General features: G+C 37.8%; 4 protein-coding genes and 3 long non-coding RNA genes across 8 annotated transcripts; 4 read left to right on the top strand and 3 right to left on the bottom strand.

Annotated features, from left to right (window-relative positions):
- Window positions 1-66813: 66813 nt before the first annotated feature.
- Window positions 66814-88684, top strand: LOC5575285 (putative aldehyde dehydrogenase family 7 member A1 homolog). Of its 2 annotated transcripts, XM_001655614.2 has the most exons (3): window positions 66814-66915; window positions 81020-82427; window positions 88438-88684. In XM_001655614.2, the coding sequence occupies exons 2-3, from the start codon at window positions 81021-81023 to the stop codon at window positions 88648-88650; spliced, it is 1620 nt and encodes a 539-aa protein (XP_001655664.1). In that variant the 5' UTR covers window positions 66814-66915; window position 81020; the 3' UTR covers window positions 88651-88684. The 2 variants fall into 2 exon arrangements, with proteins under 2 accessions (XP_001655664.1, XP_021712728.1); XM_021857036.1 differs by lacking the exon at window positions 66814-66915 and having other exon boundaries at window positions 80904-82427.
- Window positions 88685-88692: 8 nt separating this feature from the next.
- Window positions 88693-103755, bottom strand: LOC110681264 (methyltransferase-like protein 5). The gene is made up of 5 exons (XM_021857037.1): window positions 103508-103755; window positions 103324-103442; window positions 102253-102746; window positions 89012-89235; window positions 88693-88942 (listed from the first exon to the last, which is right to left on the bottom strand). Exons 3-5 carry the CDS (start codon window positions 102514-102516, stop codon window positions 88795-88797), a joined length of 636 nt encoding a protein of 211 aa, XP_021712729.1. The 5' UTR covers window positions 102517-102746; window positions 103324-103442; window positions 103508-103755; the 3' UTR covers window positions 88693-88794.
- On the bottom strand, window positions 92748-93682 carry LOC110681265. Its single transcript, XR_002503143.1, has 2 exons — window positions 93477-93682; window positions 92748-93398 (listed from the first exon to the last, which is right to left on the bottom strand). It is a non-coding gene; the product is annotated as an uncharacterized LOC110681265 (long non-coding RNA).
- LOC110681263 (SOSS complex subunit C homolog) lies at window positions 102516-103535 on the bottom strand. The gene is made up of 3 exons (XM_021857035.1): window positions 103508-103535; window positions 103324-103442; window positions 102516-102746 (listed from the first exon to the last, which is right to left on the bottom strand). The coding sequence occupies exons 1-3, from the start codon at window positions 103533-103535 to the stop codon at window positions 102516-102518; spliced, it is 378 nt and encodes a 125-aa protein (XP_021712727.1).
- Window positions 103756-107657: 3902 nt separating the features above from the next.
- LOC110681260 lies at window positions 107658-128188 on the top strand. Its single transcript, XM_021857034.1, has 3 exons — window positions 107658-107803; window positions 107860-108459; window positions 127792-128188. Exons 2-3 carry the CDS (start codon window positions 107862-107864, stop codon window positions 128115-128117), a joined length of 924 nt encoding a protein of 307 aa, XP_021712726.1. The 5' UTR covers window positions 107658-107803; window positions 107860-107861; the 3' UTR covers window positions 128118-128188.
- LOC110681261 lies at window positions 122504-123098 on the top strand. The gene is made up of 2 exons (XR_002503141.1): window positions 122504-122544; window positions 122777-123098. It is a non-coding gene; the product is annotated as an uncharacterized LOC110681261 (long non-coding RNA).
- A 10959-nt stretch (window positions 128189-139147) lies between the features above and the next one.
- Window positions 139148-139625, top strand: LOC110681262. Its single transcript, XR_002503142.1, has 2 exons — window positions 139148-139488; window positions 139543-139625. It is a non-coding gene; the product is annotated as an uncharacterized LOC110681262 (long non-coding RNA).
- The last annotated feature ends 4554 nt before the right edge of the window (window positions 139626-144179 follow it).

The raw sequence follows: 144179 nt of genomic DNA, 5'->3' as shown, positions 1-144179 counted from the left end.
GTCAAAAATACATGCTTACTCAATTTTTTAATTTTCCGTTGGTTTTAGCCCATAAAAAAATTTTCATGTTTCTTTACATTTTGTCACACCTCTTTGCTATAAGTCCATATTTTGGTATAGTTTGTTTCCGTGCCCCTCCGAAATGTCAGATAGGAACAACCCAACCGTCTTTCCAACCGTTTATCACAGTAAAGTATTCTATTGCAATGAATGTCCACCGCTTGATAGCCTTTCGACTTCTATACACCGTTGGCCCAAGATGCAATCGCAATCTCTGATCCGATCTTACAAAACGTTACTACAACATTTGAAATCACCAAACCATTCAATATCACCCCTCATCTACTGCTGTCATCCAGAACGCACTGCCTGTAGCATCATGGAAGCCCTAGCCTCCCGACCCAGTCGCGCTCCCTGGTTGTTCCTGCCTTCATAGTCGTTCTGGCACTGTGGTCGAAGTAATGGTATCGGGGTCTTCCACCTTAATCACAGGCAAGTACACATTTCACACGGAACGTCCTCTGCTTGAAAGCCTTCCGGATTCCAGCACATCATTGGTACAAGAACCTACTGCTAGTCCAACATATCTATACATCTACGCATCGCTCCTCAACAACCCGTGGCCTTGTTCGCGCTCCTCATCTACTGCAATTATTCCGGAATGCACTTTCCAGAATACAGAAACTTGCACTCATTCTGTTTCGAAGTCGGATCAGCTAATATTCTTTCGATCATGTCGAACAAATTTCGATAATGCGAAATTGACCGTATACTACCAGGAACGTACGAAGCTTGCCACACGAAAAATCGACGAATATTGTAGCCATCTCCGCAACCAATTTACGATGTAATCGTTTTAACTGAAAACGTGGCTTTCGACCCGATTCTTTCGACGCCAGATCTTCGGGGATGCAATAATAATGTTACATATACTGTATTTCGAAACGATCGTAATGCTCGAAATAGTCGTAAATCTCGTGGAGGAGTTTTAATCGCTGTTTGCACGTCACAATTGATAGGCGCTGACCGTGCTTTATTGGACGACCGTTGACTTCGATACAAAGTCGATGAAGCGGTCCAGATTTTTTTCCCGCAAATTACACAGCACCATGGCTGAACACATTCCTTCACTTAGAGTTTAGACCATCTCAATAACCTCCATGGGGGAATTCTCACTTGCGACAATTGAAGCAGGTTAGATCAAAATTACAACGCAAATACCGTCCCGGAATCAGTGTCCCGTTAGTAACAGTTGTTCAACCGAGCTAGCTATAGTATCGGATTTACAGTCGGTTCTTCTACAAGCGATATACTCAACGAACACAACAGAATCTGCGAGAAATCCTAAGCAATTTTGGAAGTTTGGCAACTCAAAACGCAAAGAAAAAGGCTTACTCCTTGAGAATGCATTTGAAAACCGAAGTAGGCAGCTCTGCAAGGAAAAATGTAACCTGTTTGCCCATTTGAAAAGTGCGTTCAACAATTTCGTATCTTCCGCCGACATATTGAAATGCATGCAGAGATACACCGGAAAATGCTTTTCAAATGGAATGGTTCCAAATAACGACCGAACAATGCAGACAAATTTCCTACCAGTTGGAAGTAGTCTGAAATGTTTCCAGTGCACAAAAAGGATGACAAAGCCAATGTTGTAAATTACCGCGGTGTACATCACTGTGTGCCTGCTCCAAGATTTTCTGAGATTATCATGAATGACATGTTGTTTGCTTCTTGCAAAAACTACATCACCCAGGATCAAAATGTTTTTTTTTCCTACAGATCAACTGCCACATCTTGTCCAGTTTGTTTCATTCTGCTTATGTAACTTGGACTCTGGGTCGCAAATAGATTGCAGTATATACGGACTTGAAATCCGCCTTCGATCGCGTGGACCATGGGATACTACTCGCTCGGCTTGAGAAACTGGCGTCTCACGTGATCTCGTTCACTAGTTCAAATCATACCTAACGGATACTCAACTCACAGTAAAAATTGGATTAGACTCATCCGATCCGTTTTGCCAATTTGTCCGAGTGCAACAAGGGAGCAACTTCGATCCGCTGCTGTTCTCCATATTCATCAACGAGCATTCTAGTGTCTACTACCCGGATGCCGTTGTTCTATGCAGATGATGTGAAGTTATACGTGGTTATCAATTGTCTCCAAGATTGTCTTCATCTTCAACAGTCCATTAATCACTTCGTCGACTGGTGCAACAGTAGCTTGAGTCTACAAAAATGCCATGTAATATCGTTCCATCGCAGCTCATTAGTTTCGCGACCCTCTGTGTTTAGATCTCTGTATTGTGGACTTGTTCGGTCTATTCTGAAATCGAATGTTATTGTATGGTGCCCGTATCAATCAACATGGATCTCTAGGATCGAAGCTGTACAACGAAAGTTCGTGAGAATCTATTGCTCACATAATCCTATAAGATTTCAGTGCGCATCGTACCTTCGTGCGTGCGTACACGAATTCTCTTCTGCTCTTGGAAGTTTCTTAAACTACCTAAAGCAATAAAACAGTACTTTTCAGTGCTAAAATTAAAAACGGTACTTTTCAGTGTTCTACTAAAACAGTACTTTTCAATACTTTTTTTTCTACTATTGATCCCTTTGCGATCCTTGTTTGGACCGTGCCTTCGATTTTTCGTTGACCGTTGGCGAAAGCAGCGGTGGTAATACTTTCTTGACACGTCTTGGAAAAATCTTCTCGAAGGTCACGTCTTATTCCGTTTATTCATTAAACATGGTATCAACAACAAAACAAGAGGAAGGGTGAATCTCTGAATGCACTACTTCTTCCAAAAAAGTGAGTTTTAAACTGTCACTACAGTGCAAGATGGAAGAAAGGAGTTTCCCCGAAATGCGAACTTTCTTCCAAGGGTGAAATGAATATTGTATCGAAATGAGCAATCAGTTCGATGCTCTAGATAAATTTTCCGAACACAAATTGAAGCAGCCTCTGCCCAGGCTCTTTGATTCAAATGAAGAAGCAAAGAGTGCCGCCTATCGTGGTCAGTTGTTCGAATTTGGGGGATTAGGCAGGAGATCTTGAACTCCATTAGGGGAATCAAATCGCAAAGAAAGGAGACTGTCGCGTTTTGCCGGGAAACTCTTAAGGATCGCGAACTTCTTTTCAGACATCTTGAAGAGAAGAAGCACAATTTTTTACTTATGACGACAAAACTGAACGTTGTTCAAAGTGTCTTGAAAGGTCTCTCAATGACTATAAGTCACCTGAAGAGATCAAAATGGAATAAATGATCAGTGCGCATCGTACCTTCGTGCTGTGCGTACACGAATTCTCTCTGCTCTTGTAAGTTTTCTTAAAAAACTACCTAAAGCAATAAAAAGTACTTTTCAATGCTAAATTAAAAAACGGTACTTTCAGTGCTACTACTTTTCAGTACTATTTTCTACTATTGATCCCTTTGCGATCCTTGTTTGGACCCGTGCCTTCGATTTTTCGTTGGACCCGTTGGCGAAAGCTAGCGGTGGTAATCCTTCTTGGACACCATCTTGGGAAAAATCTTCTCGAAGGTCACGTCTTATTCCGTTTATTCATAAACATGGTATCAACAACAAACAGAGGAAGGGTGAATCTCTGAATGCACTACTTCCTTCCAAAAAGTGAGTTTTAAAACTGTCACTACACGTGGCAAGAATGAAGAAAGGACGTTTCCCCGAAATGCGAACTTTCTTCCAAGGGTGAAATGAATAATTGTATCGAAATGGCAATCAGTTCGATGCTCTAGATAAATTTTCGAACACCAAATTGAAGCAGCCTCTAGCCCAGGCTCTTTGATTCAAATGAGGAAGCAAAGACTGCGCCTATCGTGGTCAGTTGTTCGAATTTGGGGGATTTAGGCAGGAGATCTTGAACTCCATTAGGGAATCAAATCGCAAAGAAAGGAGCCTGTCGCGTTTTGCCGGAAACTCTTAAAGATCGCGAACTTCTTCTCAGACATCTTGAAGAGAAGAAGCACAAATTTTTTACTTATGACGACAAAACTGAACGTTTGTTCAAAGTTGTCTTGAAAGTCTCTCAAGTGACTATAAGTCACCTGAAGAGATCAAAAATTGAATAAATGATTTACTTGAATTTTCCCAGTCCAAGTAATCATTATGAAAAAGAGAACCCAATCTGGCATTGTTCGGAAAGGGCTTTCTCAAATAATATTATCTAGTCACTTTAACAAAAAAGAATAAATAATATTAAAGCTTTAAAAAAAGCAAAACTTATGTTCGATGCCCGTGTGGCGTGGGAACCTTTCCAGAAACCTGGAGGAAATTACCAGAACCCACTCAGTGCCGTCGGTGCCAAAAGTGGGTCATGGTACAAAAAATGTCGCCATGGATGCTAATTGCATGATTTGCGGAGGTTCTTCTCACGCCAAGGACGTTGTCCGTGTAGGAAGATAACCACAAGTTTATATGCTCTAATTGCGGGGCTAATCATAAATCAAATTTTTGGAATTGCCCATCACGCAAGAGAGTCATTAAGGCTCGTGCCAGGCAGATGAAAGGTAATATCCGTTACGATAACGTCGTTTCCGGAATTTACCTGGTAGAGTATCGAACAATACTCATTTTTCAGTTAATGATCGCTTGATTAGGAATCATACCCACCAGGAAGATCATAATCATGCTCATTCACAAACTAATTTTAAACTAAAGTTTTTGCAACTTTAGGTGTTTCTGTTGAAACACAGCTTGGTAAATATACTTTATAGCTGCCCATTGGCCTTTTCAATGCTCTGGACAGCAAGTTAATTTCTCCAAACTGACTTGCGAAATTGACTCGCAATAAGTCAAAAATTTTGTCATTGGTTACTTTAATGCCAAACATCGTCATGGAATAATTCTCAAAGTAATTCCAACGCAGAATTTTATTGATGAGTGCTCTCAGGATATTTCTCAATTCAATACCCTGATAGCCCTACATGTTTTTCCTCTTCTAGAAATCCATCTACGATTGACTTGGTCTAACCGACTCTAGTCTTCTTTGTAGCCAATTAGTTACTCATGCTGATTGATTCTGATCATGTCCCTGTTACATTTCAAATATCCCATGAAGCGATTCTCAATCCTATAGCTCCACTTCAATTATTTACGAGCCAACTAGAATTATATGAAACGTATGTTGACTCTAATCTTGATGTTAACATTCTTAGAAAACCAAACTTGATATTGACAAACGCTCTTGAAACTTTACAAATTCCATTGTTGAAGCCAGGAGCATGCAATTCCAAAATGTGAAGTGAATCCTTGATTATAGACGATGATCTAAACTCTTGATATTCCGTCTTTAAAACGTGAGGAGAAGGCAATTCAACGCACTGTTGATCCTGCTATGAAATTATAGGCTTATATGGCAGGATTTGCAGAAAGAAATCAAGAAACGTTTTGCAGATATAAAAACAAAATTTTGAAAATAAAATTTCTCAATTGGACCCTGGCTCTAAGCCCTTTTGGAAATTATCTAAAATCTTGAAAAAAACCTCAGAAGCCAATACCGGCATTGAAAGAGGAAACAAACTATTACTAACTGATTGCGAAAAAGCTCAAAACTTGCTATGCAGTTTGAAAGTGTGCACAATTTTAATTTGGGACTTACTAGTCCAATTGAATATCAAGTTACTCAGGACTTTGAAAATATTCTCAATCAGAGAACGTTTTCGAAAATGCCTGGGAGACTGATTTGGAAGAAGTGAGAACTATTATTAAAAAATTCAAAAATATGAAAGCTCCTGGCGATGATGGAATTTTTCTACATCCTCATCAAGAACTTCCAGAAAGTAGCTAATCATTTTTAGTTGATATATTTAACAAATGTTTTCAATTAGCATATTTTCCTGACAAATGGAAAAATGCTAAAGTTGTTCCAATTTTAAAACCAGACAAAATCCTGCTGAAGCTTCTAGCTATCGTCCAATCAGTTTGCTTTCCTCCAGTCAGTAAACTTTTTTGAAAAGTCATTTTGACGAGAATGATGTCCACATCAACGAAAATTTAATTTTGCAATGAACAGTTCGGATCGCCATGGACATTCGACTACTCATCAACTTTAACGTGTAACAAATTTTGATCCGATCCAAACAATCTTGAAGGCCTACTACCTGGTTCTGCTCTTCTAGACATAGGAAAAGCATTTCAACACGTGTTGGGCATCGACAGGTTTTGACTCGTAAATTAAAAAACTTTAATTTTCCAAACATACATTGTTCGAAATATTCAAAGTTATCTGTCAAAACGTATCACTTCAGCAGTGTTGCTCAGGACTTCATTTCCCCGAAAATAACATTTCCCGAACTACGAAGCCACGAGCTACTACAACATGCTCTATCCTCCTAAGATAGAAAGCAGATGGTTGAGCTTGAGTACTGCACACAAAAATCGATCAATTTTGATCCCAGAGAGCCACAATTCAAGTTTCGGTGAAATGAAATTGAAGTGAGTGAGTGAGTGGCGAATCATTTCAACCGAAATCAAGTTTCGGCAGCCCACCGAGATCGAAACTATCGGATCCCATGTGCAACACTCAAGCCCAACCACCTCCCCCTCCAACTCAGGAATACAACGCACAGAAAGACTTTCTGTAAGAGCTGGTGTTCCCCAAGGCAGCATTTTGGGACCAATACTATACAATATTTTCACATCTGACTTACCTGAGTTACCTCAGGGATGTCAAAAATCCTTGTTTGCGGATGACACAGGCCTCTCCACCAAAGGACGAAGTCTGCGTGTCATTTGTAAGTCGATTGCAAAAAAGTTTGGATATTTTTCTTCATACTTGCAAACATGGAAGATTTCTCCTAATGCTTCCAAGCTCAACTAATAATATTCCCACATAAACCAAAAGCTCTTTATTTGAAACCTTCAAGTAGAGCATTCTTATATAACCGACAAATGCATGGGGTTCATTTAACGTGTATTATAAAAATTCGTTCCTTTTATATTTTCTACTATCAACCTATCATAGAAGAACAGCTTGGTGGTATTAACAATAATTTCAAATCTGTTTTCCCCGTTATTAACACGGAAAATAAAAATATTTCCAGAAAAATAGTAAAAATTTAATTTTTTTGAAAAATTTGAAATTTTTAATTTTTGCCAAATATCAGTAATTAGAAGAGGCTTCAAGAAAAAATTAAAAAGGTTAGAGATGTTCAAAAATAAAAATTTTAAAAATCAAAAAACCAAAATTCATAGATTTGCGAATAAAATTAAATTATTGCCCAAAACGTGTTAGAACGATTTTAGATAACTAAAAATGATATTTAGGTCGAAAATAAAAATTTGGGTATTAGAGGGTTAATAAACTTCTTCGATGATCCCTACAAAAATCCCCTTCTCTGACATTTGCTCTTTAAATTCTTGATGAAATGTAACCTTAAAGTAATAATAAATGTTCAGGGACAACCACAAAGATCCTTTTAGACATTCATGCAGATTCGTACCGAAACTTCACAAATTTTCATCCTTGATTTTAACAGAATTTACACTAAACTCTTTAAGATCATTCTGAGAAATTCCACTAGAACTGCTAAGATTAAAGAAGGATTTCTACGGAAATTTTTCAAAGATTCGGACAGGAACTCTTCAAGCACTATGACAGATATTCCTGCAAGAAATTGCTACAGGGATTCTTCAAAGTAATTTGCCATAAATATTATTTAAAGCTATCCTAGGATTGTTTTTTATATCTTCTGAGTTTTTTTAAGATTGCAGAATATTCCCATTGATTGGAATTTGTTTAGGAATCAGAAAGTGAATTTCACTCTTGCCGAAGCTTACTTTTCAACCAAAGAACCACATATTCCAACCACTGAGCTGATTCTATGAAGAAATTAATAATTAAATTAAAATTGCGTTGATTTGATTTATTTTCTCCTCGTCACATTTTAATTGCCACTTATTCAACAAAATGTCACGATAAAAACTGAATCACAGCTTATTCGAAACGCAATGCAGACGACAAAGTTTTCTTTGTGCCCTCCTCTCAAACCAATCGTCCAGCCAATGTTCCGTCCAACCAGTCAGCTGAATACTTATGTTACCAACAATCCTAACTCGAATCCAACACCGCAGCTCTTCCATCAGAAAAGTCATTCCACAGCTGCGGTGTCTTTTTCGATTTCTCTTATCATGACTACTCTTTGCCATCCCTAAAATTTCTTTCAACAAACTTTTCCATTTTCTCGATGTGTTTGTCTTAAGGCTTGGAGCTCGCAGAAATATTCGTTTCAATAAAGCAAACACAAATACCCCGAGCCGTGCTGTCCCCCTGGCGAATCCCAGATCAATGATGGATTTCATTGCCGTGAGGGCTTCTTTCCATGTCATTTCGTACTCTTCTCGGGATCGCCATGCCGCACCGCACAATTCATACACCGGGTTTAACGCCAGTCTACGATGCACGGTAGGGTAATGAATGTATTTTGACCCAACTACATGTAATTTATTCTTTGTATCATATAAAATACATGAATAGTTATTATTTTCTATGATCAAAGATTTCCATTAATTTTGATAATTCACTCGATAAATTCCAGAAAAAAAATCTGCATGAATTGCTATAAGAATTAGAGAAGTATCAGTTCAATTCATTTTACGGGAACTTAAGGCCATATTGTAGTTTAACCCATTAAGGGCCGATTTCTTTCCTCACGCTGTAAATAACATTTTCCCATAGAGTAAAGTGGGGTAAAAGTTGGAGGCAAGAGTTTCTTTTCAAGATTTCTAATTCAATTCAAAACAAGACTTAAAAATATTATGGTGGTTCGATGCTTTTCAAGTAAGAGACTTTCACTCCAAATATTATGAAAATCGATTGAAATTTGGAAAAGTTATGGCTGTTTGTCGTTTTTCGACGTGAATATTGTAACTTTTACGATATGCCGGTAAACAAATTCAATTGAATAATGTAACTTTTGGTCAAACTTTCGTTGCATGGAACCAAATGAAGATGAAATAATTTTCGATATTTTATGTAAGAGCGTTTCTAGGCCTACCATAAGGTTTTTTGGCTTATAGTGGGGCAAAAGTTCAAATAAGCGGGGCAAGAGTTCGACCCATGTATAAACTCACGGAAAAAAATTCAAATTGCCTAGAATTCACATATTATCTTAAAATTTAGCAAAATTTGCCTGATCGTGCGAAAAATGTCACTCAAAATTTTACATTTTCACTAAGTTTTGCGAAAATCTGCTATTTTCGGGTATATTACAATTAACCCTTGTTTTATGCAATTTTATGATGATAATTTTGTGTGTATTTTTCGGCAAACATAAGTTTACGACTGGTTTAAAGTATGCCTGTCAGGAAGGTAACAATAGTATGTGTTTTTACCAGCGTTCGTTTAAGACAATCAATTTTGAAACTGTTATAACTAAAAGTGGGTTAATATTTTGACACAAGTTCGTTCAACAAAATTATTGCCAATATGTTGAAAGTTCATTGTATGGTATTTATTTTGTTTCAACTGCTATTGTTTGTCTGGAAACTTTATTGATATAACTATGGTCGAACTTTTGGCCCACCTTACTCTATGGTTAAAATAGGTTCAAGGCCGAAGCGATGGTGAAGAAACCTCTTATAAATAAGTAGCGTATAAAATAAAGCATGATTCCTCTGCGTTATCTAGCTATGAAAATACTTATATTTCACTTTGTGGATACAGATTTTGATTCCACTGTTTGAATAATTTAATATATTTTTTTTTTAATTTCTTTATTAATATTATTCCAAATATTACATTCATTTCTTACTAGTGGTCCCGGCCTGAGAGGGAGGCACAGATACTACAAACGAAATATTGAACAACACTTTTCCGAATTGCAAGATAACTTCCGCCCACCAACGACAATCAAGGCAGGCTTGGGAAAAATCGCTAGTTTTCTTTTGATGTGCACCTGCGATCTTTCTGGACAAACTTGGAAAAAGGGCCATAGGTTTATGTGCATTTAATTTTAATTTTGATTGTAAAAGAGTAGAAAGATGCGTATTTCAGTACTTTATATTCGATCAAAATGAAAGTTGCTATCGTGGCATTGCTTTTGGGTGTGCAGGAATTGATTTTCAACCGATTGTTGTCAACTTTGTTGAAATGCAAAAATATGTTTTGATTAATTACGCGCTTTTTTCATGTTTGTCCATTCTTTAAGATCTGGGCTCACAGTGACAGTTCGTGACAGCAGAATCTCGGCTCACTATGCCGTACATAAATTTTGTATCGGTTTCTCCCTCCCAGAGCCCGGCAAACTTCGTCTTGCCATCAAGTAGGCTGTTCGAAAACGCTATGAATCGTCCCACACAAGATGACAGTTCCTTTCACGCTCGTGTGAATATCCTGGCATTTTTATACACACAAACACGTCGGAACACTTGACGAACAAAACGGAAATATAATCATTCCTTCCTTAGCCGAGTGCTTAGAGTCCACGGCTACAAAGCAAAGCCATGCTGAAAGTGTCTGGGTTCGAATCCCGGTCGGTCCAGGATCTTTTCGTAATGGAAATTTCTTTGACTTCCCTGGGCATAGAGTATAATCGTACCTGCCACACGATATACGAATATATAAACACTATTTGGAATGTGGAAGTGCTCATAAGAACGCTAAGCTGTGAAGCCGGCTCTGTCCCAGTGGGGACGTTAATGCCAAGAAGAAGAAGAAGAAGAATAATCATTCAAATCCGTTGACCCGTTCGGAAGTCATTTCGTGATATACAAACACCATTCCTTTTTTATTTATATAGATTTTATTTATATAGATATCTAGGTGTGCTGTGTTATTAGACAACACTAACACTAATTTGGTAAAACAAATTTGAGATTTTATTAACATTTTGTTAACAACATTTCATTTGCCTTAGCAGTTCAGATTTTTTTACAGGTGAGTTGATGTCACCTGCTTATAAGAGAAATAAATCACGTTTTCAATTTACTTAACCTAATTTAGCCTAAACATATAACGCATTAATCGTGGCAATAGAAGATTGTAACGATTTCTGCCTGAAATTATTGATTATTTTATTTGACATTTGTTCCAATACTTGAACATTGGATATTCTATGTAACTCATTGGTACTATACCAAAGAGGAAGCTTCAGAATCATTTTCAATATTTTATTTTGAATTCTCTGCAGAGCTTTCTTTATGGTATTACAACAGCTAGTCTATATTGGTACAGCATACAACATGGCTGGCCTGAAAAATTTGTTTGAATATCAAAAGCTTGTTCTTAAGACAAAGTTTTGATGATTAATAAGGGGATAGAGACATTTTACTTATTTATTACATTTGGCTTGAATGCCCTCAATGTGATTTTTGAAAGTTAAATTCTTATATAGCAAGAGCCCTAGATCTATTTATTTATTTATTAAATAAATGAATAAATAAATAAATTAGGATTTTTGACATCCCTGAGGTAACTCAGGTAAGTCAGATGTGAAAATATTGTATAATATTGGTCCCAAAATGCTGCCTTGAGGAACACCTGCTCTTACAGGAAGTCTTTCACATCTGGAGTTCTGATAATTAACCTGAAGTGTACGGTTTGACAGATAGCTTTGAATTATTCTAACAATGTAAGTTGGAAAATTAAAGTTTTATAATTTTACGATCAAACCTTCATGCCAAACACTGTCGAATGCTTTTTCTATGTCTAGAAGAGCAATACCAGTAGAATAGCCTTCAGATTTGTTGGAACGGATCAAATTTGTTACACGTAAAAGTTGATGAGTGGTCGAATGTCCAAACTGTTCATTGGCAAAAATTGAATTTTCGTTGATGTGGACCATCATTCTGTTCAAAATGACCTTTTCAAAAAGTTTACTGATGGAGGAAAGCAAACTGATTGGACGATAGCTAGAAGCTTCTGCAGGATTTTTGTCTGGTTTTAAAATTGGAACAACCTTAGCATTTTTCCATTTGTCAGGAAAATATGCTAATTGAAAACATTTGTTAAATATATCTACTAAGTATGAAAAGCTACTTTCTGGAAGTTTCTTGATGAGGATGTAGAAAATTCCATCATCGCCAGGAGCTTCCTTATTTCTGAAATTTGTAATAATAGTTCTCACTTCTTCCAAATCAGTCTCCCAGGAATTTTCGAAAACGTTCTCTTGATTGAGAATACTTTCGAAGTCCTGAGTAACTTGATTTTCAATTGGACTAGTAAGTCCTAAATTAAAATTGTGCGCGCTTTCAAACTGCATAGCAAGTTTTTGAGATTTTTCGCAATTAAATAAAATAAATAAATAAATAAATAAATAAAATTCTCTTTTGAATCGCTTCATGGGATATTTGAAATGTAACAGGGACATGATCAGAATCAAAATCAGCATGAGTAATCAGTTGGCTACAAAGATGACTAGAGTCGGTTAAGACCAAATCAATCGTAGATGGATTTCTAGAAGAGGAAAAACATGTAGGGCTATCAGGGTATTGGATTGAGAAATATCCTAAAGAGCACTCATCAAATAAAATTCTGCCGTTGGAATTACTTCGAGAATAAAAATTTTTTTTTGACTTATTGCGAGTCAATTTTCGCAAGTCAGTTTGGAGCAAATTAACTTGCTGTCCAGAGCATTGAAAAGGCAAATAGACAGCTATGAAAGTATATTTACCAAGCTGTGTTTCAACAGAAACACCTAAAGTTGCAAAAACTTCAGTTTCAAATGACGGAAACAGTTGATGTCGCCTATGAATGATGATTGCAACTCCCCCACATGCCCCATCAGTCGATCATTACGATAAACAAAAAAGTTAGGATCTTTTTTTAGTTTGGATCCATGTTTTAAATATGTTTCAGTAATAACTGCTATATGCACGTTATTAGCTGTAATAAAATTAAACAGCTCGTCCTCTTTATCGTTCAAAGAACGAGCGTTCCAATTTAAATATTTAAATTATTATTTATTGGATCCATTAGAAAAACGTAATCCAATAACAATTTGATTTGTAAATTTTACACCATCTTGGACTGCTTCAGTCATAGTGGTGGCTTTGAACATTGCAGCAATCATTAGATTCAATTGTTCAGTTAGAAAATTAAAATCAGAGGCAGTCATATCACTTGAAGTGGGTACATTTGATGATTTTCCGTTAGAATTTTCGGTAGACGAAGAGGCGGAGTAGATGTTACCTGTGGCGGCAGGGTTTTTTTTTTCATTTGATTTGAAACAAGTAGAATGGGTACTCATAGTACGGGAGGAGTTCAAATTACTTGCTACGATATCGGCAAAGGATTTATCGTGGATAGATACATTCGAAATTGAAAGATTCGAACGGCTACCCGACGGATTAAAATTAGTTTGTGAATGAGCATGATTATGATCTACCTGATGAGTATGATTCCTAATCAAGTGACCGTTAACTGAAAAATGAGTATTGTTTGATACTCTACCAGACAAATTCCGGAAACGACCGTTATCGTAACGGATATTATCTTGCATCTGCTTGGTACGAGCCTCTACGACTCTCCTTCACGAAGGGCAGGCCCAAAAATTAGACTTATGATTGCCTCCGCAATTCGAGCATATAAACTTGGTGGTATCTTCCTTCACTAGACAGATGTCCTTTGCATGAGAAGAACCTCCGCAAATCATGCATTTAGCATCCATACGGCAATTTTTTGAACCATGACCCCACTTTTGGCACCGACGGCACTGAGTGGAGTTCTGGTAATTTCCTCTAGGTTTCTGGAAATGTTCCCATGTCACACGGACATTGAACATAAGTCTAGCTTTTTCTAAAGCTTCAATATTATTCATTTATTTTTTTGTTAAAGTGAACTAAATAATATTCCTGAGAAAGCCCTTTCCGAACAATGCCAGATTGGGTTCTCTTTTTCATAATGATTACTTGGACTGGGGAAAATCCAAGTAAATCATTTATTCCATTTTTGATCTCTTCAGGTGACTTATAGTCACTTGAGAGACCTCTCAAGACGACTTTGAACAAACGTTCAGTTTTGTCGTCATAAGTAAAAAAATGTGCTTCTTCTCTTCAAGATGTTTGAGAAGAAGTTCGCGATCTTTAAGAGTTTCCGGCAAAACGCGAGTCTCCTTTCCTTGCGATTTGGAAGGAAACCTTGATTCCCCTAATGGAGTTCAAGATCTCCTGCCTAAATCCCCCAAATTCGGAACAACTGACCACGATAGGCGGCACTCTTTGCTTCCTCACTTGAAATAAAGAGCCTGCGCTAGAGGGTGCTTCGATTTGGTGGTCGGAAAATTTGTCTAGAGCATCGAACTGACTGCTCATTTCGATGGAATTGTCAACTTTATCCATTACACCCTTGGAAGAAAGTTCGCATTCCGGAGAAACGTCCTTTTTGGATGATATTGTTAACTATGAACAACAGGTGACCTGCGCAACAGTTTATTTGAGTAGAAAAAGTGTTCGCGTGAACCATTAGATATGAAAATCCCTGGATCAGATAATAATTGCTCCGGCAAATATGAACCACCACCAAAAACGGAACTTACAAAGCTAATGTATTATAATAGATTAAAATATTTTTAATTACATTTGAAAATTGTTCAATTCATATATTGTGCACTGGTCTGTCATTTCGGTGCACCAAAACTATACCCTGTAGTTGCGTTTATCACCATGGCTCATATTATCAGGAACGGAAATCAGCCACATCGCTTTGAAATAAAATCATGACGGTATTGCTCCGTTATATCAAATTTCTATCACCTCAGGCGAACCAGCTTGTAATCAGACCGTTAATGATAAAAAGTTATAATGAGTAGCTGCCTCTAGCCAAACGACTTCATTGGGTTCATTAGGCCCAATCTGGTAGGAGGAACGTTCAATTTCGGCCGGGCTTGTGTGATTATGGTTAAACTCCAGTGGATGCTTTGGTTGGTTAAAATTTATTAATTTCCATTCTAGCGCATCGAAAATGAAGGCAACGAGAACCCAAAATCATTTCCAGACCGCGTGTTTACTCTATCGATCAACCAATATTGGCCATTTTGGGGGATGGGACCACACCGCTTTTATGTATTTTCGGCATCCTGCTGGAAAAAGTACACAGCAAGCAATCGATTTTTTCGGATATTTTTAATAACGACTTGATAAATTTTCAACGTGAAGAGCTATCTAACAGAACGTAAAACGTGTTTCCTAGAACTCTGTTTTCATTTTCAATTCAATATTTGTTTAAATGCCATTCAATGCCTAGCAAACGAAAACTATTTGCTACTTAGGGGTCATGCACAAATAACGTCACGCTTTAAGGGGAGGGAGGGGGTCTAACCAAGCGTGACAAGCATTATAAAACTTTCGGAGGACTTCTACCAAAAAGCGTGACAAAGGGGGTGGGGAGGTTCGAAAAAGTTGAAATTTGGCGTGACATAATTTATGTACCATCCCTTAGTGATTGGACAGAACAATCGATATACTGCTTCGTGTTAGAAAATGGGTTAACCAACGTGCGAAGTTTGATTTTTGACCAACTTCGCCACGTCGCAACTCCATTCTCAATAGTGCGCATAATGCACACGGTGGAGGCCATAGATGCGCACTATAGCGAAGTAACTCGCGACGCGGCGAAGTTGGTCAAAAATCGAACTTCGCACGTTGGTTCGTTCATCCATGTTTAGTCGCGAAGCAGTATATTATACAGCGATCCAACGAATGATGGTTTTGATTTAACCCTCTACCGCCAGCATATGTTCACCTCAAAAATAATAGAGGGATTCACTTAAAGCCGCGTAAAGTACGATTCTGCGTTACTTCAACAATGGAATAATAAAATGAAATATTCTTCGTTTGATTCAGTAGAATGTCAAACGAGATATTTATAATCTAATTATTCTAATTAGCCTAATCTAATCTAGCCGCTGTAAACATCAATTCTTTGCTATTTTCAGTTAAAAAGTGATCATTTTTAGAATTTATTCCTCATTTATTTTGCAATTCAAAAGCGTTAGTACGTATTGGTAATATTTTTTTTGGTAATTATTCAACTAAAGCAAACAGTTGACACACCTAGTTCTTATCAAAAGCAGCCAAGATTAATGCTTATAGATTCCATATATATATGACCGCTTGCATTAGTGCATCTCCAGCTACCTTTGAAATGATAACCGGTATTTCGCATATTTGATTTGAAATTGTCCCCAGACCGCTGGAGTCATTTATTTGTCTTTTCTCAATGAAAAGAATGTTGAATGGACAAAATATTAAGGCCTCAGCGAAGTATAACCCAGCAAAAATAAAATAAATCATTCTGTATGATTCCTTAACATTATCGAGCGTCAGAAGCACTTAACTTTCGATTGGTGGGTAAAGAATACGCTTCCGTAACATGAAGGATTTTAAATAAATCAAAATGTGTGGCCTTTTCATGATTCTTATTCCGGACGCTTCCTTACTTTTGCCTCATATTCCGGACACTTTGATTCGAATTCCGGACAGCTCATGATAATCATCAATGGAACAGTCAAATCATCAATTGAATTCGTCGAACCACTAAAGAGACATCTGAGGTAGTTGGGCATTATAAATTTTCAAATATATTTGTGGAAAAAGCTTACTAAAGCGAGCTTTGAAATTGAGAACTTTTGAACAGCAAAAATTGAACCATTTCGTGTGAAATATTTTCCATACAAAGTAGAGTGTCCGGAATTTGAAGCTGTTTGTAATATGTATCATCAAATCGGTACCACAAGGGGGGTTGGGAGGGGGTTTGGTAATCCAAGAAAAAATCCACGTGGTTTATGATATGGAGTAAAAAGATCTAGCTACTTCCGGTGACTGTCCAAGTCTCACTTTTCCAATGCCGATGAACCGATTGTAAGAGTCCTCACCCAAGATCGAGGGATTCAATTCTGCCACCAACAGGACACATTATTTCACATAGCGAACCAAACACTCGACTTTAAACATTTTTAATCAAATGCGAAATGCATTTGCTCTCGTTCTTAGAAAACAAAGTATGAGCCAATACACAAGTTCACTCGTTGACGTTTGAGCAGTGCCGTGTTATTTGCGTGACCATAGGCCAGGAGAAGTGGATGAACTGGTCATTCATTTTCTTGTCAATTTTCATACAAAATCTACTTTTTCTCTGCTATAAATTCACTCTGGGTGAACCACTTCCCCTGGCCTATGGCAACGAGTGAATTCGGCACCGCGCAAATGTCAAATTAGTGAACTCGCGCATTGGTCCATTAACCACTGCACGAGTTCACGAATTAGACGTTTGAGCGGTGCCGAATTCACTCGTTGCTATGGTCACATAAATAACACGGCACCGCTGAAAAGTCAAACATTGTACAATCAGATTAATTTTTGACAGAAGTTCATGAGAGAAATGAAATAAACTGCTTCACGTTAGAAAATGGGTTAACCAAAGTTTGATTTTTGACCAACTTCGCAGCGTCGCAACTCGATTTTCAATAGTGCGCATAATGCACACGGCTGAGGGCATAGATGCGCACTATAGCGAAGTGACTCGTGACGCGGCGTAGTTGGTCAAAAATCGAACTTCGCACGTTGGTTCATCAATTTTTAGTCGCTAAGCAGTATCTTCTTCTTCTTTCTGGCGTTACGTCCCAACTGGGACAAAGCCTGCTTCTCAGATTAGTGTTCTTATGAGCACTTCCACAGTTATTAACTGAGAGCTTTCTTTGCCGATTGACCATTTTTGCATGTGTAAATCGTGTGGCAGGTACGAAGATACTCTATGCCCTGGGAATCGAGAAAATTTCCAACCCGAAAAGATCCTCGACCAGCGGGATTCGAACCCACGACCCTCAGCATGGTCATGCTGAATAGCTGCGCGTTTACCGCTACGGCTATCTGGGCCCCCCGCTAAGCAGTATATCACCAACAAAAGTTCGCCGAAGTTCGGCATCGGCATTCTACCGAAGTGCTACGCCGACAAAGGCATTCCTTATGCCTCGGTGAAGCACTAAATTAGAATGCCGACGCCGAACTTCGCCGAAGTTTTGACTGCCGAACTATGCATGCTATAAAAAGTTTGACGTTTACATGCTATAAAACGTTAACTGTTTACAAATCTCCCGTGAGAGAGAGCAAGACAGCACCAACACATGGCGCACACTTTAAGTCAAAAGAACAAAAGAATTTATGGCACGTACAGAGGCTCATATTGAATAGCATCGGTCTATTGGCATTTGTCAGATTACCAAACCGTACTTAGAATGATTTACTGTTGAATTTGGTCATCCCGAAATGTTTCACTGGAAGTTTACGCACCGTGATGAAATATATAATTTTGTATATAGTTTTACTAGTTCTCAAAATACTCTTCTATTTTAATATGTTGATTTTGACCATTAAACAATTTTTAAACTGGGCTTCGTGGCCGTGCGGTTAGTGTTACCAAGCATTTAGCCGTATAGAGTCAAGGAGTGCGGGTTCGATTCCCACTTCAGTCTGGAAAACTTCTCGTCAGGAATGTATTTCGACTTTGCCACTGTGCGTTGCATGCTAGTCCGTTCCCGAGCAGAAGAAAATAACTACTGAATACCAAATTGAGATATTCCATACCAGATAATTTCCAATACCGTAATGCGGGGTATCATTGATCAGCGGGGTAACATTGATCGGAATGACTCATCTGCTTCTCTTACTTATATTTATGAGCTATTCAAAATTAATTGCAAAAATTACGTCAACTTTATGCGTAAATTTATCAAGTTTGCGAAACAATGATTGCAATGGTTAAGGATGGTACACAAATTATGTCACGCTAAATTTCAACTTTTTTGACCCCCCCCCTTTTGTCACGTTTTTTGTACGAGTCCTCCGATTTTTTTGTGATGCTTGTCACGCTTGGCTTGACCCCCTCCCCCCTCGGAGCGTGACGTAATTTGTGCATGACCCCTAAGACAAGTAAAAAAAAACTTGTGAATGAACAGGGTGTTGTGGTGGCGATTCAATCGTTGCACAGCTTTTTAAAGCAGATCAAAATACGTTGTTTTTGTGGATCAGCTTTAACTATTAATAACTTTATTAAATTTCATTTCATATTAAATCTCATCATCACTACTTACAATTTACAGTGCTTCTTTCCACTCACTATGATATTACTAAATCTTCAAGATCTTATAATCACTTCCTATCAAATCCTATGCCACAATTCAACTGCCTGGAGATTTATTTTCCTTTGTCCTATGCATTCGCTTAAGCTACTCATATAGGGTTGCCACTTGTAGTTAGCGCGCCAACATTCCCACCCCCGTAATTCTTCATATTCTTTGAAGTGTTACATAATAATCGCGGCGCGCACAATTTACTGGTTACTCTATTGGTCTCTAGTTTGGTGTAACAATGGATGGTGAAGCAGCTGACATCGGTTTATTCCACACTCATATGCAGCAGAACAAGCCCTGGTAGCATGGCGATCAAGGCAGCACATACACAGCTTTAGTTCTCCAACCACATACCATCGACGACTAACCCCATACGACTGAAACTCTGCACAGTCTCTAACGTGATGATCTTGCCTCTTGCAAACTAGACAGTTCATGTTACGGATATATTCTCGCGAATATGTTCGCTCTTCGTTATCAGAATTTGAATCTTTCTTCTGGATACGAAACGATTCTGCCTTTGACCCTACAGATGTAAGCTCACATGCAGCTTCAACTCTCTCTTGCATGAATTCGTTCAGAGTTTTAAGAGATGATGGAGCGTGATCTCTTTTGTATCGCGCCCATTCCAGCTTCATCTGCCCCGATATCTTTGCTTCTAACTCTTGTAACAACGTCGGATTCCGAAGGTGCTCCTTCTGATTCATTGCCACTAAATGATCCAGCAGATTCTGTATCGCCATTCCATAATCGATAACTGTTTCTAAGCGATTGATATCTGGTGGCGATACTGTACGAATTTTTTCTATCAAAGAGTTAATCAATACTGTCGGCCGTCCGTAGAGCATTTCCAAAGTTTGAACCAACAGACTACTCCGCACGTATTCTAAGGCTTTCCCTTTTAGGCATCGTTGCAGCCTCATCAGATTTTCGGTATTGCTATAGCCGCAAGCAAGTGTACTGTTGTTGCATTGACTATAAAATACAGGCCAATCTTCAGGATCTCCTGTAAATATAGGCAAATCGGCTGACATTACTTGTCGGGCACAAATTTGTTGGGAGGTTGGTACATAATTCGTATTATTAGCAGTTGGTGCACTGCTTATCGAAGCAGAATTTTCGAAAGGATCTAACGCCGATGGAGTATCATTTGAATCGTTCGAAACTTCGTTCAAACCAATAACTCCGTGGTCCGTAACATCAACCGAACCAAATTCTAATTGGGATTTCATTAGATCGAATCGTTTTCGTGCATACAATAACTCCACTTTTTCTCGGTCCGTTATCGCTTTCAATTTGATTGAACGTTCGTTTTCCCAGAACTCTAACTGCAGCTTATTCCTTTTTGATGTTGACTCCGTATGTCTTGCATCCATTTTACAGCACTTATCAGCGAGTAAAAGTGTTGTAAATTTTTAAGTTTGTTGTGGTGGCGATTCAATCGTTGCACAGCTTTTTAAAGCAGATCAAAATACGTTGTTTTTGTGGATCAGCTTAAACTATTAATAACTTTTTTAAATTTCATTTCATATTAAATCTTATCATCACTACTTACAATTTACAGTGCTTCTTTCCACTCACTACGATATTACTAAATCTTCAAGATCTTATAATTACTTCCTATCAAATCCTATGCCACAATTCAACTGCCTGGAGATTTATTTTCCTTTGTCCTATGCATTCGCTTGAGCTACTCATATAGGGTTGCCACTTGTAGTTAGCGCGTCAACACAGGGCATTCTATGCACCACAAGAGCTCGAAGTGGGCATGGGATAAGTGAAACATATAAACAGGTTGTTACTGATTTCTTTGATAGTGATGATATTAGTAGGCCTATGCCAGGTGCCAATGACTTCGTTTCTAACTACCGAAATGGTAGTAAAGAACAAGTTCAAAAGCGTCTATTGATGATGCACGGTGTGCTGAAACACACATATTATCGAACTTGCATGAACCTCCGATCTTTTTTCACTAAAAGTTAGCCTTGGTAGTCAAAAAAAGTTTGCGGCATATTAAAAAATCTTTCATCTGCAAAAATTTGAAAAAAGTCGATTTTTGTATTCTTGCCCCTTCTCCATATAAGGGTTCATAGGAGAATATTAGAGTTACACTAATTTTTATAAATTTTAACGGTTAACGACCAATTTGACGTATATTGAACACGAATGAATTATCAAATGTTTTAAATTGAGCATCGTTTCCTACGTTAGCGTTAACGTAGTTACGGTATACTTCGTAGATTGGATATTAGCAACATTCATGTTTCTTTTTAATAATCTCATCCTGACTACTTTCAAGAACAAGGCAGGGGAGTATACCTTGTTCAAATCATAAACAAGAATACTAAAAGCATGAATATCGCTATTCCCGGCCACGCCCATCTTTACCGTAACTTGGGATAGGGGAAGGAAATGTTGATGTAGCACTTACTTAATGAGAGGCCACCGACTCAGCGACACCCTCATAAGTGCTACGGAGTTGGAGGTTGGGGAAGGTATATTGTCAGGATTCGCCTAGAAAGCTGGCGGTAGACCATAAACATTTGTTGTTTAAGCGTTTTCAAATTAATCTTTTGAATGCCGGCAATCAAAAAAGAAAACAATAGCTTATTTATGGTATAAATAGTATTTCGCGAAATGCTTGTCGATTGTGCAGTAATATTTTTGCTCAATAACCAGTAAAAAGCAAAACCGATCCCTCCAGGGTCATCGGATTGTATAAAATAACGATACGCGTAAAAAACAAAATCACGCCTATTGAAAAACTGTACTGTGCGCATTGAAAAACTGTACTGGGTGGTACTGTATTTTTAGATAATCGAAAAACGAAAGGAAGCGCGTTCGAACTAAACACCCTAGGATACCACAGTCGGTTTTTCTGCTCAAAATTATACGAAAAGCAGAATCGATCCCTCCAGGGTCATCGAACGGTTAAAAAGCATCCACAGCCGATTGTTAGTTGCGTAACACCCGCCCGGACAGAATGCGCAATCTGAACATAATTATCAAACTCCGAAAATAACATTTTCCGTTCAAGAAACGATCAGAAGTTCCACGACGCGGACAAAAACGATCCGGAAGGCTCACAAAAGAAAAAGTATCATACTGGAACAAACTCACCGGATTGATTCTCTAAATTTATGTGCTGCCTGTCACCTCCGGATGGTTCGGTGAACTTAGGGCAGCCAAAAACCAACAGTACTGAGGACACAAATCAAACAAATCACTTTTTCATTTTTCACTTTTCACTATTCCATTTCTGAATGTAAAAACTGTCCTGTTTGGGCTTCACGAAGCACTACCCAGCAAGACGCTCCAAAACAGGAAAAAAAATCTCCGGCGACGAAAACACGCGCGAAACCGTGAGCTAAATCAATCGGACGACGCAAAACCGAACTGTCCTGCTTGGGCTTCACGAAGCACTACCTTAAATTGAGCATCGTTTCCTACGCACACTTATACAATATGACCAGCCCATGGTAGTATGCTGTTTTATAACGACTTCACTTATTGACATAACCTTTTATAAATTTAAAATAAACACACTACAACTCATCAATCTAATCCAGGCCGGCCTATCCTTTTTGGTTTATTTTAACATAAATGATTGATCCGTTTGCAATAATAATCCGACCAGAGAAATTATTACCTTTAATGAAAATACTAAAAATCACTAGTAAGACGAGCAACTACCTTTAAACTCTAATATGTTGCTTATCTTGACAGATAGGCTTATTTCGTCTGCGACTTACAGACTTCTTCAATGTCGAGTGCTCGACTTTGGGCAGGCCTGATATAATCCTTGTTCCCAATTCTACTGCATAATTGGAATCATTGGAAAATATTAATAAACATGAAGCGTTCTTAAGATAGTTGCAAGCCAATAAAATTACATACAGCCATAAACATAAACAGATAAACAAATACATAGGGCACTGCTCTGTTTCGATTTTATATGGCATTTTTTACTCCTTCTTGCATTGTTGTTCACAATTATTTTGAAAGAGTGAAAGATAGAGGAAGATTTTTACGCAGAGCTCTATACGGTATGTCTACATTAAAAACTAGAGCTTATACAAATATTGAAAAATATCTTCACATATACAGAATATATAAGGGTTTTATGCAGAAAAATTAGAATTTCAAAACAAAAAATCTCTAAATACCTTACATTTTATGTAAGTGTAGCAATATAATGCGATGTTTATAACGTTTTTATTCAGAATTGTATTGAAATCTTGTAGCCGCTCGTTGTAAAGGTTTATAGAACCTCACACCATTAACGTATGCTTAGTTCCATTCATCTATCTAAAACAAAATACTAAAATTTATGTCTTCATGTTACACTCAACTCTCCAACCTCGATATTAAGAGAGTCATCCATTAAGGGAGGTAACGAGTTACAGAACACAAAACCAGTACATATACAATCGAAAGGACCATCGGGGTAGCCATCAAATCTAAATTTCACTATGTTTCTCTAACTCGAGATACGAAATATAAAGTAAGGGAGAGTTGATTATAATAGTTAATGAAATTGTTGAGTCTGTTTTTCAAAATGTGCCGTCCATGAGTGTGAGGTCGTAAACCAAAATGCGGGATTACGTTGAATCGATTTGCTATCAACGCCGCATTATTCTTCATTATATGACAAACGATCACGCTCTACTGTGCGCAATGCGAAATATGAGAGCAGATTATTGAACGCGCAAAACTTCATGATGAACTTGAAACCATATTATGACTGTATAAGCTATTCACTGTAAATCATGTTAAATTGAATTATCTTTCAACACTTTTGCGTGTATGCGTGAAGCGCCGATTTTGGTCATACGCCAGTTGTAGCCATAATGGATTATACACCGTTTTACACAGCCAATCAGCATGTAACCTTTTGTGTTCAGTAGATCACATTGACATTGTAGAGATATATTCATTTATTCGTCAGAATTGATTAAAAACATAAGAAACACAATTCATTTCCCTTATAATTTGAACTCCCATACACCTAATTTAGCCAGGGTACTCCTAATTTGGCCACTCTCATAAGAAATCAATGAGTTTGGCCAATTTAGAATCCAAAACTAAATCTCTGAACGAAACTGGTTCGGGTGGCCTATATTTACCAACGAGATTTTCAAAGCGAAAAAAGTGGTTTTAACTCATGTCGAATTTTATACATACATTATATGAATTGGAAGCCTGCATTTGACATATTTGTAGTAGAAATAGGGCTTCCAATATAATTTGTATTGACATTTTCTCTTAGGCTAGCCAAAACCGGTGCTTTTACCGTACATGAATATGTAGCCTATGTGTTTACATTTCAGGGATTTCCTATTCTGATTGTAAAACTCTGCCGCATACGCCAATTAACAAGTACTGATTTGATTCAGCTATTATGATCAACTCCTTAGGTATGGAAACATTATAGACACCTGATGGAAAAAACTTGCATAAGCTCACAGTCTATGTCCAAGTTGGAACGTTTTTCCAGAATGAAGAATACAATGTGTTCGTATGAATAGCTAGCTATCCAGAAAATAATAGTGATTTTTTATTAGATAAAATGCGGCATACCACCATGGGCTGGTCATATTGTATGAGTGTGCGTAGGAAATGATGCTCAATTTAAAACATCTGATAATTCATTCGTGTTCAATATACGTCAAATTGGTCGTTAACCGTTAAAAAATCATAAAAATTAGTGTAACTCTAATATTCTCCTATGAACCCTTATATGGAGAAGGGGCAAGAATACAAAAATACAAATTTTTGCCGATGAAAGATTTTTTAATATGCCGCAAACTTTTTTTGACTACCAAGGCTAACTTTTAGTGAAAAAAGATCGGAGGTTCATGCAAGTTCGATAATATGTGTGTTTCAGCACACCGTGATGATGTCTTTTAAAGAAGCGTACATGATTTTTGAAGAAAGATGCCAAAATGTAGAAATTGGTTTTACTTTGTTTACTACGTTGAGGCCTAAACATTGTAGGCTTCTCGATAGCACAGGAATTCACAATGTATGTGTGTGCACATATCACGAAAATGTGAAATTAATGCTTAACAGTTAAGGAATTGTCTCTCAGGCATAAATTAGTGAAAAACTGTTTTGCGATGTTTTAGTAAGAACTACTGATTGTTTTTTTTTCGAGAATGTGAAAATTGTAATTTCAAAGAAAATATTACAGGAAAACTAATCTCGCTTTTAGAGGAAAGCGACAAAGTAGATGTAGTTTTTCAGCAATGGCTCACCACCGATCGCTGTAACTTAGAAACTATAATAAAGCCTGTTGAAGAATTTGTTACGCATTTCGTGGAGAAAGTTGATAAGCTCATAACTCATGATTTTATTTGCAAAGAACAGTCTTCTTTTCTACGAAACAAAAAATACTCCTTAAAACAAGGTGAAATACTGGTAATTAGCGACTTTTCTGAAAATTATAGTTTTATCATACAAAACGCTGCTCAAGGATATCACTGGAATAATTCCCAAGCTACGATACAGCCATTCGAGATTTACCATAAAAAAGATAATAAAAGGCCCCTGTGACGCTATTGGTGGCACTCTCAAGCGAAAAGACAAAAAGAGCAAGTCTTGCAAAAGACTATGGAAACACAATCGCAACTCCGCGAGAACTATTCGACTGGGCAGTGAAACAAACTGATACATGTATCACCAAATTAAATTTCAGTTATATATCTAATGGACAATATGTTAAAATGTCAAAGGAATTAGGAGGCTGAACCAAAAATATTTAATTTATTCAGTAAAGCCCAAAAATAATGTAAATATTCATGTGCAGATACTACGTTTTAGGATATATAGCAATAATAAAAATAATAATGCATGATAAAAACAAACCACGACTTTTTTTCATAAGCATAATATTGACGCTTTCCAGACACCTGTTAAGATTGGCTTTGACTAAATAAGAAATGGAATATTATTGCGATATCTTTCCAACCATAAAAAAAAACCCATCGGATTGTTAAACGGAGTTGATTTTCTCATAAGCGGTTTGGTGCGAGATCAATTGTATTTAACCTTTACGTTACCGGCCTCCGACAAGGCATTTTCAACTAACTGCCATTTCGTCAATTCCCATTCGATTTTTTTTACAACCACCGTCAGTTTACTTTAAAAAAGATTCAGTTATTTGTCATAAATGGAGAATGCTGAATTCGGAACCATGCCGGAGATATTCCGGATTGTACTGGGGTCACGAGGGTGCCAAATTTGGGAAATGTGATTATATTTTTATTTATTGCAGTTACAACACTGAAGTTTTTATGTAAAATATAAGATAATGGTCTATGAGCCATTTTACGAAGCTGGTCAAATAACAGGTGACCTGGGAGAAAAGTTTACCTTTTCTATCATCGTCATCAGTTTTCGCGATGATGATGGTTGATGACTGTGCGCATTTCTAGCGTAGCTTTTCATACAGGCGAAAACTTAAATAAAGAAAAAATATTAAAATATTTGTGATTACAAAAGTGCCATTTTATGTGCAATATGGGAAACAAAGTGGTAGCTGATACACTTACTAGGTGTGATATTGTAGTAACGAACATTTTTGGATCTCTTTTTTGCTATTTTCTCCATGTTCCCGTTTGGTAAGATCAGGCGTTGTTAAAAATCACGCTGGATTTTATCCTATTTTGTCATCATTTCAACATAATTCGAATAAGTGAACCGTTCCGGAACATGGTAGCCGGTTCCGCCAGGGCCAGTTTGGGGACATTTTCGTTCCTTGTCCAAAACATACCGTGCGACGTCTCAATCTTCTTGAATTCAAAAGAACATATCGATAAAGGTAGAATAAACTAAATATTCATAGAATTAGCCATTCCAGAGCGCCTGACACAGGTTGCGCCAAGGCCTCTTTGAGAAAATTACCGTTTCTTGTCGGAAACATACCGTGCAACGTCTCAATCTTCATCAATTCGAGGGAACTTGTGAATAAACGAAGATTTGGCCACTCCAGAGCAATACAATTTGAATTGGGGTGAATGAACTGGCTTATTAGTTCAAAAATAAAAAAATAAAAAATGCATGAAGAATTTTATAAGTAAAACCTTTGTGGATAATGACCATGAGCTAGATGACCGCTTTGTAGTTGCACTCCGTGATTGACCGGAGCAGTCGAAGATGCACAGAGATTTATTGAATGGGGCTTGGGATTAGTACCATTCTCCATTCTCAAAGAGCACGAATCGAGAGTTCAAAAACTGAATGTACCTCTGCATCCCCACAATTTTCTTGGAAAGTACATTGGGTTTGTGGGTGTTTCCGGTCCCATCGCTCGCTTCAGCTGGAGCAAGCAATACAATCGATAGACCAAACATTTATGACTGGATTACACCACATTTTCGTAGTACTGGGCGAACAGGACACGTCTGATTTCTATTGGATCGCTAGATTATTGTTTAATTTCTGAAGAAATCCTTAACATATTCTAAACAAAATTTTCATTCTGTTACACGTGAAATTCCTCCATTAATGAATAAGCGGTACGATAGACGGAACCGACGTTTTGTCGAATTTACTCTTCTTTAAACGGGCAATAGGTTGTTCTTTTTTATACTGTTAAAACAATTATTGGCAGTAAATATGCTGAAGGTCGGTAAGCCAAAGCGATGTCATAAATCATAAGACTGTTTTTATGGTGTTCATGAGAAGTTCCAAAGCGAATTCCTTTTAAGTTTTTATCAACAAATTTATTGAGAACCCTGAGTAATCAGTAGAAAATTTTCTTCGAAGTTTACAATAGATTTTTGATAACATTCTAGCCAAAACTTTTTTAGGATTCTTGTTGGAATTCTGATGATGTTCGAAACAAAGTTCTGGCAGATTCCTTGTTAGTTTTCTTCTCAGCTTTCTGCTGAGTTTTAACTAGTTGCACAGTGCATTCCTTGCGTATTTCTGAAGATCTGCATAACAGATTTCCCAAAAATCGTGGAAAACATCTGTTCAGCATGATCCTGCCTAAGACTGCATCAGTGAAGAGAAGCCACATCAGTTTGTATTTATTTTATCCTAGATTTATTTAAATACTTTTCAAATTTTTCATTATGCTTTACCCGTGGCACATCATGTTTTGTTCAAATAACGTAAAATTTCAAAAAAGGTTTTCGGTGAAACCTATTCCTTGTGCTCTGGAGTAGCCAGATCTGTTGGTAGCAAGGTCATTCTTCATTTATTGACATATTTTTTTCTTCAAATAACGGTAATGTCATAAAATATTCCTTTCTGGAACCTGTACGTGATGCTTAGGAGTGGAAACACAGGGTCTATTCCTCATTAATTGACATGTTCTGTCGAATTCATGAAGATTTAAACGTTGCACAATAGGTTTTGGACATGAAACTGGAATGTCCCCTAAAAGGCTTTGGTGAAACCAGTACCAGGTGCTTAGGAGTGACCTAATTAGTTGATACCTAGTTCATACTTCATTTATTGACATGTTCTTTAAAATTCACGAAGATTGACACGTCACACTGTTTGTTATGGATATAAAATAGAAATATCTCCGAGAAGGCCCTGGTGGAGCCTGTGCTTAGAGCTATGGAGTGGCTACATCACATGTTAATAAGTTGATTCTTCTTTTATTGACATGTTTTTTTACAATTCACAAAGATTGAGACAAAAGCAGAAATATCCTCAAACAAGCCATTATGGAACCTGTGCCAGAAGCTCTGGAGTGGCCATTGTCGTAAATTGCGCTCCGAAAGACACGAAGCGTAAGAACGCACACCCGCTTTCGCACAAATTCGTTTCAAAACTGAAGATCGTGGATTTAACACTTTAACTATAGCATGCTTATACACGATCAGAATATTATATAACTTTTTACGTTTTTTTTACCCATAATCTTCTATTCTCTTCATTCACCTTAACCTCTACTCTCTGAGAATATTCGATTGCTGTCAAACATGTTATTTGCGTGCGGTATAACAATTTTTATTGTTCAAACCCTCACCATGAGCTCAATTTAACGTAAGTTGTCTAAATTTTTGTTAAAGCTTACCAGGCTCGAAGCATCAAACATAAGGTAATATCCAAAAACTTGCTGGACATGTTCCAATAATTTACATACTTCACACACTACGAAAGCTTAGCTGATTGCAGTCCTGCTGTTTTAGATTGAGCTTACCAGGCTCAAAAGTATCCCATCAGCAACAAAATCGGAAAATATTTAACAATATCATGAACATTTGTTTTAGAAGTATCCCATTAGCAACATTTCGTTTCAATTTGCACACTCTAGCACACTACAAATCGCTTACCCAGGCTCAGAAGTATCCCATCAGCAACAAAATTAGTAATCATTTAACAACATCATGGAGACAATCCAAATTACATATTCTAACATACCACAAACTGCTCTGCCTGATTTTATTACCATGTTATTTTTCATTTATTGACAAGTTATTTAAAATTCATTAAGGTTGAGACGTCGCACGGTATGTTTTTCGACATTAAATGGAAATGTTCCCCAAGAAGCCCTCGTGGAACCTAAGCCTGGAGATCTGGAGTGACCAAATCTGTTCGTACCGAGCTTTTTCTTCTTTTATTGTCAAGTTCTCTCGAATTCATGAAGATTGATACGTCACGGTATGTTTCCGACAAAAAACGAAAATGTCCTCAAAGAGGCCCTGGCGGAACCTGTGTCAGGTGCTCTGGAGTGGCCAAATCTATTGAAATTTAGTTTATTCTTTCTTTATTGACGTGTTCTCACGAATTCATGAAGATTGAGACGTCGCACGATATGTTTTGGACATGAAACGAAAATTTCCCCAAAGAGGCCCTGGCGGAACCGGCTACGATGTTCCGGAACGGTCCACTTATTCAAATTATGTTGAAATGATGACAATCGACCATTATCTCACGTTTTTCATAAAAACTTTAGTGTTATAGCTGAAATAAATAAAAAAAAATAATCACATTTCCTAAATTTGGCACCCTTGTGACCCCAGTACAATCCGGAATATCTCCGGCATGGTTCCGAAAACAGAATTGTCCATTCATGAAAAATAACTGAAACCTTTTTAAAGTAAACTGAGGGTGGTTTCAAAAAAATCGAATGGAAATTGACGAAATGACAGCTGTTTAAAAATGCCTTGTCGGAGGCTGGTAACGTAAAGGTTAATTAAAAATAAAACTCTGTATAATTCCGTTTTATTTCTTTTAACTACTCCCAATAAAACAAATATAATTTATTTTGTGGTCAAAACTCATTTCTCACTGGAAAATATGATCATACTATACTATTTAAGGCGAAATGAAAGCAAAATAAACAAATCATTTTGGACTTAAAAAATTCGATGTGAGAAAAACTTTTTTCCCCAAAATATGCTCAATTTGCAATGTATGGACGACTTTTAGTAAATTTAATTTCGAAACTTTTTGCTTAAGGATGATCAAAATATGAAATGCCCGTTTTTTTTTTAATCGGCTTCAAAGTTTTGAATCATTTTTTTTTTCAGTGTAGAAAACGTTTTTTTTTATTTTTTTCAATATTTTTTTCTAAAACTTCAGGAAATTTCACGACAGTCCCCCATACAACACTTTTTTTGTAGGTCCTACCGTTTTCGAGTTATACGGGTTTACACAAAAATAAGTGAAAAAAAAAACTTTGACCCTTTCCAACTGTTAGTCTAGATGGATTTTGAAAAAAAAAACAAAATATGTAAAGTATCTTAGTTTCACATACTTTTGACATCCAGAAAGATTCATTGAATTCTGAAGGGGTGCTGCCAATCGCGTGTCGAGTTGGCGTGAAATCCGTCTTTTGTACTACGCAAACATTACTCTCCATGAGGGGCCTTCGTTAGACGAGTGGTTAGAGTCCATGGCTACAATGTAAAGCCATGCTGAAGATGTCTGGGTTCGATTCACGGTCGGTCCAGGATATTTTCGTAATGGAAATTTCATTGACTTGCCTGGGTATATAGTATAATCGTATCTGCCACACGATGTACGAATGCGAAAATGGCAACTTTGGCAAAGAAAGCTCTCAGTTTATAACTGTGGAAGTTCTCATAAGAACACTAAACTGTGAAGCAGACTCTGTCCCAGTGAGGACGTTAATGCCAAGATGGCTTCCTTGTCTTCTAATATATTTCTCAATTTTTCGACACCCCCCCCCCCCTAATGGTATTTGAACTTAAAAATACTTCATTCTTTTAAAATTACGTCCAATGTGACTGATAACTTTTGTGATCCGAATAGTATTCAGTTCAATGTGACGGAAGATTAAATCATTTGTATCTTAAATTTACGTCATTTTTACTTGCTCTAATATGTTATGTCGTGCACATATCACGGGAATTCCAATATTTTTTCTAAGTTGATTTTTTTTTAGTAAACCTTTAATCTTGAGATAATGCATATTATACTATAATCATCGGCTATTTCATAACACTTGTCACCATATTTCTTGGTAATCATAAAATAATAATTTCTATTAAACTTCAAATTTTGAAATAAAAATTCATTATTGCATTCATCATAGTTTGGTGCTCTTTCTCAGCAAAAAACAAATCAGCAAGAAATGTTTATTTTGACTTCTTGAGAAAGGGTCCAACTGATCAACGGATTTAGAAGCTTAGCAAATCAGTTGTGAAACTGATTTCCAATTCTGCGCATGAATCACTGCACAAAGGGCCGTGAGCTTGGTGATACGTAATAGCAAGAAAAAGCGTTGAACTATTCCTTGAAAATGGCAAATTTGCGGAAATGTAATCCCGTGACCACTTTTCATAGCCGTTCTTCTAGTATTCATTAAGTAATCCTTTCGAGAATATCGGTTCCTGGAGCGGCGAACTTCTCATATTTCAATAATTGAAAAACGCAGGAAGTGCTCTTATCATTTGGCAAACGAATGGACGTTGCATGTATCGAATGTTATTCTCAACTAAAAGTTTTCTCCATTCATGTGAAGCCACCGATGAAAGTTAGCATCAGCATTAAACTTCGAGTGCAGTTCGTTCAAACAGGATGTCTTCAACCTACCTATCATTCCAGGAAGGAAAAAAAGTTTGCTTTTCAGTGTTTAATTCGGATTGTTGAACATCCGTCGAGTATAACTTTATTATCCACTCACTCACTAGAAGCAATTTAAACTTTTCCGGGTCACTTTTGCTCCCTTCCTTATTTGTATCCTTTTCCTCCAACTCCGATCACAAACAGTATAATCTCATTAACACCATTCAGAGGTTCACACTAAGATCCGATGATGTAAATCACCGAAGATAAGTTGGCGCAATGTATCGCATGCAAGTGCAATTCTTTTCAATCACAAAAATAGATAAAAGTAACTCTTCTTTATGTATCCTTCGAATGCACGGAACCGGAACGGAAAGTGTCCAGTATAATATATGTACACTGTACAGGGCACACTCATTAACAGTATATGCAACACAATAATATATTGTTTCAGATCTGTAGGAGCAAACGCGCTGTGGTTCTCCAGGAAACCAAACGAGTCAGACGAGAAGCAATCTTATCAATCAACTGGCGGCCAGTTTCCAGCTTCACAATCCGACAAGTCCACTCTCCAGATACTCCAGCGAAGGATATCAGCCGGGAAAGCTCTCGGACGCGTGAGTGGCACACGAAGTTGGAGGTACTCACCGAGAACAGGCCTAGACCCGATTGTGCGTAGATAGCAACAAGCTGCTTGCAACAGATGGCTCAATTCTGCAACCGAGTAGTAGATTTGTCCTTTCCTACTTCGCATTTTGGGTTTGGTATGTAGGTAAACGATGAAAATGGACATGCATTTAGTATTAGGCCACTCAACAAGTCGTGAAGTGACTGATCTTCTATCGCCGTTTCTATAATGCTGCTTAACGTTATTGAAAGCTTTGGGACTTTTACAATTTCAAAATTGAAATTACAGTCGACTCTCCACATCTCGATGTTCTATAACTCGATATCTCTCCCTATGTCGATGATTTTTTCGGTCCCTTCTATCTGCATACATTTTCACTTTCCTCCTTATCTCGATATCTCCCTATCTCGATGTGATTTTCATTCCCGATTTTCTCTTCGTATGTCGATATGCCCATTCTTCTTTATGGAGTTACGTCCCCACTGGGACAGAGCCTGCTTCTCAGCTTAATGTTCTTATGAGCACTTCCACAGTTATTAACTGAGAGCTATGCCTATGACCATTTTTGCATGCGTATATCGTGTGGCAGGTACGAAGATACTCTATGCCCTGGGAAGTCGAGAAAATTTCCAACCCGAAAAGATCCTCGACTGGTGGGATTCGAATCCACGACCCTCAGCTTGGCCTTGCTGATTAGTTGCGCGTTTACCGCTACGGCTATCTGGCCCCTATACCCCTATGCGATATGCCCATTATCATAGGTTACTAGACTAGATTTTAGAAATTCTAAACAATTTGCAAAGACGAAAACACGTCTGTTTGTTTCAACTTTCCTAGTAACCGAGTGATTTTCAATCTAGTATTCCTTAAAAATATGTTCTGTGTCTCGATCTCTCCCTATCTAAATGTCTTTTCGATATCGAGATGTGGAGAGGCGACTGTATTGTATCTTTTGATGAAAATAACTAAGCAATTTGAAATTTCGTACAGTTTTTTGTTTTATTGAAAACTTTATTTCCGAGGAAACAAACATATCAAAGTTATATATAGTTGAAGCTACGGATTTTCCAGTAGTCATTCCATGTCCAGTCATCGGGGAAAAGAAGGAATGTTAATTAGACAACCGACCGAGTATACCTCTACATCTCCACAGCTGTCACGGAAAGGATATAGGTAGGGAGTCTCCTATGAATGGAGATGCGATCCTTGATATCTTCACGCCTAACCAGATTTCCAATATAATTCGTTGATCTATTGTACCGTAATCTAGGGGCAAATTTATCACTGCACAGCAAAAATATATGAATTTTAAAAGATATGTAAAACGATTAGCTTTCAAATATACACGAATTGAAATTGGAATACAATTGAAAATTAAATAAAAATACATGCACATATTTAGAGCATTAAAAATCATCGAAAAATCAATGTGTATCAATGTAAACTTATCTCGCAATGTATTTTTCAGTGATTGGTTGAAAAATGAATTCATGTGCATTGAATTTTCAAGTGATGTAAATTGAATTTTCAATCAACGTGTAAAATTAAAGCAAAATTCGTTGAAAAAACAAAAATGGCGTGCGCGATGAGCCATTCGCCAGTGTTCACCTCCTCGCCGAACTGATCGCGTCGTTTCTGTCCGCAAAAAAAATTTCGTTCGAAATTGTGTGTAAGTTTTGTGCCGCAAGTGCACAAATTCCAGAAGTCCTTGTGCAATTCCGGAGTGTGGATTGCGGTGCAAATCCTTCGAATCGTACAAAAATATCTCCACCAGCAGCATCTTTACTTTACTTTACTTATGTCGAATTCGTTTATGAACCTAGGTTGGAACTGGCGCAACCCGTTCTGAATCACAGTTTCAACCCCAACCCGATTCAGGTTCGACCGAACTACAATTTACTTGACATTGGTTTGTTTATGTGTTGATCACCGACCCAGTTCCTAAAAACGAAAACGGCATTACACTTGCGTTGTGCAAAGTGTGAAGCATATGGCCAAACACTTGAAATCTGGCCAGCCAGTGTTCTACCCATTTGGGTGCATAAATAAGAAATCATTCGTGACCGCGAACAGTATGTGTATACATGCGTAACATGTATTTTCATCGTAACGAGAATGTCCGGATGGATTACAGTGACCACGTAGTTGAGAGTGACGTCCCTCCCGAAGTCCCATCAATCTCGGAACCGCTCTCAATTGACGAATCGTGTGAACTTGATTGCCACGACGTGTTATCTCAGACCGAATACTTGGAGTTCTTAATAAACATATATGGAAACTTGTTTCTTAAACTTTTATCCAAAAATCACGTGACAGAAACGGCAATCCAAGAAATAGTTTTGGCCTTAGGGGAAGCTGTTGTCATGCAAAACCTTAAAAATTGCTGCGCAACAGTGGAAAGTGTGATCCGGGAAAAAGTGGACAGTGGGATATTCCTAGCTGATTTGAGACAAAAATTCGACAAATCAAATATTTTTGATGTCATGTTCGGAAGCAATGGATTGTTCAGGTCTCCGTATATGAGAAAAAAAAATATTATCGGGAGAATTACAGATTTGTTCCTTCAATTGAAATATCTCTCCAAAAGGACAATGAACATAAAGATGGAATTTATCATAATGTACCAATATGAGAAACATTGACATCCATGCTCAATGATCCCCAAATTTACGACGCAGTATTTTGGTAAAAACTCAAAGTCCCAGGAACGCCACATCACGGTACAAACTACTGTGCGTGTAAATGGTAGTAGGCAACCTCGACTTTGCTTATTTCGGCGGTAATTGCATTTTTCGTAGACTCGTGGAAGATATTAAGATAATGGAAAATGATGGTATTACAATGAATGACAACTTGGGGGCCCACCAAATAGGAGGTCTAGTTGATAACTTTTCAACGAGCTCTCACTTTTGCCGATGTTTTATTTGGTCATCAAATAAAATATTTCGGGAAACGGTTTACAAACTAGCTTTATTAAACGTTCTTACTGATACGCACTCGGATACAGAATGAATGGAAAAACTAGTCAATGGAGAGGAATGTGCGCGTAATGAATGACGTACAAAAGGGTCGTTAACAAATTACATTCTCATGTGGCGTTCAATAACTACATAGTGCAACATCGTCCCTGTTTTATTAAAAAGGAAATTATTTAAAACAGTAATCTTTGAAACGAACTGGCAATTTGATATTTCTCTTAGATCTAACATTTTTACCCACCTCGATCATTGGATCACAAGATGATCTGGAAATTCTCGTAGTCTTTGACGGCTTCGGTGTTGAGATCAGTTACGGAGTAATGGTAGTAGGTACGCTCATATCCACCACGTCATTAGGTATCGGCAACTGCAAATCACTATTCGACCTTTCTGGAACAGTTGCTTCGACGTTTGAAGCAATTGCTGGATTGGTACTCACTTCAGGCGTTTCAGGTTCATTACGTGGTTTTAAGTGCACTAGATCACGTCGATATTGTGCACCATTTACAACATACGATCGCTCATTCAATTTGTTACTGACTCTCGCAGGTGTCCACTTCTTGGTGACTTCTGGGTTTAGTTGTACATAGACCGCGGATCCTGTTTCCAACTGCGGAAGATTTTTGGTTTTTCGATCGTACTGGAACTTTGCTTTCCTTCTTCTTTCTTCAATGGCTTCTGGTACTCCTGTTACATGTTTTCGCTTTAGACCATCTGTAGACATCGGTATGACACAGCAGTGCGCATCGTACCTTCCTCCATCAGTAAACTGTGCGTACACAAATTCTCTCTGCTCTTGGAAGTTTTCTTAAAAACTACCTAAAGCAATAAATCAGTACTTTTCAGTGCTACATAAACAGTACTTTTCAGTGCTAAAATTAAAAACGGTACTTTTCAGTGCTACTAAAACAGTACTTTTCAGTACTTTTTTTTCTACTATTGATCCCTTTACGATCCTTGTTTGGACCCGTGCCTTCGATTTTTCGTTGGACCCGTTGGCGAAAGCTAGCGGTGGTAATCCTTCTTGAACACCGTCTTGGGAAAAAACCTCTCGAAGGTCACGTCTTATTTCGTTTATTAATTAAACATGGTATCAACAACAAACAAAAGGAAGGGTGAATCTCTGAATTCACTACTTCCTTCCAAAAAATTGGGTTTTAAAACTGTCACTACACGTGGCAAGAATGGAAGAAAGGACGCTTCCCCGGAATGCGAACTTTCTTCCAAGGGTGAAATGAATAATTGTATCGAAATGAGCAATCAGCTCGATGTTCTAGACAAATTTTCCGAACAGCAAATCGAAGCAGCCTCTAGCCCAGGCTCTTTGATTCAAATGAGGAAGCAAAGAGTGCCGCCTATCGTGGTCAGTTGTTCCGAATTTGGGGGATTTAGGCAGGAGATCTTGAACTCCATTAGGGGAATCAAGGTTTCCTTCCAAATCGCAAAGAAAGGAGATTGTCGCGTTTTACCGGAAACTCTTAAGGATCGTGAACTTCTTCTCAGACATCTTGAAGAGAAGAAGCACAATTTTTTTACTTATGACGACAAAACTGAACGTTTGTTCAAAGTTGTCTTGAAAGGTCTCTCAAGTGACTATAAGTCACCTGAAGAGATCAAAAAATGGAATAAATGATTTACTTGGATTTTCCCCAGTCCAAGTAATCATTATGAAAAAGAGAACCCAATCTGGCATTGTTCGGAAAGGGCTTTCTCAAGAATATTATTTAGTTCACTTTAACAAAAAAGAACTTAATAATATTAAAGCTTTAGAAAAAGCAAAACTTATGTTCGATGGCCGTGTGACATGGGAACATTTCCAGAAACCTGGAGAAAATTACCAGAACCCCACTCAGTGTCGTCGGTGCCAAAAGTGGGGTCATGGTACAAAAAATTGTCGCATGGATGCTAAATGCATGATTTGCGTAGGTTCTTCTCACGCTAAGGACGTCTGTCCTGTGAAAGAAGATACCAGAAAGTTTGAATGCGCCAATTGCAAGGGCCCTCATAAAGCTAACTTTTGGGAATGCCCTTCACGCAAAAGGGTCATTGAGGCTCGTGCCAGGCAGATGAAGGATAATATCCGTTACGATAACGGTCGTTTCCGGAATTTGCCTGGTAGAGTGTCGAACAATGCTCATTTTTCAGATAACGATCGCTTGATCATGAATCATACCCATCAGGAAGATCATAATCATGCTCATTCACAAACAAATTTTAATCCGTCGGGTAGCCGTTCGAATCTTTCAATTTCGAATGTATCTACCCACGGTAAATCCTTTGCCAATATCGTAGCAGGAAATTCTAACTCCTCCCCTGTTCGATCCATGGGTACCCATTCTACTTATTTCAAATCAAATGGAAAAAAACCCTACCGCCACAGGTAACTCCGCATCTTCGTCTACCGGAAATTCTAATGGGAAATCACATGACATGTCTGCCTCTGATTTTATTTTTCTAACTGAACAATTGAATCTAATGATTGATGCAATGTTCAAAGCCACCACTATGACTGAAGCAGTCCAAGTAGGTGTAAAATTTACAAATCAAATTGTTATTGGATTACGTTTTTCTAATGGATCCAAATAATAATTTAAATATTTTAAATTGGAATGCTCGTTCTCTGAATGGTAAAGAGGACGAGCTGTTTAATTTTATTACAGCTAATAACGTACATATAGCAGTTATTACCGAAATTTATTTAGAACCTGGATCCAAACTAAAAAAAGATCCTAACTTTTTTGTTTATCGTAATGATCGACTTGATGGGGCATGTGGGGGAGTTGCAATCATCATTCATAGGCGTATAAAACATCAACTGTTTTCGTCATTTGAAACTAAAGTTTTTGAAACTTGAGGTGTTTCTGTTGAAACACAGCTTGGTAAATATACTTTCATAGCTGCCTATTTGCCTTTTCAATGCTCTGGACAGCAAGTTAATTTGCTCCAAACTGACTTGCGAAAATTGACTCGCAATAAGTCAAAATTGTCATTGGTGACTTTAATGCCAAACATCGGTCATGGAATAATTCTCAAAGTAATTCCAACGGCAGAATTTTATTTGGGGAGTGCTCTTCAGGATATTTCTCAATTCAATACCCTGATAGCCCTACATGTTTTTCCTCTTCTAGAAATCCATCTACGATTGATTTGGTCTTAACCGACTCTAGTCATCTTTGTAGCCAATTAGTTACTCATGCTGATTTGATTCTGATCATGTGCCTGTTACATTAAATTATTTCAAATATCCCATGAAGCGATTCTCAATCCTATCAGCTCCGCTTTTAATTATTTACGAGCCGACTGGCATACATATGAAACGTATGTTGACTCTAATCTTGATGTTAATATTCCCTTACAAACAAAACTTGATATTGACAATGCTCTTGAAACTTTAACAAATTCCATTGTTGTAGCCAGAAGCATTGCAATTCCAAAATGTGAAGTAAAATTTGAATCCATGTTTATAGACGATGATCTTAAACTCTTGATCCGTCTTTAAAACGTGAGGAGAAGGCAATTTCAACGCACTCGTGATCCTACTATGAAAATTATATGGCAGGATTTGCAGAAAGTAATCAAGAAACGTTTTGCAGATTTAAGAAACAAAAATTTTGAAAATAAAATTTCTCAATTTGACCCTGGCTCTAAGCCCTTTTGGAAATTATCTAAAATCTTGAAAAAACCTCAGAAGCCAATACCGGCATTGAAAGCGGAAAACAAATTATTACTAACAAATTACGAGCTCAAAAACTTGCTATGCAGTTTGAAAGTGCGCACAATTTTAATTTGGGACTTACTAGTCCAATTGAATATCAAGTTACTCAGGAGTTCGAAAATATTCTCAATCAAGAGAACGTTTTCGAAAATGCCTGGGAGACTGATTTGGAAGAAGTGAGAACTATTATTAAAAAATTCAAAAATATGAAAGCTCCTGGCGATGATGGAATTTTCTACATCCTCATCAAGAAACTTCCAGAAAGTAGCTTATCATTTTTAGTTGATATATTTAACAAATGTTTTCAATTAGCATATTTTCCGGACAAATGGAAAAATGCTAAGGTTGTTCCAATTTTAAAAACCAGACAAAAATCCAGCAGAAGCTTCTAGCTATCGTCCAATCAGTTTGCATTCCTCCATCAGTAAACTTCTTGAAAAGGTTATTTTGAACAGAATGATGGCCCACATCAACGAAAATTCAATTTTTGCCAATGAACAGTTCGGATTCCGCCATGGACATTCGACCACTCATCAACTTTTACGTGTAACAAATTTGATCCGTTCCAACAAATCTGAAGGCTATTCTACTGGTATTGCTCTTCTAGACATAGAAAAAGCATTCGACAGTGTTTGGCATGAAGGTTTGATCGTAAATTTAAAAAAAAACTACAATTTTCCAACATACATTGTCAGAATAATTCAAAGTTATCTGTCCAATCGTACACTTCAGGTTAATTATCAGAACTCCAGATCTGAAAGACTTCCTGTAAGAGCTGCCCGGATAAAAACGTATCATTCAGTGAATGGAATAAACCATTAATGTACAATATAACGTATTGGATACAATACAGCGTATTGTAATTGAATGTCGAAGCAATATTATTCTTGTTTGGATATACAATTCAATAACAATATAATATATTGTAACAGAACATTGTATTGTTTTTAATTGGTTTTATACCTTACAATTTTGGTCAAATTCCTATTTTCGCAACTGTTGCTTTTTTCTATGTAGCTTTGCTGAAAGAAATAAACAAAACAAGTTCAGAAAGCAAGAAATGTTGGGTGAAAAATATTCAAAAAGTAAAAATAAGTAGTTTTTTAGAAGTCACTTGACATTAGCTGTAATGACGAATGCAACCATGATACAGTTCGTTAAATTGTTTTTGTATTGTATAACAATACACGAATTGCCAATCAAGACAATACATGAACAATATAACGTATTGTATTTTCAAAATGTTTGGATGAGAAAAAATCTATATTTGTATTGTTACGATACTTAACCACCCATACATTATATTACAAAAATCTCATACACCATACAGTGAATTGTTCAAAACAATATATTGCACTGTAATTGTATTGTCATTTTACAATATACTGTATTGTATTTCCAATATATTGAATAGTACTGTTACAATACGTTAAATTGTTTTTGTATTGTATTTTTCATCCGGGTGGTGTTCCTCAATGCAGCATTTTGGGACCAATATTATACAATATTTTCACATCTGACATACCTGAGTTACCTCAGGGATGTCAAAAATCTTTGTTTGCGGATGACACAGGACTCTCCGCCAAAGGACGAAGCCTGCGTGTCATCTGTAGTCGATTGCAAAAAAAGTTTGGATATTTTTTCTTCATACTTGCAAAAATGGAAGATTTCTCCTAATGCTTCCAAAACTCAACTAATAATATTCCCACATAAACCAAAAGCTCTTTATTTGAAACCTTCAAGTAGACATGTTGTCACGCTGAGAGGGGTTCCAATAAATTGGTCAGATGAAGTTAAGTATCTAGGGCTCATGCTAGATAAGGATTTAACTTTCAAAAAACACATTGAGGGCATTCAAGCCAAATCTAACAAATATGTAAAATGTCTCTATCCACTTATTAATAGAAGATCAAATTTTTGTCTTAAGAACAAGCTTTTGATATTCAAACAAATTTTCAGGCCAGCCATGTTGTATGCTGTACCAATATGGACTAGCTGTTGTAATACCAGGAAGAAAGCTCTGCAGAGAATTCAAAATAAAATTTTGAAAATGATTCTGAGGCTTCCTCCCTGGTATAGTACCAATGAGTTACATAGAATATCCAATGTTGAAACATTGGAACAAATGTCAAATAAAATAATCAATAATTTCAGGCAAAAATCGTTACAATCTGCTATTGCCACGATTAATGCGTTATATGTTTAGGTTAGGTTGAGTTAGGTTAAGTATATTGAAAACGTTTTTTTTTCTCTTATAAGCAGGTGAAATCAACTCACCTGTAAAAAAATATGAACTGCTACGGAAAATGAAATGTAATATGTTGTTAACAAAATGTTAATAAAATCTTAGATTTATTTTACCAAATTAGGATGATAGTGTTGCCTAATAACACAGAATACCTAGATATAAGAAATAATGAATGTAATGTTTAAATGATAGGGGAAAAGCACTAATTTTCGACCTACAAGAATTCTGTGCCAATTTTCGGATTTCCATACGGAGTAGGCCGAAATCGTATGAATGGGTCGAAAATTAGTGCTGGGTCGAAAATTGGTGCTTTTCCCCTACTAATAAAGAAATAAAAATAAATCGGTATGCCACAGCGAGTGTTTCTTGAAAACAGACGTACTGCCGGGCTGGAACCAACTTTATTCGGCACGTTTCTCCAATGCAATAATGCGTACCAAAAATCGCTTTCAGCTTCATCTGGCTTCTTCAGTAATCTTTTCGCTATTTTCACGGCTGCTTCAGCTTTTCCGTTAGCTTGCTGATGATGGGGAGCCGATGTTGAATGGCAGAAATCCCAGACTCTTGCAAATTGTCTCCATTCTCTGTTGATAAAATTTATTCCGTTGTCTGAAATAACCTGTTGAGGTTTTCCGTATCGCGAAAAGTTGGATTTGCATGCAACAATCGTCGACTTTAGTGTTAAATCTTTCAGCAGGTCAACTTCGAAAAAATCCGAATAGTGGTCAACAGTAACAAGAAATTTGCAGCTCTTTCCTTGGTAGTCTGTGAAGAACACGTCCATTGACACCAACTGAAATGGATACACTGGAATAGGGTGGCTTTGCATCGGGGCTGGAGCTTGAGACGGCTGAAATTTAGCACAGATGCTGCATTTTGTGACGACTTCCTTAATCTGGGCACTCATGCCAGGCCAGAAAAGATTGGCGCGTGACAACTTTAAGGTCGCTTCTATTCCATTGTGGCTTACATGAACTTTTTCTGTTAATTTCCGACGTAGCGAATAAGGCACCACAATTCTGTCATTACGATAGATGATTCCTTCTTGCGTGCTTAGTTCGTGCCTGTATTTGAAAAACATTTTGGCGCAGTCTGGAACTTGGTTCAGTTGATCTGCTTCAACGAAGGGTCCGACTCTGTCTCTACGATGATCTCGTTTAGTTGCGCGTCCTTTACTTTCAGAAAACTGGAGATGTTAACTTCTTCGATTTCCCGAAAGACTCGGAAAATATCCCGTTTGTTGAACTTGTCGACGGCAAGATTTCCATCGAACGGAGCTCTGGATATTGCGTCAGCCACTACGTTCTCTTTTCCGGTCACGAACTCTATCGTCAATCGGTAACGCTGTAGATTTAGCAACATATGCTGCAGACGCCGTGGTGCTGATAGTAATGGCTTTCGAAATACGCTGACCAACGGTTTGTGATCCGTTTTAACAGTAGTTTAAGGGTTTCCAACAATTAACTGGTCAAAACGTACACAGGCGAAAAGGATAACGAGCAACTCCTTTTCGATTTGTGCGTAGTTCTCGGTAGCTGTCAGTGTACGTGCAGCATATCCAATTGCTCCATGACTCTGGAAGATAGCTGCACCCAAACCATAAGAACTAGCGTCACACTCAATGACTATCGGTTCGTTCATATTGTATTATTGCAACGTCTTAGTGTCTGCTACTAGCCTTTTTACACGATCAAATTCTTCATCTTCCTTTTCCGACCATACCCAAACTTCTTTTTCCGAAATTGGTCGCCGGAGAAAGGTGAAGTTAGCGCTGAGATTGGGTATGAAACGACTGAGGTAATTTACCATGCCGACAAACCTCTGAAGTTGCTTTCCATCTGTCGGCCGCGGAAAATTCTTGATGGCTGCAATCTTACCCGTCTGGTTGAATTCCTTTGTCTGTCAGCATGTGTCCATAGAACTTTACCGACGTTTAACACAACTTGAGCTTGCTGATATTCAACTTTACGTTGCATTCGTTCAGGCGAACCAACAACTCCTCCAAGCAGAAATTGTGGTTCTCCAGAGCTTCCTCTAACGTGTCGTCTGAGCCGTAAATCAGCAAATCATCCGCAACGCATTCTACACCCTGCAGTCCTTGAATAACTTCTTTTAGTTTCATTTGGAAAATGTCCGGAGCTGGAGCGATCCCAAATGGTAGACGAGTCCACCGATACCGGCCAAACGGAGTCCAAAACGTTGTCAATCGGCTACTTTTCTCGTCCAACAGCACATGCCAGAAACCTTTACGAACATCCGCTGTTGAAAACACCTTCGCCTTTCCCAATTCCGGCAAGATTTCATCGATGGTAGTGAATGCGGACGTTTGAGCGCTACATTCAACGGGATTGGATCGAGACAGATACGGATTGATTCCGACTTTTGTTCCTTACGTTTCACCAATACGATATTACTGACCCAGTCGGTATGCTGATTCTCCTTCACAATCAGCCCATCGCGCTCCAGATTGCGCAACTCTGCTTTAAGTTTCTCCCTCATTGCAATCGGCACTCTCCGAGGTGGCTGAATTGAAGGTGGAACATCTGGTCGGATTTCCAAAGCAACAGCGCCAGAAAATTTACCGATACGGTGGAAAACGTCCTCGTGCTGCTTAATGATCTCCAGCGCTTTCACACGGTACACGTTCAGCAGTTCTTGTTCCGTTTTCGGTGCAGTGAAACTGACCGAGTTACAGAATTTTACGAAACCAAGAATTCGGCAAATGTTTGCTGAGAGAAGTGGTCCATGTTTGACATCTATTACTTGTAAAACAAGGTTGTACTTACGGCCTTTTCTCCGACATGGAAGTTTTACTTGCCCAATTACTGGAATGTTACTGCCGCCGAAACCTTGAAGACGGTATGCTGACGGTTTGAGTTCAAAATTGTCACGTCCAATCATGGTCTCCAGCCAGTTTCGTCCAACGAGGTTTGTGTTTGCTCCTGTATTCAATTCGCATTTTATTGACTGCCATTGACCAGCCAGCTTCAGCTCCAAATCGGCGATTACATGGCCACCCCCACCAGACTTATTAACGATATTTCCGATGGACAAACTCTCACTAGCGGACGACTCGGAATTTTCACTGTCGCTGCTCTCCGAGGATTCACTATCAGAGCTGGCATCCTCACGCACTTTCTTCACTCGGAGCTTCTTCTTCAACTTCTTCTTTCGCTCTGCCTTGCACACTTTTTCAAAGTGATTCTTCCCACCACAACGATTGCATTTTTTGCCAAGTGCCGGACAAGACCCTTTCGAAAAGTCATGCTTGCTGCCACAGAATTTACATCTCATTTTGCTTTTCTTCACCATGTTCACTTCTGCGCTTGCATGACCCACTGTTACCGGATGCCTCTCGGTGATTTCTTCGGCACGACATAAATCCACAGCGTGTGCTTCCGTCAAGTTTTGAGTTGTAATTAACTTAGATCGAAGCTTCATCCACTCGATCGAGGTAGCAAGCCTGTATTTGATCATATCCTCTTCCAAATCACCGAATTTACACAGTTTAGCAAGCGATTTCACACGGCACAAATAATTGTCAATACTTTCCGCGGGGCTTTGCTCCAGCGAAAAAAAAAATCAAACCAATCGACGAACTTGTTCCGATCCCGCACTACTTTGAGCTTCATCGCTGCCAGAGCGAGGTCCGGGTCGTTCTGCTGAGCATTATTCAACTCGAAGTTGAAATATTTCTTTAACGCGTCTTTTCCAACAACCGATAGCAAAATACTCGTTTTCTGCTTATTCTGCTCTACCGGCCACGCATCCATGCCAACCGCGCTTCCAATTCTCTTCGAAAAAAATAGTTTTGTTCCATATCCCCCTCAAACTCCAGGGCGGGAGAGAAACGGATGATGCGGCTGAACCTCCTATCACGGGTGCCGACGGCTGCTTTAACTGCACGTCCCGCATTGAACCAATCAGGGCCTGCATCGCCTGCCGTTGCATGTCCATAAAACGAGAAAACTGATCTGCATCCATTGTCTTTGAGTTTGTTAACACTTCCGGGAAATCACTCAAATCCGACACGACAGAAAAAATATGGCGCACGACAAGACCCAATAAGTTTGCTTTTCACCGCACAACTTATAACAATCCTTGCTGCAAATGATTTTTCCACCGCTCGAACTGAACTTTTCCACTAACACCCTCCGCGATTTACAAATGACGCCGGAATACACTTTTAGTCCACGACTTCTGACACCATGTTTTATTTGGTCATCAAATAAAATATTTCGGGAAACGGTTTACAAACTATAGCTTTATTGAACGTTCTTACTGATACGCACTCGGATACAGAATTAATGGAAAAACTAGTCAATGGAGAGAAAATGCGCGCGTAATGAATGACGTACAAAAGGGTCGTTGACAAATTACATTCTCATGTGGCGTTCAATAACTACATAATGCAACAGCCGAACCTGCTATATTGACCACAAATCATTTCGAAGTGATTGTCTCTACACAGCAGAACTGAGAACACCAGAGAAGCACGAGTATGATCTGAAAGAAATTGAAAATAATCCGGCATGCATTCCTTTCCGGGGTGTGAAGGTTTCGTGTATTTTCGATGAATTAAAATATTTCCGTATGTTTAACTTTGGGGCGGCTCCATGTGCGACATGATTTATTTGAAGAGTGGATCAATAATGATCTCTTTCTCATACTAAAACGCCTCTGTAAAGAGAAACAACTAACAGCTTTATATATTCAGGGAAGATTAAATGAAGTTTGCCATAAATTGAAATTGAATACGAAAATCTCAATAGATTTTACGAGGAAATCAAAAAAACATAAAGGTAAAGGCTTGTGACATTTGGCACATAGTCCAAATTATTCCATTCGTATTACTTAACAAACCAGTAAACTACAATGACCCATTAGTATCAATGCTAAAGTTGATAAAAAGCATTACGGATATAGTTATATCTACTGTAATCTCTGAAACACAAATACACCTTTTGCGATCGCTGATAGCGGAATATAGCTCAGAAAATCGCATTTCGAAGTAGGTACCCATCAGACCGAAACACCACTTCACCAACCATTATCCTCGACTCATTTCGTGGCTCGGACCTCCTATGTCCTATTGTACATTGTATTGTGAAAGGAAACATTGCCTTTTCAAGCAAGCTCTACGAAACACTTTGAATTTTTAAAATGTTGTAAAATTTTGTGCTGAGCAACATCAATTCTACCAAGCTTTATTGGGACAAGGAAATAATCGCTTTGAAAGACAGCTTGTAGTAACAAAATACGTCGAAAGCTATAAGGATCTGCCTGAGGTAATGCAAACGGAGCTTAGGAAATACGATCTTCTAAGAGACGAAGCCATGTATGCTGAGGTAGCGTCGTACAGCGGTTATGAGTATCAGACAAGCGATTATCTATTCCTCGAACATGATGAGTTTTTTCAACAAAACAAGTAAACAAGTCGTAATCTTCGAACAAAAGCTATCGGTTCGAAATGTTCATGAAAAAGGAATTATGGAAATCATTCCAGAATCACATGCAACTGTTTCGAAAAATATAAAAGATTTCGTGGATCGGGCGCCTTTGAAAGTATTTGAAGAAAACAATAAGCTATACATACTTGTTTATTAAGCACGCAATCCCACTGATTTAACTAAGCTTGCGATCCAGTAGAAAATCGAAAAGATATTAAAATGGCTGACAAGCCTAAAATTTACAAAGTGTGTGATGTATCCCGTCTCCATCGGTTGGCTTTGCCAGCTTTTTCTACCGTAGCCAGTTTGCTAGAACAAGGTAAGTGTAATACTGTATACATTCCCAATATTATATCTTAACAGCTGTATATTAGACTGATGCAAATTTTGAAGTTTTTGCTCCCCTATGCTTAAACGGTGTCAATTATGATGAAAATCATTCTCCCAAAATTTGAAGTGATTTGGAAGAAATTTGGTTGTGCACACGCCATTTGAAGTTTATATGGAAATTACTATGGAAAAGCCAAACCTTTTGTGATCAGTCCTCTAACTGCTCGTCATAATAATATATGAAAAAGCGAAAACAGTCTTCCGAAATAAAATCTTCCCAGCTACAACTTTGCCGAAGACCACATTTTGATGGGACGTAAGGATAATTTGTTATTTTTGATTCCAAAGTTTAAACCATGCTGAGATGATCATTCAATTATTTTCAGAGCAACACTGTTTTTTTGCTGTAGAACATAGTAGCCTGGATTACTTTGATCTATTCTTCCCGCCAGGAGCACCACTGTTGCCTGCCGAATAGTTGGTGAATCTTACTGAAAGCAAACCCACTTTATGATGATGAATAACATTTTTTCCTGACGTCCAATCAAAATGTGGTCTTCGGCAAAGTTGTAGCTGGAAGAATTTCACATGAGAAAAGTGTGTTCACTTTTCCATAAAATATTATGACGAAGAGATAGAGGGCTGAACACAAAAAGTTGGCGTTTTCCATAGTAATCTTCATATAAACTTCAAATGGCGTGTGCACAGTCAAATTTCTTCCAAATCATTTCAAATTTTGGGAGGATGCTTTTTACCATAATTTCAATCGTTTAAGCATAGGGGAGCAAAAATTTCGAAATTTGCATCACTCTACTGTATATGCATTACACCAACGTGCTATATGTACTGCCGCTATTCACATAGCTTTCTCATGTATGACGGATTTCACGCCAACTCGACAAAGGGATTGGCAACACCCCTTCAGAATTCAATGAAACTTTCTGGGCGTGAAGACTATGTGAAACAAAGATACTTTGCATACTTTGTTTTTTCAAAATAGATCTAGACTAACATTTGGAAAGGGTCAAAGTTTTTTTTAACTTTTTTTATAAACCCGTATAACTCGAAAACGGTAAGACCTACAAAAAAGTGTTGTATGAGGGACTGTCGTGAAATTTCCTGACGTTTAAGTAAAAAATATTAAAAAAATAAAAACACATTTTCTACACTGAAAAAAAAAATTATTCAAAACTTCAGAGTCGATTTAAAAAAACGGCCACTTCAGATTTTGATCATCCTTAAGCAAAAAGTTTCGTAATTAAATTTACTAAAAGTCGTCCATACATTGCAAATTGGGCATATTTAAGAGAAAAAAGTTTTTCTAACATCGAAATTTTCAAGTCCCAAAGATTTTTTTACTTTTTTTTATAAATCCGTATAACTCGAAAACGGCAAGACCTACAAAAAAGTGTTGTATGGGGGACTGTCGTGAAATTTCCTGAAGTTTGAGAAAAAAATATTCAAAAAACAAAACACATTTTCTACACTGAAAAAAAAAATATTCAAAACTTTAAAGTCGATTTAAAAAAAAGGGGCCACTTCTGATTGTGATCATCCTTAAGCAGAAAGTTTCGTAATTTACTAAAAGTCGTCCATACATTGCAAATTGGGCATATTTTAGAGAAAAAAGTTTTTCTAACATCGAATTTTTTAAGTCCAAAATGAACTTTTTATTTAATTTTTATTTCGCTTCAAATCGTCTAGTATGATCATATTTTCAAGTGATAAATGAGTTTTAATCACATAATAGATTATATTTGTTTTATTGGGAGTAGTTAAAAGAAATAAAACGGAATTAAACAGTTTTTTTTTTAAATTAAATTCAATTGATCTCGCACCATACCGCTTATGAGAAAATCAACTCCTTCTAACAATCCGATGGGTTTTCTTATGGTTGGAAAGATATCACAATAATATTAAATTTCTTATTTGGTCAAAGCCAATCTTAACAGGTGTCTGGAAAGGGTCAATATTATGCTTATGAAAAAAGTCGTGGTTTGTTTTTATTTTTATTATTGCTATATATCCTCAAACGTAGTATCTGCACATGAATATTTACATTATTTTTGGGCTTTACTGAATAAATTGAATATTTTTGGTTCATCCTCTGAATTGGTATACCGTTTGGCTGCAATTTGTGTATCACTAGTAGGCATAAAACAATGATATTTTTGGGTACCAGGGACAGTTTTAACCTTATCAAACAATTCCACCAATTCCTCTGACATTTTAACATATTGTTCATTAGATATATAACAGAAATTTAATTTGGTGATACATGTATCAGTTTGTTTCACTGCCCAGTCGAATAGTTCTCGCGGAGTTGCGATTGTGTTTCCATAGTATTTTGCAAGACTTGCTTTTTTGCCATTCGCTTGAGAGTGCCACCAATAGCGTCACAGGGGCCTTTGCCGTGGGATGTGGCGAAAAAGTGCCACTCTGCTTCCAATCCATGTATTTTCTTGAAATTACATAAGCTGGCAATTTTTTTTCTATTTTTATAATGAGCTGCAGCGACATCTGACTTAAAAACAACTTTTGATTTGTTTAACAAAATTTATCAATTTTGAAATAAATAGCTGAACTGCTACTGTGTCATGGGTCTGATATTATAATAAAACTAACATTTTCCAATTTATTATCTTTTTTATGATAAATTTAGAATTGGGAATTATTCCAGTGATATCCTTGAGCAGCGTTATAATTTTCAGAAAAGTCGCTAATTACCAGTATTTAACCTTGTTTTAAGGAGTCTTTTTCGTGAAAAAGAAGACTGTTATTTGCAAATAAAATCATGAGTTATGAGCTTGTCAACTTTTTTTAAGTAGATAACAATACAAACATATTCATTATTTCTTATTCATCTGGCGTTTAACGCAGGTACCATAAAAATCCGTCGGATTGTTAGACGGAGTTGATTTCCTCATAGGCAGATAGGCAGAGGCGAAGTCCATTGATTGCCTTCATTTAAAAAACATAATCACTGTATAATTCCGTTTTTTAACTATTCTCAATAAACAATACAATCTATTTTCTGATTCAAACTCATTTATCACTTGAAAACACGATCATATTTGACGGTTTAAAACAAAATCTTTGAAACAAAAATTTTTGGACTTAAAAAATTCGAAACTTTTTTCCCTAAAATTTGCCCAATTTGCAATGTATGGACGACTTTTAGTAAATTTATTTACGAAACTTTTTGCTCAAGGATAATCAAAATCTGAAATGGCAGTTTTTTTTAAATCGACTATAAAGTTTTGAATATTTTTTTTTCAGTGTAGAAAATGTGTTTATTTTTTCAATATTTTTTTCTCAAACTTCAGGAAATTTCACGACAACACTTTTTTGTAGGTCTTGCCATTTTCGAGTTATACGAGTTTATAAAAAAAAGTAAAAAAAAACTTCGGGACTTAAAAAAATCGATGTTAGAAAAACTTTTTTCTCTAAAATATGCCCAATTTGCAATGTATGGGCGACTTTTAGTAAATTTAATTGCGAAACTTTTTGCTTAAGGATGATCAAAATCTGAAGTGGCCGTTTTTTTAAATCGACTTTAAAGTTTTGAATTTTTTTTTTCAGTGTAGAAAATGTGTTTTTATTTTTTGAATATTTTTCTCTAAAACATCAAGAAATTTCACGACAGTCCCTCACACAACACTTTTTTGTAGGTCTTACCGTTTTTGAGTTATACGGGTTTATAAAAAAAGTAAAAAAAACTTTGACCCTTTCCAAATGTTAGTCTAGATCGATTTTGAAAAAAAAAACAAAGTATGCAAAGTATCTTAGTTTCACATACTTTTGATATCCAGAAAGTTTCATTGAATTCTGAAGGGGTGCTGCCAATCGCGTGTCGAGTTGGCGTGAAATCCGTCGTATACAGGAAATAACATAAAACATGGGACAATTATGCAAATACTCGCAGTATACCTGACAAAACAGCTAAATACGTTAAGTCTATTGATTAAAACATATTACTTTACTAACCAATTTAAAGGTTCAGCAGCATTTGGCAAAACTGTTCAATCTGTGTACACCGAAGCTGATGGATGCAGAATAATGACAGACCTAGCTTTGACCGTATTCGAAAACAACCTTCTAATGTTGTCAGGAGAGAATGAAGCATGGACACCAACTTCATTGCAGTTCACGAATCATAGTTCAGATTTCGATGGATCTGGTAAGTCAAGTTTAAATGTCCTAATTATTATAGCAAACACTTATTCTCAAAAACTTATTCAAACCGACTCAAATCAAAAAAGTATACAAACTTACTTTATCGATTCTACGTGATTCGCAGACGAAATTCTACACATTTCGCTCTAAACCAACTCGATTTTTCACTTTTAGAGCGTTTATTGTGCTCTGCAAGATAATTCCACGTAATGCGATTATCATAAAATGTCGATATACCGTCGCAGTGAAAATGAAAATCACCAAATGTTTCAGATTTAGCAAATTTGAAACATTTGCGTCCTTGAAAAACGAAAAAATCCAAGCCTACTCGAATTTTGACGTTGCGTTTGAATTGCGCGCATATCTTCTGCGCGTTACCGCCGCCGCTGGATGTGGATTTAAAATGAGCGCCGCAATACTTTCCGGATTTACAAAACGACGAAAGTAAGATTTTCAACTTTCGCTACCTAACCACTACTTTCGCCGCTCTGCTGTATGGAGAGACAAAGTGACTTATCCACGAAACAAAACAAAGCACTACTTGAGCCGATTTTACACTGATACGAAAACGTCGAAAGTAACTGAATAATTCGGCTTATCATTTTGTATTAAAATTGTTGTGAGAAATAACAGGAACTCCCTAGTTTTTTATCGCGAGCTTATTATATGCAAAATTTAAGCAATGTACACGGCGAAAAAATGTTAAAAAGGTGATTCATTTTAGAACAGCTTTAGAAGACAGGTTGTGATTCTTCTGAATTAATTTTCTCAAAACCGTGTGGAAGTTACTTACGTCGATTTGAAAAAGTAATCGAGTATTAATATTTTGAGATCCAAAAACGAACACTCACAAAAGTCCAGGACCTCTCACACATCTTTCTTACTATAGATTTAAATATCGTATAATATACTGCTTCGCGACTAAAAATAGATGAACCAACGTGTGAAGTTCGATTTTTGACCAACTTCGCCGCGTCGCGAGTCACTTCGCTATAATGCGCATCTATGCTCTCAGCCGTGTGCATTATGCGCACTATTGAGAATCGAGTTTCGAGGCGACGAAGTTGGTCAAAAATCAAACCTCGCACGTTGGTTAACCCATTTTCTAACGCAAAGCAGTATACAAGCTTCTCTATTGTATTGCCCCAGGCAAACAGACGTGTACACATAATTTTGTTGAACACTTGCGCATTTACCGCTACGGCTATCTGGGTCCCATCGATATTATCGGATCAATTTCATCGATACGATATTCGATATATTTCAGCACGATATTTTCCTATACCGATAAAACTATTGTCGGTCCGATAATCAGAACGAAATTTAAAGATTTAAGTAAGTTAGTTTACTTTCTGGTAGGGATCCAACGAAATTGACGTGTGGCTTGGGTCCGGTCAATTGACTTGTCCACCGGTGTGATAAATTTACTCCGTTCAAGAATTTTGACACTTTAGCGGGTCACGGTTTTTAATGCTCCCCACGTGTTTCGGTCAAGTGTCAAAATTCTTGGACTGAGTTAATTTAGTGCACCGTCCACCGGGTAAGTCTATATCAAGCGATCCAAGTCAAACGTCAGATCACTAGATCCCTTTTTTGTAAAACTGGGCTAATTTTTGGTGATATTAGCGCTCGTAAAAAGCTGGATAGTTCACCCAATAAGCTTATCTGATTAAAACTTAGACATTTGGTGGTCAGTATGAGTAAAAAAGTGTTCAAATCCGCAAAAGAAAATGCTGGATATGATCTCAGATTGATTTCAAGCTTATAACTACAGTCATTTTCCCATAAATTAATGATCATCGTAAATATCTAAGGGATGATTCAAATATTATGTAACGACAAAATTTGCCTATTTAAATCCCCTCCCTCCCTAAAGTTACAGATTTTGTAAGGAAAATTTCAATATATTGTATGGACCGTAAAGGCCCAAACGCAATGCTAGCGGAACGGCAACGGAATGCGGAACCGGTTCGCCAGCATGAATCACAACATCTCGACTGAGCTGACTACGAATGAAATTGGGTCAACACTGAGTCGACAAGCTGATTATAGTTCATGCTGGCGAACCGGTTCCGCATTCCGTTGCCGTTCCGCTATCATTGCGTTTGGGCCTTAACACTACAAAACACCCCTTTCCTCCCCTTGTTGTGTTAAGTAATATTTGAACGATCTCTCACAAATTCGTCTTGCTTTGAATTGACAAGCGGTCAAACAATAATTTCGTAAACAATCGGCTACTATAAGCAACTTACAGCATGCGTACTACGTCACACCACTATTCAAAACTCGCTCGTGGGCCATACAAAATCTTCCTGATGACCGTACAAATCCTTTCAGAGAATCGCTATTTGGTGATCACTCGGTTATAATGATATTACAAATGCCAAACAAAAATTGTAAAACTTTTTTTATGTCCATCAAGCATAATTCTAGTTTATGCCCTATTTTGAGCACACTCCATGATTTCACTGAATTTGACAGTACCACGGACCAAAATTTTTCGGTACACTGACGTTGTACTGCAGCTGTCATGATGCTCCCGGGTTGGAAAAAATAGTCTTTTTTTCTCCCAATTCGACAATTACATAAGGTACCGCGGGGCAAGTGGGACGTTTCGTCATAGCTCACTTAGGAAAAGTTTTTCATGGGGGTATTCATCTAGAAAGTTGAAGATACAATGACAAGGTATGTATTAAGTACAAAAATACTCTTATTTTTATTACCATGTCGTTCTTGTAACAGTTGTGAATTCAGCGCCATTTTCAACTTGCTTGATAAATTTTGACACGTTTCACGTTTTGCATTGGCTCGCAAAAAATAAATGTGTTATAAATCGAATATCCATCAGTAAGCTACAATTTTAAGTATTATTACAAACTGCTAACGATAAACCGGTATTTTGTTTTCATTTCATATGAAATGTTTAATGGTCTAACTCACCCTAAAATATGTTCATACTTGGGGTAAGTGGGAGCTATCAAAACAAGCACCATAATCAAAACTTTTCCTACATGTTTCAAACATTTTCTCATAGAGTAGCATTAAAACATTCAAACAAATGATTTTTATCAAAAGAGATCAATCTCAACTTACGTAATTGCATAAAAGGGAGAATAAATGTGTAATTCTTCTATATATGTTTTTATTTATTTTTAAATTTTTGAAATACGAATTCAAAGTAGAACAAAGACTGGGATGAAATTTGAAATGCATCATGAGAACGATTACTTTTTTGTTTTAATTGAACTTTATTAGTTATTTCTACTATATTTAGTTGTTACGGAAAACAATTCCACCCCATTAAGTGGTTTTCTGCCATGCATATAAATAATAACAGAAAAATTTCGAAAAATTATTGAAAGTTTATGTGCTACTTTTAATTAATAACTTATAAATGATATATTTTGAACGAGTTTTGTTCCTTTTTACACTTTTATCGAGGATTTTTAGTTAATGTTAAGTGTGACGTGATATACTATTAAGCACACGTTTTCATCCTAAAGCGTTAGGTATTTTATGATTGATCCCTTATGACCATCAAAAATGTACTCAAAATCATATATCTATGATTAATCAATCCTATTATTGTTATGGGTGACTTACTGATGTGGATTGACGCATAAAACTGGATGTGTCCCACTTGCCCCGTTTGGCGAGGTAACTGCGTCTAACGGCTCATTCTAAAACTTTCTTCTAAAATTTTCACATTTTCGAAATTATTCGACCAAATTCATGCACACACCAGCAAATGTGTTGCCAAAATGTGATGGTGTTGTTGGATTTGAGAAATATTGACATTTCGAAATTTTATTGAACAATATGTTTGAACTATCGTTTTTTCATGTTCCACTTGCCCCGGGGTACCTTATTATAAGCTTGATTTTTTTTTTGATAAAAATCATTCATTTGAATGTTTTAGTGCTACTCTAGGGGCCCAGATAGCCGTAGCGGTAAACGCACAGCTATTCAGCTTGACCATGCTGAGGGTCGTGGGTTCGAATCCCGCTGGTCGAGGATCTTTTCGTAAAGGAAATTTTCTCGATTCCCAGGGCATAGAGTATCTTCGTACCTGCCACACGATATACACATGTAAAAATGGTCAATCGGCAAAGAAAGCTCTCAGTTAATAACTGTGGAAGTGCTCATAAGAACACTAATCTGAGAAGCAGGCTTTGTCCCAGTTGGGACGTAACGCCAGTAAGAAGAAGAAGAAGAAGTGCTACTCTCTGGGAATATGTTTGGAACGTGTAGGAAAAGTTTTGATTCAGATGCTTGTTTCAAAAGGTCCCTCCTACCCCATGTATAAAGATATTTTGGAGTAAGTTAAACTTTAGAAATTTTCATATCAAATGAAAACAAAATACCGTAATCCGGGGTATCATTGATCAGCGGGGTAACATTGATCGGAATGACTCATCTCGTAACAAGTTGATATCATCATTTATTGATGTAACATTTCCAAAGCATGAATGTTGCTTCTCTCTCTTATATTTATAAGCTTTTAAAAATTGAGATTTTTGCAAAAAAATGCGTTAATATTATGCGTAAATTTATCAAGTTTGCGAAACAATGATTTCAATGGTTAAGGATGACACTACCGAACATTCATGCCTCACATAAGTTCTGCAAGCGATATGAGCATGGAAAATGCGATTCTCACTAAAAAGGACGTCGCCACAAACGATTCCGCTGTCAAAACTTTTATAAGTATGTTCAATTAGACAATATTGACGAATTACTGTTAAGAATGTAGAATTTCCTTAGGAAATTGCCAACCTTTAGGCGTATTCCGCTGTTCGAGGTGTTTTTAATTTTAAAATAACTCAAAAAGTAAATGAGATGTAAGCGTTTGGACATCATATTCGGCTTCAGGGGCCATGATTTAAGTAAGTAACGACATTTACAATATTACCGAACGTTGTTTACATGGATGATCAATATTACCCCATATCAGCTAAATGAAAAAATCACATAAAACATTTTTGTAAACATGCTTAAATCTTTCAAAAAACAAAATACAGTATATAGTCACGAGCTATGGGTGACAGTACTTGTTTTAAAAATATAAAACTCAGAACATTTGCGTTTTTGAATTAAATATTTAGGAAATATCCTAAAAACTGATCAATGTTACCCCGGATTACGGTAAGCAGCTTGTACCGATCCTTAAAGTTGTAGCTTACCGATGGTAATTCGATTTGAAGCACAATTATGTTTTGCGAGCCAATGGACTTATCCACGGTCTTCTTTTATCCTCGACTTTCTTTTTCTTTTCTGCTCTAAATGCGGGCAATGTTTACATTAAATGACATCCGGACCAACATCCGGACAACGAATGTTCACCGAATGAACACGAAGTGGATGAATGCACAACGAAATCGTTCATTTTTTGTAAACACGGCCCGCAGTAAAGGTTTTCTTCCCGCTGGAAGTTGCAGCGTGACGTCATCGTAGATTAGTTCATGCAGAACGTGAAACGTGTCACAATTTATCATGCAAGTTGAAAATGGTGCTGAGCTGACAACTGTTACATGGAGCACATGGTATTAAAAATATCAATATTTTTTGTACTAAATACTTTCCTTATCATTGTATCTTTGACTTTCTAGAAGAATATCCCCTCGAATAACTTTTCCTTAAACGAGCTGTGACGGAATGTCCCACTTACCCCGGATTCTTACTTGCCCCGGGGTAGCTTACTCTATGTTCTGGGATATAGAGAAAATGATTACCATGCCCACACAGTTACGGATCACCCACAGTGACGGATCACTTTGGCGTTCAACATCGGATAACTCGCTCGAAACGTAAACGTTGACGTATAACATATTTTTCCCATGTTACACTATTTGTCTTCTACCATTTGAAATGTTAAGCACAACATTTAACCGCTTAATAACGGTGTTATTGACAAATGTTTAGTTGGTACCACACAGCTATCATTATATGGTCGTTTTCTGTAAGAAGTGCCGTCAGCATTCATAAGCTCCCACAGGTGGTAAAATTCAAATGTTATAGCATAAAACATGCTCGTTCGCTTCGATTTAGTATGAATTCATATTTGGAAAACATTTTTCTTGATTGTTGATTCTAAATACAGAATATTAGCACTTCTAACTAATGATCCATAATATAAACCAGGAAATGATTGTTTACCACGGTTATGGATCACTTCCACAGAATGTAGATTTCTGCTATTTTAAGCATTACATTCGACTTTTTCAGACAATAGCACTAAGGATAAAACTAATAAAACATCAAGGTTTGTAAATTTATTTTTTACCAGACAAAAATGGGTGGAAAACTTGGTGTAGAGCAAAAATAGTTCATGTCCCAGTTACTACAGTACAGTATCACAAAAAAGGGTTATTTTATCCTTGTTTCCAGCTTTGACACTGCTATTTTTGCAGTAATATGTGACACATTATGAACTTTCGACAAATCATACAATATAGGTGCATTGAGTTAAAAATCTCTTGATTTTGCACACTGATCCGTAATATGGCCCAATTTGATCCATAATATGAAAATTGATCCATAATATGGTTTTCAGAAACCGATAAATTTTTTATTTTTTATGCAATCCTGTGTAAATATTACACTCAAAACAGTTTACTAACCGAAGTTCCAATTTGAAACGATTCAATTCGTGCTTTTAAATTACAATTTTACGTTTTCCATGTTCGTTTTATTGAATTTTATAGGTTGGACTCCACACTATTTGATCCATAACTGTGGGGTCATGGTATTCCGAAAGATTTTCCATCAGACCCGTCACGAGATTTATATAGTAATGCTTTCTAATGTCACAACAATTTTTGACATTCATGGCTTGGAAAATCTCTGAACGAACACCATGCTTGTTGAGGACCTACCAAAAATGTTTGCTATGGGCTCGGTGGTGTTGTTCTCAGTATTGACCATTGCACGAATTTTTAGATTCTAATGAAATTGTTCATGTGCTAGTTACAATTTGCACACTCACTTACATCAGCAGGCGTATGCCTCGAAAGCTATTTATGACGTTTCAAAATATTTCCAAGCAGTGAAACAGATTGCATGAAAACTTCTTTTTAGTAATGTTTATAAAAAAGTAATAAGCATTCATATAGCAAAGTGTCAGCCGTATTGCCAGCTACACCCCACTAACAAACTTCATTTCCCTTGTCCTTTTTCCTGAATTCTTGAAATCGCGAACGGCAGCCAATATCCAGCAGGTGTAATGGGGATGGGCATATTTTATTTCTTCGTGAAAATATTGTCTGATGGATCCACAATGCATCATCTAAATCGTCTTCGGTATCAGAGCCGTTTCTGCAGATGCAGGCTTTAATCGATTAGCGATTCAGCATTCCTCCTAGCAAAAGAACTTTTAGCAACTTGATCCTCGTCGTTATCCAACGGCTCACTCAAGTATACCATGTTGAGGATCGAACTTAACTCGTCATCTAGAGGTATACCGGCTATAAATTCTGCACAAGCCATTGTATCTTTCTTTCGGTGGCATTTCTGGCAATGCTCGGATTGCATTCCTAGACCGAGTAAATTTAGTTCATAGGTTCAAAAGTTATGCTGATGATTCCCTTAAATCAAAACAAAGACGAAAAAAAGTTAGTATCAAAGCATGCTATCAAACTCTAAAGTACGTGGATGTGTGAGGTGAGCAAATGTTCACTGTGCAAAAATTTTCTGCACAGTAGTCTAATAAGGTGCAAAATGCTCAATAAAAACTTCAAAAATACCGATAATCATTCTTAGTCAATCATTATGCCAAACGGCCATTATGCCGAATGACCATTATGCCAAGCGACTTTATGCCAAACTTTGTATGAAAATCCGAAAATTGGCACAGAAATCTTGTAGGTCGAAAATTAATGCTTTTCCCCTAACTGTGGAAATACTCGAAGCACACTAAGCCGACTATATCACATTTTGGAATGATTTTGAAAGGAAACAGTATAAGTTGTCCAATCATATCGTTTTCTTAGTACATTGATTAAAGACAACCAATGAATAAATCACAGAAACGTTTTATAATATAAATCTACTGATTAAATCAAACACAATTTAATTCGGTCAAACTATGCACCAATTTAGTGAATTACTAAGACGTGCAAATTAAGAGCTAGCGATCCAGAACATTCACATTTTAATTGGATCTCTCCTGGCCACTAATAGACTATTCTCGGTACGCTACGAAAGCACTTCAATGGTCCAATCCATTGATTGCGCTCTCCTCAACTAATTGCGTGAAAAATGAGTGCAATCGTCCGTGTTTATGGAAGCTGGCGAAAGCTAGTTTAATTTATCCAATAAAGCTGCTGGCATGCGGTTGTGAATTTCGGCGTGGCAGTGATTGTACTCGGAAGTAGCATCCAAAGCAGGAGTAGGGGTGGTTATGGGCGGTAAAGCGCCAGCTGAGGCGAACAAAATCTCGAGCAAATAAGTTATTTGGAGAACAAATTCAAGTGCAATCCCTTCGCAAACATAGCAGCAACTAAAAACAAAAACAAGTCGGGAAAGTGAGCTTCGCATTGCCTTTAAGCATGGATCATGCGCACTGGTATTTGCACGGCCGTAAGATATAGGACACCCTTGAAGAAGGCTCTCACCAGACGAACTTGATGCTGAGAGTGTCATCAGTTACTGGTATGAGCATCCTTACCTCACCGTTGATTAGTTACTGGAACGATTACGAACGTTCAAGCTACTTTGAGTTACCTGAGTATGATTCAGTGATGGCAATTGCACAAAGGAATACTAAAAGATGGCTATACCTATTATTACAACCGTCACCCTTTTTTATTACAAGGTAACTTTCTTGGAATAAATAGTTATCCCCTATAGGCGAGCCTCGATATAATGTAACTATTTTCGTCTCATTACGTTATATCGAATTTTGGTTACCGTACCGGTAACTTCGATAATTCAGATAATTTCGAAAGTGCGGGTCTAACAACTTGGGCTGTGAAATGGTGAGCCGACAACTAGGAAGGAGCGTCCAACATAGCTCTGGTCCTCACAAGTCCCTACTTCACGCTTCCACGGGTCAAATGATGACAAAGACCGCCAGCTAAGGGTTGCGTACTTAGCTGGTAGTGCAGCCTGGGCACTGTTGTCCTTCTGACATCAGCTAGAGTGAGGAGGTGCGTCTCGAGCGTCTGTCCACCAAGGAGGTGCGGCTCAAACAGCGTCTGTTCTGGCATCCAGCGGCTGAGTATGAAATGCTGTATCACGTCAGCTACACCTAAGGTGGCAGCCCCACCATCGTGATGTAGGTATCGTGACCCTGGTAAGGTAGCATATCGAATTTCTTACCTACCACGAAAAATGGAGAAAGGAGAAATAACGAACGATATTTTCGGCAATCGACCTGGCAACGAAATAAGGACTATGATTGGAAACTCGGTACCTGGAATGTCAGGACGTTAAATGAACCCGGACGAGTGAGCCTTTTGGCTCGTGAATTGCAGAAGGTTGTAGGTTCAGGAAGTAAGATGGCCTAGAACTGGAGAACGTGAATTCAGGGCGGTGGATCCCGTCGCCAACACAGCTTTCAAATACAACATCTACCATAGTGGCAGCGATAAGGCAGAGCATGGCGTCGGATTCATAGTGATCGGGAAGCAGATGAAGCGTGTTATGCGGTGGAAACCGATTAATGAACGAATCTGCGTATTGAGGATACGGGGCAAATTCTTCAACTACAGTCTGATCAACATCTATGCGCCGACAAACGATAAACCCGACGACACGAAGGATGCGTTTTATGATTGTCTCGACAAGACCTACGGAGAGTGCCCAAAACATGACGTAAAAGTTGTTATCGGGGATGCCAATGCTCAGGTCGGAAGAGAGGATTTTTTTCGCCCTATAATTGGTACGGAGAGCCTTCACTCCGCCACCAATGACAACGGCCTAAGGCTAATAACTTTTGCTGCAGCTAGAGGGATGGCCATCAGCAGCACCTACTTTGCACGCAAAGACATCCGAAAGCACACCTGGATGCACCCAAACGGCGAGCTCTGCAACCAAATAGACCACGTTTTGGTGGACGGTCGGCATTTCTCGGATGTCATCGATGTGAGGACCTTTAGAGGCCCAAACATCGACTCTGATCACTATCTCGTTGTTAGTAAAATTCGTGCACGGTTGTCTACCGTAGCGAACACAAGAACACAGCGACCGTTGCGTTTCAATATCCAGCGCTTATCAACAGAAGGTGTAGCAGACGAGTACCGCCGGAAGCTTGATGAGCGGATAAGGGGATACAACGTAGGCGAAAACCTCAACAATCTGTGGGAGTCTATCCACGGTGCGATGAGCACAGCAGCGCGAGAGGTGATAGGTACTGCTCAGAGACGACCCAGAAACGGTTGGTTTGATGAGGAGTGCCAGAATGTGACGGATGAGAAGAATGTTGCCAGAAGTCGGATGTTAGTGTCTGGTACCCGGCAGAATAGAGAGCGGTACAAGGAAGCTAGAGCAGCCGAGAAACGAATTCACCGCAGAAAGAAAAGGCAGTATGAAGAAGACATCATTACTGAGGCGCAAAACAGCATCGAACAAAACGATATGCGGAGATTTTACGAAACTGTCAATGGCGTACGGAGAAAAACTGCGCCGTCTCCCGTCATGTGCAATGACCGCGAAGGTAACTTGCTGACCGACAAAATCTTGGTGGCTGCCAGGTGGAAAGAACACTTCGAGCAATTGTTGAATGGAGAGGACACGAGCGCGTCTGAGAACAGACTAATCATCAGCAACGATGGACAAGCTGTGGAGCCCCCGACGCTAGATGAGGTTAGAAGAGCGATTAAGGAGTTGAAGAACTGTAAGGCTGCTGGAAAAGACGAGCTCCCGGCCGAACTTTTCAAATACGGCAGTGAGGAGCTGTACGAAATGCTGCACCGTACTCTGTTAAGGATATGGGAGGAAGAAGAATTGCCTGCTAGCTGGCTGGAGGGCCTCATCTGCCCTCTGTATAAGAAGGGCCACAGATTGGAGTGCGCCAATTACCGAGGAATAACGCTCCTCAATTCGGCGTACAAAATAATGTCACGTGTTCTGTTCAACAGATTGAGACCGCTGGAGGAGTCCTTCGTCGGCGAATACCAAGCTGGTTTTCGTGAGGGCCGATCAACGACGGATCAAATGTTTACCTTGCGACAAATCCTTGATAAGTTCCGGGAATACAACTTGCAGACACATCATCTGTTCATTGATTTCAAGGCGGCGTACGATTCAGTAAAGAGAAATGAGTTATGGCAGATAATGGTAGAACACGGTTTTCCGGCGAAACTGATTAGACTGATTCGTGCAACGTTGGATGGATCGAAATCAAGTGTGCGGGTTGCGGATGAGACTTCAACCTCCTTCGTAACCTTAGATGGATTGAAGCAAGGAGATGCGCTTTCGAATCTTTTGTTCAACATTGCTCTCGAAGGAGCTATAAGGAGAGCGGGCGTGCAAAGAAGCGGTACCATCGTCACCCGGTCGCATATGCTCCTGGGTTTTGCGGACGATATCGATATAATCGGAATTGATCGTCGAGCCGTAGAAGAGGCATTCGTGCCTTTTCAAAGGGAGACAGCGAGGATTGGACTTACCGTCAACACCAGCAAAACTAAGTACATGATCGCTGGTAGACAGCGTGGTTCCAATCGTGACGTTGGTAGTGAAGTGGTGCTAGGTGGTGAAAAATTTGAAGTAGTGGAAGAATTTGTGTATCTTGGTACTTTAGTGACTTGCGATAATGATGTTACCCGCGAGGTGAACAGGCGTCTTGCAGCTGCGAATAGGGCTTTTTACGGGCTCCGTAACCAGCTTAAGTCCCGTAGCCTGCAGACGAAAACAAAATTCGCGCTATATAAGACTCTTATCCTTCCGGTTGCCCTATACGGCCATGAATCCTGGACGTTAAAAGAGGTCGACCGGAAAGCGTTTGGAGTTTTTGAGCGTAAAGTGCTGCGAACAATACTCGGCGGTAAACAAGAAAATGGCATCTGGCGGCGTCGCATGAATCATGAGTTGTACCAAGTATATAAAGAAGTGGATATTATCAAGCTCATAAAACACGGCAGGCTGCGTTGGGCTGGTCACGTGGTACGAATGCCGGAAGAACGACAAGCAAAAATAATATTCAGTAGAGAACCCGGACGAGGCCGTCGGCTTCGTGGTAGGCCGCGCACACGTTGGCTTTTTGCAGTTGAAGAGGACTTAAGGGCACTTAACGTTCAGGGCGACTGGAAGCGATTGGCTCAGGACCGAGCCCAGTGGAGAAGAATTATCCATTCGGCGTAGATTCAACGTAGCGGATTGTAGCCCATCAAGTATCAAGTAAGTAAGGGTCTAACAACTTACCAAATTTAGATATCAATTTAGCGTAGAGCTGAAAATCTTAACGGTAAAGAAAAAAAAAATTAGTCAAGCAAATCAAACACAAAAGTAAATAGTGTTAGTATGACACATAATGCCAGAGCTATTTCTAATGAAAAAGAGAACATCTGATGTTTTATATTCTAATACTACAAATTAATAGTATTTTAACATTTTTAAACAAACTTTTTCAAAAATAGATCACAGTAAGCCGCGCGCGCGAACAGACGTGTTCCAAACCAACTGTAACGATTTTTCTCCTCTCCGCATAAAATTTCAATTCGGTTGAAGGTTTGCAAATCGGCTGGTGCAAGAACAAATTTTCAATGGATTTGACTAGTATTTTTACAATTATAACTAACGCTGCGCCAGTTTTATAACTGATCGATTAGTTTCGTTAAAAAAATAAATTGAACGTCGATATATCGTTTCGGCTGGTGGAAGTGAAAATCCAAATTAGTACTACTCATTTTCATATGTAGAATAAATGTGTAGTGCTGCCCGGAAAGAATTCAAATCATTATTTTGTAAGAAGTGAACATTAGTTTAATAATAATTCTAGAAGAAGCAAAGAAAAGTTATGTTATATTTCTGTTCCTAATTGCTTTTCAAATGGTGACACTGGTGAAGTAAACTGGAAGTCCCCCTTTGATTAGCCAAACCGACATGGATGTAGGGTGTCCCAGAAAGTATGGGCACGATTTTGATAACGAGAATCACAATATTTTTTCAAACAAATATTTTTAATTTTTTGTATTTTTCTTTGGGGCATTTAAAGCTGCCTGTGAAAATTTTGTTTGAATTTATAGACTTTTATAATAAAATTTTGGGATTCTAGAAAATCATTTCTTATCTAGCCAGCACAGACCCTAATTTTGTGTTCAGAAGGAACTTAAATAGTAATAAATGTTGTTATCAAAGACGTTCTACAAGAATTTTTGTTTGAAATTTCATTTGGCTTTACTAGAATACATTTTACAAAATGGTTAAATTCTAAAAAAAATCGCAGGTTTTTCTCTCCACTCACGATAACTTCACGAAATTATAGCCAATATGAATAAAATTATTTCATTTCGATTATTTTTTATCTATACTTTTAGACAGACAACACAAATTTTAGGTTTTTACATGTTTTATTGGATATACACAGACTTGGTTTTGACCCTTTCAATAATCGATCACAGCAAAACACGATTTTTTTGTTTCTATTCACATTTCATATACTTAAGTTTATAATTTTAAATAAAATAAGTGATAGTCTGATCATTTATCGTATCGGCAATGATAAATATATTTTTCAGATTTTTATTGTACGTACTTTATGACCCAGCTCAAATTTCGTACAACAAAGTCGCTCAGAAATAATGCAATTTGTGCAAAACTGATAAGAAGAGCTTCCAGAAATGTAGCACCATCAACAAACAGGCAGCGAAAAAAATGTTAAAAATTCAATATCTACTCTTGATAAGTAAAAGAATAAAATGTGTGAAAAACAAATTGTTATCCGCATAAGTCTCGAAATGGCAGTATAGTAAAGTCGTGCCCATACTTTCTTGGACACCCTATAATTTTATGAGTTTGTTCCCATATACTTTTTAAAGGTGTTTTTTTTTTATCGAGAGCTGGAGTCGCCCTAATTAGGGGTAGGATGCTTTACTTTTTAGAATAATTTCCATTTTAATCCATATACCTGGTCCCGTTGTTTAGCAGTGCCATCATAAAATGAAATCCACCAACACTAAGATTAGGTATATTAGTTTGCGTGGGCGTATGTGTCGAAGTTCAAGAAAACATCGAATTATTGGAGGAGCGCCCCTAAATCCATGCAGGCAGACAAATATTTTCATAAGCGTTATCTTCGTCTTCTAAGGGGGGACTGTAGCCTTGAGGTTACGCTTTCGCTTCATAAGCGGAAGGTCATGGGTTCGATTCCCAGCCCCTCCACAAAAAACCCGTCCAGCCACCAGAAGACGCCTCACGGAGGACCGTGCTTTGGGGAGCACATCCATCCTCCGTCAGTATTAGATGGTGACTGAGACAAACTGACCCTCTTCGCAGGCAGCTAGCCTCACTAACAGCAGAGCTCTCTCCTACCTGCTCGGTGTAAGAGTAAAAGAGTAGGAGAGAGTGAAACTAGATGTAAATATAGATAAGTTGAAAATAGATCTGTATCGGTAAAGAAGCTACAAGATCAACTGAGTCCGGCACAGTAGTGGCCACGAGCACGGAGTGCCTTGAAAAAAAAAAAAAAAAAAAAAAAAAAAAAAAAAAAAAATCTTCGTCTTCTCCGCTCAAAATACTCGCTCAGATTGTAGCAACAGGACCGGTCTTTCGCTTTGCTGTTATCATTTTTCGATTCCTTTTTACTTTCACATATACAAGAAGCAAACCGGGTAGACGAGAAATTGCATTTTACTGGTCGCTGCATTCATCACAGTAGATGATCAACATTTAGCTGCTTGGCCTTTTATCATTCAACTTATTTTGCAGAAAATTGCAACTTTTCAAGGCTTGCGGACAAACTTAAATGGAAAATGATTAGATTTGCACAATTCATATGGTATTAATTAAATATTATTACTAATTTTAAAGCAAAATTCAATATTATCAAGAGAATTTTGGAATACAATTATTGATGTTATAAATAGAATGAGTATATCATATTAGTCTCAAATAAATATTTATTTTTTTGATATGAATTTAGTTGACTTATTGTACTACAGAATAAAAGTAACATTAATGATTAGTGAACAGACCTAAAATCCCATATCAGCTGTACCAGTAAACACATTGAACTATCAGCATGTTCGGCAGGAATCAGTTTGTGCGGCACTTTTAGGAAGCGTGGACGTATAAATTTTCGCTTGAGCAAACATCATTCACATCCTTGATTCTTGAAAATTTTGATTTTATGTTTTGAACTCAACAGCAGGTAAGCTAAATTAGTACATAGATTACGCGCAATGAACTTGGCTATGTTAATGTTTTTTTTTATATATATAATTGTTGTATTTATTGTTTGTTTTGTGACTGTTTGGAAATTTTTACCCTGAAAATATGCCTTAAATAAATTATTAATCTTAAATGGGTGTTTATTAGAGTGGGTAACCGAATTTCAGATCGATGTTTTTACGGATCAACTTGAGACCTCAAACCATTGTTGAAAATCAATCGATAATTATTATAATTAATTATCGATAATTATTATAATGCTATTAAAACCAAAACATAAATTGTGATAAAGTATAGTTTAGACTGTACCGTAAAACAGGGTATCATTGATAATGCGGGACCCACCACATACTAAACGAAATAAGATAATATCTGTACATCAGGTAAGCAAAACGAATGCAAAAGTAAAGAATATTAGTATGACACTTCAGAGCTATTTTCATTTGAATCCAAATAGGAAGGTCAAATTCTTACAAGTCATTTACTTTTTGAGTTACCGTAATTTCGGGTAAAATTGATCACTTTTCACTGTTTTTCTTGTCTGATTTCTATAATGTTGACAATGCCAAACAACTGAATGCAGGAAAACAACTATGAAGGTAAGCCTCTTTGACTCAAGTATCGAAATTTCCTAACAAATGTAATTTTAGTACTAAAAAATTTGTCTAAAATAAAAAATCGGGCGATCTCATTTCGGGGTGAAATTGATCACTTATCAATGCCTTTATTGTTAGTTTTCAAAACAACTTTACATAATAAATTTGAGCTCCCTGAATCCGAATATGCTTGCCAAATTCTTAACAATGCAATATTTATAGAAATAATGAATGTTTAAATTCCAAGAATAACGCAGAAAACGCCTAAATGTATGCAATTTTTTAAGAAATTTCCTGATATGTACCAGAAACTCAATAATTTCAACCAAATCAACGAATTGGTACGAGTTTTGGTAATGAAATCTAGTTTGGGGATATATCTTAAGTATCCTCACAAACTTTCAGGTTTATACCATGTCCAAATCCTTGTCTAGAACTAGAAGTTTATTGATGTATGTCAACACTGCACCGTACAAGAAGAAATAAAATCGAGTGACACAGTGATCAATTTCACCCTACTGATCAATTTCACCCGAATTTACGGTAGTTCAACATTAAAAACACCTTTGGGTCTACTCTACGTGTGCCGTGAGGTGAGAATTATCGGTCTCGTATAGCGAGTTGACTATACTCGTCTCGAGTGAAGTGACTCTCCATTTTATCTGCTCGGCGAATCACTTCACTCGAGTCGAGAATTGTCACCTCGCTATGCGAGACCGACATTTGTCACCTCACGCCACTCGTAGAATAAGCCCACTTTAATTGTGGACTACGCCTAAAGGTAGGTTATTTCCTAAGAAAATTCTGCATTCTTTATAGTAATTTGTGAATTATGCTTAACTGAAAATATTTATGAAAGTTTTGACAACGGAATCGTTTTCGGTGATGTCATTTTAGTAATATCCGAATGATCGTTTCAGAACTCATGTGAGACATGATTCATTGATCGTGTCATCCATAGTTATGAAAATAATTGTTTCCAAAAGTTGAAAAATTTACGCATCGACACAACTTATTTTTTGCAAAAAAGAACCTTAATGTTTTTTAGCTTTTAAAAGATGGAAGGTAACGGTAGGTAACGTCAATATCCTGGAAATGTGATTCCCAAAATTGTTTTTTTTTTTCTGAATAATCTAAATAATGCTGTTTCAACATAAAGCATCCACTGCATTCTAATTTCTCATGGTGTCCGGTGATGATGATGATTTCCCTTATGAGAAAAAAATTAATCAAAACTCGTCGGACATTATGAAAAAAATAATTGAAAAAATAGACCAAATTACTAAATGAATTTCTCAGACAATACATAGCGGGTATTTTTGTCGAAAAATAAGGCTTAATTTTCAAGGAATTTCGGCATGACCAAGTTTTCTTCAGATAAATGGTAGAAATTTAATCTGGTGTGAAAATAAATAACTAAATCGACCATAGTGTTTTCGCATGAATTAATTTATTGCCTAAACTTGTTTCTTCTTAAATTATTCGATTAATTTGTAACAGATTTGTAGCTAAACTTTTCAAAAAACTTCGATATTCTTTATAGAATTTTAGTATAATCATATTCTTCAAGGAATATTGAAGGGTGGTTTCAAACATTTTCCAAACTCTTGGAAATCACTCAAATAAAATTGTAGAAGTTGTTCATACTTTCATATGTTCCCGGAATTACCTTAAAAATGTTACTTAATTTTTTACTCAAAAGTTCAGTTTTCCCTCGAAATTCTTCCAAAAAATCATTAAATTTACCATTTACTGGCAGAATTCATTGGTTTGAATTTTTGTGCGACACGAAGGCGGAATTCATAGAGGCTTTTTGGTAAAATTCCATTAAAACCAGAAGCCATGGGATGATAGATTTAAAGGATAATTTCTAAAGAAGACTGATGGAAGTTCAAGAGAAATTAGTTTTTATTTGTAAATTTATTAGAGAGGATTTAAGTATCCTGTAATGGGTGGTAGGTCATTTGGCATAAAGTCGTTTGGCATAATAGTCGTTTGGCATAACAGTCGTTTGGCATAATGGTCGTTTGGCATAACAGTCATTTGGCTTAATGAGTCTGAAACAAAGGTTTCTCAATTTTTCGGGTGTCTATTGAATCTTTCTGATGACATCAGGCTTGTTTTGGAGTCAATTGCCACTTTATTCAACAATCATTAGCTTTTGAATAAATTTAAGCATATTAGGAAAGTTATTGTCAATAGTATGTTATTACTTGTTTTTAATTATGAATCGTGGTTTACGGCTAACCAGCCGAGTATAAGTTTAACAATAACCGAAAAGATAAACATGGCATATACTTTGCAATTGGATTAAATGGACATCTATTGTGGCATTACCCGTATCCTTAGTGTATAGTGCATGTCGCATTACTCCATTTCCATTGATAGGTAATGAAGCATCGATTTCTGTACAGTTTTGTTTTGATTCCTACGAAATTGATAAAAATCGACTATGATGAAAAGGTCCCGCTATTTACACCCTTCATAGAAATTTACATATCAGCGAAGGCGCGCCCCTTAGCAAACATAATCGTTTAAATTTCTAAGGAACCAAATCGGTACTACTGATATTTGACCATGCAACGGAACTCTAGTCACATCCTTGTTTTGCTTTTAGTTTAGTCTCAGAAAAATACTAGAAAAAAAGGGGCTTTATGCTAGCAGCAAAACCGAATCAAGCTAGAAAATTTGTTTAGTAATCAGAATTCACGTGAGTCCTTAAATTACCAGTACTTACAGTCCTTGTTGAGTTAATACTCATGATTGTTATCCTGGCTTCAAGTGTAGTCTTGGGACTGACCAACTCCGAGTCTTTAATCATTTGCTAGGTAAAATAGATTAATTTTCAGAAACTGTTGCCAGTAACAAGTACTTTATACCGCGAATCCTTGAATTACCAGAACATATTACCCTAGCACGACAAACAAGATGAGACTAGAGTTCAAATTGGTAGATCTTACCCCGTAACGCACCACGAAAAGGTGATCTACCCGCGTTACGGGTTAATTTGTTCATTTAATCCAATTGCAAAGTATATGTAATGTTTAGCTTTTCGGTAGTATTTTATTATTTATCCAGAAATTACACTTCTTTCAAATATTAATTCTTCTTTTGATTTCCGCTAATGGAACAAATTTTTGCACTGAAGATTTTTATATATTTGGCACAATTGTTCTACTTTTTGTTTCTAAATATGATATTATTTGTTATGGCTATATCGGTCATGCGACTCAAAGGAAAAGGGAGTCTATAGAAGATTTTTTTTTTACAAATGATGAAATGAATAGGTGAATAGGCGTCGCAAGGGAGCGACAAGATTGAAATTAATTAGGTGGTGAAAATTGAGCAAGCCATAGGGGAACCAGTAAAGCATCGAAGCGTCCTGTATTTTACCTAGCTTCTCTACTGGAGAAGGGTTGGCTCAAAGCTTTGAGCTTTGCTACCAATACAGGCAAAATACAGGAGGCTTCAATGTGCTCATATACTGTCGGCTATCACCGAACGGTTCTATCGATCGATGACTGATATTGGGAAATCGCATCGCAGTCAGAGATTGTTTGTCTCTATCATGTGGGGATTTTTTTTTATTATCGTACAAATTGGGCCGAAGGGTCTCAGATTTTCATGAAACTTTTTCCACAGGCAGGGCTCATGGATATATGAATAAAAAAAAATTGAGAAAAATTCAGGGTCGCCTATTTTTCCGGAAAACTCCGGAAATTTTTTGTTTTCCCTTGACATTACTTACTTTGGAAAATCATAACTCATGAACGAAGCATCGTAGAAACAAAGTTTTTATATGAAAATTTAAGCAAATTTTCTCAAAAATCCAAAAAAAAATATGAACTGGAAAAAGTTTTTCACAAAATTTTCCACCGTTGGGAAAATTCGTAAAGAAAAGCCGGATAAACTATGCCCGAACTCGTGGAAAATTTTCAAAAAAATATTTTCGAGAAGGTAATTTTATAAGCTTTAATCGCTGAAATTTTTGGAATGCACTTTTTTTCGTTTTTGAGTTATGGCCAATTTTGTGAAAAATGTCCAGATGTGCCATATAAGACTTTTCTTTGAAAAATCATAACTCAAGAACGAAACATTGTAGAAAGAAAGTTTTTATATGAAAATTTAAGCAAATTTTCTCAGAAATCCAAAAAAAATATGAACTGGAAAAAGTTTTCCACAAAATTTTCCACCGTTGGGAACGGCTCTGACCGGCTCAAAACATAACCGACAACTCGACTTTCTACCGATTCCGAATGCACGTGGTCGACTGGTATCATCACAGGCCAAGTTCGTCCCGCCCACAATTCACCTTCTCGCTTCAGGACAAAAATTGAGGACTGAGAATCCCAAGCAGTCCGACTTGGAGTAACAAAGAACTATACTACAACAAACAACGAAACGTGAAAAATATCCTAAGACCAGTGCATTCAACTAAAGGGACTTCAACTCAGTAATAATCAACAACAAGGTCTAACGAAACGCAAAACTACTATTAACATTTATTCATTTCTACTTTACTAACATTCACTTCTACTCGGGTACCCACTTTCACATAACGTTCTCTTTCCTCTTCCTCTCCCTTCTACTTTCTCCTAACCAGCCCGGTGCTAGCCAACCATGTTTTCGAGGTCAGCATCAAACTCAAGAACAACAACGTACATTGGCGTAATCATATTAGAGAAAGTTTTCTCCGATATTTAAATGTATTCCACGCTAACCATATCAACTCTAATTAACTTGCTGTATATTAAACGAATAGCTTGCAACCGTTTGTTTGTGCTAATATAACTGTTGTTGCGAGAAAGGAAATTTTTCGACAAAAAAGATTTCGCCTTCCTTGATTGTTAGTCCTTAAACGACTTTTTATTTACAAACATTGAGTTGTCAGTGGGAGCCACTTCCCTGTGGGAACCAGAGATGTTTGCTCGTTATTTTCCAATGGGGTAGTATGGGCGGTGTCAGGAGGCTGCTCCTAACTCTGCGGATTTCTAGCTATCTAACCTTTAAACTTTAAGCAAACGCTCCGGAGCTTTCAAACGCTTCCCAAAGCTTCCAAACGCTTCACCAACTTGAGTACAGGGACAAAAATAGCCTTTCTACTTACAGTCTGGCTTCTGCTTTACAGGCTGCTTCCTTCTTCGCGTCGCCTCTACGACGCTTGCCCACGGATGAACAGAAGCGCACGGAATGAATAGCGCTGACGCTCTGTGCCGATATCGTCGTCGACACGATGAATTTTCCTTATTGGGATGGAAAATCGCTCTTCCGGAGTGCGATGGTGACGGCGCAACTCCCTTCTAACTCCGGCCGGCAGTTATTCGAAGCTGGCACGTAGGGTCAGAAGTGTGGCGAAATTGGGCGCGGTGTGCCGAGCGGGAGGTGGGATGGTGCGGGAAACCAAACTGCTAAACAAAAAGCCGTCGAACGGCTATTCGACGGGGGTAAGCTTTTGGTTCGGAAAGCGTTTATATAAATTTACCTTTTTTTATCTCCACTATCACGCACAGCACCGCACAAGCTAGCTAATTTATTACTCTAGCACTACCTATCGGGAGGGAAACACCTATCAATTATCACACTGAACATTAAGATACTTTCCACGTTTTAACTACCTTTACAAACACACCGCGAAACTACTTGAACAAAACTTCACACTCCTGCCTCTTCCACGGGTCAGATCAAAGTGGACGAGACAGAACTTGAGATGCCTCAGAAAGGTCGCAGTTTATGTTTTCGGCATTCGTACCGGAAATCGTGGAACGATCTTATCAAAAGTCGGTTCCCGATTATCCCTTGAGCCGATCAGTGAATATTGTCTTTTTCCCTCTCAAACATTTCGCATTTAGCTAGCTCGGGTCCATTCTTTCCCTCAACGTCTTATTCTTTAAATCTAACGACAAGTGGTCCCGACGGGAGAGCATACTCAATCCCAACGGCCCATGGCGCATGCTTCGTGAGATGAGTTATGTTCGCGCCAAGTGAGTGAACGATAACTTGTACGAGTGAAGCTCGATGAAGAGTTTATTTGCGAGTGATTCGGGTTCACTCTTGCATGCAAGTTCAGTGCAAGTGAACTATACTGCTGTTCGTTTGAAGCGTAAATGAATTTATATTGCTGTTCGTTTGCCTTTTATTATACTTCTACCGTAACAAAATATCCTTAAATAATTACTCAAGCAAATACCGCTACATTACCACAATATATCTCCGGTAATTTTCCTAAAAAATACCGGCAATATTTTCGCGGTAAACTTCCACAGTACCACAAAATAATCGATAATAGACCCTCAATTTTTTTTTGGATTTCTAAAGGTAGAAAAATTGGGTTCTACATCAACACGTTCACTACAGTATCATGAAATTTCGCACAATATTATCTAAGATTTTAGTTACAAACACTTTCAGTAAAAATTCCATCCGTTTTAACATTAATCATTTTCTATTATAAAAGATGAAGAAAAACAAATAAATCATACAAGGACATTGTCGATAATCCTCAGAAATTCTACGGCATTAGTCTTGAATTTTACGACAGGAATTCAGTATTTTTTTCGGCATTACATTCAAGCTGCAATTATTAAAAAAAAATACCAAGAAGGTTCTTCAAACCTTATTTTGTGTGTGTTTCTATAGAAATCTGATATGGAGTGATTCGTAGAGGAATTTGGAGTAGTTTTTGAACCAAAAATGGAGAGTGGATAAATTTTTAAATGTTATTTATGAAGGATCCTGAGATTATCATTCGGAAAATAAGTAAATCTTGCAGCAAAAACTCGCGTATTGTGGGAGTATGATCAGCTGAAAGCTGCAAGTAATATACTATTGTTAACCAAGTTCTTATCCTTATTCCTTATCAATCTACTTACATTTTAGTCTCCGCTAGTACGGCCCAATCAATTCACTAACAGTAACAAAAATAACTTTCGTAATGCTACAAATCTATAATAAATTACTAATTAAATTTTCTGTAATTAATTAGTTTTATTAATTTTTACCTTGCAACTATTGGTTGATGAATAGTGAGGGCAGTAAAACACGTCTATACTGATTAGAGTGTATTTCGGGAATGAACTAATTGTCTAACTGGGGACGGACCTGGTGTAGTGGTTAGAACACACGCCTCTCACGCCGAGGACCTGGGATCGAATCCCATCCCCGAGATAGTCACTGACAAAAAAGTTGTAGTGACGACTTCCTTCGGAAGGGAAGTAAAGCCGTTGGTCCCGAGATGAACTAGCCTAGGGCTAAAAATCTCGTTAATAAAGATAGAAAAAAAAATTGTCTAACAAATTTCACAACGTCAACTAACAGTATAAGGATCTTGGCTACTATGATCACTGTGTTGCTTTCATCATCAACACTCCTCCTCAACACATGATCTCGATTCCAGACATCGTCCTCAGTTTTCCCAAACGAACTGCTCCTAGAGGCTTCGTGAGTAAATCTGCGACCATATCTTCGGAACAGCAATAGACAAAATCAACTTCTCGCTTCGTCTTCATATCTCGTGCAAAATGAAATCTTGTATCAATATGTTTAGTCCGGTTGCTGAATTTCTCACTGTCCAGCATCTTAAGGGCGCTTTGGTTATCTTCGTAAATGGTGGGTACGGTGGGTTGTTCATCAAGATCACAGAGTAATCGCTTCAACCACATCATTTCTTGAACTGATTCAGATAGTGCTACAAACTCTGCTTCAGCCGTTGACAGCGATACGCACGTTTGCTTACGACATGCCCAGCTAATCGTCCCTCCGTTGTACTTTATCAGGAATCCGCTGTTGGATTTTCTATCATCTCGACACTCATCCCAATCAGCATCGCAGAATCCCAGAAGTCCTTCGCTCGCTTCCGTGTTACTTAGTCGCAGGCATAAGTCCTTGGTCGTCATGAGGTATCGGGCTACTCGTTTCAGCTCAACCCAATCACCTTTCGTTGGACAACTTGTCTTTCTGCTTAAAATGGATACTGCAGCAGAAATATCTGGTCTGGTATTCACGGATACGTACAGCAATTGACCCATCAGCTTTTGATAGTCCTTTTTATCAGGAAGACGCTCACTCGCTTCGTGCTTGTGGTATCCTGGATCCAAAGGTATTCTTGATGGTTTAGTTTCTGCCAGACCAGTTGACTTCGCGACTTGCTCAATATATCGTTCTTGACTCAGAAAGAAATCTCCCTTTTCATTTCGTTTAACTTCCATTCCTAGATACCAGTGGACTTCTCCTAACGAGGTTAGCGTAAAGGGCCAATAACCTATTGGTTGATGAATAGTGAGGGCAGTAAAACACGTCTATACTGATTAGAGTGTATTTCGGGAATGAACTAATTGTCTAACAAATTTCACAACGTCAACTAACAGTGTAAGGATCTTGGCTACTATGATCACTGTGTTGCTTTCATCATCAACAGCAACTTCACACTTTCTATCTTTTAAGATCAAATTTAATCTTCGATTCACAACAATCTGCTTATCAATACACTACTCATCTTATCCTACCTATGACAGTCTGATTGACTGCCTGTTGGGTTGGGTCACGACAGTGGGCTGATGCGGCGAACATCCTCCCCCCGTGTCGCCTCGACTTTCGGTGTGGCGTCACTAGATCCTTCTACGTCCAGCACTGCCAACTTCGTAACTGGTCGCTTCAAAATCGTCTTGATCACTCGTCCACGCAACCAACGATTCCTCACATTCTCATCGACCACGAACACAAGGTCCCCTACCTGAATTGGTTTTACATCCCGGAACCACTTCGTCCGACGTATTATCGTTGACAAATATTCCACCATCCATCGACGCCAAAAGTTGTCATGAGTGTGCTTGACCATGCTTTAGCTGTTCCGCAACGCTGCTCCTGCGTCCGTCGGAAACTTTTCGGGTTCTCTTACTCCGGTTGAATTCAAAAGCAGAAAGTGATTCGGGGTCAATGATTCGTGTTCTGCCGTTTCTAATGGAATGAACGTTAATGGTCTAGAGTTCACCATGCTTTCTGCCTCTGCCAGCACCGTAACAAACGATTCTTCGTCCAACTTCCTCACTTCCGGTATAGTGTATGGATCTTAGAGCTGTTTTCACGGCACGAACCATTCTTTCCCAACAGCCACCCGGTTCGGTTGCACAGCAACAGCCAATTCGGTTGTTCTCATCCTGAAGTTCCCGACTAGCCCCAACAAAATTTGTTCCGTTGCCGGAGTAGATCTCCTGTGGGGAGCCCCGTCTAGCTACAAATCTTCTGATCGTTTGTTTACACGCATCGGTGGTCAGACTAGCAACCACCTCTAGATGTATAGCTCTGATTGTGAGGCAAGTGAAAATGCAAACCCAGCGCTTCGTTACACTACGTCCTATCTTTACCGAATATGATCCAAAATGGTCTATGCCCACAAACGTGAAGCGGCGTACGTCTGGCTGTAGTCGTGCCGTTGGAAGCAACCCCATTTTTGGTGGAATCGGTATTGTCTTGTAGACGCGGCACCACATGCAGCGCTTTCTAGTTTGTCGAACTTCAACTCGTAGCCGTGGCACGTAGAATTTCAGACGCACCTCGTTGACGACGGTCTCATCATTAGCATGACCGTACTTACGATGATAGAAATCCAGCATTAGCAACGTAATCCGGTAGTTTCTAGGTAGTATAATGAGAAACTTGGCATCATAGGTGAGCACCTGTGCTTCTGCTGCTCTGCTACCTACCCGCAAAACTTCGCACTCATCGACGAATGGCGACTGCTTCACGATACTGCTGGAAACTCCTAGGTATTTGTTTCTGTTGATCACTGTTTCGTGCCGAATTTTGCTTTAGTATTGCTACCTCGTCTGGAAAAGCCTCAGATTGTGCAATCAACCACAAAGTCCGTTCCGTTATTCTTTCCAGCACGCAGTGTCTCCACAAAATGATGGTCGTATGCCAATGCACGCAGCATTCTTTCGAACCATGAGATTCTGTCCACATCCACCAATGGTTGTCTAACCAGATGGCTGAACACAAAGGCTTCCCGTAACTCTTTGTCGCTTTCATCCGCACTTTCTTCTGGAATATCTATCCATTCTGCTTTGTTGTTGTAGAGAAATTATTTCTAGAACCTGAAAGAATACTTGTTGGAACTCCTGGAGTTTTTTTTTAGAAGTTCAAGAATAAACTGCAAAATTTTAGTAAATCTGATGAAAAATGTCTTCAAAATATCCTCCGGTAAATTTTCCAGAAGAATCTTTCGAAAACAATAATATAATTCTCTAAGAAATCAGTGAACAAATTACTCGGAAAATCTATGAGTATTTTCGCGGAAAAATATTTGAACGTATTCCACTAGAAACTTCAAGCATTTCTTAGTTAGGCAAATAAAAAAATATCTGTGAAAAAATACAGATAGATCTGCGGAGAACTTCTCTGAGAAATCATGAATCACATTTTCCCAATTGAATTCTTTTTAAACGCTTATGAAATTCTTATGAAATACCACAAGGAATCCTTAGAATAACACTTGGAAGAATAATTTATTTATTTATTTTATAGGAAGTCTGAATAATATTTGTTACGTTTTTACATGATTATAAATATAATATTTGTTGGATAACATGGAAAATTTCCAAGTGGAAGAAAGCTAATACCGACACTTGAAGTGACGAACTATTCAAAGTTTGTAGAACATAAACCCAACATTCCTACCGCTGTCAGGATAAAAGCACTCTATGCCGACACTCACAGTGACGTACCATTCACAGTTTGTTGAATAAAGTGAACCTTCAGTAAGTCGACGCGTATAGTGTCGAACAATTCAAAGTTATTTTTTTTAACACAAAAATAAAAAGTAAGAGGAAAAGGATGTTTTTATAATGTTATGTAAAACATAAATAATTAATGAATAAGACTTTATGCCGACACTCACAGTGACGAACCAGCGATGAACGTGGGAAGTCATTCATTTGAAATAAAAGCATGGAACGAGCTCACCAATGAATCCTCCATCCTTGACTGAGCAGCCACTCTCAGGTTGGGCTTCCCGAAGCACTGACTAGCGAAACGCGCGAAACGAACCGAGAAGAAAAAACCGCCACAAAAAAAAACAAACCGGCTTGCTTGGTCTTCCCGAAGCACTCTGTTAAGTGGAATACCTATAAATAAATAACTGAAGTTAGAACTATACCATTTAATTCCACTAGAGTTTGTATCGTTTGACAGATACGCGTATCGTAGTCGAGTCACGACACTGAAGACGGCCTTACAGTTGAGGTCGAAATACGCGTATCTGTTAAAGGACACATACTCTAGTGGAATTAAATGGTATAGTACTAAATTCGGTTTTTCATATATTTAAAAAATGACAGTTTAAGCATCCGGTAATCATTGTAGGTAGCCCATGATTACACGCAACTTCTAATATGGCATTGAAAGACTCGTTAGCAAAAGCACCTTCAATTTCCAAGAAAACACCCAAGCAAAATTGCTTATGAGCAAATAATTACTCGATATCGTGTATACAACTTTGTGTAAAAAATCACAGGAGAGCACGATAAATCCCATTCGCTCCTGGAGATAAGATCTTTTGTTCTGGAAACTCTTGACATTGTTGAGTATTAAGTATCAAGTATCAGTATCAGGCCTGCCACACAATCGAACAATTAAAAAATGATAACTTTTTTTTTTTTTTTCTAATCGTTTATTTGGAAGGCTCAATTGTTTTTTAAAAACTCTACGGAGCCGATTGTCTTGTCGAACAATTCATTATTCTAAAAAAAAATCATACAAATTTATCAATAACGGGTCTTGCGAGCAACCTTTGTTTTTGGCCCGGCACCTGTACTGGAACCTGTCCCAGAACGTGAAGCCGCAAACTCGGCCCGCCGTTGGGCTGCTTTTGAGTTCAACATCGCCTCGTGGATTGCTTTGGCCACCTCTCCCAATTTTTCCATGCTTTCTTTCCGCCGTCGCTCCTTTTCCGAATCAGCTTCTGTGTCACATGCGGATTGCGCAACCGATTCCTCCTCTAATGCTTCCGTGGGCTGGTCGATGTACTCTTCTTCTTCATCCTCTTCTTCAAGTACTTCGATTATGTCCTCCTCCAATGCTTCCGAGATTTCTAACGTTTCTGATGTTCTTGCTTCCCCAGACACGACGTCAGCATATGAACAGGATCCAGAGTTTCCAAGTTTCCTTTTATCCTTTTTGTTTCGATTTTGCCGCTGTGGGCAAGAGTCCTTGCGGTGTCCCAATCCTCGACATAGAAAGCAAGTGTCCTTCAGACCATCGTAGAAAATCCTCCCTTTCCTATTACCAACAACAATTGATGGTGGGATATTCGTTTTCACGTCCATGTACACTCCACGCACTCCTGTGTACATGTGATCGAGGCCCAGGTTCGGCGGAAACTTTTCTCGTACCACATGCTCAATCGTACCAAACTGTCCGAGCACCAGCGACAAATTATCGTCCGGCAGTTCAGGTGGCAGATCGAACACACGGACGTATTGCATATTTGCACCCGCGGTCGACATCCTCACTGCTACTGATTTTCCGTTCGCATAAACGAATTGCCGTGGATTCACATTTTTGCGCTGTGATTCCGTCATAGCCTCTTTGGACGTAAATTTGATGAACAGCGAACGGTCTTGTGCTGTTTTATACGTGGTTTCCATCGACATCAAGTCCGTGTCCAACTGCTTTAGGAAGGTTGCCACTTCCACCCATGATGGTTGTGGACTACCCGCCGGAAAGCGAAACTGTACGGTATTGATTACTGTTTCAGTCATGCTGTTTCTGCAGCACAAAAATCAACCACGAGAGATGTAGCAACAGTTAACGACCGTGAAACAAAGCGCGCTTAGAAACTCTTCTGACAATAACGAGAAACCGATCAAGGGGGAACACAATTACTTGCGTCCGTTCTCGACGACGGCAACGATTGAACTGGAAATGATAACTTTAGCAATATAAACTCTTAATTGATAAACATGGAAGTGTTTTAATAACTAATCTAGACCAGGTAGGATATGCTATGCATAAAATAAAGAAGTAGCGATAAAGATATAAATCGCAAAATCAGCTTTCACGACAAATGTGACAATCTATTACATAAATCCTGACTATAAGTAACATTCCGACTCATTTATCAACCACCTACATACATTCAGTACCTTCAACCAGGCACTTGATTCAAGTGATGCTTGGAAACACAAATAATCTCCAAACGGCCATTCAAGCCAGGGGGATCTATCTTATCTAACTATTTTGCGAAGCTGGCAACAAATAACACCATTGGACAATAATAACAACTTGCTCTGATAAGCCACAATCGCTGGAGGTAGGCTAGGCACATGAGCATTTGAATGCGCTGCGGTGATAACGGAGATAACAAGTTTCGCCTCTCACTTTTCAAATAAGGCGTGCAGCACGTCACTTCAGCAGAAAAAAAAATCCTCCTTCATCAGTACCTCAAAGAATCTGTGCTAGTACCAATCGCGTTTCTTTTGATTTCTTTCCTTGCAGTATGATTTCCACAGTGTTGCGTACCGGTACGATCCGCGGAGACCAGATCGTGAAAGGGCTCCGATTGAACACGTTGAGAATGGCATCGACTTACTTGGTGGAAAACAGCAAATATTCTTTTCTGAAGGACCTAGGTCTGGGCAAAGTAAATAGCGGTGTATTTAATGGCGAATGGACTGGAACCGGTGAGGTTGTAAAATCCATTGACCCAGCCAGTGGTGATGTAATCGCAGAGGTAAAGACCGGCACTGTAGCTGAGCTTGAAAAATGTCTAGAGGTTGGTACCACTGCGTATCATCAATGGAAAAATCTGCCGGCACCATACCGAGGTGAAATAGTTCGCCAAATCGGTGATGAACTACGGAAGTATCGAGAACCACTCGGTAAGCTCGTATCACTGGAGATGGGAAAAATTATGGCTGAAGGTGTTGGCGAGGTTCAAGAATTTGTAGATATCTGTGACTATGCCGTAGGACTTTCCAGAATGTTTGCAGGACAAATTCTGCCGTCGGAAAGAGCCAAGCACACTATTATTGAAAAATGGAATCCTCTAGGTTTAATTGGAGTGATTTCTGCATTCAATTTCCCATGTGCTGTATTCGGATGGAATGCAGCCATTGCCTTAGCAGTTGGCAACTCGGTTCTATGGAAAGGAGCGCCCAGCACTCCGCTAGTGTCCATCGCCACTACCAAAATTGTTACCGATGTATTGAAACGAAACAACTTGCCACCGGTTGTTACACTCTGCCAAGGAGGTACCGACGTTGGCAAGAAGATGGTAGCCGATGAGCGTGTGAAGCTTCTTTCATTCACCGGCAGCACAGCGGTCGGTCGAGAGGTAGGTGTAGAAGTTCAACGAAGATTTGGAAAATTCTTACTCGAGCTTGGCGGCAACAACGCTCTCATCATCAATGACGATGCTCCAACCGATATGGCCCTTGATGCAGCGTTCTTCGGTTGCATTGGAACGGCAGGCCAACGGTGCACTAGTACTCGACGTCTCATCATTCATGAAAAGCTATACGATGAGTTTGTAACCAAGCTAGTCAAACGCTACAACAATTTGCTTAAGCGAGTTGGCCATCCTTTAGAGGAGTCGACTCTGTATGGACCATTGCACAACCAACAAGCGGTGGACAACTACAAGAATACTCTAGCAGAAGCCGTTAAACTAGGAGGCAAAGTAGAATGTGGAGGAAAAGTCATCGACCGTCCCGGATTTTTCGTTGAGCCGACCATAGTTACCAATCTTGCGCATGATTCACCGGTGGTGCACAAAGAAACATTCGCCCCTATTGTGTACATCCTGAAGGCAAAGAATTTGAACGAAGCCATCGAATGGAACAATGAAGTAGACCACGGACTTTCGTCGTCGCTTTTCACTTCGAACATTGGCTCCGCATTCCAGGTAAGTGTTTTTTTAATAGATAATGTTCATTCATTGGATGTTTTCAAAATGATATTTTAACTATCCTTTGTGTCCCTGACACATTGTCGGTTTGGTTTAAAGGCAAGTCCAATGGAGTCAGTTCAAAGTAATTTTAGACATGTCAGTAGTTTATGTAAATTTCGTTAGTTTTAATTAGAGTCAGCAAATATCGACTCTATCATCTCATTCGAAATTATTGTGGCTAGATCCGGATTCCTTGAAATCAGTTCCATGGTTATCAATCGAAAATATAATATTATGCCCATTGAGCAGCGTTGCATCACGGATCTCAACATGTTCGAACCTGCAATGATTACCGTTTTCAAGTGATACCATCGGATATCGGTGCCTTATTGGACGCAAACGATTTCGCACCTTCTGCCAAGCCCTTCATTTGTCACCATCAGCCCTTCCTTTACTTCATCTGCAGCATACGGCACTGGAGTTCATGGGCAAGTGTCGTAATACAGGAAGAGTAAATCGATTATCGATCGAAGCGACTCAGTCGGCTTCTGCCCTCCAGGAGCCAGGAGCCATTATCACCCTTAGGCGTCTCCCACCAGCTCAAGTTGGCACTCTGGCATAGGCTATCGAAGCATTCGTGTTCCAGAGTCTGGATCACTGTACCACGTTCATCTTTTGTGCTTCTGTATGTACACGTACGTTCACCTAGAACAGATCGGATCGTTCAAAGATTTGGAAATGATTCGCATTACCAACAAGGTGTGTTCACTAAAGTGACACTTTATGCTCACTTTTGTAAGTATCGGTCAGCCAATCGGGAGCGTCTTAGAGACTCGCCGACTGAACTGCCTAAGGATCGGCACGCTCACCTTAATTTACTGCGGACAGAGAATCTTCGCACTAGAAATTTAGGAAAACCCACAAGCACTTCACTGCCAAACTCTAACTTTCTTTCCTTCACAGGTTTATTAGGCTACTATCTTCTATCTATTATTTTTCTTCCCTTTCCTCCCACTTTCTTATTGCCTAATCTGACCTTTTCACTTCGGAGCCCCATCTTCTGCCAGCTACACCACCTGTCCACTCCTTCCTTGCGACTTGGTAACTGCAGTCGGTGTTCTCCTATCGCTTTCGAATGCTTCGGGTACGTCTGGCCCCGCTCTCCTCGAATTGGCTTGGGGGACTTCGGCTGCAGCCTTCTGGGACCCTTCTACGTGTCCTAGGCTATCGATGTGGTGACGGATCGGTCTTCGACCAAGAACGATGCTGGAATGTACCAGGAGACGGCGTAGGGCAGTATTAGATATTCTGTGATTTCAATGCTAAAAACGGCGGAGTTCTGGTGTGCACTTTCCGCTAACTTCTTTCTCACACAACTCTTCGTCTGCTTTCAAGCTTCTCTCAACTTTACCATTTTGAATTTCAACTGTAATTTATCGACTAGCTCCTTCAGCTGTAACGACCAGTAATTTATTTTCAGCCCTTGAGGTTCTTGGCCTATGTCGTCATTACCCTTATCCATTCGGGTTTTCTACGATGGCCCCCATTTCGCCATCCCTCATGACCGAATGCTATGCTACCAGCAGGCTTGAGAACTGTGATCACAATTTGCCAAAGTTCATCGATTCTGCCAGTCAACCAAAACACAAAGCAGAAGCAGCATCAATACCATACCATGTTTTTGTCTCTCCACTATGACCGTTTTCGGGCAGCCATCTCGAGGTGAATGATTGGAAAAAATGTAAAATAATTCAATCGCTAATATTTCGCTTGTGTTTTCAACTAATTGATATCTATTAGCGTTAACAGCAAGAGCACAATCATTCCGTTGCGATACATATAAACAAGTTCAATTTCATGCTGCCTTTATCGAGTCATTTCGCATTCGGGTTTGAAAAAACGTTGCGAAGAAGAAGATTACAGTTTTGAAGAGCCGTGACATTTTTTGTTTTGAACGGTCATGGTTTGCTTCGGATTTTGATGGTCGTGTAGAAAAATGTGAATGTCGATGTGGTAAATGTTTGCTACAGTACATATCTCATCCCTGGCTACCAGACATCTGGTGGTGGGTTTTGGGAGCTCGGTGGGTGGTAGCCTGCATGGTTACGGTTACTTTCGCCCTAGTTTTATACCTAGTGCAACTGAGGAAAACCTAAACAATAGGGTAACGACTGTTTATTTCGTTCTTAAACGCTAACAGTTGGCGCCAGCGGCAAAAAGTACAGGCAACAACCTTTCGAACATTCAGTTTCTTTCACTGGCCGCCGAGCGACGACACTGTTGTTTGTATTCCACTCAATGATCGCGCAACACAAGCGCATGGAAGAATGGTAGTTGGAGAACTGTCAAAACGTATGGAAAATAATGAAAAACGCAAATTACTTGCAATTAGGAAACTGGATCAAAAAAGTAGTGATTAGAAATCAAGTGTAAAGTGAATACATAACTTTTTGTGTTTAGTTCATCTTCCGTGGTGCTTTCTTTGCTTCAGGATTTCGTTTTTACTACCACTGAAAAAAGCCATACATTGCCTTTTCAGTTTTGAATATCGCCCTATTACTACAAACATTACCTGTCATATATTTTACGAACAAACAAAATACAAAATCTCCTTAACACTAACATTTAACAAACCAAACACTTTGAGGAGAAAACTAGAACGGGTAGGTCGGAATGGCTGATCGTTATGTTTACAAACCTCTGAGACAGGTAGTCGGCGATTGACTTCTAATTGATTGGAGAAGCAATATTGTCAAGAATTATTCTAATACGGTCGCTCCTGCTCCTTGTGTGCTTCACTTCTTTCTATCTTACAATTTCGTCCACACAGATGGTGGCCGGGTTGTTTCAGTTTCAGCATCATCCAGGCCAGGCAGTAATGACTCCTGATTGGTTGGAGAGGAATTATTCTATTGCGGTCGCACCTGCACGCACTCTACTTTTATCTCTATTTTTTATAATTGCTTCCAACCGTGCTTGATTAGAGTTTCGCATCATCCAGGTCAGGCAGTAATGTGTGTAAACAAAACGGCCAGCAAGTTGAAGATTGCTTCTTTAGTCAAGTGAGATCACCTTACTCTGACTACAGAGTACAATGCACATACCTTGATTACCAGTACACCGACAGCCTGTTGTCTCTGGTAGGAGGTTCCTCGACATAGCAGCTTGACACGCTTGTGGCATCACTGCAACTAGCTCTACGCCATCTAGGTCCAAAGTATTTCGTTCATGCTTCAGGACATCAATTAATACCTTACCGACGATGGACACTGCTCTCCAACTACGAGCTTTGGACGCGTTACTTCGCACTGCCCGCTGTCCATCAGATATAATATCTACATCGAATCGCTTGATGATCATTACGAGTATAACCGTTATCGACGTGCTAGTTCACGGATCTCATATGATTAGGACTACGCAGTTGCCGTTGTCCTTCCCTAAACACTTGAAGCAAACTTCATGGAGTTGCTTTATGCTCAGCGACCAGCATACCTTGAGTAAGCCCAGGCATCCTAATCGCCGCCAGCTGCTATTGCTTCAACTCTTGTAAGAGTGCTGCACAGTATTTCGATAGGCCGAAATCGTGAACTTAATTCAGTAGCACTCTTAAACGTGATTTTTCTGGAATGGTGTCTTCGGACGAAAATTTTCTAAAAAGGTGGCGCATATATTGGCGGTAAATGTTAGTTCGCAACTTTGCCGTAGGCGGCGCTGTAAAATTAAAATTTCTGAAATGACGATCTTCAAATATGGTGTCTTCAGCAAAGTTGTAGATAATTTAAATACAAACAACTTTGCCGAAGACACCTAGTCTGTATCTAGTCACATTTCCAAAATATGGAGGTATTTTATGAACGACCCCCAAAAAACAGTTATTCTTGAATATTATGAAAATGTGAGGTTTTCGGTAGCAACATTGTTCTGCAAAATTGTGTGAACAGTTAAAATTAATCATTTTCTCGAAGACGCTAAGGTTCTAAAATGTAAGGGAAAGAAATTATAGTAATTTAAGTGCAAATATCAGTCACTTTTCGGGGTCGTTTATTTTTTCGGGTGGCAGTGGTGGCAGATGAAACCCATTGGAATTGAAAATATATCAGAAGTAGTTTTCAATGTCGATAGTGCCATGATTATCCACGAGTATCACTTCCAGTTAACGGGATTTGTATCAGAGTCTATTTAGGCAAGTTTCAATCACGCGCCGGAGAAGGTATGTATGTTTTTATTACGTTCATTGTGTATATCCCTTTATTAAGCTTCTTATTTATTATTTTTGGTAATAAGGGTTTTTGAGACAAGAATCAATATTTAATACCGATGTATTGAGGATTTTTTTTACCTAACGCATTGGCTTAAAAATAGTCGTATTCTATTTTGTTGCAGAATAGAATATTTTCTGTTTAAAGGTATTGAAAGGTATTGAAATCAACCGAAGGCTCACTCTGAATCGCTTTTTTCTGAAGTATTTGTATAGATTCTAGCTAAGGTACGCAACAGCTTTGCATGTTTGGTTTGTTAAAACTATTTTTAACTTATCTTCTTCGTCAACCATTTTTACTAATTGAAATAGCACTTGAAAACAACTGCTGGCTATAAAATAAGCGCACAGTTGACAGCATACATAAAACATAAACACACTCTAAACTAAATTAGGACAAATATTAAGCAAGGGTTTTCACATAGCGGCCAAAAATTATTAATCACTTATCAGTTCTTGGCTAAAAGAGTAGTTCACATTTTAAGCAAGATGTGTAAACAGACAAAGTTTTTTTCGTCGCTGTTTAAATTCCACGCATTGAATGTGTTTGTTAAGTTGAGAGTGCAGAAGCATAAAAATCAAAAAAGCGAATGGTAGAGAGAAGGCGAGAGTGAAAATAAGTGTATGACTCTCATGAAGATGGTCAGAGCAAGCATTTTTCTCCAACTTGCCTAAATAGACTCTGATACAAATCCGGTTAACTGGAAGGGATACTCGTGGATAATCATGGCACTATCGACATTGAAAACTACTTATGATATATTTTTAATCCCAATGGGTTTCATCTGCCACCACTTGCCACCCGAAAAAATAAACGACTCCGAAAAGTGTCTGATATTTGCACTTAAATTACTATAATTCCTTTCCCTTACATTTTAGAACCTAAGTGTCTTCGAGAAAATGATTCATTTTAAGTGTTCACACAATTTTGTAGAACAATGTTGCTACCGAAAACCTCACATTTTCATAATATTCAAGAAAAATTGTTTTTGGGGGTCGTTCATAAAATACCTCCATATTTTGGAAACGTGACTAGATACAGACTAGGTGTCTTGGGCAAAGTTGTTTGTATTTAAATTATCTACAACTTTGCCGAAGACACCATATTTAAAGATCGTCATTTCAGAAATTTTAATTTTACAGCGCCGCCTACGGCAAATTTGCGAACTAACATTTACCGCCAATTAATGCGCCATATTTTTAGAAAATTTTCGTCCGAAGACACCATTCCAGGAAAATCACATTTAAGAGTGCTACTGAATTAAGTTCACGATTTCGGCCTATCGAAATACTGTGCGCTGTCCCGTTCGGACCATCATGGGCCGCTCTTCCCTTGGCACTCCTCAATATCATCTGACATATTCTTACGTTACCTGCGATGGAAAACGCTTAGTGGCGTTTAGGCTTCTGCTGCACCAAGTTGTGCATTGATTCTCTCGTAGTCTTGCTTTACGGATAAGACTGATTGTCGCAATTTCAGCACACTTTTTTTTTCATTTTTTTGCTGATATTGCATTTGTTATTAGAAAACTCGCTTAACATCGCTTGCCATCGAGTTACTCATCAGCCTGCATTTCTTGCACTCCTTGTTGCTCATTTGCGATATGTTACTTATTCTTTTATTCTTCTGTATGCCATTCAAACTTGTGGGAATTATCAAAAACCCGGGCTAATTCAACCTTTTAGAACTAGCTTGAACATCCCTTAAAACCGTCTATTCAACAGTTGCAGCTCGCTAAGAGAAAATATTTTTCTGTGTAATTTCAGTGGATTGGTGAGGGCGGATCGGACTGCGGCATTGTGAACATCAACACTTCTCCATCAGGCGCAGAAATTGGAGGTGCATTCGGAGGCGAAAAACATACCGGTGGAGGCCGCGAATCCGGATCCGACGCCTGGAAGCAATACGTTCGACGATCTACAATCACGGTCAACCACTCACCTGATCTACCCCTGGCCCAAGGACTTGTTTTTGAATAAATAAACGAAAAGATGCATTTGAACTATTGAAAAAGATTGTCATTATTTGAAAGATTCACCAGTTTATGATACTATTTATTTTTGCTTTTTTATTGAGAGTTTATTTACGATCATGTAAAGGTGTTAAAAATGCATAAGTTATAACTATCTTTTTTCAAACCGCCATAGATCCACGGCAATATCTACACTCGATTTTTTATGAAATTTATAAGTTTGAGGAAGGTTATACTTTAACTCAGCTACGACGGTGGCTTTAACTTTCCACTCGATTGCCTTTTTCTTAATGTGATCCCTAGAATACAATAAATGCAGCATTCAGAAGTTGTGCTAAACGAGCAACTTTGATCCTTCAAACACTCACCTGGTTGATGTTTTATGTAGCGAATAGACACTACGATCTGCGAGGGCCAGTCCAATGCGTAGAAATTTCATGTCAATGCCACTGTTTTGCTTTGTGCCAAATGGAGGATTCATAAGCACCGTGTCAAACTTGTGCTCAAAATCAATGTCTTCCATTCCTAGCACATCCCACTGTATGCAATCCACATTGTCCAGCTCAAATCCTTCGATATTACCTTTGAAAATCTAAAATTAGAAATTTGAATATATTTTTTGACACCGTCTTTAGCTTTGCTGTACAGACTGAATTTCCAGAAATTACAGACTGAAAATCCAGTTTTTATCCAAATTGAATGTCTTTGAGTCTACGGATTGAAATGTTTTTAAGCATTTATTATATCAAAATTAAGATATAGAAGTGCAATAAAAACGTGTTATACTTAGAAAAATGTGCTCATTCGATCTAGCTTATTTTTTTTTAAATTATTCATCACTAAACAACCTCATTTACTCCTCTGCAGATTGTGTCGGACATAAATCGACTGCTTATTTGATTTTTTTTTTTTTTTTTTTTTTTTTTTGTCGGTAGCGATAGGGGTAGTACTGGCACTCTTAATCTGCCCTAAGCTCCTTCCCAGCATTTGCTTTTATAAGCCTCTATTGCGTTCATCACACAGACGTTCCTAAGCAATGTTGCTCAAATGGTCACTGTGTACCCTAGCAGCAATCAGCCCTTGCCATAGTTTTGCAGTCTAGTAGTTCAGACTACTATCAAACTATGGTAAGGCCTGAAATGCTACTAGAGTGGTTAAAGTGAAGAACGAAATAGTTTTATTAAAAGGTCCTCATTCCCCATTTCATTTCATCACTCACTATCGTCACTTTTATTTTCGACACTATCACGTATATCACCGATTATCACTCATCAACTTTCGTAATACACTTCAGATATACTTTCTATTATATCACTTTTCACATCACACCATTTTCATATAAATCTGTTAGCATTACCATCTGTTAGCATTACTAAGTAATTTAAAAATATTCAATTTAAATGTATCATTATTTTTGTTGCTGTAGAGTCATTACTATTCAAACTACGATTTAGCACTAAGATTAAGAAAGTTACATTAAAAAAAAATCAATTCGATCCATTCTTCTGCACTCGCTGTCATTATGTATTAATACTTTTATCATGTACGTTTGAAGAACTAGGCAATTAAGTTTATATTCAGAAAAATAATTGCACAATGTATTATGGCCATTATTAAATTAGTAGAGTTCACATCATTATTATTATATTTTTAACAAAACTATCAGAATCACTTCACCTTAATTTTCAAATTTTCATCACTATAGATTTAATTATAAAATCACTATTAGCACCTTCACAATCACTAAATTTAATAACGACGAGTGTAACGCACAGTTCCACCAAACACCCATTCTTATGTTGCATTATAAAACGATTGATCACACGTTGGCTTCGAAACTTAACCACCATTGCTGATTAGTACAAAGGATGCTACAGCTCGTGTAAACGAATTGAAACATCAAACAACCAGCACTGGTTTATAAGTAACTAATGAGCCCTGGCGGTCCCTCCGTTCGAAGAGGACCTGATAATATGCCGAAACATATTAACAGATCCTCCGCCTGAATGCAGCCGTTTCATGATAAATCATGAACCGTTGGAGGTGTGCCAAAGTATTGGGAAGGTGATATGTTTCACAGACGGGTATTATTATGGTGCACCTTCTACTTTGGCACCGTCAAACCCTGTGATCGTGGCCAGGGATAAATCGACTGCTTATTTGATGCGATGATAATGGCCTGAGAATAATGGCATGCACGTAACCGGTAAAAAGTGCAAAGTAATTTCCTTCTCACGAACCAATAGCATTTCGCTCCATCAATATAACATGTGACCAGATTTTTGGAAAGTGTTGATTCAATCTGTGCTCTGGGTGTTACTATTGACTTAAAATTGAGATTTAACGAGCACATAAGCATCATAACTGCCAAAGCATGTTGGGGAAGACGAATTAAGAGCGCCCACCGGGGGAAGGTGGTCCTTCAGTTTGGCATGAAAATGGCGGTTCTCTTAAAAGTTCACCAAGCGCTATCCATGAACACAAGATTTTTGCCATTCCGAACCATTTAGGTTAATATTTACATTATTTTTTTCATAACAAATATGAGCATGAGCATAGATGACCCTTACAATTCGTAGTTGCTACTCCGTGATTGACCAGAACAATCGAGGTTGCACAGGGAGATAGTGAATGGGGCTTACCATTCTTCAATGTGCACAAATCGAGAGCTCAAATATTAGAAGTCAATAACGGCGCCGGCCACGTCCTTACGGTCATCGGGGAAGGGGAGGAATATAAGTTAGACAACCGTTGCTACTAGAGACCGAGTATACCTCTGCATCTCCACAATTGTCATGGAAAGGATATTGGGTTAGTGGGATAAGGTAAAGATCTGGGAGTCACCAATGGTTGGTGATGCGATCCATGATATAATCACGCCTAATAATCGCGAAATAATTAGATTATCGCATTGTACGCCGAGCAAGTGTTCATCACTCGCCCACGCAGGAGCAAGCGACGCGATCAATAGATCAAACACTACAACGATCCGCGGTGCTTTTCCATTTCACTACGTGAACAACGCGCGATATGTTTGATCCTGCCCTCATCGCCCGCCCCCGCAGGAGCAGGCGTCAAGGTCGAAGGATCAAACACAACTCTTAGGGCCCGTTTTGTTCATTATGTACATAAATGACTGTAGAGAATAGGGTTAGTACTAACAAGCGTGTGTACGATACAATGACATGCGACGAGTTTTACGTTTTTGTGACATTCTACATTATTTTTTTCATAACAAATAGCAAAACACAGTTTCTGTTCGTCGATATTGAATTTGATCTAAATTCAAAAGATGCTCACTTAAGGATTTCGGAAGGATTTTTTAGTAAAAACCTAAAAATTTGACAACGAGCAGTTGGAAATGTAAAAGATGCGCGAAATGGAACTTAAAGCCAAGGAAAATATGCAGGTAGAAAAGATAAAGCAGGAGCAAGAGTTACTGGACCAACAACTGGCATCGGAACGAGCGTTCGTACAACAACGAGATGCTATCCGAAGCCAGATAAACAGCAGTCTGCAAAGAATCCAATCAATCATGGACGCAAAAGGTGCCGTGCCATTAGAAGTTAAGTTTACTATAATCTAGTACAAATTACTGAGCAGTGCAGTAAATGTAACCATGTCCATAGTAGCATCCACTACAAAGCATTGTATTTCAATCAGTGACACCCACCGTACAACACAAAGTGGTCAAAAGTAGAATGCCAAAATTGTCAAATCAAGAATGTTTCTAGTCATAAATACTGCAACTGTGGTTGAATAAACGGAATATATTTTCTTGTGTAGTGATGTTGACTATGTTTTGGTAGAATTAACAGATAAATATAGTCGGTTGAAAATCGTTGGTGCAGTTCTTAATTTTACCATGGATTCAGTAGTTTTTACAATAAAATTAATTTTAGTGTATTTTCGAACATGCACTGAAAACAGCATTGTGGTAAAAAATACCATGTTGATGGTTTAAATTAAATGCACAGCACCACTTTATTTGTGCAGACTTCCCAATGCATTCATTTCGAAAACCTTGTGTCGTTGTTTTTACCATGGCGGCAACGCAAGACCGAAACAGTCAAAATTACCATGTTTCATAGTTATATTGATGACGAATAAAAGTTATTTGTTCAACCATCTCTTGCATTAAAAATTACTACAATCGTGTAGTAAATTTTAATGTTGGGCCATGGTAACTATAAACGCAGCTATAAGTGAAATTTTCAACCATCATTTGCAGTTAAAATAATAAGAGTTGTGTAGTAGGTTAAACTGGACGCTTCTTTTATTGAATATCATCAAGTGCGATGCCGAGGTCCACGCATGATGCATGATACAGAATTGTAAATATGTGTATAATAATAATTAATTTGAACTGATCAATGGTAATTTGTACAAATTTCAATTCTAAATAAATAATGAGTTCACGCAAATAAATAAATAATTTGCGCAAATAAAATTTGCGTTTTATCAGATCCGGAGATGATCCGGATACCACTGAAGGCAGTTCGCCATCCACGGTCGCCGGCATGACTCTTGGCTGACCTTCATGTACAGTGACTGGCTGTCATGTTCTGACTGATGCGATGCTGAAGAAGATCTGCCTTGAAGAGCGCTACTCCCGGCTCGATGAATCCGTTTTCCGTCAGCTTGTAGAAGCGATGTTAAATCAGGAAGAACGCTGGTTAACGCTGATCTTCCGTTGCCTTCTTGATGGATAATTCACTGAAGATGCCAGAGCATAAAAACCGATCCGAGGGATTTCTGTAATTCACGATAAAGCACACGAATTCACAACATAACACCAATTCTCTTAAAATAACTATTTCAAAACAAACAAACCTGCAACATGCATTGAAGAAAACGAAATACATCCAACAGCAGCTCAGTCAGCTCAATCTTAAAACTTTGTTAAAACTATTGGTTCATGAACTCGTAAAACAAATCACCATAAATTTCTGTATTGTTTAATGTTTCCGATTGTTCTATTCATTTTGGATATAGGCCTATTCACACGACGTCTCATATCAGCTGATCGGGAAGCACTTTGACAGTTCTTCTATGAAAATGGCAGGCCCGTGTTAGCACCGGTCCTCCACCGATGTAAACAAATGCATAGACGGATCTGTCACATGAAAAGGCCTATACCAATTCTAGTTTGCTTCCAAATAGCTACACGCAAAAAAATTGTGCGGTAAAAACTACCATTTTAGGGGGTTAATTTAAGCGCTCGCACCGGCAATTTTCAGCAGACCGGAAATGCGCTTGATTTTACCATGTCTGTAGTCGGAATCAGATTGTTGTAAATTATTTCTGTCAAATGTACCAGTAATGCGGTGGGGTGTACCATAAACATAGTAAATTGGTCTGAATTTCCATGGTAGTTTCAAGAATGGGCGTAGTCAGCTAAAATAGTTATTTTTACCACAGATTTTTTTCCCGTATACTGTCTTCGTTACTGAATCAATGTACAAAATGGCGTCCTTCAATGGGAGTTAGGGATATAAATGCACGGTAGTAAAGATTACACATTCTCTGTTTTTATTATTACAATGAGCATGGTAAAATCGAAAACATTTGCTGTTGCTTATTACTGAACATGTGGTCAAGTCAACTTCAAGAAGAATATCTCTTGACTACATAAACATAGTTGAAAGTACAGTGCTATAGTTTTGTGAACATGGTAATTTGAACAACATTGTTTTTATTAATATGATTATTTCATTCAATTTAACAATATTTCGGAATAGTTGTGGTAACAACAATGTCGTGATTAAAGTTACTACAGCATTATTTTCAGTGTGAGCAGTGACTGAAGCTGCACGTTAAGATTTTTTCATTCAGAGTGCAGAGTGATTCTGCACGTAAAGAACAATCTATTCAGAGTGACGCTTAAAATTATTACAATCATGCATATGAAAGAAATGCATGGAATCTAATCGATTACATGACAATTTGCACAAAATCATGAAGGTGCTGTAATTTGACAAGATTTGTAGTTATTATTATTATGTTTTATTTAAGACACTTTACCATTTGTCATGGCATTCGTGTCTGACAAAGATTTGTAGTGTAATTTTGCGATTAGTCTGGTATTCTCTTTATGTCTATGATTTTATGATGATGGTACATTAAAGAATTTTCTGGGTGGTTTTCGATCTTCGCCAACGCCAGTGATTGATGTTTTTTTTTTAATATTAGCTTAACATCTATGAAGAGATCTTGAGAGTACAGCTATCAAATTTGGAATCACATATTTTCTAGCACCAGTACTGAGATTCTGGTGAAATTGCGGTAGAATTTTGATGCTCCCCGTGTGTTTTCTTAACAGCATGTTGAATTCCGGAAGTTCTAAGTGTTTCTGTGATGTTCTCGTTATTTTGGTGGGGTTTCTGATAATATCCTTGGAATTTTTAGAACTTAGAATGTAGAGATTTTTATTGGAATTGTAGTGATTCCATTGGTAGTCGTTAGAATTCAATGAGGATCTCCCCTAAAACACCAGGGTTCTCTTTGAAATTATTAAAAATCTTATCGATTTCACAAAAAATCCCATTGAAATCTATAAAATATTTATCGGCGTTCAAAAGATTTATATTAAAGCTTTGCTTTTAAATTCCAACGGAACTGGAGTTTAACGGAATCTTAAAGGTTTTTACAATAATTACAAAGATTGATTTTCAGAATTACAAATATTCACACAATAATTCGCAGGAATCCCACCGTAATCGCATAGACTCTCACACAAATACCGTCTTAAAGATACCCACAGAATTCCAAGAGATTAATATCCGGAATCCCATTCCCACCCCAATTCTAGAGTTTTTACCAGATTTCTAATATTTCCGCAATATTCCTAGAATGGTATTTAAACTTCCAGAATTATCATAAAAAAATTCGACATCCCTATCGGAATCGCAAAGTTCTTTCAGGAATTCCGGAATTCCAAAGGAAATCTGAGATGTCAAAATTTTTCACGTAAAATTCAGAATTACATTATAAATATCTGAATTCCTACCGTGCATGCGTGCTCGTAAATAGCGCTGACGTTGCTACACTCATTTCTGAGTTAACAACCAGAGATGTATGTGATGTCACAATTGATGTTTCTGTTGATGACTTCAATAGGAAATACGTCTTTTGTTTTGTGGTGTATTTACCACATGATGAACCATCCCCAATGGATGATTTCAAACGAGTTGTCGTTCACTGCCTATGAAAAAGCCTTCTGCTGATTTGTGGGTAGTGATGCTGATACTCATCACATCATCTGGAGCAGCTCAGATATCAATATAAGAAGCTCCAGTCTGATGGAATGCTTAAGTAGTTCAAATCTTGGATTACTTATTTTAGGGAATCGCCCAACCTTCATGGTATCTGCTAGAGAAGAAGTGTTAAACATAATGCTCTGCTTGAACAGAAACAGTCACAAGTTGACGAAATGGCATGTATCAGATGATGAATCATTATCTGATCATCGCTACATCTCTATATGAACATATACTCCACAAACTGGGAAATGATTGTGACCAAATTCTATGAATTCTCTCCGTCCATAGGAAATCCTAGTGATTTGAATGTTTCCACTTCCGGTGAATTGGGACACAATTGTCCTTACTTCGAGTGAATTCTACAATTGCTTGTCATTTTGTTCCTCACAACTCCCTTCGCGGAACGAGTTGACGTCTGGCTATTTGTAACGGAATATGTAAGACAGTTAGGCTGCTTTTAAAGTTCTTGCTTAGGCCAACTCAAGGTCTAAGCTTGTTATCGCACGTCGAATTCAATTTCAGGAACTGAATTCAGTGAACTCTGTAAAACTTATATAGGTCCTTGCTATTCTTCCATTGCTGGGAATGAATTGGCTTATGAATTAGCTCGCAATGGAACATCGCATGACTTCATTGGCTCTCAGGCAGCTATTCCAATTTCGAAGTGCTGGGTGAAGCTTCAGAAATTCTTGGCCAGCACCAGCAATATTGGAATAATTTTGAGTCATGTCGTCAAACAAAATTGTACATTACTGAGCCATCCCAAAGGTGGCTAAGTATTTAACAAATCTGTCAAAGCAGAATTGCAGTCTCTTGGTAACATCCTTGACTGGTCACTGCCGACTCAACTATCACATGGCAAATATTCAGTGTGTTGATACATTTGTGTGTGATAGTTGTGATTCCGATTATGGAACTTCTTATCACCTGATATGTAACTATTCAATCTAAAGCCGTTGGTCCCGAGATGAACTAGCCCAGGGCTAAAAATCTCGTTAATAAAGATAGAAAAAAAATGTTCGCGTAATTGCGATTCCAATTACTTGGTTAACACTTATTAAGTGAAACTGATTTCAGAAACCTGAATCTTCAGGACATTCTGTTATTCTTAACCCGCTGTGGTAATGAGCTATAGGCTCTCTTTACGCTCATGCGTTTTGCAGTCTCCTTTTTAGTGCGCTGTTCGAACCCATTGTGGTATGGAGCTACATGCTCTCAATTCACTTATACAATTTTCCCTCTTCAAGGGACCCCACTCCTATTTCCTCCCATCTTTCCCTTCCCTTTCCTCTCCCATCGGGTATATGATGAAATAGGCTCAAATATGGCGATGGCACAAATCTCTCAAATGGCGGGGAACGTGCCTCTGGAGCCGGCCTTCTGATACCTGATACGGTAAATTTTTACAGTATTCGGTGAAAAATTACGGTGTTTTATTTCACCGAACTGTTCAGCTGTTGAGATTACGGTGAAATTCACCGTAAGAGTTTAGTGTGAAGCGGGCGTTGTACAATAGTAATACTATTCAAGTAAAATGAAATCAATTTTGTTAAAAATACAAGCCAAATCCGCATATATTTCCAAAATGTAGGGGTGATCGGGGCAATATGGGCCGCCTAAGGAAAACTTCATGGAATGCATAGAAAAACAGCAAAAACTATTGTTTAAATGCTAGTGACTTGTACTATGACATGTTTTCTTCCATGTTATGTCGATAATTAATGTTAACATCAACTTGAAAATTATTTTAGGAAGGTTTTTGAAAATCATGTTTTCCTGCGTGTTCACCAACCATATGGGGAATTAAGATTTTTATTTAAAACAATATAGAGAAGAGTGAATGATAAAGTGTACGATATTTGAAAGGAAATTTTATAAGCTTTGCTTGAAATTGTGAATTCAAGCGGCTTATTTTTGATAGATACATAACATATTGAAAACAGACCATGTAATTCTAGTATAACCCTTTCTTTCCCACGAGGTTTTTCGTAGTTTAAAAATAGAAAATGTGATATCTAGATAAATCACCAGAACAAAAGATGTAAAGTTTTACTCGAAAATATCAATAGAACTGAAAAAAATATTTTTTGTGGTGGATCACCAGTGATCCATTGGGAAGATGACTGCAACTAGGGTAAGAAAGAGGCATCAATATTTTTTCCATTTCATTGTTGGGGCTCAGATAGCCGTAGCGGTAAACGCGCAGGAAAAGTAATTCAATTGAGCTTGTTTTTTTTTTGTTTGGTGAAAATCATGTTTATACAGTTAACTCTCCCTTACTCGATATTCCGTATCTCGATATCGAGTTAGAGAACCATAGTTAAAGGTGGTTTTCATGGCTAACTCGATGGTCCCTTGGAACGCAGTTGCACTGCTTTTGTGTTCTGTAACTCGATACCTCCCTAACTCGATGGTCCCTTCAATATCGAGTAAGGGTATTGACTGTATTTCTAAACATAGAAGTTTGAAACTCCACTTTATTTAAATTAGAAAAAATGCTGACTTTATTTATTACATCAACAGGCAAGGTATGATGTTACATTTATTACATCAACAGGCAACCCAATGATGTTGGTAGTTAAAAACATACAAATCGAAACAAGAAAGATCAAATCTACAAATAACACATATGGAAGTCAAGAGCTAAAACTTAATCTAAAGCACATTCAAAGTCGTTGTCAGTTGTATCGTCCAGCAAAAAAGGATGAAAATCTTCGTAAGAACTCACGAGTGAGATAAAAGTCGAAGATTGATGTGACTCGGTTGAAAAGGTTCAGTAATCCGTTGATCCCACCGTTAGTACTGTAGTTCGTCCGTCGGAGAGGAAGCCTTAGGAGCGAACTATTGCGGAGCAGTCGTGATCGAGCATTCAAGTCGATTTGTTCGAGGATTGATGCGCCTATTCGTCCCTGAAGCGTATCGGCGATCGTCAAAGCTCTGATTGTGTCTCTTCGCGTGCGGAGTAGCTCGAGATCTATTAGTTGGCATCTACTCTCGTAACTAGGTAGGCGGAACGGATTCGTCCACGGTAGTTTGCGAAGCGCAAAACGTAGAAAGCGGCGTTGAACCGACTCGATTCGCTCGGCGCCGTTGTTGCATGCAGGACACCAGACTGCAGAACAATATTCCAGAGTGGAACGAACGAGGGAGCAATAAAGCGACTTTAGGCAGTAGATGTCCGTGAAGTTTTTGGCGATCCTGAAGATGAATCCAAGGGTTCTGGACGCCTTGTTTACGGTGTACGACACATGCTGCCTGAAAGACAATTGTGAGTCCATGATGACACCCAGATCTTTCACGTTGTTAACGCGTTCGATAATCGTCCCATACAGACTGTAGGCGAATAGAATCGGCTGCTTCAGTCGTGAGAACGTTATAAATGAACATTTGACTGGGTTAACTACCATCCTATTAAGAGAGCACCAGTTAGCGAAAGCGTCCATCTGTTGCTGCAAAAAGTGGCAGTCGGTTGTAAAGCGGATCTGTAGGAACATTTTTAGGTCATCGGCGTAAGACAAACGACGACCTTTGATAAGCAGATGAACATCGTTGAAATACAACAGAAAGATCAACGGACCCAAATGGCTACCTTGTGGGATGCCAGAAGAAGCAGAAAAGCTACTAGATTTGAAATTGCCAATTGAAACCAATAATTGACGACCGGTGAGGTACGTCCGGAACCAACATAACAAATTGCCGCCGACACCAAGCCTGTCGAGTTTTGCGATCGCGATAGCGTGGTCCAGCTTGTCGAATGCAGCAGAGAGATCGGTGTATATGACATCCGTCTGCGGAGATTTCTCGCATACTCTGAGATAACGCCCTAAAAGCCATTGGTAGCCACGTGTGTAGCTCATTGTTTCTGAGCAAATGAAAGAATAAGCATCCAAACCAACATCACGGACAGGTAGATAATGCGCTGTGAAATAACATGAAAATCCATTCAAATGCTCAGAAACAAAGAGCTACACACATGGTTACCAATGGCTTTTAGGGCGAGATCAGAAGTTATGCGAGATTTGTACATTTTTGTGAATATTTCAAGTGTTGAAACGAATATTCTCACGGTTTTTATTGTGGTGGCTATTTGAAGCATCCTCTAGCAGATCATAATGACACTATACATTAAAACACTGTTTTTTAGGTAAAATCCGGGGTGGCCCATATTGCCCCGTATGTTCATATTGCCCCTATGGGTGTCTCAAGGTGATGATAAGTATATATCTGAGATTTTTGAATTAATAAACCCCCCTGATTCAATCTCCACGTTAATAAATGTAGAATTCATAAAACATTATACTTTTTAGAATCACAGGTAAGTGATATTTTTTTCGCAAAATTGTGTACGAAAATCGTGGTGGTCGCTTTTACCCTGTGGGTGGGCGGTTTTACCCCATCGCTACACGGGAAAAAAATCTGTGGTAAAAATAACTATTTTAGCTGACTACGCCCATTCTTAAAACAACCATGGAAATTCAGACCAATTTACTATGTTTACGGTAAATCCCACCGCATTACTGGTACATTTGACAGAAATAATTTACAACAATCTGATTCCAACTACACTGCCCATAATTGCATAACAGTCACATTCGACATTTTCGACAAATTGGAGGTAATACCATGGAGTCATCAATTGATAAATACTTTCGATCAACTTACTAAAATCTGTGAGATTGTTCTAGAAAATTTGAAAATAATACCAAGTTGTTCTGTCACATTGGTAATTATAACCGCATAACAGTCACATTGAGATTATAAATGAGCCTTGTAATGTAGTAGCAATGAAATTTTTATATCAGAATTATTTTTTGACAATTCACCTAGTATACGATATGAGTTGTACAAAACCTTCCTCTTCTTCTTTCTGGCGTTACGTCCCAACTGGGACAGAGCCTGCTTCTCAGCTTAGTGTTCTTATGAACACTTCCACAGTTATTAACTGAGAGCTTACTATGCCTATGACCATTTTTGCATGCGTATATCGTGTGGCAGGTACGAAGATACTCTATGCCTTGGGAAGTCGAGAAAATTTCCAACCCGAAAAGATCCTCGACTGGTGGGATTCGAACCCACGATCCTCAGCTTAGTCTTGCTGAATAGCTGCGCGTTTACCGCTACGGCTATCTGGGCCCCGAGAGTTGTACAAAATATCAGCCTCAAATAAGTACTTTTGAGTTCTTGGTAATTTTTAGAAATTTTAGTTTCCTCCCATACTGCCATAAAATGCACACTTGGTATTCCATTTACTTAATGCCTACTTTTGTCGAATGTTACAAATATGCAGTTATGGGCAGTACAGACATGGTAAAATCAAGTGCATTTCTGGTCTGCTGACAATTGCCGGTGCGAGCGCATAAGTTAATCCCTTAAAATGGTAGTTTTTACCGCACAATTTTTTTGCGTGTAAAACACCTGCAATGTATTTTTGATCAAGCCTAAGGCTTCAAAAAACGACATGCTGCAACGAAAAAGGATTTATTGATTCTTGATTTTGACATATGAATTAAATTGCTTAGGCGGGCGGTCGTACCCCGTCTTCTCCTACCGTGCTTGGTTTCATCCGTCGCCATGCTTCCGATTTTACCGATGTGTCATTCGTTTTGGCAGCCATGAAGCAATTTCAGTTCGCAATTTCAAAGTAATAAAACTCAGTATTCATAGTTCATATGGTTTATTAAAAGTATTACTAGATGTATGCTGATATTTTTTCAACAATGTCAGTGCATCCTATATGACTTTCTTTAACTTGAAACCAAAGACAAATTAAAGACCTCCATGTCCCTTGCAGTTGCCTAAAATTATATGGCTCACATGGTAATCTAGAATGCCGTGAAAAGTGTACTGCGATCTGTCAAACGTGGGTACCTTTTGCACTTTCGAGGGACCAAATGCAGTACTAGAAGTGGTACTCAAGCTGAGCCCGAGTGCGACAGACCTGTTGAAACCGTGGCAAGAATTAGTAACAATCATCAACGACGCCTACAAATTTTAATGACGGCCTACTTCGCCTTAAAGATCCCATCAGGGCCTTTGAATTTCAGTGAATTTCATTTCAAATGACATTAAAAATTGCCAAATATATTGGTGAGCCCAACATTATCATTCTGATGTTCGATTACTGAAGTTGGCAATGCTTTCCAAAGTTTAATATCAAATAGAAAATGTGAAAATCTATTTTCTTTTTATTTACATTTTTCGACTCTGGGTCCCATATAGAAAGTGTGCAAAGGAGCAAATTACCCATTTTTGCGTAACTTAATTACAGATGTTCCCAATTTGGCGTGACGTCCCTTAGCAGCATACACACGAATAATCAAATTAAGGATAGGTATAATAAAACTCACCTCTATTGCATCGGCATCAATTTCAACCCCAACAACATGAGCCGCACCCAGCAAAGCCGCTCCGACGCTCAGCATTCCGGCTCCGCAGCCCAGGTCCAGTACCAACTTGTTCTCCAAATCGTCGTAGTTGGTTTGGATCGTGTACAGCATGTGGCTGGCAATGTGCGAAGGCGTAATGTACTGTTCCAGCGTTACCTTAGGATTCTCAAAGCCATCAACCGTTTGCAGAAACTCCTCAAACTTTTTCAACTTTAGGCAAGCCATTATTTAGCACCGGTTGATGTAGCCGAAATTGGTCCCGAACTGGCCCCAGTAGAGGGCGTGTTTTCAAATCGAGGAAGTACCGGTATGATATTGTTGCCGAAGAGCGAATCTTGGGGAATGAAGAAGCCGTAAGATTGGCTCAGGGCCTGGTTGTAAACTGCCTTAGTCGTAGCGTTAATGGTGCTCTCCACCGGTTGGTTCGATTGAGCTTGGCTAGTAGCTTGAACGTACTGAAATGCGACGAAACATCAATGAATGAGATCATCATGAGCAAACGAATGAATGCGAATATTTTACCAGAGATTCCCAACGCCAACAATTGATTCAATGAATCGCAAGATTAGGAAAATGCGCTGATACAGTAGGATTTCGTTTTTGGCAACATAATTGTAATTTTTAGTTAAGCTGTTTCTGTTTGTCTTATTTATGGAATCATATGATGACCTCAGATCGGTCAATTCGAAGATTTCTATAGGCCAGGATAATCGAAAATCCACTGAAGCTCCGTACTGTTATTGTGATTCGAATTCGGGGTCAGTATGAACCCAAGACACAAATAACGTAACTTTTTTTTGTATTCAAAAATGTTACCAAAAATTTGTTTGATAAAACCTGGGGTGCCAAAAATGGAGCATTCCAAAAACGGAATCCCACTGTATATCTTCTTAACGAAATTATTGCGATCACAACCTGTTAAACCTCATCAATGACTTCACTGGTGATTGTATTTTATTTTACGCTCCAGTATAATGGACCTCAGCCGAGATTTGGGAATCACTGGTATCTATTGATATAGTGCCTCATTACCTGCGGAATCGTCAAACCAGCCGGAGTTGCGCTAATATTCGGAGTAACTGGACTCACGCCCTTCTGAAGAAGCTGCTTTTTGATCTGAATATCTTCCAAAATCTTTTTCGTTACGTCAGCTAATAGAAATTTAAATATGTTTAAAAAAAACATGTATGTTCAGAATGAATTTTGATTTACTCACCTTGTGCATTTGAAGATGGGAAAGCCATTAAATTTCAGATTGCTGGTCGAGAAACCGGTGTTTATTGCAGGATAGCTTTATTAAATCAATTAGCACCTAGAAGTGTGACTGCTGTTTTATTTGCGGAGGAGGTAAATAATTGAATTTCAATTAAAACTGAAGATTTGTGGAAATAATCGTACAGAGAACGTGCAAATATTTTGTGATGAACCGCGAAGCCGAAACAGACTCAAAACAAACGCAAGATAATTTGACAGTTTCTTGTGGTTTCTTTTGGATAAAATTTATAGCTACATTTTCCAGGGTAGAATCAAGGAAGAATTCAAGGTGTACACTAAGCTGAATTTCACTGTCGAATGAGCCTACACTGAAATCAATGTTGGAGTAACCGTAATCATGACCGTGTATAGTTGAGAATACTATTCCAGAATGCAGTTGAATTAACTACAGCAACGATAATGTCTAAAGCCCTCAGTACAGTCTTTGCCAAGTGTGCAAATTTTTCCACACGCATAAACTAACACTTCAATATCCACTTAACACTTCAGATGTTTTGTCATTGTTGAGACCGATGTTTACATGTTGGTTTATGTGTGCGGAAAAATTTGCACACTTGACAAACAGTGTACTGAAGGCTTAGGGCCCATTCACAAATTTCATAACGCTGATGGGGGTGGGTGGGTGTCCTAAAAATGTTACAGCTCATACAAAAATTTAAAAATATTCATACAAAATGCGTCACGAGGGGGTGGGTGGGTATCGAAAATTGCCATTTTTGGCGTTATGAAATTTATGAACAAACCCTTAACGCCAAAAATGACCATTTTTGACACCCACTCACCCCCTCGTAACGCTTTTTGTACACGGAAAAAATTCTGTGTTAAAAATAACTATTTTAGCTGACTACGCCCATTCTTGAAACTACCATGGAAATTCAGACCAATTTACTATGTTTACGGTACACCCCACCGCATTACTGGTACATTTGACAGAAATAATTTACAACAATCTGACTCCGACTACAGACATGGTAAAATCAAGCGCATTTCTGGTCTGCTGAAAATTGCCGGTGTGAGCGCTTAAGTTAACCCCCTAAAATGGTAGTTTTTACCGCACAATTTTTTTTGCGTGTATGAATATTTTACAAATTTTGTATGAGCCGTAACAGCGCGAAGACACCCACCCACCCCCTTCAGCGTTATGAAATTTGTGAATGGGACCTAATGTCGTGTGGTCTTATTTTTACCATGGCCCCATATAAAACAATTTATTACTCAAATTGGTCACGGTTGATTCTTCTTTAATTGTAGCAAGAGACGCCATTACTGTTTTCGAAGAAAACACAGCTCCAGCATAGTCAAACGAAATGCTTTGAAAATGTTGAAAAATATTAATTTAATTGAAAAAATGTTTTGAAGTTATATTTGGAACAGGTATTAAAGGAAAATGTAAGCTTTGTGTTTCCCAATCATGGTTTAGCTCTAATGGTACATAAAATGTTTTTTTCTCTTTGATTGCAAAAAATAGCTGGAAAAATCGGGAAATGAAAATGCTTTCTCAAGATGTTCTCCATTCATTCGCAGATATAGTTATTATATAGGAAAGTTACCTTTCTAAGATTGTTTAACGAATTTTAATTAAACTCTACTGATAAACAGATTACTCCATGAATGCAACTATTTGGTGGACCTGGATGCTACATTTCTAATACGAGCTGCCTGCTGAAGTCAAATAATAATTTGCAATTAATAAGTGTGAAGTACTGTAAAATTGTTAGTCATGTTAATAAAAATTATCGATTCTGATTCTTGATTCTATAAAAAATTATTCGCAATGCATTCGGGTTTGCGAATTTGTAGCATCTGATTGTCTACAAATTTGCAAATTCAGATGGGGTTTATTCACAAATTTCATAACGCCAAAAATGGTCATTTTTGACACCCACCCACCCCCTTGTAACGTTTTTTATATGAATATTCTACAAATTTTGTACAAACTGTAACATCCGAAGAACACCCACCCACCCCCTTCAGCGTTATGAAATTTGTGAATGAGCCCATGCATTGCGCGTGAAACATTATCAAGCTCTGGAAAATGTCACAAATACTACAATCGTACAGTTCATTCTACTACACAAATGTTGTCAACTTAAACGCAAATGATGGTTCACAGAATAACTCAAAAATGTTGTTACGATTACCACGAAATATGGTAATTTTTACCGACTCCCTAATACGCGGTCCCCATGGTAAATCTCACTACAAAATCCGTTTGAGATGAGCATAGTGTGTAGTCTGCACAAATAAAGAGGCTTTGTGCATTTAAATTAAACCATCAACATGGTAATTTCGACCGCGAGGCTCTTTTCAGTGTATGAGCAGAGCTACCAGATGATTATATGAGCCTACACAGAAAAAAATTCCGTGGTTAAAACTACTATTTTAGCTGACTACGCCCATTCTTGAAACTACCATGGAATTTTAGACCAATTTACTATGTTTACGGTACATCACACCACATTACTGGTACGTTTGACAGAAATAATTTACAACAATCTGACTTCGACTACATACATGGTAAAATCAAGCGCATTTCTGGTCTGCTGAAAATTGCCGGTGCGAGCGCTTAGGTTAACCCCCTAAGAGCAGCCGTAACGGTGCGCGACTAAACTAAATTACATAGCGCAGTATCATTACGCTGATCCGTACCGGGCGCTGCTAACCGGGGTAGCAAAATGACAGCGCTGCTTTCGGAAAGCATCGGGTGAGCAAATTTAGCAGCGCGATAGTTGCGCTGCTATTCGATTTGAATTCAAGCATATGGTGTGGGATATGAAATTCTGGTTGGAGTTTTGGAAATCTGATGCGCATGAAGTAGAAATTTCAAAATTTTGGGAATTCGGGTAAACCTTCAAGATTTTGATAAGAATACTAGGAATCTGATGCAATTATTGGAAATCCGATAGAAGTTTATGAAATATTCGAAAATCCTCGTGAGAATTTATCGATTTCGGAGAATTATGGGATTTTGGGATTCCGACTGGAATCCACGGGATTTCGCCTGGAATCCTCGGGATTTCGACTGAAAGCCTTGGGATTCCGACTGGAATCCTTGGGATTCCGACTGGAATCCTTGGGATTCCGACTGGAATCCTTGGGATTCCGACTGGAATCCTTGGGATTCCGACTGGAATTCTTGGGATTCCGACTAGAATCCTTGGAATTCCGACTGGAATCCTTAGAATTCCGACTGGAATCCTCGGGATTCTGACTGGAATTGGAAAGAGATTTTGATAAGAATACCGACTGGAATCCTCCGAATTCCGACTGGAATCCATGGGATTCCGACTGGAATCCTTGGAAGTGCGACTGGAATCTTCGGGATTCCGGCTGGAATCCTTGGGATATCGTCTGGAATCCTCGGGATTTCAGCTGGAATCTTGGGGATTTCGGCTGGAATCCTCGGGATTCAGACTAGAGTCCTCGGGATTCCAGTCGGAATCCCAAGGATTCCAGTCGGAATCCCAAGGATTCCAGTCGGAATCCCAAGGATTCCAGTCGGAATCCCAAGGATTCCAGTCGGAATCCCAAGGATTCCAGTCGGAATCCCAAGGATTCCAGTCGGAATCCCAAGGATTCCACTCGGATTCATAAACAATCTCAAAAATTTCCGATGGAATTCTAATAATTCCGCACCAGAATATAATAGATATGCCAGCAGAGTTACAAAAATTCCCAACCTGAATTGATCACCATTATTTTCACAACTCATATGTTAACCCAAAAAGCAACGACCGGTACGGAAACGAGTTACTAAATATGGTAGCCACCGGTGTGAGAATGAGTGACTAAACTAAAATGACAACTCTGGGGGTGATCATTTTAATCACCCGAATAGTCGCCCCCGTTAAAGATGCTCTAAAATGGTAGTTTTTACCGCACAATTTTTTTGCGTGAACAAAAGAATTTATGGCACGTACAGAGGCTCATGAGCTCATGAGCCTTTGCATGCTATAAAACGTTTGAATTTTACTGTGCGCCCTGTTTTCAAGTTGCCCGTAAGAAAGAGCGAGACAGCACCAACACACGCTCTCTGTCACGGGCAACTTGAAAACAGCGTGCACAGTAAAAGTCAAACGTTTTATAGCATGCATAGGCTCATTTTGGAAGCACTGTATATGCTATAAAAATATTTGACAATCACATGATACCCCAAACAAAAGTGCTAAAACTTTGAGATTTTATTGAAATCTTCAATTAAATTGCGTAAAAAACACTTAAATTGTGCAGTATTCAGGTATGATTATAATAATCGTGCTAAGTCATCATTTAATTTCAACTATATGCTTTCAGAAATGTCTAAATTACCCATCAAAGATCCATCGGTTAAAATCATTCCTGCCCCGGCGTTCCGAAAACTGGTCAGCAGTCGATTCTCCCGGGACCCACTTCTTCCGCAGGCGATTCAGAATATTTGCAAAAATAATTTGTCGAAATGCACCAGTAGAATCGAAGAAGAACCAGGGAAACCCGTCGAATTTTCAGAAGAAGAACGAGAGTTTCTAAAAGACCAGAATGAGAAAAATCTTCCGAAGAAAAGCGATCTTGACGATGTGGAAAACGACGAGCCCGAAAAAGAACCCGAAGAAATCCTTAAAACTGCTCCCGTACAAAAGACCAATACCCTGACCCTTTCGTTGAATGACCTGAAATGGCTTCATCAAGCGCTGAACCGATTGCGCAAAGACGATCCGGAAGTACCGTATCTACACGAGCTGATGCAAGATTGCGAAATTATTCTACCGGAGAACGAAATTCAGGAACGGAATCCCGAGCTGGAGGCCCGTTGCCAGAAGCTCCGCAAGCAGCAGGAAGCCAAAGAGTACGAAGCCATGACCAGAAATGTGGACAACGTCCGGACACTGATGCCACAGGACACCATCGCCTACCAAAGTAAGCACCCAATCTTTAGTAGGCAGAGGGGGGATCTAATAATTCTTGAGGCGAACAAGGCCGTCATTCAAATTTGTACAAGTTAATGATTGTTGCTGACTCATGTTACAAATTTGTATTAAAAAAAAACAAATAGTTGGTATTGCAGTGATGTTGCTGAAAAAGTATCAGCATACTTTCTGCATGTAAGCACATATAGGGTGCCGTTACCAATGGTTGTAATGTACCAGTAGATTGGACTATGGAATAAACGTACATATTGCGATAAAAACGACATGCACTATTTTTGGTGGGTAGATCGCGTCTAGTTTAGTCGATTCGCCAAATTTCATCTTTTTAAGTTATCAAAAAGTCATATAAATAATTAATTTAACGCAAATCATCGTGGATCAACGGATAGAAGCAGTTTTAAAATAGATGTTTAAAAATGAAGAAAAGTCTCAGAGATCTTTATGCTTCATTCGAAAGATATTAGTTGCTGTTCCGAGGGAAAAATGTTAAACATATGTAAAAATTAACTATTTTGTTTGAAATTCCTTGTAACTTTCGCAAACGTCTACTACTGGAGCACTAGCGACTCCAGGCACCAATAGAGACTCAGGCAAATGTTTTGCTCTAAAACCAAATTTTATCACTCTTTTTATATTTTTCCCATTAAGAGGTTGAAATCTTTCTGTTGACGCCAAAAGATCTATGTTAAGGCTTTTCGTTATTATGTTATGATTTTTCATAGCTTAGGTAGTCCACTAATGGCACCGGAACTCTAGTGATACTTTTTCATATCTATGTATACTAGAGAGCCGGATCCTATTTGTTACGTGGTATCGAGTGAACTGTACAACTTTCGGGGGTTCGGGTTCGCGAATATGGCGGAAACCGACGGGAAAATCTTTCCGTAGCCAAGCAAATAAAACGCGTCTTGATTCTCTTGACTATGGAGTATAACTGAAATTTATTTTAATACATTGATCGAAATCAGAAGTGTATGTGTTTGTATGGAATCACTGTATCGAAACACTGTTCCGCAGAATAGGCCAGAGTAGGGATGCGCAAGTCGGCGAACATCCTCCTCGGCGTTGAAATGTAGATTTCAATTCTCTTCTTGATCAAATGGCAGCAAACACACCTCCGTCACTGCTCGCTTAAACTCGGCTCCATTCGCAGTTTTTACAGTTTTTCATCTGAGCTCGGTACCAGGGGCCGAGAGTTTAACACAGCCTCAATTTGGGTTAGTGTGGTATATAGCTCCTCATAGGATAACTTTCGATCACCGACAATTCGCTTGTGATGATGCTTCACCTGCTTCACACCGGCCTCCCAAATCCCACCAAAATGAGGGATTCTCGGCGGTATGAATGACCACTCGATTCCTTTGCTGGTACAATAATTGGTGATCTTTCCAGCTGCGCACTGGTCTTGAAACAGCTTCCAAAGGTCATGCAACTCAGTTTTTTTCTCCGACAAAGTTTGTCGCGTTATCAGAGCGCATCGATTTAGGATTACCACGTCGGCTGATGAAGCGTTTCGAAGCAGCTAGAAACGCATCCGTCGTCAGATCGGAAACCAATTCTAGGTGGAAGGCCCGAGTCTGTGGACAGACGAACAAGCTAACATATGGGCCGTATGAATAAAATGTAGTAAAGTTGAGTTTACTACATTCTCGGTAGTAAACGCCATATGTGGAACACGAGTGGAACATGTTTGTGTCATTTTCCTTTCTACACCTTTCGAACATACTACAAACAACGCATTGCTATGAATAAAGGTAGCATTTACTACAAAGCTACTGGTAGTTAGCTTCAGAGGTTGCTACACATGCTTTGAGATTGCGGAATTGAATGGAATAATTTACTTTTAAGTAAAAATCATGGGAAAACGATATGAGTTTTGATATTTCGGAAGGTATTTTGAGTTTTGCTTAGGAATTTTGAGGTTACGAAAACATTTGCCCCGCCAATGCTGAGATTCCGGTAAGATTACCGGCAGTAGCAATTTGTAATATCCGTGTGAATTCTGGCATTACGATAATTATGTTATTTTCTAGGAATTTTAGGATGTCGGTAGGAATTCAGATATTTATAATGTAATTTGGAATTTTACTTGTAAACTCTGACACAGTGTTGACCAGACTCATTTCCCCGAAATTCGAATTGTGAAGCCATGAACTGTTATAACTGTGCGTTGTATTCCTGAGATGGAGGGGGAGGTGGTTGGGCTTGAGTGTTGCACATGGGATCCGACAGTTTCGATCTCAGTGGGCCGCAATTCAAGTTTCGGTGAAATGATTCGCACTCACTCACTCACTCATTTCATTTCACCGAAACATGAATTGTGGCTCTCTGATATCAAATTTGATCGATATTGTGTGCAGTACTCAAGCTTAACCATCTGCTTTTCTATCTTAGGAGGATAGAGTATGGTTGTAATAGTTCGTGACTTCGTAGTTCGGAAAATGTTATTTTCGGGGAAATGAGTCTGAGCATCACTGCTCTGACATCTCAGATTTCCTTTTGAATTCCGGAATTCTTGTAGGAACTTTGGGATTCCGATAGGGATGTCGGATTTTTTATGATAATTCTGGAAGTTTAAATATCATTCTAGGAATATTGCGGAAATATTAGGAATTTGGTAAAAACACTAGAATTGGGGTGGGAATGGGATTCCGAATATTAATCTCTTGGAATTCTGTGGGTACCGTGAACGTACCATATTTGACGCGGGTTCAAACTTGACGCATTTTCTAATTAATTTTATTATAAAATAATTCTAGTTCATTCGTAGCATTCGAAAATTTATTCCTCAATATTCATTTACATGTTACATGTTAAGATTTCTATCAAAAAAAGTTTATTTTTGATTAATAATTAGCAAAAAATAAACATTATTTGAAAATGCATCCGAAAAGTGCGTCAATTTTTTCATTCCTTAGTGAATGTGCTAAATATTGGTAATCAATTTTCATGAAAATATTGGGCTGTTTTACAGCAATATCAACAACGACCGTCAGTAATATTCTTTTATTCATAAATAGACGCCGAAACTTTTCTATTTTTAAGGTTTAAGACATATTTTTGTATGAAAATCTTGTGCGTCAAATTAGGCACACAAGGTTCTAATTATTTGCTTATTTTGTTCAGCATGTTTTGTTGAATCGAAAATAGGAAAAGAAGTATTTATGGTGCTTGCATTCAAAAAATCCGTCCGGAGAACAACCCAATGCTTCATGTAATCACATATAAAGGGTCATCCATTGATTACGTCACGTTTTTAGGAAGAGGAGGAGGTTCAGGGAAACGCAACGATTCATACAAAATATTCGCACTTTTCATAAAATAAATGTGGCCAAGGTTGAGAGAGGTTGAAAATTGTACAATTTATCACAGTTTATGGACCCCCCCTAATGTTTCAAGGAAGCTTCAATAAATGCGTCAGGAGGTGAGGTGCCACTGAACCAAGTAATCATGTCAGATTTATCTGAAAACACATATAGTTTTTTTCCATATAGCTTTTCACATGACGCTCATCAATTTATCACAAAACTTGTGCGATTTTAGCTTGATTAGATTCATCTGATAAAACACTTACATTTCATGCAAACTGAAGATGGAAACCATTGGATATTGTCAATGAATGTTATAAAAAATTTAGATGACAAACATTGGTATTGTCAGTGATTTCTATAAATTTCTATAAATTTTCAGGGCTGTTACAATAGGCGCGAATTTCGCGATTCTCGCGGATTTCGCGATTTTCGCGGATTTGTAGTGGATTTGCCCAGCCAAGCGCGAGAATCGCGGGTGGATAAAATTCTGTCGCGAAAATCGCGGATTTTCGAAATCATCCGGCAAAAACTGCAGTTATATACATACAGTCGTGATTTCATAATTAGGAAATTGCTATTTAAAACAGAAAATCCAAGTCGTCTTCTCCTTAAGAGCAGTAAAGTTCAGTTAGTATAGTCACTAATATCAAAAATACTGTTCAGTTAATTATATAAAGCAATAACATTTTATTTGTAAATCATTTTCATTTCATTTGGAGGGGTACCCCCTTTGGTTTGACCACATTCAATCTGAACACTTTTTAATGTGTACCCCGCTAATTTGCACATCGTTCAGATTAAAAATGGTTCAAACGTCATTTAGCTCATGGAACGGAGTAAAGTGAAATGGAACTCTTCGGAACGGAACGCAGAATCAAAACAAAACAGTGAAAGAGGTAACCCACGGTGTGCTGAAACACAAATATTATCGAACTTGCATGAACCTCCGATCTTTTTTCACTAAAAGTTAGCCTTGGTAGTCAAAAAAAAACTTGCGGCATATTAAAAAATCTTTCATCGGCAAAAATTTAAAAAAAAAGCCGATATTTGTATTCTTGCCCTTTCTCCATATAAGGGTTCATAGGAGAATATTAGAGTTACACTATTTTTTATGAATTTTTAACGGTTAACGACCAATTTGACGTATATTGAACACGAATGAATTATCAGATGTTTTAAATTGAGCATCATTTCCTACGCACACTCATACAATATGACCAGCCCATGGTGGTATGCCGCATTTTATATAATGAAAAATCACTATTCTTTTCTGGATAGCTAGCTATTCATACGAACACTTTGTATTCTTCATTCTGGAAAAACGTTCCAACTTGGACATAGACCGTGAGCTTATGCAAGTGTTTTCCATCAGGTGTCTACATTGTTTCCATACCTAAGGAGTTGATCATAATAGCTGAATCAAATCAAATGTGGGCTTCGTGGCCGAGCGGTTAGTGTTACCAAGCATTTGGCCGCATCGTGTCAAGGAGTGTGGGTTCGATTCCCGCTTCACTCCGGAAAATTTTTCGTCAGGAAAGTATTTCGACTGTGCCACTGGGCGTTGCATGCTAGTCCGTTGTCTAGTGTGGTGCTTCCTTCAAAGGGCAAATCGTCCACTGGAAGCATTAACGTGTCGGTGTCTTTTTAAAAATCAGTACTTGTTAATTGACGTATGCGGCAGAGTTTTCCAATCAGAATAGGAAATCCCTGAAATGGATACACATAGGCTACATATTCATGTACGGTAAAAGCACCGGTTATGGCCAGCCTAAGAGAAAATATCAATACAAATTATATTGGAAGCCCTATTTCTACTACAAATATGTCAAATGCAGGCTTCCAATTCATATAATGTATGTATAATATTCGACATGAGTTAAAACAATTTTTTCGCTTTGAAAATCTCGTTGGTAAATATAGGCCACCCGAACCAGTTTCGTTCAGAGATTTAGTTTTGGTTTCTAAATTGGCCAAATTCATTGATTTCTTATGAGAGTGGCCAAATTAGGACAACCCTGGCCAAATTAGGTGTATAGGAGTTCAAATTATAAGGGAAATGAATTGTGTTTCTTATGTTTTGAATCAATTCTGACGAATAAATGAATCTCTATCATGTAAATGTGATCTACTGAACACGAAAGGTTACATGCTGATTGGCTGTGTAAAACGGTGTATAATCCATTATGGCTACAACTGGCGTTTGACCAAAATCGGCGCTTCTACCCTACACGCAAAAGTCTTGAAGTCTTGGTTCAATTTTACATGATTTACAGTGAATAGCCTACACAGTCTTAATATGGTTTCAAGTCCATCATGAAGTTTTGCGCGTTCAATAATCTGCTCTTATATTTCGCATTGCGCACAGTACAGCGTGATCACGTCGGATCGTTTGTTATAAAATGAAGAATTATGCGGCGTTGATAGCAAATCGATCCAACATAATCCCGCACTTTGATTTACGACCTCACATTCATGGACGGCACATTTTGAAAAACAGACACAACAATTTCATTAACTATTATAGTCAACTCTCCCTTACTTTATATTTCGTATCTCGAGTTTGAGAACCATAGTGAAATTTAGATTTTATGGCTACCCCGATGGTCCTTACGATTGTATATGTACTGGTTTTGTGTTCTGTAACTCGGTACCTCCCTTAATGGATGACTCTCTTAATATCGAGGTTGGAGAATTGAGTGTAACATGAAGACATAAATTTAAGTATTTAGTTTTAGATAGGTGAATGGAACTAAGGATACGTAATGGTGTGAGGTCCCAGACAACCAAAATGTACGTATAACGAAATCACCTGGAGGCTTTGTATGTGCCTTATTTCACTCATAAGATGTCGCGAAAAAGCCTTCTACGTACAAAAGGTGGAGGCGATATGCGTGCATATATTATGTGATGAATATTAACATACAATGCGAGTGAATAAATATTCTACCAAACTAACCTGCGATCTTATGCGACTTAACTTATGATAACAAATGTTGATTCGAATTACTTTGTACGAGTGTACGGGACGAAAAAAAATGTACAAATGAACTCAGAAAAGAAGTGTTTTATGCGAGGAAACTCATCAATCTGCCGAGTTTATCCACGGTGTTTTGCGGGTTTGATGTAATTAGTATGAATAATCGAGTTGTAACGTTAACTTTCATGCGATTTCTGGTTGTCTGGGGTGCTATAAACCTTTACAACGAGCGGCTACAAGATTTCAATACAATTCTGAATAAAAACTTTATAAATATCGCATTATATTGTTACACTTACATGAAATGTTAGGCTTTTAGAGATTCTTTGTTTTGACTTAAAAAACTAGAGCCTATACAAATAATGTAAAATATTTTTACATACACAGAACATAAAATTAAAATTCTAATTTTAATTTAATGTTCTGTATATGAAAAGATATTTTACATTATTTGTATAAGCTCTAGTTTTTAATGTAGACATACCGTATAGAGCTCTGCGTAAAAATCTTCCTCTATCTTTCACTTTTTCAAAATAATTGTGAACAACAATGCAAGAAGGAGTAAAAATGCCGTATAAAATCGTAACAGAGCAGTGCCCTATATATTTGTATATCTGTTTATGTTTATGGCTGTATGTAATTGTTTAATATTATTGGCTTGCAACTATCTTAAGAAAGCTTCATGTTTATTAATATTTTCCAATGATTCCAATTATGCAGTAGAATTGGGAACATGGATTAAATCAGGCCTGCCCAAAGTCGCGCACTCGACATTGAAGAAGTCTGTAAGTCGCAGACGAAATAAGCCTATCTGTCTAGATAAGCAACATATAGAGTTTAAAGCTAGTGATTTTTTAATATTTTCATTAGAGGTAATAATTTCTCTGGTCAGATTAATATTGCAAACGGATCAACCATTAATGTTAAAACAAACCAAAAAGGTTAGGCCGGCCTGGATTAGATTGATGAGTTGTTGTGTGTTTACTTTAAATTTATAAAAGGTTATGTCAATAAGTGAAGTCGTTATAAAACGGCATACTACCATGGGCTGGTCATATTGTATTCCTACGCACACTCAACGATGCTCAATTTAAAACATCTGATAATTCATTCGTGTTCAATATACGTCAAATTGGTCGTTAACCGTTAAAAATTCATAAAAATTAGTGTAACTCTAATATTCTCCCATGAACCCTTATATGAAGAAAGGGCAAGAATACAAAAATCGACTTTTTTCAAATTTTTGCCGATGAAAGATTTTTTAATATGCCGCAAGCTCTTTTTGACTACCAAGGCTAACTTTTAGTGAAAAAAGATCGGAGGTTCATGCAAGTTCGATAATATGTGTGTTGCAGCACACCGTGTAACCAGAAACACGTTTCTAGATGCACTAGCTGTTCAAATTAAAAATGAACCCCGATGGTTTGCATGAGATACCGTTCAAATTTACGAAGGTGTACGGTATGTGTTGGCGCTGCAGTCATAGTTGGTTACCCTATGAAATCTTAGGATTGATAGAAAAGTTCAAACAATGGATAGCTCTGCATACAAATTAGGAGTTTTATCTGTGAAAAATAAGTATTGTAAATCTAGAAGATACAAATTACTTGAAGTTTATGGAAAGTTTCCCTAAAAATCGTATGTATAATTAATGCAATGTTTGATGTAAATATAACTAAATAAAACCTCTTGCAGTGTAAGCTGATCACCATAAAACCATTTTACGATTTGCTTTGAAAATCAGTGCAACGGTTGAATCACCATCACAACACACCGGTTAAAAAGTTAGCACCTGGTGAAATCGCTCAAAATAAAAGAAGTTTTGCTTGGTAAATTTGTGTTCAGCAACAATGTTGTAATAAAAAATGGATCATTTATAAATTTGTAACTTTGGAGAAAACTGTTGAACACCGATGAGTGAAGAAAAATTTAAAAAACCATAATGCAGCTGATATCAAAACTACTATTATTTTGAACGATTTCACCTGGTGCCTAACTTTTCAATCAAACACTTAGAAAAAATCTTTAAAATTTACGTCATATGTTCCCGACATATTGAAGCAAATAAAATGACGTGAATCTAAGTCACAAATGACGTAATTTTTCGTCACAATAGACTGAATATTATTCCAATCACAAAAAATTTCAGTCACATTGGACGTAATTTTACAAGAATGACGTATTTTTAAGTTTGAATGCCATCAAATTTACGTTACGTACGTAATATTAGTTTTTATAAGTGTGCAGTACTATGACGAATTTTGTGATTATGAAATTGAATAGATATTTAGAGTTCTCTGTCAAAATTTGCCAAAGTTGAGAATTTTGTATAAAAATCTTTCACTATTATTATTCTGAACACAACTGTATGTACACAACATTTTCAATACTTTTGTGTAAAATAGTAAGGCCCGCATAATTAAACTAAGTAGTTTACAAACCAATTTTTATATATTGTTTTTTTTTTTAATTTGGATTTTCATTTTTTTTATATATAAACAAGGTCTTGTTTAAATTTCATCAAAATAGATTCATAGGTGGCTCAGATCTGCCCTGTAATGTTGGGCATTTTGTGTCAATTGTCTAGAGAGTTTTAAATGTATAGTCCAATGTACTGCCAATGACTAATAAATATTACTGAAAAAATTTAACAATTTTCATAAAAACAGAAATTTGGTAAAAATATTAAATTAGCACAACAATCTTGTATTTTTACCTCAAATTAATTGAGTATTAAGACTTGAAATTTTATTAAAATAAAAACAGTTTTCATCATTAGCGTAACTTGAACTCAAATCTAGAGGGAGCTTGACCTTTATGATCGAAAAAATCCTTAAGTAAAGTGTATCTTCTTCTTCTCTTCTTCTTCTTGGCTTTAACGTCCCCACTGGGACAGAGCCTGCTTCTCAGCTTAGTGTTCTTATGAGCACTTCCACAGTTATTAACTGAGAGCTTTCTATGCCAAAGTTGCCATTTTCGCATTCGTATATCGTGTGGCAGGTACGATTATACTCTATGCCCAGGGAAGTCAAGGAAATTTCCATTACGAAAAGATCCTGGACCGACCGGGAATTGAACCCAGACACCTTCAGCATGGCTTTGCTTTGTAGCCGCGGACTCTAACCACTCGGCTAAGGAAGGCCCCCAAGTGTATACTTAGCATGAAAGTTAAAATTTTCTAGGGAGGGCTTGAACTTTTCTAGGGGGGTCTAAGCCCCCCTAGCCCCCCCCCCCTCCCCCGTATTTACGCCAATGGTTTTCATACAATGAATGGCACGTATTTCAAACTTATTGTTTAATTGCCCTCATCTTATGTATATTAAAAAAAATATTTTTAGCAACATTATTTTTCAAAATAATATGATGGTGTTTGCCTATCCATGTAAATATAGTTGCAAACTAGGCACTACCAATTATTAAATTGCACGATTTTTCATAAAAAATATATTGAAATGTTGATGACAAATAAATTTTGAGTAATATTGTTGAATACGATTTTCTTCATTAAAAACTCGAATTATTGGATTTTTCCGCTTTTTCCTGCCTAGTGGCGCAACTGGAGTAAATTCAATATATTCCATAATTTAACTCTACCATTAGTGTTGACAGAAATCCGTATACCAACTTGTCTTGCTCAATTGTAGATACTTTATGATAAGGCGAAAATAATCACTTAGGGCCGATTTCTTCACCACCGCTTAGGCCTTAAACCTAGTTTAACTATATGGGTAAGCGTGGTTTACGGCTTAAGCCATGGTGAAGAAATCGACCCTTAGTACCATTAAAAACTAGTTTTTGACTAAGCACGTTTACGCAATGAGTTGTAAATATGCCAATGAAACAGATATTTTGGGCGCGGATACGATTTTAAGATTTTTGTAACAGTCCTGAATTTTCGATGAATTTATTTCAGATTTTTAGTAGTATTGAAAAACAATAGAATTAAAATTTAAAACTGTTCATTTAATAAATTATGTGCGTTGTCATCAAAACTATATACAAGCAATTGAGTTCGAATTGGGTTTGGTTTCTGGGAATTAGGAAATTGATTTCTGTTCCTCCAGTAGAAGCATTAACCTAAGAATGCTAATGTCGCTGCTGTTCGTGTTACGAACATCTAGTTTGCCACGAACTGACAGCGTGAGTACCGAGCCTCAAAGTGTCAGATTAATTTTCAAAACCAAAACAACGACATGGCGTAGAACAAACAATGGAAATCCATAATTTAAGGTAATAATAATTGAAATCAGTTTTGTGACAACAATGCCACTAGCGTTCTACTACTAATATTTCTATTGTTCCTCCCGTCCTTTATTCGTCATCTTCAGCTTCCAATCGAAGTGATGTTTCCTGTAAATTCAAGGCAAAAATTTATTTACATTTATATAATCCAATTTATTTCATAAATTCTCTACTAACCCTTGTTCCACATATAAACTTACTTTTCCATAATTTCAACTCACTTTAAATTAAAACATGTTCTAATCATCACAATGAAAGATTGAAAGCCAAATTCCGCCATCACGAAGGTACAAATAAAATACGAAAACAGTCTGAATTTTCACATCGGCAAATCACATAACATTCATTGGATTTCATACATGACTTTTGTTCATATAGAATCCACAGTGTTGGTAAATGTATTATTTAATACAATTCATAATGTGTTTTGTGTGTTATTTATATAAATATCAATGGATGCACATAACTTGAATCGGATTTCAATTATTGTTAGGGTATGTGAGGGTTTTAATACTTTCTATGATATTTCTTGGTTCAGTGTGTAGGTTCAATGGTTTGTTTCGTATAATTTATACAATAGGGGGTGTCCATGAGATACGTGTCAGAAAAACATACCATTTTCTACAAAAGCTCCGCCCATCCGCCTTACGTCACACTTTTTATATGGAGCCTTCCAAAACTTGTATCATTCGTCATATCTTGCAGAACACCTCCTTCCCCCTAATAACATGACGTACTTAATGTAAGACCCCATATATGGTTCTCGATCTATTTCGAGGCCCATACTGTCGTTGGTTCTACGCATATTTGTCCCGCGGTCCATAAGGGTGACATAGAACATGGGACAAGTAGGCGTAGTTCACGTGTTATAAGTTACGAAGATTCTCAAACGGTTATTTTTGGAACCGATTGTTTTCGTTCTAGTTTTTGACCAATTTGTCCTCATTTTAGCAACTACCTTTCCCGTTCCAGCGCAACGTAGTTTTCAAACCTTTCCCTTGTCTGATATCGCGACGAAAACACATTAAACTAAACAATAATGCTTAACTATGGATTGAACGCAATCGCCGGTTTTATTTTCTACACTAACTAAACGCATAGCAAAAGTACTACCGGATGACGTCATTCAAAACTTTTTCCAAAAGTTCTAACTTTTATGTCCACTCTAAAGCGCTTTTTTCAATTAACCCTCTAACACCCAAATTTTTGTTTTCGATCTAAATATAATTTTTCGCTATCTAAAATCATTCTAAACACGGTTTGGGCAATGATTTATTTTTCTTCGCAAATTTATGAATTTTGGTTTTTGATTTTTATTATTTTTATTTTTGAACATCCCTATCCTTTTCAATTTTTTCTTGGAGCCTCTTCTAGTTACTGATTTTTGACAATATTGTCGCACCTCCACCAAACCGGATCGCGCCAGTGAGACTCGCGACGCGCCTCAACTCGCGCGATTTTGAAATCAGTTTTTTAGTGTGGCGCTGCATTCTTACGATTTTTATGAACACAGCGCACTATTCACATATTAGCTGCGACACACGGGGCCCGAGAAAACAATAATTATAAATAAATGTTGGTCTTGATTTCTACCGGATACATAATAATAAAAATTAGAGTTTTTACTATACTTTTGAAAATATGATTTTTTCAATTTTTTTCTGGAACATTTTTTATTTTCCGTGTAACTAACGGAAAAACAGATTTGAAATTATTTCAATACCATCAGGCTCTTCTTCTGTGATAGGTTGATCGTAGAAAAATATAAAAGGTATACGATTTTTTATAATACACGTTAAATGAATCCCAGGCATTTGAAGGTTATATAAGAATACAATTTATCAAACAATTTTCAATAATACAAAAAAGTTTCAAAAATCATAAAAAACTTTTCTTGTATGCATGTTATGAGTCAAGGTTTAAGCCAAAAAAAAAATCATTTTAATATCCGAGCTACGAAAAAATACACAAAATTCCAAAGTGTACCCCTTCTAAAGGCGGGGTTGGGTATTAGAGGGTTAATTAAACTATTGAATACTGAAACTCTTGTATATTTCGAACTTTAGCAATTATTTGTAAGTGCGTCAAATAAGGAACATAGTGCGTCAAATTAGGCACATTGAAGAATTGATGCGTCAATTAAGGAACCTAATGTGTTCCACAAAAAGTCAATCAAACATGAAGAAAAAAACGTTTAACATTTTTTTATTGATGTTTCTTTAATTCTATAATAGTTGAGCTAGCATATGTTCAAATTTCAACAAAATCGGAAAGAGTTCGACGATTTGACAAGTGTTTGAATTTAGAATTTTCGTAACCGCGTCAAATATGGTACGTTCACGGTATCTTTGAGACGGTATTTCTGTAAGAATCTATGAGATTGCGGTGGGATTCCTGCGAATTATTGTGTGAATATTTGTAATTCTGAAAATCAATCTTCGTAATTATTGTAAAAACCTTTAAGATTCCGTTGATCTCCAGTTTCGTTGGAATTTCAAAGCAAAGCTTTAATATAAACGATTTGAATGTCGGTAAATATTTTATAGATTTCAATGGGATTTTTTGTGAAATCGACAAGAATTTTGATAATTTCAAAGGGAACCCTGGTGTTTTAGGGGAGATCCTCATTGAATTCTAACGACTACCAATGGAATCACTACAATTCCCATAAAAATCTCGACATTCTAAGTTCTAGACATTCCAAGGACACTATCAGAAACCCCACCAAAATAACGAGAATATCGCAGAAACACTTAGAACTTCCGGAATTCAACATGCTCAGGGTGGTCACCGAACCGGGAAAAAACGGGAATTTGAATCCATCGGGAAAAAGACAGAAAAAACCGGGAATTTGAGATGGTCACCGGGAAAACAGGTTTCGTTTACAACGAACATCTTCAAGCTCTAAATTTGCAAACCACCAAAAATAAGTTGTAGAAAGATGACATGATTGCATTGACATATTGCCACTAAACATCTGTAATCTTGGATAAATAACATTCAAGCATCAATGATTTAATTAATTGTAGCAACAATCTACTTTGCTACGCAAAAGTTTTTAAAAAGTGTTTCAAATTTGTTGGCAATGCATGAAATATTTTATGATTTTCTTTGTCTTACTATCAGGGCATGATTATTTCTCTAACTTATCTTGCAGAAGGATTAAGCAAACAATCATATTGCATTCATAACTTTCTGAAGTTAAGTTACTGAATAAAAAATCCATAAAATTCAATATCCGAATATTCTTGAAAACAATGCTTTATTTGTGAAAGCTTCTAATGTTTCATTAGTTTTCTAATCGAAAACCCAGTTTTGAGAAAATCGGCTTTTAAGTTTTTGAGCAATTTTTCATTTCATACAAATTTTACGGGATCTAAAAAACAAGCCAATATTCTATTTTTATTTATTTTATTTATTTTATTGATGTACAAGGGGGTCAGGGGCCAAGTCTCCAGCATAAGTTTGAAAACTCATACCGTCCATAATACACCGGGGGATTTGGAGTTTTGGAAGTAGGCAACGCAACATCTTTGACCAGAAGGTTCTTTAAGTTTTGCTTTTACTCTAGACTTTCCCTACACGTATGAATGATGCAAGGTCGAAAGAACATGAATCAGTCATACATATAACGGTAGTGAAGTGTTTTGCCTAAGGATATGTGAAAGGAGGGATTTTGTGTGGTGTTTTGTAAATCGCTCTGTGGAACAAATTTGTTATTAGTTAAATAATAAGTTCATTTGATTTACCTTTCAATTAGTATTCAATGATTACAGAAACTTTATACTTAACAAAGGCGTAGAGTGCAGCAAGCTTGGTGGGCGGATCAAGTGCGTATTGATTTGGCGAGCGTGTGACAGAACCGAGGATGGAGAGATGCGACCGCAAACCGACGTTTTCTCGGCCATTACGCTGCCATGATAAGAGATGCCTTTCCTCTTCGATGAATTATTCCTCGAAGCGGGTTAGATATGAAAACAAGGATAAAGAGAGAAGGAATGTTAGTGATTGTTACATGCTTTATGGCAGTATTGGCGTACATTGAAGTCATACAAAATTCGCTCTTTGGATTCCCACGATAACAATCCCTGAAACTAATGATAAACAACAAAAAATGAATCCGAAAGAGCGAGAACCTTGATACTTCAATGTATGACAATCCAGCTTTATTGCATGTGAGAAGTTCTTGGTGATATTCTCACAACGGCCATTCAGAATGGTTCGACGGATGTAGATATAAGATCATTATGATAAGATTAACGCGACGACATGTTAGTAAGCTCAAAACGATTATTGTATTTGCAACTGTTAATTTAAATAGTTAAGCTAAGGGTCAGTTATTGTATATAACTTTATAGATAAGCAGAAGTAAAGCACGAGAACGCGAATCCATCCCATCTTCAAATGCACAACACTTCATTCTGGAACTTTAGAACGTCCATGTTGTAACTTGTTCACACAAGAAATCTGCCTCGACCGAGTTGACAGAACGCGCCCATACCCCTTTCTGAACCAAAGGACAGGGAACTAATACCATGATACCTTAACTACTAATACAAAAGCTACTTCTATGTTATTTCCACTACTACGCTCACGGTAATTATGTTATGATCGTTAGAATAAAAACGATAGAGGTTACTACTACATAACAGAAATACTACTGAAAGAACGCTAATGTCGCCAGTGTTGGTGTGATAAATGCAAAGTAGTGCAAAAATGCTTAGAGAATTAAATAAGTTATAAATTACAACATTTTGTTCAACAATATTATATTAAAGATATTTAAAAATAAAACATTTCAGTAACAACAGTGCCATAAGTTTTCTAATTATTATACATATATCAGTAACACTACTAAACTATCTCTAATACCGCTACAACCTACCTTACGCAAGACCGTAAAATGCCGTAATTAAGAACATTTTGCAATATTTCTCAAAAATCGTAAATTATAGTTAATGATAATTTTAATTGGTCAGTTGACAGTCACCATTTGTAGACAACAGACGTGTGCAAAGTTTCTCCCGCGATTTCGAAGTGCTTTTACGATGGCGAATGTACGCAAAAACACACTCGTCGTAGACTTTAGTGTGCTCCCAGTGCGTCCGGAGGTGGCCAATATCCAGAAGTTTCTGTTTGAGAATATCAAACTCCAACTGAAGGACGTGGCAACGATACAATTCCACACAATCCGGAACTGTGTTCTAATTGAACTTACGAGTGTCGAGTTAGCGAAACAATACCAGAACGGAAATAATTTGAAGCATGTTATAATACAAGAAGGAAGAAGCGTTAAAATCCCAGTTTACGTTGATGATGCTGCGGTTACCGTTCGGATTCATGATCTCCCTTCGGACATCCCTCATACCACCGTGAAGAAGTTTATGGAGGACCGATATGGTGTGGGTCTTATCCATCGGAAGGGAACGTTGGAAACATTATTTTCCTGGAGTCCCAAATGGTGTTCGTTTGTTGAGGATGCACCTTTCAAAACCAATACCCTCATACATTGAAATCGAAAGCCTCCAGACCCTGGTGACCTACGAAAATCAGGTCCGAAGTTGCAGGTTCTGCCAGAGGGAAGCTCACCCAAAGCGAAAGTGTACAGAACTTGAAACAACTTCTACACAACCAAAAGAAACTTCCGTAGAGCAAACATCACTTTTTAATCAAAATGATTTCCCTGCTCTGGCTGTAGCAGCAGAGCACAATGGAAAACAAATAACACCACCAGCACCTCTCGCTTCCGCATCTACTGTTGCTACTCAACTTGAAATGCATTGTGCGAAAACTGCTGCTGATGCCGACCAAGAACAAGCAAACACGGCGACGACGGCACCGATACATCAAGTGAAGAAACAGAAACCAACAAACGGAGATTGTCAACTCGGCGCAATAGAAACGACCCAAAGAAAATGTGCATTCCACAGGGTTGCCAAAATGAGGGCAAAATCGTTACAAGTAGTGTAAAAACAAAATTGAAAAAATGTTCAAAATGAATTTATTGTATTGTACAAAAAAAAATACTATAGAGACAAACCAGCCTAGGGCTGAAAGTCTCTTTAATAAAGATAAAAAAAAAAAATTTAATTGGAATTATGATGCATTACCAGCATATACAAATAGCGGTATGAGCAAATTTCAAAAATTTTCTTAAATTTCGACAAATTTTGGACCAAATACGCTTACGGATTTAGGCAATGCGCTGAATTACGGCACCTTACGGTATTACTAAGGTAATAATTACTACATTGTTAGTAAACCTAACATAAATGCCTATTTTCAATGACCTGTGAGACGCAGAGACAACCCGCACCCACTCTTGCGCCTCGTGATCTACTGAAAAAGATTTATGTATATTGAACTAATACTATAGTACCAAATTTTTAATGCTGTAAACCAGCAAATTTTTGCTGATTTTTTTGTGCTGTACATTCAGCAATCGATCCAGCAAACAAAATATGCTGAATCTTTCAGCAAATCAAATTTTCATCAAGATGACAGCTGGTTTGCTGATCATCCAGCAATATGTATTTGAATTTGCTGATTAATCAGTAATTGATTATTTGTTATTCTAGTGGGATTTCTTGCTGCTTTCCAGCAATTTGGGGTCTCCAGCATCTGGTTGGTGTGAAATTTAGGTATTTTTCATTTCATTATCATTGGTATTGGAATTAAATGCAATTGTGTAACATGCCATAAGGATTTATTCAACAAAACCAAACATCAAAACCATGTTTCTGCGCCAGTGGGGAAAGGAATATAACCTATAGGTGGAGGCAAAGTACCGTCTGCCGTTCTGGTATTGTTGCTATCCTAGAAATAAACACTTGAGTAATTCTACAATACTTAGTATTTTAGTGAATATAGTACATACCAAAGACGGTACTCCAAATGTTGTAAAAATGTGCTGGTTGATTAAATTTTTCTTAAAACTCCATGCCAGTTAGGCCAATGAAACAAGTGGGTCAATTTTTTTCTCGTTTTAAGTTTATCAGTTGACAAGTAAAACTGTTTGCTGGTTCTCAGCAAATAAAACTATTGCTGATGCAAGTTCAGTAATCATGTTTGCTGGTTTACGGCAAAATTTCAAATCGATTGCTGGTCATCAATCATTTGTCATGTAAATTACTGGCAATCAGCAATTCCGATGGTATTGACAAGTATCCAGCAAGTTAGATTGCTGAATTCCAGTAAACAATTTCATAAGTGCTGAATATCAGTAAAATGATGTATTGCTGAATTGGTTTCAGCAAACGAAATTGCTGGAAGATAGATCGAAAATTTGGTGTGTATGCCTACCGTTGCTCTCGGCTGTTTGCTGCTACCCGTTCAAAGGCGAACAATAGTGAATGGACTACTGCGCTGCTTTGGAGCGATTGAAGCAGCCAACGATGACGCCGACTGCGATGCGAGAGCGAACACTTTCCCATATGGATTTTCGAACCAACATCTTTTTACATCGCAACATTCATGTTTCAACATAAACTTTACGGCCTATATAAAAATTTACACACTTTGTTTGAAAATGTTGTGGAAAAATATGAAGTTGGTGCAGTCCCATATTGAAAAATAAAGACATAACAGTCTCTATATGATCTTCCAATCCAAATAGCAAGTGAAAAACGTGAAATATGTTCAAGTTTATATTTCTCACTGATCAATAGAAGCAAAATGAGTTATCTGTGCGGTGATGCCAAATGAATATGGCATGCAGAAATGTACTAGAAAACTAGGAAAATTTGTATGAGAAGACAAACTTCTAACTTTGAGCGCTATTTTAAATGCCTACTAATTCCATATAGGACAGTTATGCTTTTATGGACAGTATGGAGTATAACTGATTTTTTTTTAATACATTGATCGAAATCACAAGTGTATGTGTTTGTATAGAATCACTGTATCGAAACACTGTTCCGCAGAATAGGCCAGAGTAGGGATGCGCAAGTCGGCGAACACTATTCTTGGCGCTTCGGATTCACTTCGGCAGTGAGGTTTTTTATAAGCTACATAGCTCACATTTGGCCTCAATATGCATCTTACTGAAGTGCTTCTCACAGTGAAGTTTCATACAAATCATCCAGCAAAAACCCAAAGTGCATCATAGTAGTGCTCAAGTGGTTCAGCACCCTATAAGGGGCGGTCCATTAATTACGTAAGACAAAACCCTTAAATCTAAATTACCCTTATCATCATGAATTTCATCCAGAAAAGTGAACCTAGATAAGCCGCAATAAATTTGATACTTGTAGATACAGAAGTTTTTACTAGCTTTGTTATGGAATTAAATTTTTCATCAGATAGGTACTTGAATGTCATTTAAAAGATTTTGACAAAACAAATGATAGTTTGTCGTTCAGACCCTTGAATGTATAATGTGGAATAGTACATAAGAAATGCTGTTGATGGTTTGTAATCTTCTACGAGATTTTTTTTGGGACTCAACAGAGCGCGTGCACCAGCTTGCGGATAAGAGCAAAAAGAGATCAATGTATATACTATAGTATGGACTTGAAATAATAGAACAAGAAAACATTTGTGCTTATTCTGCGCGGCGTGTGAGGTGAAACTAGTCGAATGAGGTGACAATTGTCGACTCGCTCCCATTTGATTAACATTAGTCGTCTCACGTCACTCGCGGTGAGAGCGACTCGTCTCGACTCACATGCCGCGCAGAATAAGCACGATTATCTGCTTAGGTAATGTTATGCGATCTCCTATATGGTGTTCTACATAGTTTTCTGGGAAATGGTATTGAAACCAATTCTAATATTGCGTTAAATCTTTGCAGTGAAACAAATTAATCGACAGTTGATTGCCGTGGCGCAGTTCATCTTTTCCGTGGCGGCTGGATTCGCTTTTGGATTTATCGGCATTGAGCTGATCGTCGGCCAGCTGGATTTCGGGTTCAGGTTGTTGCTCGGCATTATGATTTCGTTGATCATCGCTTTGGCGGAAATCTATTTCCTGGCGAAGAAACTGAACGAGGACTACGACCAGCAGCCGCCGGTTGGCCAACCGGAAACGTCGGAACCGGGCAAACGAAAGGTGGTCGAATCAATCCGAATAACTCCCAAGACTGCAGACAAAGCGAAAGGCAAGCTTCATCAAGATTAAGGTATGTAGTTACGTGTGGTTCATTTCTACTTAGCTCTTTTTACGTTTTAAAACACATTGATAAGTATTAAGCCATTGGTCCTTTATTACGTAAAACGTATCCGACATGTCATTGATTTGATTAAACAGATGTTTGTACTGTGAGACTAAGGTATTTGGAGATTATTCAAATATTACGTAATTCTCGCGAAACCTTGGGCAGGATTGTTAAAGTATTTTAGCAAGATTGCACTGCCGTTATACGTATAATTGTCCCATGTTACTTTTCGTGCATTTTTACTTTTTGTCATCAAACAGTTTATTTTTACGTATAGTTTTAGAAAACACTTACCAAAAATTAACTTCGTTCGGAAACTCAATGAAAAGCAAGCCAAGTCAATTTGTCCCATTGTTGAATTTCCACGCATAACTGTCCCACTACTGTATTTCTACGCATAACTGTCACACTACACAATTCGCTGCGCTGCTCTCGAACAAAATAGTCAGTAGGCAGTTTTGAATTAGCTGGTGTTTGGAAAAATCGTTTTGAACACCTTTTTACGTTGGCTTTACATTCCATGTAGAACACAACCTGTTTTATGTGTTTGTATTATCGAGATGCATTCATCATTCATGCGGGCCTGACGTCAGATTTGATTGAAATTTTCAACATCAACATTTTATTTCCCATCCATTTTTCAATGAATTTCAGTTGAATTTTCAGGGTCGATCACAAAATTTTTCTAGTTTTTAGAACCATGGGCATCGATTAAAAATTTACCGTAATTTCGGATTCATCACGGGGAGTACTGAAATAATCCCACTTGAAGAATCAGTTACCACTTTTATTTCGAGTCCATGTCTTGCGACAAATCAACTTCATGATTTAGCAAACCAAGTCTAAATAAAAATAGTTCGATCGTTTTTTTTTTTTTTTGGAATGAGGGAAAGCCTGTAGGAGTGAAAAAAAAAATCTCTTCTCCTATAGGCATAAAACCCTCAAACCTATCTTTATTTAGGCCCTTACCATAAAGTATTAGGGGCCGATTCAATAACGTTTTTTTTTTTTTTTTTTTTTTTTTTTTTTTTTTTTTTTTTTTTTTTTTTTTTTTTTTTTTTTTTTTTTTTTTTAAGGCACTCCGTGCTTGTGGCCACTACTGTGCCGGAATCAGTTTATCTGTATCTTCCTTACCGATACAGTTCTATTTTTAGCTAATCTATATTTACATCTGCTTTCACTCTCTTCTGCTCTTTTGCTCTCACACCGAGCAGGTAGGAGAGAGTGCTCTGCTGTTGGTCCAATCGATTTCCATAAGCCATAGTCAATTGCTCTTGCGGTGGTTCGTTTCGCCGTGTTCCTGAGTCGTTTGAGGCTAGCTGCCTGCGAAGTGGGTCAGTTTGTCTCAGTCACCATCTGATACTGACGGAGGATGGATGTGTTCCCCTAAGCACGGTCCTCCGTGCGGCGTCTTCTGGTGGCTGGACGGGTTATTTTTTTGGAGGGGCTGGGAATTGAATCCATGACCTTCCGCTTATGAAGCGAAAGCGTTACCTCAAGGCTACGGACCCCCCTAATTCAATAACGTTATATACAATGTTTGTAATAATTTTGTTTAGCTTCTACATCTTGTCATACTTTCACGACAAGTTAGAAGTTCTAAACTCGGGGCTTGGGATGCATCGTAGGACGGTTCTCTTGTCACTCCATCTTCTCAATGGATTTGTGAAGTTGCTCAGATGAGATGGTGATGATCAGCTCAATGGTATTATTGGAGGCGTCGTGCAGTTCAAAATGGTGGCTTGAGGAAAATTTGAGGAAACGGAATCGGTTTGATATGTGGCTTAAGACATCCGTCAATCACTCAAGTCGCAGGTAATAGTAATTCACTGTTAAAGACAATAATTAGATAGGAAAGTCAATAGCTTTTAGAAATTTATATATAGGATTTAGGAAACTGGGATTGCGAGAAAACAGAGCATCGCGGACTGTTGCGTTGGGTGGTTTCCATAAAACAGGAAGGGAATCAATCAATTCTTGTCTTTTTACTTCATATTTAGAACAAACCCAAACAACGTGTTCTATATCTTCAAATCCTTCACCACAGTCACAATGATTAGTATCACTTAAACCAATTTAAACCACTTAAACCACTTAAGGTGAGCCTTAGATCTATAATGATTCGACATTAGTCTAGAAATAACCTTAATAAAGTCCATAGTCAGATTATAATCTTTAAACCATGATTTTTTTGATATTTTTGGTGCAAGACCGTATAAGTAACGTCCCATAGATCCTTCATCCCAAGATCTTTGCCATTCAGCAATTGCTTTCCGACGACATGTTTGAAAAAACTCCCTAAAATCAATTTTTCTTTCAAAAATTTCACCTACTATGGCACCTTTTTTGGCTAAAATATCTGCCTTTTCATTACCATTGATGAGGCAATGCGATGGTATCCATATGAAAGTGATGCTGAAAGAGCGCATTGTTAATGTATTCAATAGTTTTCTTATTTCAATAATAAAATATGTTGCATTTTGTGGTTTTATTGATTTTAAAGCTTCAATTTAGCTCTATTGACTGTCGGAAAATATGTAATAGCTGCCAACCGATAAATTAAGGATGATAATTAAAGCATTATATATTGCTGCCAACTCCGCAACAAATACTGAACATGGATTCTTAAGCTGATGATATGTAGAAACGTTTTCATTGAAAACACCGTAACCTACACTATTATCTATGCTAGAGCCATCAGTGTAAAAACATTTGTCAGAAGAAAGTCTTCCATATTTCGATGAAAATATTAAAGGTATTATTTTGGATCTCAAGTAATCTGGAATATTATTTATTTCTTGTTTCATAGAAATGTCATATGTAACTTTATCGTTGTTTAACTGAAGGAAATTCATATTGAGCTGTTCAGAATCGATTATATCAGGTGAAATATCTTCAGACATGTGCCAATAATAAAGTGGCATTCGTCTGGATGACTTGGCCACATGCTGGGTTGTTCCGAATACCGGTTCATTCGCTGAAGTGGACATATTATATTGGCGAATCTGAAACCTGGCTTGCGACATATCAATTTTCATGAATTTGCAAATCAAGTCTAAAGGTGGTTCAAATGTATTTGAATGACTTGACCACATGTAGGATTGTTCCGAATTCCCGGTTCCCTGGGGGATATGGCCTCTAAACCATCGGTTCTGAAACCTAGCTGGCAACATCAAACTACATAAATTCCCAAATCAAGGCTAAATAATGGTAATTCAAAGGTTCTTGGATAACTTGATAACATGCCAGGTTTTTTTGGATACCCTGTTCTCCAGGGAAGGTGGCCATTATATTAGCGGTTCTGAGACCTATCTTGCGTCATATTAAACTTGATGAAGTCAAGACGAAGTCAAAGTCAAGTCAAAAGAAGAATAGTTTAAGAGGTTTTGGGTAACCTGGCCACAAACTGGGTTATTCCGGATAATTGGTTCTTCGGTACAAGTGGCAAATATATTGGTGGTTCTAAAGCTTCATTTGCGATGTATCAAATATCAAGATTTTGCAAATCAAGTCCAGAGAAATGTCAAATCGTGTGAAGATTTGTGTCGTGAATTTTGAGTTAAATATTTACTTCGTAGAATAACCTTGAATTCACAGATGAGTTCATGGCAAGCCTGCAGCTGGAAGAGTCGATATTTGAATTTATAACATCTTATAAACTTTCTGACTCACTCATCCACTCTTTCTTTCACTAACTCATACATTGTCTCACACATACAGAAAATTTTGCTTTCCATCCCAAACTGTAAAATCGTTTTTTTTTTTCACTTCCCCACATGTGGCTCCGTTTGGCACATGTCACTTGAGCCGTCATTAGGTGCCTTAACAAAGTCTTGAGGATATACGTCCTCTACCTTCGGTACAATCTATGCGTGAGAACGGCAGTATGCTTAGCACATAATTGGTCACTACCATCAGTGGGACTGTTATGCGTAGAAAGAAAACCCCCGTATTTCTAGGCATAACAGTCCCACTATGAATTTAGTGGCCAAATTTACTTTATTCCCGTAATAAAAACTCTTGACTCTAATGAACACGCTATTCTTTATACTGTTGTAAAGATTTTAATTCAATCTACCACACACCTGGACAATACGAGGCTTAAATGTGTTAAAATCTTTAAACGCGTTTTTCTCGATTGCATATTTTGGAACATGGGACAATTATGCGTATAACGGCAGTGCACTTCTGTGTAATCTTGCTAAAAATACTGAAGGGGTAAATCGTAGGAGCAGTTGATTATATCCCCACCTTGGTTACCAACAAGTTGTTTATACGTTATCAACTATGGACCAATGCACGCGTTCATTCTTTGACATTTCAGCGGTGCCGTGTTATTTATGTGGCCATGGTAACGAGGTTCATAGACCAATGCACGAGTTCACTAATTTGACGTTTGAGCGGTGCCATATTCACTCGTTACCATGGCCACATAAATAACACGGCACCGCACAAACGTCAAATAGTGAACTCGTGCATCGGTCCATTGAAGAACTTAATCAGTAATAAACCAACCTTGCTATAGAACGCACGTCTCTCTCTAAAGGTTATGGGCCCAGTTGCGTTGGAATTGTACAGTTTGCTGGCGAGGGATACGACGTATGGAAGTTCCGAGTAGAAACGCAAATGTCAGCTCACGTAGTCAAAGAGAAGCTCACGAAGGATGCACCCACGGATGAAGCGCAACGACAAGCTTCTCAAGAAAAGGATGAAAAGGCAAAGGCTCTCCTGGTGGCGTACATTGCTGATTCGCATCTAGAATACGTGCGTGACAAGAATACTGCAAAAAGATGTGGAGCTCCCTAGCGAATACGTTTGCGAAGAAGGGTTTTGCAACGCAAGAACTGAAGAAAGGATCGAGCATTGAATGGATTCTGAACTCCGGAGCAAGTCGTCACATCGCATCAAATGAAGACTATTTTCAAGAGCTTTGCATATTCGATGAGCCGTTGGTGATTGAGAGCGCGAAAGGAGGTGAGAAGTTGATTGCCACAAAAGAAAGTACTGTGAAAAGAAAGATTGTCGTCGATGGAAACGTATTGACGTTGTTTTTGGGGAAAGTACTATGCGTAAGAAACCTCAAGTTCAATTTTCTGTTTGCTGAAAGCTGGAGTAAAAGTAGATTTCAAACCAGATCGAGCAGTGTTGTCCAAAAACGGTGAAACTATAGCTGTGGCGATGTTGCGTGGAAGTTTGTTTTATTTGAAGATGGTCACTGTAACACTATGTTCGGTAATGCTAGCGAGACGTAAGGACGATGAGCTGCAGCTGTGGCATAAACGGTTTGGACATTTAAGCTTCAAGAACGTACGACGCATGAAGCAAGATGAAATGGTTGAAGGACTTGGTGAAGTAAATGGTGAAGGAGGTGTAGTGCTGAAAGCAAAATGATCCGGTTAACCCTCAAAGCCCCGGGACAGACTTTTTATTTTCAATCGACTGGTACTCAGGAACAAATAAGTTTAACGAAATGCGGTTTTCACTATGATCAATGGGATGAGTTAGACTTCCTGCGAGTGGGGTTTTCAAACCGGAAGTTCAGGTCTGGACATGTTTTTCAACCGGAAATAAGTGTTCCCTAGTCACATATTTTACATCTTTGACAACGAAACCAATGTTAAAAGATAAGTTTTATCCATTTTTAGACATTATGTATCGGGCCAAGGCAAGAATACAATATTTGGTTAATTTTTTTGCATGGGCCGAAAGCCGGAACCTGGTTCCGGAAGTACTTTCCGGGTAGGAGCCGAGGCCAAGGAACACATGTAAATTTGACCCGAAGCAACATATGCGGCTACTTGAACGTCATGAATTCAACTCAGAAAGCAAAGGAAAGACATCAACTTTCAATATTGTCAATTTTACCATATGGCCAAGGCTGGGTTGTAGGGTCACTTCCGGTGAAGCAGGAGACAAATATGGATGAAGCTCAAAACTAGGCATGCGACTGCTCAAACTTCATGAAATAGCCTCAGCGTTGCTGTAAGAACGTGCTTCTTTCCTATATGGACAGTTCGACCAGATTGCCAAACATTGCCCTGATTCTGAGGTCACTTCCGGTGAATCTTGAGATCAACATAAATAACAGGCAAAACTAGACATGCGACCGCTCAATCTTCATGAAAATACCTCAATATTTCTGTAAGACCATGCTTCTTGCCTGTATGGACAGTGGACCAGATGACTGGACAATGATCGGAATTTTAGCTCACTTTCAGTGAATCAGAAACAAACATGCTTTTTCCGTATTGATGCTTCGGTCAGATGAACACACAATGGCCGGTTTCATAGGTCACTTCCGGTGATTCATGGAACAAACATAAATAGAATAAAATGTAAAACTAGAAATGCGATTACTCAAAACTTCATAAAACAACCTCAGCGATGCTGTATGAACATGCCTTTTACATGTAATGCTTCGGCCTTATAACCAGACGATCACCAGATTCTGAGTTCACTTCCGGTGAACCAAGAGACAAACATAAAAAAAAGTAAAACTACTCAAATTTCATGAATTATCCTCAGCGTTTCTGTAAGAACATGTTTCAACACTTCAGCCAAATGTCAGGATTTTGAGATCCGTTTCACTGAATCAAGAAACAAATTTTTGACAATTGCAAACAGCAAAGCAGAGCTTAGATGATTTCATGCCGAATAGCCACGCATCTCTTTTTATACTTTATTCATGTGTGTCTTCTGGTTTACCAAAATTGACCTCAGAATCCGGTCATTATCTGGTCTTCTGGCCGAATTGTCCCTACATGCAAGGATCATGTTCTTACAGCAATGCTGAGGTTATTTCATAAAGTTTGAGCAGTCGCATGCCTAGTTTTGAGCTTCATCCATGTTCGTTCCCTGATTCACCGGAAGTGGCCTCAAAATCCGGTCTTAGCCTGTCCAACTTGACAAAAATGTCAATAAAGACATGAAGCATGTACCAGCAGCTACTCTAAGATTATTTCATGAAGTTTGAGCGGTCACACGTCTGGTTTTACATATTATATTTGTTTATCTCCTGGTTCACCTGAAGTGATCTCAAAATCTGGTTATCTGGCCGAATTATCGATTGATGCAAAAAGTATGTTCTTACCACTACTTTGAGGTAGTTTCATGAAGTTTCAGTAATCGCATTTCACGATTGACCTATTATTCATTTTTGCTCGCTGAATTACCGGAAGTGATCTCATAAACCGGCCATTGTCTGTTCATCAGGCCGAAGTATCAACACAAACAAAATCACGTTATTATAGCAACGCTGAGGTTATTTCATGAAATTTGAGCGGTCACATGCCTAGTTTTACATTTTATTCTATTCATGTTTGTTCCATGAATCACCAGAAGTGAGCTCAATATTCGATCATTGTCTGATCATCTGGCTGAAGTGTCCATACAGGCAAGAAGCATGTCCTTACAGTTACGCTGGGGATATTTCATGAAGTCTGAGCAATCGCATGTTTAGTTTTATCTGTTATTTATGTTTGTGTCAAGTTTCTCCGGAAGTGACCTCAGAATCCGGACAACGTTTAACAATCTGGTCGAAGTATCCATATAGGAAAGAAGCACGTTCTTACAGCAACGCTGAGGCTATTTCATGAAGTTGAGCAGTCGCATGCCTAGTTTTGAGCTTCATCCATATTTGTCTCCTGCTTCACCGGAAGTGACCCTACAACCCAGCCTTGGCCATATGGTAAAATTGACAATATTGAAAGTTGATGTCTTTCCTTTGCTTTCTGAGTTGAATTCATGACGTTCAAGTAGCCGCATATGTTGCTTCGGGTCAAATTTGCATGTGTTCCTTGGCCTCGGCTCCTAAATAGAAAGTACTTCCGGAACCAAGTTCCGGCTTTCGACCCATGCAAAAAAATAAACCAAATAGTGTATTCTTGACTTGGTCCGATACATAATGTCTAAAAATAAATAAAACTTATTGTTTAACATTGGTTTCGTTGTCAAAGATGTAAAATATGTGACTAGGGAACACTTATTTCCGGTTAAAAAACATGTCCAGACCTGAACTTCCGGTTTGAAAAACCCCACTCGCAGGAAGTCGAACTCATCCCATCGATCATAGTGAAAACCGCATTTCGTTAAACTTATTTGTTCCTGAGCACCAGTCGTTTGAAAATGAAAGGTCTGTCCCGGGGCTTTGAGGGTTAACGTTCACTAGAAGTCAACCAAGGATAACAAGACCACTTGAGCGTGTTCATACGGATGTCTGTAGCTAGATCACATCGAGGACAGTAGATGAGTACCAGTACTTTGTGTCGTTTGTTGGCGATTATACCCATGTTGCTGTAGTCTATTTGATGACACAGAAATGTCAAGTCTTTGAGTACCGTAAAACGGGGTAACTTTGATAGTTTTTTCGAAGAAAAACTTGAATATTTATGCATGCTGTTTCAAATAATTTCAATTCATATTTCTAAAACAAGTACTGGTATCCTAACTATCGATTCTAGTTGATAGATTTCCAATAGATTTATTTTAATGGATGCATAATTTTTCATATAATCGAAAGTCGGTTTTCTGTTTTGGGGTAACTTTGATAATGGAGCATCACTCGAACAAAATTGAATGAAATACAGAACATTTGTAGGGCGTTGCATATCTGTAGGCGTTTAACGCTATATGGAAATTTCTGACTTAGATTACAAAAATGGTCCCAGTTTGTAAAAATAGTATTCGCTAAGAGTTTTGAGACCGAATTCGAGTTCTACTATAACTAGGGCTATCAAGTATAAGTGACGAATTCATTATGACTTCATCAAATAGTGATCGTAGAACAGATTGTTTGAGAGCATTTCAAAATTGCTAAAATCTTATAAAATTTCCATATTTGCATATAAATCCTCAAATGTAGAGTAAGGTGGGGCAAAAGTTCGACCTTAGTGGTATATTCAAAGTTTCCAGGAAAACAATAGTAGTTAAACAAAACAAATACCATACAATGAATCTTCAACATATTGGCTATAATTTTGCTGAACAAACTTGTGTCAAAATATTTACCCATTTTTAGTTATAACAATTTCAAAATTGATTGTCTTATTCGAACTTTTGCCCCACTGGTGGGGCAAGAGTTCGAATATAGTGCGGGGCAAAAGTTCGCTGGCTAAAACACAAAATATCGATCCTTTTATGACAGGCATATTTTACACCAGCCGTAAACTTAAGTTTGACGAAAAATACACACTAAATTTTCATCAAAAAAATGCCCAAAACCGGGTTGATTGTAATATACTCAAAAATAGCAGTTTTTCGCAAAATTAAGTGGAAATGTAAAATTTTGGTGACTTTTGCCCCGCGAATTCGAACTTTTGCCCCACTATGGGCCCAAAATTTGTTTTCAAGCATTTATGCAAAAACTAATACACCTCAAAGCATCCTTATGATAGGCCTAGAAACGCCCTTACATGACATATTAAAAAATATTTTATCTTCAATTGGTTCCATGCAACGAAAGTTTGACCAAAAATTACAATATTCACGTCGAAAAACAACAAATAGCCATAACTTTTCCAAATCTTAATCGATTTTTATTATATTTGGATTGAATGTTTCTTATTTGAATAGCATTCGAACCACTATGACATTTATAAGATTTGTTTAGAAATGAGCTAGAAATCTTAAAAAGAAACTCTTACCCCACTCGAACTTTTGCCCCACTTTACTCTACTTGATTCCAACGGAAATAGCTTTAACGATTCTACTCCATAACCCCGAATGCCATTTCCCCGAATCCCATCACCCCGAATTTCATTACCCCGAATGTTCCATTACCCCGAATTCCATCACCCCGAATGCTATTTCCCCGAATTTACAATTATCTTGACATGATGATATTGAAGACATTTCCCCATGATATTGGAATTCGGGGTAATGTCATTCGGGGTGATGGGTCGTTCGGGGTTTTGGAATTCGGGGTAATGGCGTTCGGGTTAATGGCGTTCGGGGGTAATGGGATTCGGGGTAATGGGGTAGAATCAGCTTTAACATGAAGTGTCATACTAATACTCTTTACTTTTGCATTCGTTTTGCTTAACAGATTAACAGGAACTTTGTTATTTCGTTTAGTATGTTGAGAGTCTCGCATTATCAAAGTTACCCGCATTATCAAAGTTACCCCGTTTTACGGTACTTCAAGGTGTATGAAGCGATGGCGACGGCGAAGTTTGGATACCGTTTTGATTCATATTACGGACACTTAAGGCCTCAGTGAAGTATAACCCAGCAGAGAGCATATAAAATAAATCATTCTGTATGATTCTTTAGCGTTATCAAGCGTTGGAAGCCCTTAACTTTCGAATGGTGGGTAAAGAATTCGCTTCCGCAACTTGAATAACTTTTAATAATCAAAAATGTGTGGGCCTTTTAATGATTCTTATTCCTATTCTTACTTTTTACCTTCTTATTCTTACTTTTGCCTCATATTCCGGACACTTTGATTCGAATTCCGGACAGCTCATGATAATCATTAATGGAGCAGTCAAATCATCAATTGAAATCGTCAAACCACTAAAGAGACATCTAACGTAGTTGGGCATTATAAATTTTCAAAGATATTTATGGAAAATGCTTACTAAAACGAGCCTTGAAATCGAAAACTTTTAACGGCAAAAATTGAAACATTTCGTGTGAAATGTTTCCCCATACAAAGTAGAGTGTCCGGAATTTGAAGCTGTCCGTAATATGAATCAAAACGGTACAAGATTGCAAACTTGAGATGTGACTTAGGAAAAGAATAGTCCAGTTGTTAATTACACCTATCGTTTGTCTGGTGAGTTGCACGCTTACTGTCAATGATGATGTCACGCTACACGATAAGTGTTCATCTGCAACAACCAGACAGCTCACCAATCCACCGCGAGGTGGATCGTGCTGAGTTGTTGAGTTGAAGGAGAGCGAAAGAAGGATCACGCTCGTTCAAATCTACTCAAAAGAGAGTAACTTTGACTCACTTTTTGAACTTTCATAATAGCTGTCAAAAGTGAGTAGCTTTATTTTATCAAAGTGAGTAACTTGTTACTCACTCATGAAAGAAAACGACCTTACTCACTTTTGAGTAAACACTAACATATTCGACTCACTTTGGAACTGTCAAATACTTGTGAAAATTTCGGCTTCCAAGTTTAGGAGTAAATATTGTTGTAAGAATATGTATTATACTAGTAAAACAGTGCTTAAAATCTGTAGAATTACCTATAACGAATGAGCAATAGATGATTTATTGTTACTGTTATTATTAATTCCGATATCAAGTGAAGCGAGATCGGAGTTTTTGAAGGTAACCAAGTCCTGGTTTTGATCGAACAACCGCGAGAAAAAAGTTTATATACAGTAAGTTTTACCGTCATACTTTTTTTTATTGAACTAATCCTCAGTTCTTTTCAGTCTTTCCGAAAAAGCTACTGGCTTGGGCAAACATCCGGATCAACATCCAGCGAATGAATATTCACCGGAAGAACATTGAGTGGTAAAATGCGCAGCAAAATTGTTAATTTTGGTAAACACGGTCCGCAGTTTACTACGAACCTCAGGTTTCTTCCTGCTGGAAGTTGCCGTGTGACGTCATCGTAAATTGATCCCCCCTCCGGGGATCCATTCCAGAGAAGCGAGAAAAAAATGGACCCAAACATCACAATTGTATTACTTGTAATATAATGTACTATTCATATATTTTATGTATGAGATAATAAAATACATGTTATGTATTTCGAATTTATTTTTCTGATTCTATTTATAAATAAAAATAACAAATTTATTTCCCAAAACATTATTTCTAGAGTGAGTGACATCTACTCACTTTCGCAAATTGTAGATTAAACGAAGTGAGTAAGTGTTACTCCAATTTTGACATTTGACAGTGTTACTCTAAAGTGAGTAACCATGGCTTTACTCACTTTTGAGCAGTTCCACTTTGTTCCGAAGTGAGTCGAAATCTACTCACTTTTGAGTAGATCTGAACGAGCGTGGAAGGCACAAAAGTCTGTTTGACAGCTCTGCAGAAAGCGCGTGCGCACGGAAAGAGCACGTGCGCACGGAAAGAGCGCCAGTTCGGCTCGATTTGCAATGATCGGTTATTATTATTATTTTTTCGCTATTGGATATTCTACGGTTTGGTTGATCGATGTTAAAGTTTGTTTTAAAAGCAGCTCCACTTATTTTGAAACATATTGCCGTGTACAATAGTAGACAACACAACTAATTTAATTAAAAATAATTGAAATTATAATTAGTACATATACAAAGGGGAAGAACGTTTAGGCTGGTGTGCATTACGATAAAATCTCTTAACATAAGCAATGCTTGTTGTTGGTTCTTGTGGAAGGATCAACATGTTCGGCTTAACGAATCTTATTTTAAATATCGAATAACACCACATGCAATGAACAAAAAGGATGTGATTACAATAGACTTTTGATATTTCAATTCTGAACCACCGCAAAAAAAATATTGGGAATCAAAATTCTCCTGAGAGGGATGATGTGGGGAGGCTCATTCTAAATAATATTGTCGTTCAATTATGGGGATAAATTAAAATTGTTATTGTTCTATACATACTTATTTATTATAATTACCTGTAAATATTGATACAGCACAATTCAAGTATTTAAATATCAAATAGCAAACATAGATATGGTCGGTGTTCAGGACAGACTGAACCAAGTGTTTTTTCGTTGTCGTTGTTTTTTGTTTTTTGTCAATCGAGTAAGAAAAATGTACCCCAAACATGTGAAACATCAAAATATTTTAGATATTTACTGTAATAATGGAACTTATCTATTTGATGATACATTTGTATCAAAATAACATGGAAGATTTAAATAGATGGAGTTCTTTACGTATCCTTAGAGCTCCAAAATTCATCTAGTCTGGTCTGTCTAAAACACCGACCATATGATTCTTCAAAAACTCATGAGAATGGTATTTTTACTCTTTGAACTGTTATTTTAATTTGGATGTGTTTAAAAGATTTATAAATTTAAATTTATTATTTGATGTTACGAGCTATGTTTGTAGTTAAACTTAATGCTACACAAGAAATATATTTGAATTAAAGTATTTTTATATATAAATCATATGAAAAAAAATGTTCCAGAAAGTACTCTAGAATTCTTTGGGAGCGTCTCCCGGGATTCTCCTTAAATCATTCATGAATCCTTCAAATCCTCTCTGGGATTGTTCTTGCTGAAAATCTTGAGATTATTTCTGAATTTTCTTTCCAGATATCGCTTTGGGATTCATCCAAAAAAAAACGTTACCATTCCGGTATTACTTCTTGAGATTCTTTCGGGATATCCCATGCGATTATTCTGGGACATTCTTTTTTGGATTTTTTTTGCAGAACTCATGTAATCGTGATTTTGCGTGTATCTCCTAAGGATTATCTTTTGAAATCCAGGAAATTAAATTCCTTTTGAAATTTCTTGAAAATTGTTTTCGAAATACTATGGAAGATTTTTACCCATAAATCCTGATGCAATCCTACTTTGGATTATTAAAAGAGGAATTTATCAAAAAAATGTACGCACTCCTACTAGAAAATTCTTCGAGAGATTCCTCCGAAAATAACTCTAGATTTTTATCCGGAAATACTTCTGGATATTTTTTCCTTATTGAGGGAATGGGCCTACTTGGTATTCTTCCAGAAAATGACTTGAGATGCTTTCGGAAATTTTCTGAAATTCTCAAGAAATTTCCACTGAGATTTTTACGCCAATATCCTATTGAAATACTCCTGGGACTCTTACAAAAATCCTTGTTGGAGTTTTTTTACGGATATCTTTCTATTCTAATTTTTCAATAAATTTTGCTGGGATTTGCTGGTAAACCTGCTAGATTCATCCAAAAATACGACTGTCATTCTTCCGGATATCATTCAAGAATTCCACCGGAAGTTTTCGTGAGATTCAACGTAAATCGTTCTGGTATTTTTCAGAAATTCCATTGAGATTCTTAAAAATATCCTTCTGAAAAATTTTCTGAGAATTGTTTTGGGATTATAGAAGGATTTCCAGAAGAATTCCAAGGCGATTCACAGAAACATCACTTCTGTATGAAGGATTATCGTTAATATCTGAAATAATCCCATGAGAATTCTAAATCCAAATTCAGTGATATTCAAAAGAATCCCAGAAGTTATTTCGCCAGAATCTATGAAAGATTTTAAAGGATATTCACAGACATCCAGAAGATTCATGAATATTTCCAGAATCAATTCCGATGTCCAGATGAACTGCAAGAAGATTCATGGAATAATTTCAAACGGGATTTTCGAATCATTTGAAAGTAACTTTTAGAAGATCCTCAGAAAAAGAAATCAGTAATCAAAGTAATCGAAAAAAAATCTCATTATTTCAAGCAATGCTCGTTGGTTCATGTCGAAGGATCAACATGTTCGGCTTAACGAATTTTATTTTAAATATTGAATGACACCACATACAATTAAACTAGTATGTGATTACAATTCTGAATCACCGCAAAAAAAATATTTAGAATCACAATCCTTCTGAGAGGGATGATGTGGTGGATGCACATTCTAATTAAAATTGTCGTTCAATTATGGCGATAAATTAAAATTGTTATTGTTCCATAAATACTTGTTATGTATAATTACTAGTTAAATATTGATACAGCATATAAAAAGACATTGGTCCAGAAATTACTCCAGAATTCTATGGAATTTCCCTCCTGGGATTCTTCCTTAAATCACTTATGAATCCTTCAAAACCTCTCTGGATTGTTCTGGAAATCTAAAGATTATTTCTGATTTTTCTCTAAGTTCTTCTGGAAATCACAGAATACTTACAGATATCGCTTTTGAACTCATCTAAAAAACATCGTTAGCATTCCGGTACTATATCTGAGATTCTTTCGGATATCCTTTGTGATTCTTCTGGGCATCTTATTGGAATATTTGCATAAATCTGTATGTGAGATTGCGTTATCTCCTTAAGGATTACTTTTGAAATCCTGGAAATCAAATTCGAATCGAAATTCTCGAAGATTCTTTCGGAAATTCAATGGAAGATCTAACAAAAATCCTGATGCAATTCTTCTGGATATTTTTAGAGGATTTTGCCAAAAAATGTACAACGACTCTACTACAAATTCGTCGAGAATTCCTCCGAAAATAACTCTGGCCTTTTTCCGGAAATACTTCTGGGATTATTATGAGAATACCTCTGAGATGCTTTCGGAATCCCTTTAGAATACTTTCGAGGATGCTTCCGAAAATCTTTCTGAAATTATTCTAGAAATGCCACTGAGATTTTTACGTCCATATTCTTGAAATTTGTCTGGGACTCTTCCAAAAATCCTGTAGGAAATCTTCTAGATATCTTTCTAGCATTCTTTCGCGAAGCCTTTTGGGATACTTTCGAAAATCTTTCTGAGGATCCTTCAAATCCTTCTGTTAAGGATTCTTGCAAAAATTCTTCCCGAATTACCTCTAGACTCTGGGAGTTTCCTGAATTTTTCAAGAAAACTGTTATTATTCGACTATCTCTCTAGGATTCTTTCGGAAATTCTTCTACAATACCCCCAGATTTCTTTCTGTTATCCTGCTGGAGGACTTCAAAACATCTTTCAAAGATTCTTCCAGAAATTTTAGTGGAATTTTTCAAGAAATTCTGCTGGGATTCTTCCGTAAAAACCTGCCGAAATTCATCCGGAAATACGACTGGAATTCTGCTTGAATGATAAGCATTCAAGAATTCCACCGGAAGTTTTTTGTGGAATTCAACCGTAAATTGTCCTGGTATTTTGTTTAAATACATTGAGATTCTTAGGGAAAAATATACAGGACTCTTAAAAATATCCTTCTGAAAATTCTTCTGGAAATTGCTTTGGAATTAAAGGAGGATTTCCGGAAGAATCCCAGGTCGATTTACAGAAGAACCACAGAGAAATCACTAAAATATTATCAGGGAGATTTCTAAAGGAATTATTTTAAGGATTCTCGTAAATTCCTGAAACAATCTCAGGAGAATTTCGAATGGATTTTGAATGTTTTTTACAGTGATATC

The sequence above is a fragment of the Aedes aegypti genome, unplaced genomic scaffold (assembly GCF_002204515.2).
Source record: "Aedes aegypti strain LVP_AGWG unplaced genomic scaffold, AaegL5.0 Primary Assembly AGWG_AaegL5_hic_scaff_635_PBJ_arrow, whole genome shotgun sequence".
Classification (NCBI taxonomy): Eukaryota; Metazoa; Arthropoda; class Insecta; order Diptera; family Culicidae; genus Aedes; species Aedes aegypti.
Note: the sequence above shows the minus strand (reverse complement) of the source record. Positions and strands in the feature narration are given on the sequence as shown.

Coding starts and splice junctions, on each gene's coding strand:
- LOC5575285 (XM_001655614.2), top strand. CDS start 81,021: ATGATTTCCACAGTGTTGCGTACCGGTACGATCCGCGGAGACCAGATC. Junction 82,428..88,437: donor ACATTGGCTCCGCATTCCAG/GTAAGTGTTTTT, acceptor GTGTAATTTCAG/TGGATTGGTGAGGGCGGATC.
- LOC110681264 (XM_021857037.1), bottom strand. CDS start 102,516: ATGGCTTGCCTAAAGTTGAAAAAGTTTGAGGAGTTTCTGCAAACGGTT. Junction 89,236..102,252: donor TTGATGCCGATGCAATAGAG/GTGAGTTTTATT, acceptor TTCTAATTTTAG/ATTTTCAAAGGTAATATCGA. Junction 88,943..89,011: donor CTACATAAAACATCAACCAG/GTGAGTGTTTGA, acceptor ATTGTATTCTAG/GGATCACATTAAGAAAAAGG.
- LOC110681263 (XM_021857035.1), bottom strand. CDS start 103,535: ATGGCTTTCCCATCTTCAAATGCACAAG. Junction 103,443..103,507: donor CCCATCTTCAAATGCACAAG/GTGAGTAAATCA, acceptor AATTTCTATTAG/CTGACGTAACGAAAAAGATT. Junction 102,747..103,323: donor CTGGTTTGACGATTCCGCAG/GTAATGAGGCAC, acceptor GTCGCATTTCAG/TACGTTCAAGCTACTAGCCA.
- LOC110681260 (XM_021857034.1), top strand. CDS start 107,862: ATGTCTAAATTACCCATCAAAGATCCATCGGTTAAAATCATTCCTGCC. Junction 108,460..127,791: donor GGACACCATCGCCTACCAAA/GTAAGCACCCAA, acceptor AAATCTTTGCAG/TGAAACAAATTAATCGACAG.